This window comes from Myotis daubentonii, chromosome 16 (assembly GCF_963259705.1).
Source record: "Myotis daubentonii chromosome 16, mMyoDau2.1, whole genome shotgun sequence".
Taxonomy (NCBI): domain Eukaryota; kingdom Metazoa; phylum Chordata; class Mammalia; order Chiroptera; family Vespertilionidae; genus Myotis; species Myotis daubentonii.
In genome coordinates this window covers 48,726,305-48,864,026 of record NC_081855.1, presented here as the reverse complement: position 1 = coordinate 48,864,026, position 137,722 = coordinate 48,726,305, and the positions used below count along the sequence as shown (strand labels likewise).

At 42.6% G+C, this 137,722-nt stretch overlaps 3 protein-coding genes and 1 pseudogene across 20 annotated transcripts in view; 2 read left to right on the top strand and 2 right to left on the bottom strand.

The window, feature by feature from the left end:
• Window positions 1–1,687: 1,687 nt before the first annotated feature.
• Window positions 1,688–7,449, bottom strand: LOC132218941 (large ribosomal subunit protein eL18-like; annotated as a pseudogene).
• A 10,497-nt stretch (window positions 7,450–17,946) lies between these two features.
• CDK12 (cyclin dependent kinase 12) lies at window positions 17,947–97,912 on the bottom strand. Of its 11 annotated transcripts, XM_059670870.1 has the most exons (20): window positions 96,268–97,912; window positions 90,235–91,119; window positions 81,504–81,680; window positions 80,558–80,697; window positions 79,847–80,017; window positions 75,082–75,271; window positions 69,863–69,919; window positions 69,443–69,544; window positions 63,009–63,086; window positions 61,643–61,759; window positions 60,565–60,696; window positions 58,642–58,853; window positions 56,691–57,143; window positions 52,087–52,534; window positions 39,466–39,574; window positions 38,852–38,991; window positions 32,554–32,713; window positions 32,009–32,081; window positions 22,105–22,199; window positions 17,947–20,368 (listed from the first exon to the last, which is right to left on the bottom strand). In XM_059670870.1, the coding sequence occupies exons 1-15, from the start codon at window positions 97,314–97,316 to the stop codon at window positions 39,565–39,567; spliced, it is 4,221 nt and encodes a 1,406-aa protein (XP_059526853.1). In that variant the 5' UTR covers window positions 97,317–97,912; the 3' UTR covers window positions 17,947–20,368; window positions 22,105–22,199; window positions 32,009–32,081; window positions 32,554–32,713; window positions 38,852–38,991; window positions 39,466–39,564. The 11 variants fall into 11 exon arrangements, with proteins under 11 accessions (XP_059526853.1, XP_059526851.1, XP_059526852.1 ...); XM_059670868.1 differs by lacking the exon at window positions 32,009–32,081; XM_059670869.1 differs by lacking the exons at window positions 32,009–32,081; window positions 38,852–38,991.
• A 5,327-nt stretch (window positions 97,913–103,239) lies between these two features.
• MED1 (mediator complex subunit 1) lies at window positions 103,240–130,997 on the top strand. Of its 7 annotated transcripts, none has more exons than XM_059670860.1 (17): window positions 103,240–103,482; window positions 111,364–111,442; window positions 112,139–112,169; window positions 113,277–113,331; window positions 113,440–113,572; window positions 114,273–114,301; window positions 116,307–116,378; window positions 117,724–117,798; window positions 118,424–118,497; window positions 119,055–119,144; window positions 119,848–119,959; window positions 120,461–120,585; window positions 120,841–120,959; window positions 122,023–122,224; window positions 124,061–124,156; window positions 124,275–124,380; window positions 125,775–130,997. In XM_059670860.1, the coding sequence occupies exons 4-17, from the start codon at window positions 113,294–113,296 to the stop codon at window positions 129,007–129,009; spliced, it is 4,506 nt and encodes a 1,501-aa protein (XP_059526843.1). In that variant the 5' UTR covers window positions 103,240–103,482; window positions 111,364–111,442; window positions 112,139–112,169; window positions 113,277–113,293; the 3' UTR covers window positions 129,010–130,997. The 7 variants fall into 7 exon arrangements, with proteins under 7 accessions (XP_059526843.1, XP_059526840.1, XP_059526839.1 ...); XM_059670857.1 differs by lacking the exon at window positions 112,139–112,169 and adding an exon at window positions 105,885–105,991; XM_059670856.1 differs by lacking the exon at window positions 112,139–112,169 and adding an exon at window positions 105,885–106,003.
• Window positions 130,998–133,071: 2,074 nt separating this feature from the next.
• Window positions 133,072–137,722, top strand: part of FBXL20 (F-box and leucine rich repeat protein 20) — a 63,371-nt gene continuing 58,720 nt past the window's right edge. The window contains exon 1 of one of the 2 annotated variants that reach the window (XM_059670854.1): window positions 133,072–133,454. In XM_059670854.1, coding sequence (XP_059526837.1) covers window positions 133,407–133,454 — 48 coding nt within the window. In that variant the 5' untranslated portion in view covers window positions 133,072–133,406. Of the gene's footprint in view, window positions 133,455–133,774; window positions 134,246–137,722 lie in introns of those variants that run through there. The other variant, XM_059670855.1, reaches the window with a different exon arrangement.

Genomic DNA, 137,722 nt, shown 5'->3' with positions numbered 1-137,722 from the left:
CAGCTTGTATCCTAGGCTTGGCTTCTTCCCTCTTGGTAGAAAAAAGAGCGAGAATAATTAGGAGGCCCCAGAATTTTTTTGAATTTTTATTTATTGATTGATTGAGAGAGAAACATTGATTTGTTGTTCCACTTGTTTATGCACTCATAGGTTGATTTTTTAAAAAAATATATTTTATTGATATTTTACAGAGAGGAAGGGAGAGAGAGAGTTAGAAACATCAATGAGAGAGAAACATCGATCAGCTGCCTCCTGCACATCTCCTACTGGGGATGTGCCCGCAATCCAGGTACATGCCCTTGACCAGAATCGAACCTGGGACCTTTCAGTCCGCAAGCCGACGCTCTATCCACTGAGCCAAACCGGTTTTGGCCATAGGTTGATTTTTGTTTGTGCCCTGACTGGGGAAACTTGCAACCTTGGCATATCGGGATGATGCTCTAACAACTGGGCTACCCAGCCAGGACAGGAGAGCCAGTATTCTCTCTTTTTTACTTACTCCACTCCTTCTGCTTTTCTTCTTCCTATGCCTGCTCCTCACTCTCAGTCAACCCAATATCTACTCTCCATTGAACACCCACACACGTGCCTTTCTCTTCCTGCCACTGCCCACATACAAACAGGTGGAAACATCCCCAAAGGCACCCACTCTTCCCATCCCACCCATGAGGAAAGTGCATACACAGATTTGACTACATCTGACCACCCCCTTCTTTGCTAGGGCAGCTGCCGGCCCATAGGGTCTTTCTGCCCGAAGCTCTGGGTGGAGGGGGTGATTTTGAGCAGCTGCAGGACCAGGGTGGTCTGCCAGTCTCATCTGGGCCCCTAAAAATCAAGGGAAGCAATTTGCTCCACCTGGCTTATTTCCCGACCTTTCCCTGGACACTGGAGTCTGTCTGGATCACTCATACCCTCTCTTGCTCCTGCCATCTGCATCTCCACTCTCCTCCTTCCTCTTTCTCCAAATTTCCTCTTCCCTTCCTTCTTTCATCCATCTTCACAATTCTTTCTCCTCCCCTTTTGTCTTTTTGTTCCCCCTCATCTTCCTCTGTATCCCCTCTTGCCTAGTTAGATGATAAACCCTTTGGTCCTTGTTACCCACCCTTCCCCAAGTCAGGAATGTAGGCATTACTCATGTTCCATAAATATCACAACTAAGGGGCTGATGGTGGGAGAGCCATTCCTACTAGGCAACCCCACCTGAGGGAAGTTTAATCTCAAGAGAGGGAGATAGGAACCCATAATCCAATCTTGTGGATAAGCGTTAAGCAGTCACTAAATCCTTGCAATCCCCAGAACAAATCCAGATCAACATTGATGAACACTTGTCCAACACAAATTGGGATAAGAAATCAGATGGGGAGTGATTTGCAGGGTCATGACAGGGTTTTCTTGGTGTCTGTCTCCTTCCCCTACTATTGTAAGGCCCTCTAGGACAAGGAGGTACCTGAAAGGGATGACTGGAAGCCAACGGGAACCACACATCCAGGGTCCCTCACTTGCCATGGCACGCTTGCCAAACTCTTCCAATTTTTGGCCTTGAAGCGCAAAGATGGATAAATCCTTGAGCCTGTTCTTTGTTCAGGCATTCCTTAGTTCCCCTTGGTATCTTGGTATCCTTTCTCTCTCTCTCTCTCTCTCTCTCTCTCTCTCTCTCTCTCTCTCTCTCTCTCTCTCTCTCTGCCTATAAATTTCTCCCTCCCTTCTATTCTCTCTCCTCCATTCCTTCTTTCTTATCCACCACCTGTCCCAGGTCTCAATCTTCTATAAGGAGTACAGTCTGGTTTCAGCACCACAAACAGGTACACCTGGTGGGTTTGCCTAACCGACTGGGTGGGAGCCTAACATCTCTACTTCTGCTGGGTTCTGTGCAAGTGGTGGCTGCCCCTGGCTTCCTTTGGGTGTGTAATATTTGGGTGAGTGTATGTGAGTGTACCAGAGCCTGCGTGAACGCCTATGTCTGTGTCTCTCTGGGGCACAGCCTGTGGGCGTCTCTGCTTGCATCTGTGTGTTTGTATCTGTCTGTGCCGTGTCCCTGCCTGCTCCCTGTGTCCCTGGCTGAGAAAGGGGACAGGATGGGGACGCTCCGTTCTGGAGGTGGGGGAGGCAGCGGGTGGCTTAGTGTCCCAGCCGGGCCTGGGGGCGTCATCCTTGCCCAGACGCACCAGGCACCATGTGGCATGTGTGCCAGCCGGCACAGGCTGAGGGCATTCTGCCCGGCATGGGAGGAGGTGGGGGGATGCAGGGAGCTGGAGACAGGCAAGGAGAGGTGGGGAGCTGAGCTCAGAATTCAACTCTGGGGCCAGGCCCTTTCCATCCCGCGAGAGCTCCTCTTACAGGCACATGCGTGAAGAAATGTACAAGTCACTTGCCTTTGTGAGGCCCAGACAACCAAATAACCATCACCTCCTGAGGGAAACGCACGGAGGCAGGCCTGTTCTGGCTTGCACACGGGTACAAATCACCCTTTGCACACCAGTCCCTGCACAAATGCACACACATACACGCAAACACCTAAGGCATTCTTAGAGGATGGGGGAGGCAAGAATCACCCCATTGTCACAGAACAGGACCCTCACTCATTCCGTGGGTGGGCACTTCCCTCCTGTGATACCAGGCAACCAGTCTGCGGGACTGGGAGCTTCTATGACAACTGTTCCCTCCCCAGCAGTGGGCAGGCTGCCCCAGCACATGCAGCCCTGCGGCTGCCATCAGGAGTCTGCCCTCCACACCCAGGGAAGTCTGGGAAGAGGACGCAGCCTCCGTGCTTCATCTGGGAAGGACCCGGTGAGGGGGAGGGGAAAGGCATCCGCATGGCTCCTCCCTCCAACACCCAGGCAGTCCTCCTCCCCCAGAGAGGCTCCTACTGGAGAAATCCTAGATTTCTTATCCCCCTCTCAATACCAACTGGCTCTGTGACCGTGGGCAGGTTATTTCTCAGTGAGGCTTAAACGTGACAATTTATGTAAAGGGCCTGGCTGAAGAGAGTGGTCACTATTAGTATTACTATTTTACTAACATGGAAAGAGCGATGGTCAGGATCTGATGAAATAACATCGCCAAAGTGTCTAGCACAGGGTCAGACCCAAAGTGGGTGCTCAGTGAATGTGAGCACAGTCTGAATGCCGTGGTAGAATTTCAGGATTTAGACAGAATTCTCTCTCCAAATTCAAGAGGCACACACTCCTAAGTGCAGCAGGAGGAATGGAATCAGACATGTTAAAAAGCTCAAGGACAAACTGGGAAGCAAGAGTGGGGTGGTGAGAGGGCACCCTCTTGTGGCGGGACATCCAGATGGCCATCCTTCAGGGCCAGGGAAGCCCCTGGAGCAGTGGTTCTCAACCTTCCTAATGCCGCGGCCCTTTAATACAGTTCCTCATGTTGTGGTGACCCCCAACCATAAAGTTATTTTCATTGCTACTTCATAACTGTAATTTTGCTACTGTTATGAATCGTAACGTGAATATCTGATATGCAGGATGTATTTTCATTGTTACAAATTGAACATAATTAAAGCATAGTGATTCATCACAACAACAATATGTAATTACATATGTGTTTCCCGATGGTCTTAGGCAACCCCTGTGAAAGGGTTGTTTGATCCCCGAAGGGGTCGCGACCCACAGGTTGAGAACCACTGCCCTAGAGGGTCTCCATTCCAAGTCTGACCTCCTTTTATTTCAGCATCCAAACAAGGATTTTAATAACAAGGTAGGATCTGGGATTGGTTTTTGTAGGCTTGGTTCACCCCTTGGCCTCTCACATGCTCGAAGTTCTGGCCCTTGGAGCTTCCATAGGGTTTGGTGCGGCTGTGAGGGGTTCCGGGGACCTTGCCAAAATGCGTATACCCCTCTCAGCCCTTTTGAGGACCAGCAAGCAGGACAGTGCCACAGCCCTTAGGGGAGTCCAGGGCCAGCTGGTCGAAGGTGAGGACCCTGGCCTTGAGGATGCGGCTGGGGGTGGCTCCGGGACCGCACATCATCTGTCACAGTCCCTACAATCACAGCAGTTTGCCTTCCCGGCCACGAAGCTTGTTTTCTAGGAAAGGGACAGAGGCAGCCAGTTGGTGCCACTCATGAGCAACCTCTCCAGCACCACTTGGTTGAAGGTGGGGTTGGGTCCTTTGGCCAGAAACCTGTACAGCTTGGCCAACAGCCTCAGGTAGTCATCTGGCTCTTGGGCTCCTTGTGCTGAACCTTTTGGTCTTTCTTGTGTAGGATGTGGACTCCCATGATGGTGCCTCCTGGTCCAAGAGTCCAGAAAGGGCCCAAGTCTGAACACCTCCACATGTCTTCCCACCTATTTCTTCCCTTGGTTCCCCCCTTTCAATAGATAGCAGCACCAGGTTAGCTTCTCAAGCCCAAAACCTGGGCATCGGCCTTCAGTTCTCCCTCTCTCTCCATAACGACTTGACTCTCTCACCAAGAACCACTGGTTCTCTCTCCAGTATGTACCCCAAGTCCAGGCCCTTCTCTCCTTTCTCAGTGCTTCCCCCCCAAGCCAGGTCACATCACCTCTCATCCGAGTCTCTGCTCTAACCTCCTCTGATTCATTCTCCCATAGCATCTAGGTAAGCTTTTACACGTATAAGCCAAACAAAACAAAACAAAACAAAACAAAACAAAAAAACCAAAAACGTATAAGCCAGGCCTTTCACTACCTGGTTTAAACTCTGTACTGGCTTCCTTAGCACATAGAATAAAACCCAAACTCCTGACCAGCTGGATCTGGTCCCTGACTCCCTCCTGCTGGTCTGTAAGCTCTCTGAGGGTGGGGAACGCAGCATTTGTTCGGTTCCCATAGAAAAGCCTGGGCCCAGGATGGAGCAGCTACTTCCTCCATGTGTTTGAATGGCTAATTGATGAGTGCTTTGACATCCTCCAAGGGGGGTGGGGTAAGCTGGTCCCGTAGCCTGGGCTCCAACCTGCCCCATTAGGGGTCTGTCTCATCTCTCTTTCTTCCTCTCAGGAGGCCTGTCTGCTGGCAGCCTCCTAATTATATTTTACTTGACTATAAATCTTTCCGTTAAATGTAATTGAAAAACATACCTTTCGAATCATCGCATTAACCTAGCATCCACTCTGAGGCAGTAATTAAAGACTTCCTAGAATCTCCCACTGGTTTGGGGAGGACTGGCTCAGAGACCATCCTCTGCCAACCCCAAATGTGGAGGCATCAGTCCTCCTGCCCCCAGAGAAGTAGAGGCACAAACCCAGGCTGCCCGCAGGTCAGGCTCGGGAGCTTAGCATGTCTCCGTCTTCTCTCCCCACTGCAGGACGAAGACGCTGGGAGCAATGCCCAGCCCCAGCCCAGCACTCCTTCCGCAACAGTCCCCTCTCCTGGGCTCCTGGCTCAGAGCCGCCTCAGGTGGAAGGTCGGGAAGGAAGAGAAAAGAGAAGGATCAAATGCTTTCCCAGCACCTTAAGTGAGTCAGGTCTGTTCCAATCAGTCTTCGCTCGCAGCTCCCCAGAGACAGGCTGAGGAGACCTACGCTGTGAGAAGTCTGCAACACGGGAGGGTTAGAATTGAAATCAAAAGGCCAATGTGTTAGAACCTGCGGAATAACAGCGCCTCCTTTCGGAGTCCCAGTGCTGCCTGTGGTGACAGGCGCCCTCAGGCCCGTGCCTCTCCCGCTCCAGGACTCCAGCCCCTCAACTCTACTGGTTTCCTAAGCCCAAAACTTGGGGTCGTCCTTGGCAATGCTCTTGTACACCCCGCACCGGATTCAAAAGCAAAGCTACCTGCTCTGCCTTCAAAATGAATCCATCCTCATGGGCGCCTGGATTTCTCTCTCTCTTTTCCCTCTTGGTCTTCTGTTCTTTCCTGCCCTAGACACATGGTTCACTCGCCTCTACCTCTTGGGCACCCTCATCACCACCTCCCTAACCTGTACACTTATCCCTGCTCCTTCTCTCCTGCTTTGCCCTGACCAGCCCCTGACTCTTCCCCACTCTTAGTTTTCACACTCAACCCTGGAGAATATCAAATGGATGGTCTTTGCAGGCTACTGGAAGAATAATCAGTCTCACCACCTGTCTTCCAAGAACGATGGTGTTCACTTACTGTACGACTTGGGCCAGGCTCTGAGTTGAGTGCTTTAGACCAGCAGTCACCAACTGGTGGTCCGTGAGGTCCAAAGGGTTGGCGACCGCTGCTTTAGACCAGCACCGTCAGAACTTTCTACAGTGACAGAAATGTTCTAGTTCTGTCCTCATCAATATGGAGTCACTAGCCAATGTGAGGTTATTTTTTTTAATTTCTTTATTGTTTAAAGTATTACATATGTCTTCTTTTTCCCCCATTGACATCTCCCCTGCCGTTTCTACCCCCCAGCACATGCCCTCACTCTCCCCCCACACACAGTTGGCGTCCATGGGTTATACTTACATGCATGCATACAAGTCCTTTGGTTGCTCTCTTACCCCCACTCTCACCCCTGCCTTCCCTCAGAGGTTGGACTGTCTGTTTGATGCTTCTATGTCTCTGGATCTATTTTTGTTCATCTGTTTATGTTGTTCATTATATTCCACAAATGAGTGAGATCATGTGATATTTATCTTTCTCTGACTGGCTTATTTCACTTAGCATAATGCTCTCCAGGTCCATCTATGCTGTTGCAAATGGTAAGAGTTCCTTCTTTTTTACAGCAGTTTAGTATTCCATTGTGTAGATGTACCCAATGTGAGGTTATTAAGCATTTAAAAGGTGGCAAAAAGTGACTGAGGAAATGGATTTTAAATTTAAATTAATTTAAATGTGGCTAGTAGCTTCCACTTTGTTGGGGGGAGTGCAGGTTTAGACACATTATTTAATCTTTATAATTCTCTTGGGAGTAGGTATGACTATCCCCATTTTACAGGTGAAGAAGAGTAGCTAACCAGAATGACCCTTGAAGGCAAGGATCTTTGAATATCCCAGTGCCTGGCACATAGTAGGATATCAATGAAAATACGTGGAATAAAGGAACAAACCTGCCCCAGGTACTTCTGCCTTTGCTACGGAGGGCTCAGATTCTAATTTGAGTGTTTGCTTCCAGAGCCCAACTTCATTCCCTCCAAGGTATTTTCTCTTAAATATTCTCTCCAGTCCTTTCCCCAAGTTCTCTCCCTTAGGGTGACCCTGGGCTGACCCAGGAGTTCCCTATCCCTGAAATGTTTAGCTCAGGCAGGGATATGGGTTCCTTTATATACCCTCAGCGCTGATGCCAAAGACTTGGACTAAAACTCAGATCCTCCTCCCTTCAAGGCAGGAGCCCTGTGGCCCAGTTAGGTCTCCTCCCTCCCCCTCCCTGCTCAGGGCTATTCCTCTTCCTCTCTGCTGGGGAGGGGCTGGGCTGAGGAGCCTGGTTATTTCCTCCTTTCAGTGGAATAGTCTGGAAACCGCCCCCCTTTCCCCGCACTTCTGGGTGTGCAGTGTCTTAAAGGCAAGTAGGTGGGATACTACCACCACCCCCCCACCCCCACCCCACCACCCCCCGCCACACACACACACACACACCTCACCACCTGAGGAAGGAGATATATCCTGTTGGTGGGATGCAAGGGCAGGGGCTCTTCCTTGAAACTGGCAACTGGGTTGTTCATGACTCCACTAGGAGGGATGGGAGTTAGCTAGCAGGAAGGACTTCCCAAAAGTCAGGAAATAAAGTAAAGGTATGAGGCCCCTTCCCCACTTAAGGGCTAAGAGTTAAATTCACTCACCTTCCTGAATGCCTTGTCCTGGACACCTTCTTGAAATGGTCTAAGTAACATGTAAAAGTGACTGCTGGCTCAGAGCTCATCCCTCTCCAACTTCTCCTCTCTTCCTCCTCACCCCCTTTTCCACCTCCTTCAGTTCAAGGCCCTGTGCTAGGGTCCAAACAGGGACCAGCTCCATAATACATAGGCCAGGCAATATTAAGCCATGTCAAGAGGGAAGAGCTGACCTCTGATGTGTGGTCCAACCGCCTTCTGGCTATGAGGTGAGAGAAAAGGCTAGGGCGTCAGGCCAGTCCCAGCTCTGCTGGATCACAGCTGTGTAGTCCAGAGAAGTTGATCAACCTTTCTGAACCTCAGCTTTCTCATCTGTAAAATGGGGCTAACAACATCTGCCCTACAGCATTGTATAATTTGGAGATGGCTCAGGGGAAGTTCCTGACACAGGGTAGGCACTAAATAGTTTGTACTATTGCCCTAGCCAGTTTGGCTCAGTGGATAGAGCATTGGCCTGTGGCTGAAGGGTCCTGGGTTCAATTCCAGTCAAGGGCACGTGCCTGGGTTGCAGGCTCGGTTCCCAGAATGGGGCGTGTGGGAGGCAGCTGATCAATGAGTCTCTCTCATCATTGATGTTTCTCTCTCTCTCTCTCTCTCTCTCTTACTACCTCTCTGAAATCAATATATATAAAAATATATATAAGTAGTTTGTATTATTCTGACGATTATTTATTATTATTATTTTGCTAATCCTCACCAGAGAATATTTTTTCCATTGAATTATTTTTTCTTTTAGAGAGAGAGTGGGAGAGTGGGAAAGAGAGAGAAACACTGATGTGAGAGAGACACATTGGTTGGTTGCCTTCCACACACACCTGCAACCCAGGTGCAGGTCCTAGACCAGGAATCGAACCCATGACCCCTCGGTGTGCCAGCAAATGATTTAACCACTGAGCACACTGGCCAGGAGTTATTATGACTATTATTGCTTAGGCTCCTGGAGGCCCTTTCTTTCATCCCCATGGATAAGAGGGGGCCTTCCCCTATTATTCTCCAGTTGGAACTTTCATCTGGACCAGAGCAATGGTTTCCTTACTGGTTTCCCTGCCTCCAGCCTCGCTCAGCTCTGACCTCTACACCCTGTCAAAATTATTTTCCTAAAACTCAATCCAAACCCACCACCCCCTGCTGAAAATTCCTCCAAAATTCCTCCACTTCGTACCAGGACATAGCAAGCATAGTGATTAAGAGTTTGGGCACTGCCCAGCCAGAGTGGCTCGGTGGTAGACCTATGAATGGTTTGATTCCCTGTCAGGGCACATGCCCAGGTTTCGGGCTCCATCTCCAGTATGGGGCATGCAGGAGGCAGCCAATCAGATTCTCACTCATCACTGATGTTTCTCTCTCTCTCTCCCCCTCTCCCTTCTTCTCTGAAATCAATAAAAATATATTTTTAAAAAAGAGTTTGGGCTCTGGGGTCAGACATGGGTTTGATGCTCAACTCTGTCACTTTCTAGCTGAGTCTTTCCGGCAAGTTCCTTAATATTCCTGAGCCTCCGTTTACTCATCTGAAAAATAGGATAATAGTACCTTCTTTGTGTGGTTATTATAATGAAGAAAGAAGGCAATAGCCCTACCTATTAATATGAGCATGGCAAGCAAGGCTGTCTGTAGGAGTTAGACTTTACAATTTTTAGAGCAGGATTGTCCGAATGAAGCACCTGGCCTGCCCATCCAACCTTGTTTTCTGTCATCCTCCACATGAACCCCATGTTTTGGTTGTAGCAGTGTATCACTCACTATCCCCTATGCTAAGACATTTTTTAAAAATATGTTTTTATTGAATTTTAGAGAGAGAGGAAGGGAGAGGGAGAGAGAGGAACACTGATGATGGATCAGCTACTTCCTGCACGCCCCCTACTGGGGCTGGAGCCCACAACCTGGGTATGTGCCCTGACAGGGAATCAAACCCATAACCTTTTTGGTGCATGGGATGACACCCAATCAATTGAGTCAAACAGGCCAGGGCCTGAGATTTCTTTTGATGCCTTTGCACATGCTGTCCTCATGGCCTAGAACAGTGATGGCGAACCTTTTGAGCTCGGCGTGTCAGCATTTTGAAAAACCCTAACTTAACTCTGGTGCTGTGTCACATATAGAAATTTTTTGATATTTGCAACCATAGTAAAACAAAGACTTATATTTTTGATATTTATTTTATATATTTAAATGCCATTTAACAAAGAAAAATCAACCAAAAAAATGAGTTCGCGTGTCACCTCTGACACATGTCATAGGCTCGCCATCACTGGCCTAGAACAGCGGCTGCCAACCTTTCGGACCTCACGGAGCACCAGGGGTCCGCGGACCACCGGTTGGCGACCGCTGCTCTAAAGGTTCCTAGAATGCTCTTTCTCTCCTTGCCCAGTGAAATGGTAAACTCCTCATTCAAGCCTGGCCGTGGCGAAGCCTTCCCAGACCCCAGAGCGGGGTCGATCACCTCCTGGTGTTCCACCATCCCAGCCTTTACCTCTGCTCAGCCCCGGGTTAAAAGCCACAGGCCCAGGCTGCCTGGGCTGGAATTTAAACTCTGCCACTCCCTACTCAGCTGGGTGACCTCAGGCAAGGTACTTCATCTGTTTGTGCCTCCGTTTCCTGATGTGGAAAGTGGGGGTGAAAATAATAGTATCTGTCTGAAAAAGGTGTGAGGAGTAATGAGTTACTATATGTAAGGAATCTGTTTCCATACTTGGTGCAGGGTAGATGCCCAGGAAGGGGAAGCTGCCATGACTATTGTTCCAGCTTCTCTTCCTTCCAGGGCAGGGCTCAGTTTACCTTTGTCTCTCCAACAGGCTGTGAGCTTGGAGGGTAGAGGCTGGTGCAGCGTGGACATTTGGCACCTCTGCCCAGACGAACAGTCATGGAGATTCTCCTTTCTCAAGAGCTTTCTCATTTGTACCTTGTATTAATGTTCTTCCCATTTTATAGATGAAAACACTGAGACCTGTAGGTAAATTCCCGTGGTCAGCAAACTGCGGCTCGCAAGCCACATGTGGCTCTTTGGCCCCTTGAGTGTGGGTCTTCCACAAAATACCACGTGTGGGCGCGCACATACAGTGCGATTGAAACTTCGTGGCCCATGTGCAGAAGTCAGTTATTTTGTGGAAGAGCCACACTCAAGGGGCCAAAGAGCCGCAGTTTGCTGACCACTGCTTAGGGCCCTGGTAAGCAAGAAAGTAGCAGAGCCAAGCACCCAGCTGACTCCAATCAACCTCCCTGAGCCTCAATTTCCTCATCTATAAAATGGACTGGTAGCTGTTCTTCCTCTCAGGTTTGCTGTGTGAATATATGTAAATGTAAAAGGAGGGGTGTAGTCCCCCTTATGAATTAGGGAATGCTTTGTCTAAGAACAAGAACTACTCTGGGGGTGATACTGATGAGTAGCTGAGATTCAAACAGCCCCAAAGCCCCAATCAATTCACCCCTCTCCCTAGGGTTTGTCTGCAGCCTGGGGCCAATTCGGCAACCTCCCCCATTCCCTGGGCCCACTGCCAGCCCCTCCGCCCCTTCCCCCACCCATTGCCACTGGAAGACAATGGTGGGCAGGCCCAGCCTTTGTGACGGGGGTCAGGCCAGTTAATCTTGGGCTGAGTTGAGGAGGAGCATGTAGGGGGACCAGGGAAGGGAGAGGGGGCTGCATGTAGGGGACAGAGAACAGAGGGCTTGTGAGGGTCAGGAGGACGTTGGAGGCCAGGGGCCTGAGGAGTAAAAGCTTGAAACATGCTTTGGGGAGCGTTTCCTCTGAATGTAGATTTGAGCTCCTATTAAACTTGCCAAAAATTTGTGTTAGCTAATGGATTCTTAATTCTGTCTAAAATGAGAGAGGGAAAATTATGCCATTCATCTTGTATTGGTTTGAAATTACATCTGACACCTAATCGATCATACTGTGGAACATTAACTCTTTGGAAGAGACCCAACTTTTCCTCTCTCCCTCGCTTTCCAGAGCTCTGGAGCCACCCCCACCCCCTGATTCCTTCTTTTGTATTTCATTAACTAAGCAAAGCTCTGGCTGTCTCTGGGGATGAGGGGTGGGAGTTAGGAAAGGGTTCATTTGAACTGAAGGAGATAACCAGGACCCCCAATCTTTTGTGGAAGACCAGAGCCCCTGCTTCCAACCTTCAAGTGACCTCCTCTCTCTTCCTGCTTTTTCCTATGCTTTCCGTGACCTGGAAATGCAGAATTAAAGGCATTGGGGTGTGGGGTGACCTCAGAGCCACCTTGGGGGCACCAGGGAGGGGCGGGGAGCCAGGCAAGCCGAGCTAGCACCTGGGGCTGGGGCAGGGGCCTTGGCAGGGGGCTCACCTGCGACTTGCCTGGCAGATGGGTGAGGAGGAGGAGGGCAGATGACAATAGATTTGCCTCTGGGGAGCCTGATGAGTTCTGACTGAAAACCCCAACTCCAGACCTGCTTTTTCAGGAGGACGACTTTCTGGCAGCAGAGAGAACCCACTGGAGGCAGACAGACCTGGGCCAGGATCCTGGCTTCACTCCTGATGAGCTGTGTGACCTTGGGCAGTTACATAACGCCTGAGTCTCAGTTTCCTTCTCTGTCAGAACAGAAGAGATAACAACACTGGCACAGGCTGGGGGGAGAACTGGATGAGACAATCCAGGTAAAGCTGGGACAGAGCCTCTAGTGTCCGCCTGCCACACAGTAGGTGCCCAATAAGGTGACAGTCACGCCCCTCCCCACTTCTGCAGCTTCACCCTCCCTTCCTCCCCCTTCTCTCCCCCTCCCCTCCCACCTCCAACTCACTGGCCTGTCTCCCAGGAACAGACCTAGGGCTGAGAAGCCACAAGGTCAAATCAGGCCATGAGGGCTAGTCCACGTCTCCTCCTAAAGGACACCTGAAGGGTTGGACCTCCAGGGTTTCTGCAGCGCGACCCTCCCTCTCCCCCGCTTCCTTCCTGGAGCTCCTATATCTCCTCCAAAAATTGTGGGGTTGTTTCCTACATGGAAAGCTCTCTCAGCAAACTTCACTCTGCCTGGAAGGTGGGGTCTCTTGAGAAAGGGGGGGATCTAGGAAGTGAGGTCAGGATGTGCACTGCAGCTGGGAGGGAGCCACTTGCTTTCACTCATGTGGCCAGTATTTTACAGGGGAAAGGTGGGTTAAACGGCTGGCAGTGGGGACTTGGTCCCTCATCAGCAAGGGAGAGCAAAGGGAACCAGGTGGATGTGTGAGGGAAGGAGACAGGGACCCCACTTCTATTCCCCAGGAGGCACAATGGCTTCTCTCATAGGTTGGCTTTGGATACTATGGGAAGAGAAGGTTCCAGGGCCCTCCAGTTTCATGTGAAAGGGGTCATCATGGAAGGAAGGTGGATGCAGCTGGCCTCTGGCACAGGACAGCATGGGGAGGACTTTCATGGAAAGCTGGGCAGTCTCTGGGCCCTCCAAGTGTAGATTTCACTCTCCATAAGCACCTGCGAATACCTGAGTGGATGTGCAGGTGAGGGCTGAGGCTGTTTTAGTGACCAGTCAAGGTCACACAAGGAATCATTAGCTCCTACCAGGGATCTGCTCCAAGTGCCAAAATAACCTAAAGCGGCCCCACTGTATTCTTGGACCTGTGGGAAACCCCTCTGTGCTAAGAGCAACGGGGAAATCTCAGCCAGTATCCTCATTGTACAGAGTAGGAACCCAGGACTCAGAGAGGGCGAGGCAGGGCAGCCAGGGACATTGGCCTCTGGCTCTCAGTCCAGTGCTCTCCTCCACCTGCATAAATCTGAAGGGATATTACCCAGTCCCAGCAGAGCCTATGCTGTTTCTGGGGAGGAGGCTGGAGTTTTGGGAGGGAGAAGAGCTGCTGAGAGGTTTTCCCTGAAGAGAGAAGAGCAGAGGGGGCTGGGGAGGTTTCTTAACTCCCTCTCCCGCCCCAACACACATACAAACACACAGTGGCAGGAATTTTATTTCCAAATGTCCCTTCTCTGGGGAGCTCACTGTTTCCCAGGAGACGTCTGGTGGAGATGCCCCTTCCTGCCAGCTTCCCTGGCAGCCACTAGGCGGCTGTGGCTCCCTCTTCTGCCTAAAGCAGCCACAGCGAGGGTCCCATGTGATCTGTATAAATAGGAAGTGGAGCCCAGGCCTACAGGTGCTGATGATGGAGCAGGTCAACCAGGGGTGGGTGGGCAGCCAGTCCAGTAGGTAGGCTGAGAAAGCCACTCACAGGGCCACATTAATCAAGGGCATGACGTGCCTCGATACATGTGCTGACCTCCCTTTGGCCACCAGAGAAAAAAATTCCTCCCTGACATTCCCTCCCCGTCCCCCCAACCACCCCCCTCCCCCCGCCTCAACTGGCAACTTTTTTTTTACTGTGTTTTTACGTTGAATATAAAAATAATGCATAATTGTATTAAAAATAAATAATTCTATCAAAATGAAATGAACAAATGCTCCAGACTAAAATTTATAATCTGTCTTTCCCCCCAGGAATGCAATCAGCCTCAGGCTGGAGTCCAGGGCAAGAGTCTGCTATGTTCAAGAAAAAGGGGGAAAGCAGCATAACACTGTGGAATGTTCTAGAATCTGGAAGGTCCTCCAGCAACAAATATCCTTGTATTGATGAGGCTGACATGTGTGTCTATTCCTCACCCCCACCCCCCCCGCCCCCAGGATCTGCGGTTTCAGAGTGCAGTTCTTCCCACCCACTCTGGCTCCTGCACTCCCACCTGCTGGGTGCACTGTGCTGGCCCAGTGCGGTCACCCAGGAATACGAACTGGAAAAATAAATTAATTAACTCATAGATGAGGAAAAAGACCTAGAAATAGACACTTAGTTGCCTGAGTGGCCCAGATCATGTTCACAGACAAGATTGCCACAGGTCTGGAAAAACTGGCCTCAAATTCTCCACCAGCTCCCTTTCCCAGAACTGACAGGACCTAAAGGTTGGAGTTAGCCAAAAGGGCCAAGTTTGTGTATCTGACCTTTGAACAGGACAGGACAGAGGTACTAGAGGGAGACTGTCAGGACTTACAGAAAAGAAGGCCTCACAGAGACCCTGATGTGAACTGAGAAATTAAATCCATGCCATGCCAATGAGGTGGGCAGCAGGTTTGCCCCTCTACCCTGACAAGGAAGCAGCTGTGGCTGGAAGGTTCTATGTCATCTTCTACTCAAAGGGATTTAGGCATATGGAGGAAAGTTACCTCCTTCAAGGAGAGAGGAGGGTACCCAACACAGCAGCAGAGATAGAAGCCTGCTTCTCACCCCCCTTTCTCCTTATTGCCAGATAACTTAGGTAGGGCCCTGCCATCATTATCCCATTTAGCCATTGACAACTGTCAGAGAGGTCTTAACCCCATTTTACAAATGAGTAAACCAAGGCTAAGAATAGTAAAGTGACTTGCCCAGGTCAGAAATCAAGTGGCAGAAGTAGGAAGATGATCCCAGGTTCCCAAATGCTCTTTCCACTGAGGCCTCACCTCAGTATTAGGTTTGCTGGGGGACCACGATTTTGTGGCCAGACCACCCCCTGCTAGATCTGGGGCCAGGTTCTTAAACTGGCCTTCCTTTAAGCTCAGCTCCTTGCTGTGTCCTGTTGTTTTGGCAGACCCTGTCCCTGCTTCCCTTGAGAACTGTACTTAAGGCAACCTGGGAGGCATGTGATAAGACATGTGCCATAGGGCCTTGGCCCACGTGATCAATGTTCCTCAAAGATGTCACCTTTCCCGTTTGGCAAAGGCTTATTCTCCCGAAGTTCGAAGTTCACAAGCCTCCCATATCCTCCTGGGAAAGGCCCAGAGCATTTGCAGAGCGCAGGCCCGGAGACAGAAGCCCACGCTGCGTTTGTGGCCCAGGGCTGGCACCTTGGTCCCCAACACCAAGCCCCAGACAGTTCCGCTCCTTCTTGGCGCTCTCCCTGCCCATCGGGTTTGTGGGGTGGGATGGTGGGAGCAAAGATCGGCCTGGCCCTCCCTCCTTGCCCGGCCCGGACACCAGCAGAACACCGAGGGCCGGCAGCCCGAAGAACAAGAGCGGCTGGGAGCGAGGGCCCAGAAAGGGGCCCGCAGATGCCGCCTCTTCCCCCCTTCCTTGGCCGGGGCCCCCACGGTGTCCGGGAGCAGGAGGAATCAATCAGGATAATGAAGCCGCAGCCTGCCACGCACTGCGGGGGCACTGAGGAGTCGGGGCCGGTGCCAAGTCCGCCAGACGGTTCGGAAGAGCAGAGCCGGCGCGGCCCGGCGGCGGCGGGCTGCAGTGGCGGAAGCGAGGAGCTGGTGCGCCGCCGAAGCCGAAGCCCGACGCAGCTCGGCGCAGGCCCCTGACAACCGCGCCTTGGCAACCGGGACGCCCAAGAGAAATCTTAAAGCTGCAGAACATCCTTTCCTCGCGCTAACTCCTGGAGCCCAGGGGAAAGGGGTCGTGCCCAAAAGGGGGTGGGTGGGTGGGAGGGAGTCAGGCTCTGTGCCTCCTGGGACTTGCGGGTCCGACTGATGCCCTCACTTGTTTATTTGTCAAGTGTAGATCGAGCCTACAATCCTACGCGCCCAAGTGCGGGTTAGACAATGGGGAGAAGGAGCGGTGATTAAAAAATGAACAAGGTCCTGCCAAGAGGAGTTCACAGTCTAGCGCGCAAGGCAGACCAGACGGCTGAGGTGAGCAAAGCCCTGTGTTACCCAGGATAAAGGGGCTTGGGCTGGAGGGCTGAGGGGCTGTTACAAAATATCCCCGCAGCACCTCCCTTGCTCCAGGTGAGTCAGACGCTTCTTTCCTGGACTGTGTTATTATCCCAACAGCCCTGTGAGATGGATATTATAATTATCATCGTCATCGATCCCATTTTAAAGATGAAGAATTAGAAGCCCAGAGAGGTGAAGGTACTTAGCCAAAATCTCGTTTTATGATTTGGACAGTCTTGGACAATCTGATTCTGGCCAGCTTCCATTACAACATGATGTCTGGAAGGTCAGCCCTCAGTGAGGACTTCCCAACACAAACAGTGTCAGAAGCGAGGAGAAAGTGTAGCTAAAGGAAGAGATGGCTAATTTTCCCTTCTGCTGCCACTACCCTGACCCTGTCTGCCCTGTCCTGTGGGCCTCTATATGGACAGAGGGGTAAAAGAGGTGACCCCAGAGATCCCTCTGGTTCTGTGATATATCTTTTGCCTGAAGTCCAGGCACTGTGCCACCCTCCGGGCAGCAGTAGTTGGCATGGAGCTGCAAACTGGGGGAGATTCCAGGCTCCTTAAACAAGGGGTCAGTCAGAGGTGGTGGGGGAGGTTTAGGGGTGGTGGAAAGAGGGCTTTGGCAAAAGAAAGTGAGTCAATACCAGTAGGAAGGCTGGGCCTCATCTTTCCTTCCCTTGTCCACTTCTCTTTCTGTTTCTGCACATTCACTCAGGTCAGAAATTTGAGCCAGAGCCTGGGGTAGGCTTGAAGGTTTTTGGTGAGGCAAAAATCATGCTGGCTTTGGAGTCAAGCCCATCTGGTTTCAAATCCTAGCTCTGTCACTTACCGGCTATGTGAGCTTGAACAGGTGACTCAGTCTCTCAGCCTCATTCAGTTTCCTCATCTGTAAAGTGGAGGCATTATTATCTACCTTTCAGGGTTATTGGGAGACTTAAATGCAGTGAGAAAAATATAAAATATATGTATGGTGTCTGGCACATGGTAGATGCTTATCAAGTGGTAGATGCTTAACAAATTTAAAAGTGCCTTTGCTTATTTTGGTAGTCTAATAATGGCTCCCAAAGGTGTGTCTACATCCTAATCCCCAGAACCTGTGAATGTTCCCTTATCTTGGAAAAGGGTTTTTGCAGATGAGATTAAGCTAAGAATCTTGGGATGAGAGATTACTTTGCCTGGATCATCTGGCTGGGCTCTAAATGCCACCAGAAGTGTCCTCGTAAGAGAGATGCAGAGGAACATTATACACACACAGAAGAGTGGCAGGAGGAGTGAAGACAGAGGCAGAAATTCGGGTGATGCAACTGCAAGCAAAGGAATGCCAGCAGCCCCTAGAAGCTGAAAGAACAGATTCTCCCTTACAGCCTCCAGAGAGAGCACACAGAGTCCTGACAACCTCTTGATTTTGATGAAGTGAAATTAATGTTGAACTACCTTCCTCCAGAAATGTGAGAAGAGATTTGTTGTTTTAAGACGCCAAGGTTGTGGTAATTTATTATAGCAGCCTTGGGAAATTGGAGATTTTGTCTCTTTATTATTATTATTATTATTATTATTATTATTACTATTATTGATTTGAGAGAGAGGGAAGAAGCAAGGAAAGGAGAAGGGAGAGAGAGAAAGAGGGAAAGGGAGGGAGATTTGTTGTTCCACTTATTTATGCATTCATTGGTTGACTCTTGTATGTGCCCTAACTGGGGATCAAACTCGCAACCTTGGTGTATCAGGATGATGTTCTAACCAACGGAACTACCAGGCCAGGGTGGAGAGTCCATCTTGAACAAAACCTAGTACCTGCTCTTTAGGAATTCACAGTCTAGTGGGAAATAATACAAGGAAATAATACATAGGGATGTCCAAAAGGTGGAAGGATAAGGTAGGTAAGGCTCTTGGAGTTAGAGAAGGAGTTAGCCAGGTAAGGGACTAAAGTGGGAAGGATATTCCTAGCAGAGGAAACAGTGGGGTAAAGGCATTGAGTAGGGGAGCACATTGCCTTCAGGAAAATGTTCACATGTTCGGAAGGCAGGTGCATGGGGATGTGGGGGGTACCATGACTGAACTGCCAAGATGGACAGCAGGGGCAAGAGAGTTAAGTAGTTTCCACCCCAGAATGGCATTAATTCCCCTGGCTGGGCCTCTGATCAGAGAACCCCAGACTGTCAGTACTAGATAGAAGCCTTGGAGTCCATCCAGTCCATCTCACACATAGGGAAACTGAGGCCTACAGAAACTGAGTCCATCCAGGGAATAAGCTACAACCCGATGGTTGCACCATGGCGTCTATGTTGAGCCTGAATACCCCATGTCTGAGGATCTCAGAGATACTGCTTGGTGGACCCTCTGTAGCCACTTCCAAAAAGCACAGACCCTGTGGTCTCTAAACAAAGAGGGGGTTATTTGCATATTATTTACATGTTGCTAATTAGATGAGAGGCAGATTCACTCAGCCCCTTTACTTCATGTCTCCACCCCCACCTGCCATCTTATCTCACAGCCATTGAGTTCTTCCTCATCCATCTCTTGACCTCAGGAACTTCTCCCATAATTCTAGCCCCTGTCTCACTCCTCAAGGCCCCTTACCTAGTCCCAGCCCAACCCTACTGTATTAACTTTTTGGTCCTGCCTGGGAGAAGTATCTGTGTGGAGGATCTTGAAATAGGTTACAGTGGAAAGGAAGATGATGGGCTTTCTAGCTTGAGGTTTACTCTGGAAATGGGGAGCAGGGAGCTCTAACTCCCTGCAGCCCAGGGGCCATCTGAATGGGGCGATGGAGTGGGGGAGGAAGGTGTTCCTTGGGGATCTGGTGGGCAGCTGCCAGCTGCATGCCCCAGGCCTGCCCCAAGCCTCTTGGCTGGCAGCCATACCAACCCATAAAGGAGCTGGCTCCTTCTTTGAGGGAGGAGGAATCCTGGGGAAGGTCAAGGAGCATTCTTTGGCAGCTTACATAGGTGAGGTTGAGGTTGCCATGCAAGTTATTGTGGATTGTCCGATGGAGATAGCACATCCAGATTCTTAGGGCTGTCACCGACCCAGCCCAGAAAATTGTGAGGCACTGTGCTAAACTAAGCACATTGTCTCCTTGAGGGTAGGCACTCAATATATGTTTTCTTCTTCTTTTTTTAATCCTTACCAGAGGATATTTTCTTCCATTGATTTTTAGAGAGAGAGGAAGGGAAGAAGGAGGGGAGGAGAGGGAAGAAGGGAGGCAGAGAGAGAGAGAGACATCGATTGCTTGCCTCCTGCATGTGCCCTGACAGGGCCAGGAATCAAAACTGCAGCCAAGGTACGTGCCCTTGACAAGGAATCAAACCCTCGACCCCTAGGTCCACATGATGACGCTCTAACCACTGAGCAAGCGGCTAGGGCACAATATATGTTTTTTTATAATGAGGGGCCATCTGTTTCCTGGAGACAGATAAAGAGCAAAGGGGGTAACAGCCAGGTACAGCTTCTGCCTCTCTCACCTCCCATTAGCCCATTCTTCCCTCTGAAAGCAAGGCTACCTCTCCCAGATGAGAGGTCGGAGCCTGTCATCTGATGGCCATCTGAGAAGGCACCATACTGTAGCCACAACAATGCACAAAATGAGTTTAAGTGCCCCAGAGTTGCTGTGGGGCTCTGTCACCACCATGGCTGACTCAAGGTAGATGCCAGGAGCTGGGAATGTTAGTGCATTAGGATTTATGGGAAAACCTGGAGCACAGCTCAAGCTAGCAACTTACAGAAACCAGCTTGCTGTGGTTGGGACAGGGGCCTGGATATGGGAAGAAAGACTGCCCTGCATATATGAATAATTTCTCTCCATACATAGGTGATGTGTGGGCTGTGTACACATGTGCTACAGCGTGCCTCAGCAAACATCCTGACCTGCATGCACAGCTGTGTGCACATATCCCAGTCCACACAACTGCATGTTGCACATGAGCGTCTTCTTGGAATTCCACCTTCCCTCTTCTCTGCTCTGGGCCTTCTCTTCTTGTTTCCTGGTAAAATGGGAAGTGGGGTAGGCACATCAGTTTTACCATCCCCAGCTCTACTCCCTTGTGTAGAGAGTCCCTGCCTCCATTTTCACATGATAGCAGGCAGTGGATCCCTCCTTGGTCCTGAGTCGGGGAATCTCAGCCCATTACTGGCCTAGATGACTCCATCTTGTACCAATTCCTTCTTTCCCTAGTGTGTCCCATGCCACTCCCTCATCTAATGTTCAAGTCAAGGGGAACAGAGGGGAGAAAGTAGGGTGATTCTATGGGAGTGGGAATAGGAAGGGTGGATCAGATACTGTTCAATTTTGCCTGGGTCCCTCAGGAGCACTGCTGCTCATTTAAAATTCCGATTTAAAACTGAGCGGCTCTTTAAATTTCCACATTAGCATGCCGCCCTGATGCCAGGCCAAGATGTTGGGATGGATTTGGCAGGAACGCCTCTAACAGCAGCAAGCAGCAGCATTTGCCAGCAATAAAACAACGCATGAATAAAAGAAGGCTGGCTTGGCGGCAGCAGCAGCAGCAGCACAGGTAGCTGGGTGAGCCCAGGAGGGGCCCACATATTTGGGGGCTCAGAGGCATGAAGGCCTGTGTAGGGGCATGTATGAGTGTAGGCCTCTGTGGCTGTCTTGGCCCTCACCCTCAATCTGTGCCTGCAGTGGAATCTGGGGTGAGGGCCCGGGCAGGATGGAGGTTTCTCTCCTGTGCCTGTCTCATCTCCTTCCGCAGAATTATCATCTTTGAGGAGACAGATGTTGTCTTTGATGAGGACACAAGGACTTGGCCCACAGCCTGAGTTGACCTACTTCATTAGGGGCCCAGAGAACAGGTAGGGTCAGAGAGAGCAACACTGTCTGGAGTGGATTCCAGATCTATGACCCCAATACCTGAGTGCTGAGAGGCACTGTCAGGATAAGGGGACTGTATGAGAGGCAGCTGTGAGAACTAGATATTGGTGCTTAGCTGGGTGGAAGAGATGCTCTGGGCTGGGAATTGGCTAAAATAGGGAGTGGCCAGGGAGAGCAAGGAGCTGGCCTCACTTTAATTTTGAGGTCAGATGGCAAGGGCAGCAGAAAGGTGCAGATGAAGGTCTGGGCTGAAGGCTGGCCACTTCCCAGACAAATCCACTTCCTGCTTCCGAGGGTCTAGAGAGTGTAGTCCCAAAGGACTTGAGGCTGCTGGGTCCTGTGTTCCTCTGCTCCAATCACCTGGCGGAGGCTTGTCACCAGCGCTGTCAACGAACAAGCAGCTTGTCCGGCTTTACCTTTTATCTATCCCTCCCACTTCTTCAAACCAACCCCTTGCCCGAAGTCCAGGGAAAGAGGACAGAAACAGAGGGGTGGCAGAGGGGGTCTCTGCAATCTCAGCTAAGATAGAAAAGAAGGACACCCTTCTCCATAGAACTCCTCCTTTCCAGCTCACGAGGGATTTCAGGCCCCAATATGGGGAGAAGTTGTTGGGATTTTGAATTCTCTCAATCCCTGGAGAAGCTGGAGAACAAGCGGGCAGAGCCAGATATTAGGAGGGCAGAGGCCCCATACCATACCCTGGAACTGGGACTAGTCCTGTTCTGATGGCTTTTTACCAGGAGAATGAGATGACCTTCCAGGCACCCTGTTCTCTGGTGCACACATTGGGGGTGAGTTAGTTCTGGAGTGAGGGAGTGGCTAAGAAGTTGAGTTTAGGACAGAGAGATAGCATTTTGTCATTTATTCATTCATTCAACAAATATTTACCAAACAGCTGCTTTATGCCAGGCACTGTGCTGGGCAATGGGAGCACACCGGTGAACACAGACAGACGTGGTCTTTGTCCTCGTGGAACTTTCCATCTGGTGGGGGAAATAGGATCATTATTCAAATGGCTACACAAATAAGTGTGAAATAACTGTGCTAAGTGCTCTGAAAGGGTATGTAGTACCATCAAAGTATATAGTTGGGGGACTTGGCTGAGTCTAAGGAGTTAAGGATGAGTTTGCAAAGGAGACAGAGAAAGAGCAGCCAGAGTGGCAGGAGAATTGGCAGTGACATCACAGAATCAGCGGAGGAGGTGGTCAACTCTGCCGAGAGATGCTGAGAGCTCATGAGACACCTATTCACCCTGACTCCTCACCTGCTCGTTGTGACTACAGGTACGGAAAGGCTCTGGCATCATGCCTGGCTCACAGTTGGTGCTCTGTAATGTTAGTTCTCTTTCTCCCCCTCCCCAAGCTAAGCCTCCTTTCAGGGACCCCAGATTTCTGGAACAAAGGAGCTGCTGAGGTTCAGCCTTCTCTGTCAACTCAGGCCCCAAACCACAGCCATCAGTCCTCAGTGAGGGACCCTGGGCCTTTCCCTCCTCTCCACATTAGTCCCTTCACATGGAGCCCTACCATTCCCAAACCTAATTCCTCCTTTGCATTGGTTTTCCACAAAGAGGGGCTGGAGTCTAGGATTGGAAAGATTTCATTCTGGTTTGCTTCTGGGGCTGAGTCTGAGAGGTAAGAGAGTTGGAATCCTCAGCAGCTCCCAAAGTTGCCCGGGGTGAATCTGAGTGTCTTAGGTAGGGAGAGGGGGAGTAGTGGGGAGATGGGGAGGCAGGCTGCCCACCCAAGGCGGCATAGAGCCCAGAGCCTTTTCCATCCCAGACACCCCATCTGTCTCCCACAGAAGGCCGGGTTGGAGGAAGTGCTGCGAAGGGGGGAATGAAGGGTGAAGCTGTACAGTCTGTGAGCTAGCATGAATGCAGTGAAGGTGCCGACCCAGAAGGATGGAAGGTTCAGGGTGGGGATCGGCAGGGCTACTGAAGACCAGTCGTCAGAGTTTGGGACTGGAGGGGGGGAAGATGACGGTGACGCTGTGTGCTACTCTCCCTAGACAGCTTTGTGTTTGATTTTGATATATAGCTCCCCATCCTACCAACCAGAGGGCAAAGAATCATAGCCCTCTGGCCAAAAAACTAATGGCAATCCTAAGCCTAGGGCTAGGCTGGATTCATGATGCCTTCCTCTTCCCAGCAGTCAAACCTTTTTCAGACCTTAAAATAATATTTTAGTTAAATTTGACAGTTTTCAGAGTGTTTCCTTTTACATATTACTTTAAACTTATCCCACTAAAGTCCACTATTATAATTTATTATTATTTTTGTTGTTGTTAATCCTCACCTGAGGATTTTTTTTCCATTGATTTTTTAAAAAATATATATTTTTATTGATCTCAGAGAGAGGAAGGGAAAAGGAGAGAGATAAAAACATCGATGAGAAACATCACATCAATCAGCTGCACGCCCCCTACTGGGGATCTAGCTGGCAACCCAGGCATCTGCCCTGACTGGGAATCAAACCAGCAACCTCCGGGTGCCTGGGACAATGCTCAACCAAATGAGCCACACCAGCTGGGCTCCACTGATTTTTAGAGAGAGTGAAAGGGAGGGAGGGAGGGGGGAGGGAGAGAGAGAGAAACATCAATGTGAGAGAGTCATGTCGACTGGGGATCAAACCTGCAACTGAGGTGCATGCCCTTGACCAGGAATCGCACCCAAGGCCCTCTGTCCACCGGCCAATATTCTAATGACTGAGCATACTGGCCAGGGCTATTATTATTATTGCTCTGCCGATGAATCAACAAAGGATAGAGTAAGTGAATAACCAGGATCACAGGAGAATAAGAAGAGGGGGCTCAGACCCAGGTTTCCTGACTGACTGGAAAACTTTGAGAGATACCCAGGCCTTGTTGGACATACACTGACACAGCCCCCTTCCTGGATACCAACATACAAACATTAGGAAACTAGACATTCCCAGAGGGACAGGCCTCCCACATACAGAAATATGAGAGGGCTCTAGACTGGAAGTTTAGGAAGGAGGGGCCGGACAGGGTATGGGGAGTGGAAAATGCCAACTAGGAAGCAGCTGATAGGGTCCACTCCAGGTCCTGAACAGACCCTTGGGAATCCCGGTGGACATCCTCTCCCCACATCCCAAGTTCTAAATACCGCCCCCCCCCCCCAGAACCTACACTTAAAAAAAAAAAAAGATTCCACAGCTTCCCTATCTACTCCTGTCTTTTCTCCCACTCTTCCCTGTTTGGAAGTTCTTCCTCAGGTATAACTTCAGGATGCAGCTTACTCCCTCTAAAACAGGTGCCAAGGGAACCCAAGACAGGGCTTTGGTTATTAAATATAAATAGACAGGGAAGGGAAACTGAATATAGAGACATATTATATCTCTCAGTCCCTGCAAGTTATTAGGAAGAAGGCACTAGTGGTTGCTAAGCAACAGGTCTCCATAGAGGACAAGGCACTGAGGAAAAGCCTCCTTTGACTGAATTTTGGGGTGAGAGGGTAGGGAAGGTGGTAGTCAAAGGGCTGTGGTCTGGCAGGCAGGCTGCTGGGAACTGGTGGTCTGTCCTCCAAGATCCCCCAGGCCTTAGCAAACTCCGCTTTTACAGCCTTCAGGATGGGTGGAAGGAGGAGGGCCTCAGGCAGCCCTCCCTTCCTGTCAGGAGGAGGGAACCTGGTTTCCATAGCAACCCAGAAACAATCCTGGCCTTGTTTGCTTATGACTTCTCTGTAGCCCTCTCATGGAGCAATATCATGGACCCCTTTCACTGACCTTCAACTTCTGATTTGAGGTGGAGGGCAATAGAAAGGTTAGAGCAGGGGGTGCCATCAGGCTGGTCTTACTTTGCCCTAATGTTACCTATTAAGACTAAAGGGGCAGTGACTTTTCAGAGAAAGGGCTTCCAGGTGTCCTCTGACCTCTCAACTTCCCAGGGGCTGCAAAAAGCAGGGCCAAATGGTGGCATAGGATGAAAATTCTGGTCCTGGCTTGCTTTCTAAAGGGCTAGTACAGACTGGGGTTGGAGGTCAGGAGAGAATGAGGGGGTAGAATCCTTTGTGACCCTTGGCCAGCCAGACCCCCATTCTCCTTGACCTGAAGTCCATTGTTGTCAAGACCGGAGAATGGAGATATAGAACATTAACGTATGTCAAGTATAAGTGAGTGGCACCGAGGGGCATAATCTGTTTTTCTAATATGACCACAAGCAGAGTGTTAGAAGAATTAGGCCGACAGCTGCTGGTCTCCCCACCACCACCACCACCCCGCCCTTTCTACACCCCCCTCCCGCTCTCCCTCTCCCTTCCTCCTCGGCATTTGCACACACCAATGGCAGCGGAGCCCTGCTCGAGATTTCTCTTAATCTTCCTCCGCCATCCTGCGCTCTTTCCGCAGGCGGTGCTGCGAAGCCGGCAGAGCCCCGCGTCACACCTTACTGCTCTCTGAGATTGCTCCACAGAGAGCTCAAGGAGATGGCAATTCGGTGCTGATGCCGGCTGGCAGCAGTTGCAAGAAGGGAAGGAGGAGAGAGAGGGAGGAGGGGAGGGGAGAAAAAGTTGGCACAGATACCAAGTTTTTCCCTAGAGAGATTGGGGGGCGGGGGGCGCAAGAGAAGAAAATGACACAGGGGAAAGGAAACAAGGAAAAAGAGGCAGAGAGAGTGAGTGAGAGAGAGAGAGAATATGAATGAATTTGTTTTCTTAAATCCACATATGGACATCACTACCCCACCTCACTCATGACCCTCTAAAGATCATACCACCAAGCAGTCGGGGTTCCTACACACACACACACACACACACACACACACACACACACACACTCACTCACAGCCAACCTGGAAATCAAAGCGGCCCAAGCATGTTGTGTGTATTTGTGCAAGTGTGTGTGTGTATACGCCTGTATGTTGTCTCTGTTTTGGATCGCAGTAGAATGCAGTATGTAAATGAGATGGTTATTACCGCAATGTTCATCAAGCTGAGCCGAGAAGACATTAATAGCCTGATGAATATGCATGTGAATTTGTTAATTAAGTTAATTATTCTGCTGAAAATGCATTCGTCTTCCAAGGACATTTTCCCAATGATTTTTACATGCTCTAGCCATTAGTCATGCTATATTTTATCAGGGAAATGAGTTTGCTTAAGTTGTAAAGAGAGAGAGAGAAGAGAAGAGAAATAGAGGGGGAAAAAGGAAGAGAAAAAAATGAAAGAGGAAGAAGGAAAATGTGTTGAAGTTGGGAGTGGGAAGGCATCTGAGGCCAGCCTGAAGTTTGAGGCCCAGCTGGGCTTTTGAAGCCTGCCCTCAATTTTTATGGGTACCTTACTCTACAATTTTTTGCCCTTATTTTGATGACAAACTTTTTTTTTCCAGTGCCAAATTTCCAACACATTAATTAATTGTTGTAGCCAATTAACTGTAGTTGTGCAAATGAGTTTAGCACTAATTACCATGCAGTGCCTGTAATCACATAAAAAACTTGCTGAGAGAGAGAGGAGAAAGGAGGAATGGGAAGGGAGTGGTGACAGGAGAGAAGGGGACCTGGAGTAGAGAGGCAGCCAAAGAAGGAGAGTAAGCAGGGGTCCTGAGATTTCCTGGTTAGGAGCCATCTTGGCTGCAAGGGAAGAGAGCTGTCTCCCAGCCACATCAGGACCTCTGACAGTCAGGAAATCGCAGTGGGGATAAGAGCTGGTAAGAGTGGTCTCCCTTGTGTCTAAGAACTTCCAACCAACAGGCAGATGCAGAATGGATATCTCTGGTTGTTTCAATGCAGTATAGTCCCCATAAATCCTGAAGGCCTCCCATGGATGGAATTATTGGTAAGGATGGCCGGCGCCACTGTAAGAACATGTGCCATTTTTGATGGGCCAAGGGAGATGGAGAAGAGTACTATGTGCAGTCAGCCTGGTTCTGGAGCCAGAAGTAGATAGGGAAAATTATTATGAGTCCACAATCACTGGACTAGGCCAAGGGAGCAATAGTAACATCAACTACAAAAGAGCCAGTTCCAGCAAGAAGTGGGAGGAGGCAGCCTTTGGCCAGATACAGCTCCTAAGAGAGGAGCCAAACCTTCTCTCCTACAAGTTGGCATCTCTGCCATCCATCATGTCTGGGCCAACTCAGGTTTTTACCTGTCAGCTTCAACCAGTGACCAGAGGCTCAGGGACAGACTAAATGATTTCTACAACTCCTGACTTAGTTGGAGGAGAAGAGCAGTGGTGAAGTCAGGACTAAATACTGGACTGGCATTTTAGCTCCCACTCTGTTTGCCCCCTGTACCTTGTTCCAGACACTGAGACTGCCCAAGATGTAGTACATGTGGAAATGAACTGTAGTTCCCCGCACCACAACCAACCAAAAAGGTGCTACATCTCCCTTTCTCCTCCAGAATAGAGAGCTCACTTGTTGTCATGGGCCTCATTTTCCTTGGACCTGGCAAGAGACACATACCACTTCCTATTTCCAAGCAGTATCTTGCCTCCTCATTCTCTGATAGACAACGAAAGGGTGGATCCTCCCTTTCCCATTCCAGGTCTCGGGTCTGTGGGCAGATGGCCTGTGGGCTCCCTCCACTTCAGCCTTGTTCTTCCCTGGCAAAGGGAAAACAATTTCAAGGATACATGCCTCGCTGTCCCTGCTCAATGACACTACTGTTCTTCTAACCGATGAAACAAAGTTAGCTGTGATGACCTGATTTGGCCCAAGATGCTCCAGTGTTCTTCGTGCCTCCAACTTTTCTCTTCCAACACACCCTTTCCCCAGCAACCTTAGTCAAGGTCTGAGAAAGCCTGGTGTAATGAAAGAGCCCTATTATCTTGGGTTCCAAGATATCTTCCTTGCCATTTAATATAATGTGATAGTGGGAAAATCATTTACTATGAGCCTCATTTTTCCTAGTCTATGAAATGGAAATAATAGTGTCATGCCTGAAAGATTAAGAAGCTTAATAATTGTGAAGATAAAACACTCAGCGCACCAAGTAAAATGAGGTACTTCATTAATTCCTAATGAGTACAAAGCATTCTTTTTTTTTTTTTAATCCTCACCTTCGGATATGCTGAGAGAGAAGGAGAGGGAGAGGGAGAGGGAGAGAGAGAAAAAAAGAGGCATCGATGTGAGAGAGAAACAGTGATCAGTTGCCTTCCTTACATACCCCAACTGGAATTGAATCAGACACCCAGGTGTGTGTCCTGACCAAGAATTGAACTGGCAACCTTTTGGTGCACAGGCTGATGCCCCAATTGAGCCACTCCTTCTGGGCTAAAGTATTCTTTAACAGGTGAATGGTTAAACTGTGGTACATCCACATCATGAAATAAAAAAGGGACCAAGCTATTGATACATACAAAAACATAAGTGGATTCATGCTGAGTGAAAAAAGTGAATCCTAAAAAGTTGCATAGTATATAACTCCATTTTTGAAGTGACAAAATTTTAGAAGTGGAGGATAAGATTAGTGTTTCCTAGGGATTGAGGAGGGGTAAGGAGGGCATGATTATAAAAGGGCAACATGAGAAATATTTGTGGTATTGAAACTGTTCAGTATTGTGATGTAGTGATAGATATTCAAATTTATACAGGTAATAAAACTGCATAGCAAACACACACAAACATAAGTAGAACTGGGAAAACCTAAATAAGATTGGTGGATTGTATCAATGTCAATATTTTGGTTGTGATATACTGTAGTCCTGCAAAGTGTTACTATTGGGTGAAAGTAGGAAAAATGTATAAGGGATCTCTTAAAAATGTATTGTTTCTTACAACTGCATGTGAATCTACAATTACCTCAATTAAAAAAAAAGCCGAACCAGTTTGGCTCAGTGGATAGAGCGTCGGCCTGCGGACTGAAGGGTCCCAGGTTTGATTCCGGTCAAGGGCATGTATCTTGGTTGCGGGCACATTCCTACTGGGGGGCGTGCAGGAGGCAGCTGATCGATCTCTCTCATCGATGTTTCTAACTCTCTATCCCTCTCCCTTCTTCTCTGTAAAAAACCAATAAAATATATATATATATATATTTTTAAAAAAGCTACGATAGATTATATTAATGTCTCTGCTGGGTATAGAAGGAAGAGGAGGCTGCCTTTGTGTTTCCATTGCAGGATTCCAAAGAGAAAGATTAAAAAATATTATTCTCATTAGAGTACATCAATAAAATGATCATAACCACGGGGGGATATTTATATCTGTTGACCCAATAATTCCATTACTTGGAATTTACTATAAAAAAATGCATGAAGTTTTATGTGTTAGAATGTTTGTTGTGGTATTATTTAAAACAGTAAAAATATCTAAAGGATTAAAAATAGGAGATGAGCCTTATAAATTATGGCATATCAAGGTAATGAACTATTCTATAGACTTGAAACATCATTTAAAAATATACACCCAGCACAATGTAGGCACTCAATAAATGGTAGTTCACTTTACTGCAATGTTCTGGGTATCAAAAGAGCTCATGTGGGTAAATGTACTCACACTATAAGGTGCCTGGCAAACACTAGGTGTTGCCAGCTACCCTGATGGCTGTCTCTCCCAGTCTACCCGAGTCAAAGATGTGCTTCCAGGCAGAACACTGTCTAAGGTGCCCCTGGCTTGAGAGGAATGGGAATGGGGGAACTCACTTATTGGGGAATCTGAATCAAGGGATTGGGACTTTCCTTTCCAGAAGACTGCCAACCCTGGTTCCACACCATGAAGAAAACTATGGACATTCTCCCCAGAATATGCATATACACATATTGGACTATAATCATGGAGTCTTTGAAGCAATGTTAGTCCTGCTAACTTGATAAAAGTAATAGACACTATTGCATCAACCCTTGTTGAATGAGCAGCTACTGAGTATCAGGCACTGTCCTAGGTGCTTTACACACATTATTTCACTATATTCTCTCCACAACCTTAAGAGGTTGTTCATCTGCATTTCAGACAAGGAAAGTAGGGCTCAAAGAGGTTAAGTGACTCACCAAGGTGGCACACCTGATAAATGGCAGCACTAGCACTAAAACCCAACGCTGTCTGCTTAACGCATACTACATTTATTTTATTTTTTGAAATATATTTTAATTGATTTCAGAGAGGAAGGGAGAGGGAGAGAGAGATAGAAACATCAATGATGAGAGAGAACCACCAATCAGCTGCTTCCTGCATGCCCCCAACTGGGGATCGAGCCTACAACCCAGGCATGTGACCCTGACTGGAATAGAACCCGGGACCCCTCAGTCCACAGGCCAACGCTCTATCCATTGAGCCAAACCAGCCAGGGCAATACATACTACATTTAGAAGGACTGAAAAGGGGTATATTGTGTGAAGATTGCACTGAGACTCACATCTGGAGGAGCCCCAGAAAAGTAACCCTGTTCTTCCAATGCCCGTTGGATTGTAGACAAAGACTTAAATCCATCCAGGCAGAAGCAAAATCTCTGAAGAGAAGTAGGCCCATTCTGAAGTCTTACACCCCTAAGTTTTTCCAGGTATCTAACCTCAAACCTTTCTGCTAACATCTGATCCTTTTCCCTCTCGTTTGCAGTGGAGATGGTGAATACCTGACATGGTGCCCCTCCATGAAAGGTCCTAGGTCAGGAGGGGATAGAGGAGCTTCTCCTTCCCCAGTTCTGTTGAGGCCATGACTAACACACTTCAGTCTCTTTGGTCTCTTGGGTCTGCCCCAAAGTACCAAACCAAAGATATGCAAGAGAAAATGGGCCAGGAAGAAAAGCAGAAAGAAATAGCCTAACCAGACCAAGGAGACCAGCGTGGAGGATGACCTGGGAGTCCCTCAGGATCTTAGTGCCAGGAACAGGTGAAGTTAAGGTGGGCAGTTTTACCCACCAGGCTCAGCAGCCAGCTTTGTGTTTGACATCTACCTAGCTGTGGAGGTCTGGCCAGCATTCCTCATGCCAGAGCCTCTTGTCTATCTTGACATGACATCTCTATAGAAAGGAGGGGGCTGGGTTCTGCCACTCAGTATTTATTCCTTCCATTTCAGTACTACCTCGATGAACTTGCTCAGAGCTAGGCAGTCCAACTGGGGACCTTAGAGATGCCCAGAGAAGAGAATAATCATGTGAGAAGGATGTTGGGATCCCAAGGCTAGGTCTAAAGCTCTTTCTCTCAACATGAGAGCCAGGAGGGCAACTGAAGCCTGAATTTGGATGCAGACTGGGGAAGGGAAGTCTTACCCTCCCTCTCTCCATCCTTCCCTCCTCCATACACTATTCTATCCTTCTGGGGCCAAGCATACCCACTGTTCACTTTGGTTTCCCTCACCACTTATCCTATGGATAGGAGAGGGTTAAAGGCATGGTATGGGCAAGCTATAAATTTCCCATCGGTGTGGGGAGAATAGGACGGTTGGCAGGGAGGGGGCTGGGCTTGGGGGGAGGGGAAGCTGGGAAAAAGCCAGGAGGTTGTCTCTAGGTAACAATAAACACTGCAAGCAAGGAGCAGCTGTTACACTTACTCTCTCTGCATCACAATGCTGAAATAACACTAATAAACCAGTGTGCCCAATGCACAGGCATACACGCATTTAGGCCGGGCTCCACAGTTCCCCTAGGGCTGCCCTCTGCTTTGGGTCAGGGCCCTTGGTATCAGTGGACATACCAGTCTTGGCCTGGCTATCCTTGTGGGGAGGATGAGTGTTTATGGGTCAGTTTCAGAGTGGCAGCCTGAGTCAGGGGAGTAGCAGAGACTGGGGACTCTGGGTTCAGATCCTGGTGGAAAGAGTTCAAATAGGATAACTCTTGAGTGGGTGTTGGGAGGAGAGAAGGAGAGCAAGAGGGAGAAAAGCATAGGGAACAGGCAACTACTTACCACGTCCTTAGATTGGAGGGGATGCAATGGCCAGGAGTGGAGTTGAATGAAGGGAGGTGGATGATAAGGAGGGCTAAGGAGAGGTTTGAGAAAGAGGAGAAGCATATGGTATTGAGGAGTGATTCTTATATTTCTCTCACTCACTCTCTCACTCCTTCCTACTAGTACACCTCACCGCACCTGGTGCAGCCCCTCACAGCACCACTATTATACCAGAGCCAGGTGAGCTTTATTTTGGGTGTCCCAGTAGGGACCTGAGCTCCTGATGCTGTCAGGGAGAGCTGGGGAGTGGACCTAGTCCCATGTTCCTACATAAAGGGCAGTTGGTCTCTTCCTTTCTCCAATCAAATCCATCTCTGGAGCTTCAGGAGCATCCCAGCAGAGAGCCCCTCTCCCATTAGCGAGCAGGGTCACCAGCAAAGAAAGCAATAGAAATAGGCAGATGAGTACTTGGACTCTATCAGAGAAGTCCCCTCCTCTTAGCCCATCCTTCTCTGAGTTTAGAGGGAGGATAATAATTATTATGCATTTGGATCCTTGCTTACCTTTGCTGAAACAAGGAGGCCTCTGGCGCTGTGCTCAAAGGCATGGCTGGTTCTCTTGGTCCATCTTCTGGCCCCTTCCTGCTGTTGTGATCTCAAATACAGCACCCTATCATTCCCCTGATTCAGAAAGGATGGCGAAGATGCACACTGCCAAGCTGGCCTGTAAGAGAGAGAGAATCAGCACCTTTGAGGATCATGGTGCCTATTTCCAGGGAAGAGAGTACAGAGACAAGTGGTCTTACAGTAATGATTTAAAAAAACATAAATTCTTAAGTCATGCGGTGTCAGCTGGGTACCAAGAGCTCTGAGCAGGCAAGTGAGGGCTGGAAGAAGGAGCTTGGTCTGCCTGGGAAGCCCCTTTTCTGGATGATGCCCAGGAGCCCTGAGCTGTCCAGCACATGCGGATGCCCAGTACCTTCTGTGCAGCCAATGGTTACAAAAGAGCAAGAATAATTGGCCCCTCCTATCCTTGCCTCACTGAAGCCTCTCACTGGGATGCTCAGCTTCTCCTGTTCTCTTTCCTATTTCCCTCTCCTCCTTCAGAGCTAGGGCCTCTCCGAGCCCCCACAATCCAGATAAGAGACCTTTATTTATCCACAGAGCTCACCCTAGGGAAGAAACTGGCAAAAGAGAGCTCTAACAGGCCTGGGTCCTCCTCCTTCCCCTGTTGTTTTCATGAGCCTCCCCGCCCTCCCATGAGTCACCAAAACCTTGAGCTCAGCTGAGCTGCCAGCAGCCTTCTCCCTCCCCCTACTCCAGCCAAGCAGATATGCCCCCAAAGGGTCCCAGAGTCCATCATCTTCCTGCTTGCAGGGCCCGAGCCTCCTCCTTTATCACTAGGAACCTGCAACACACGTACATTGAGGTGAGTGAGCAAAGGAGTGCAAGAGACCTCAGCATGTGCTCTGTGCTGAAGCAGAGAGCCTGCTGCCTGGACGGAGAGCAGAACTGCCAGCCAGGAGGTCTGGCCCACTTGGCCATACAGTCTTAAGGGCATGTGAGAGGGGGCGCAGGAAAGAATGGGGTAAGGAGGTTGTTTCAGAAGCAGGAAGCTCCTCTTGGATCCCTCTCTAGTCAGTCTCTTCTGGTGCTGATGGACACCATAGCACTGTCACCTGTGAGATGCCTTCCTTCCCCTCCTCCATGGCTTTGGGAGCTAAAGAGGGGAATCTGGTGATGGACACCATGGGACTGTCACCTCTGAGAAGCCATGCTCTCCCTCCTTCACTGCATGCTCTTCCCCACTGCTCTGTGTTTCAGGGGAGAAACAGAGGCTCTGTAAACAGGAGCCACCCTAATAAATCCCCTGAAAAATATTCAATATGAACAGCCTGCCATACGTTAGGCAGTCAGCTTCACAGGATGGACTAGAGGCCTCTTAGTTCCCAAATTTTCCCTATCTTCTCCCCATTTTCAGGCTTCTTCCTGATCTCCCCAAGAAAATCTTCCTTTTCAACTCCCTGGCACAGTTCTCCTACTCTACCCCTACCCCGTGCAGGCCCTCAGAAGCAGTGGAGGAGCTGTAAGGATTCTTTCCAGACTGTTTAGGGGGATTTGAGGGGGCCCTTCTTAACTTGTTGGCAGGAGAGAAGGCAGAGAATCAAACAGCCAAGAAGGTGATCCTGAGGGTCTAAGGACAGGGCAGGGTGAGGCTGGGGACACTTAGAAAGGAATATCTTGCTCTTGCCCAGGGCCTTTGAGGATATAAAATGGGGACTAAGATAGAGGAAAAGATAATTCTGGGAGTGGGGAAGGTGTTGGGGGTTGTGACCAAGTTTCTACCCACACTGCTTTCCAAGCTCTCTGCCCATTCTTGCCCTAATCCCAACTTAGTCTCATGAAGCACAGAACAAAGAATGTTAAATGTTTTGAGGAAGGAAGAAGACACCGAGAAAAGCCACCTTTGGTAACCTGCAGGAAGTCCTTTTTCACCTTCCTGCTCTCGCTTCCTAACCCCAGTGTCTGGATAGTGAAGGAAGCAGGAGGTGGGGATGGGACACTAGGAAAGGTGCCCTTTTCTTCAGTGTGGGCCAACACCACACAGAGCCAGACGGGCCTGGCTGAGAGCTCTGGGGCCATGGCACCACATGAATACAGGGCAGGGGCATTTCTGACTCAGCCTTCAGAGCCGGTAGTTTCATTTCCATCTCTGTTCTCAGCTTAGACATGGACAACAGGTATAAGACCACTCCTCAGTACTTTTTTTTGGGTGGCAGGGAGGGGCTTAATTCTCTCTAGCAGCTTATATTGAAGCAGGGAAACTTGTGATAAAAATCTCAAAAAAAGCTCATCATTGAGGGATTTATTTCTAGGTCAAGAAACTGAGGTAGTTGGTGCATTTCCTTCTCTGTGGACCTTATAAAATATGGTAAAATCTCATGGAAGTGGGGGTGGAGTGGGATCTGTCTGCCTGGAAGCAAGGGGATACATAAAATAATCTTTGGAATAGGCTGTTTAAGGGAAATGTCCCCGAGTAGTGCACCTGTCTTACTCCCCTGAGTTGCTTCCAAGACTCAGGGGCCAGAGACAAGAGACTCCAAGCAGTAGAGAGTAATATCCTGCCGACACTCTTCCCTTGACTTTCCACCCCACACCCTATGTACCTTTCCCTGTGCTCCCAGGAACTCTCCAAATCCAGGAACACAAAACAACACCAGGACAGGATTCAACTATTTCCCATCTCTGGCCCTCTGTTTCCACAACTATAAAATGAAGAGTTCAGCAAGATGAGCTCCAAGTTCTCTTCCTTGCAACAGTAAGGTTCTATGATTCATACCCCAAAGGCACAGTCCTCATTTGCATGCTGTTTTGCATGTAATTTCCATGGCACTTATTTCATGTCTAAACGTACAGAAATATCTCTGAACCCTGCCCTTATCCTTTCTCTCACCACAGTCTCTGGTTCTATGGTCCCTAGCTCTTGTCCTCTCTCTTCAAAGCTCTGTCCCCACCTTCCTTTCACTTCACGTTATAGCACTCACTGGGACAAGCCCAACTGGACAAAATCCTGGGAGCAAGAAAACAGCCTTACCTAATATTCTGGCTGCAATTTTGGGCCCCAGGCCTGAGTCAACCGGTACAGTTCCATCCTTTTTGAAGCTCCTGGCAGTTGGGGGTAAATCCTGGCACCTCTCCTCAGTGCCTCCCCTCTTCCTCCACCTCACTATTCTCCATGCCAGAACGCAAAGTGGCCAGTGATTGATGGGCCTGGGTACCCGGTAACCGCACCCAGTGGCCCAATCCTCCTCCCTTACCCGATCCCTCCCCTGTCCCTATTCAGAGATCAGATTGTCTCATGTTGGTCCCTGAGGTCCCATTAATTAAAAATACATCCAATTAAATGGCAGGTGAAAACGTGCTATTGGAGCTCTCCACCCCCCTTGCCCCAGCTTGGTCCCCCCGCCCCCCTTAAGGCTCAGCTGTGCTTTGAGCTGAGAAAAAAAAAGGGAAAGAGAGAGAGGAAGAACGAGGGAGAGAGAAGAGGAAGACATAGGGGTGGGGGTATGGCAGTGGGGGGGGGGGTTACTATTTGAACCTCTGCCAGGGTAGCATGTGCCAGCCTGGGAGGGTGGCACTGTGCCCTGGTGTCTAATTTCTGGAGGTGTGAGTAGGTTCAGTCAGCTGGGTACCCACTTCCATTTCCCTTAAAGGGGCAGAGGAAGTCAAAGGGCATGGCTAGCTGTGCTACCCTCCTTCTGGGCTTCATGGGTGAAGGGCAGAAGTGTAAATGGTAGAGGGCCCTTAGGTAGTGGTGGTGGTGGGGTGATGTTCAGGGGTTGGGAGAGTCTGAGGCCTCCATTCTTGGCATATCACTGCTCTTCCCGACATTGCAAAGAAAATAAAGAAGAGGCGGCTGGGACCCAGGTGGCAGGGCATGGCAATGTTCCCAAGCCAGGCTGTGCCTACCCCTGCCCACAGGAAAACTGAGAAAAGAATGGAGGGAGGGAGGGAGGGAGGAGCCATAATTTGGGTGGGAGCAAATGGGTCAGATAGGATAAAATATACAAGGATGAACAACTGTGTTGGCACTACATCCCCCAGCACCTTATAGGTAAGAGGGTCTGAAAAGGCTTGTTCTGTTTGCCCTTTCTCTAGGCAAAAAGAAAGAGCAGTATTGTGAAGGCACCTTGACCTGGCTACCTTGCAGGCTGTGATTAGGGTATCTCCCTTGACGAGCACTGATAACTCTCATTCTCTTCCACACTTACTATGTCCCCAGCATTTTGTCAGCATGTACCCCTTCCCCACTCCTAGTAAAGTCCTCTGGCCCCAGGCAATGCCAAGCTACCGGGCACCAAGAGCTGTTGGGAGAGGAGCTAGGAAAAAAGGGATGACTAAGGGTGGCACTCAGAACCCAGGCAGGAATGGGGGTGGTTTGCCGACTCAGGGCCCCCGCCTGGCCTCCTTGGCAGCCTCAGTACCTCCTCACTTCACTTTAACGCTAATTGGAGATTTTAATCTGCGCTGCTGCTCTGCTCGGGGTGCTGGGGGGAGCGCCAGCTGTGCAGTAATTCCAGCAGCACCGACTGTTTAATCAAGCTGTCCTCCTGGGGAGGGGCCCTCGGGCAGGGGGTAGGAGGGAGGAGCAGAACCTCTGTCATCTCCCTTAGCCTGTTCAGCCTGGAAGGGCTCATGGAGACTGAGGAGCAATTGTGTAGTGTCTCATCCCCATAAGGGCTCCATGGCCACTTGAATTCCCTAGCAGAGCCATTACATGGTGTGAGGTCAGTATGAGGCTCATGGGCCAAAGCAGCCTCCCTTCCCCCTCCTGCTTTTTGATACCTTTTTTGGCCCAGAGTCCTGGGGTGTCCTGGGGTATCCTCCACCCACTCAGGCTGCAAATAACTATCAGACCATCTTGAGCTCTGCAGGTTTGTGCTGGGGGCACAGAAGGCTGAACTTTCCCACTCTCTGTCTTCTAGGTCCTCTCTCCAACACTCTCTCACTAACAAAGCTACTTCTCTTAAAACCACTGTAAGATTTTTTTTCTCTGAAAAGCACAGGTAGCCCCATGCTCTGAGCTAAAAAGTGACTATCTTAGAAGCAGGGAGACAGTGGAGTGGACAGCTGGAGGATGCTACACCCTGAGGGAGAGAAGCACCTATGCAAGTTGTTCAGTGCCTATAGCTAGGGGAGGCTTCCCAAGTTCAGCTGGGAACATAGTGAGAATCAGGTCACTAGGGCAAAGTGTTCAAGGTCTCAGGCCATTTTTAAGGAAGAACAAGTGGTACTTAGAATTTTTTTGGCTTCTTAGGTTCTATTCTCAGGCCCTCTTGGGGTCTTTCTGACCTCTATCTTGGGGAAAGGGTACCCCAGTTGCCCAAATCCTATCTGTTAAAGGGCAGGAGATTTAATTGGTCAGCAGCACCCTCGTGTGGCAGAAACCAAGACTGCAGCTGCCCAAGTGGCTCAAACAGCTTTGGGGCATCAGCTAGGAAGACAGGTGGACAGTGTTATGTTAGTGCTCTCTGTGCCATCAAGGTATCCCACGCATATTTACTGCTTGACCACTTCCGGGAGCATTTCCTGCTTTCTAACACCTGCCCTATTCCTCCATCCACCCATCCTAATTCCAACTCAAGGGGAGGGAGCACCTTACCCAGAGCTGGCACTTGTTTAAGCCTGCTGCCTGTGTTGTCTGGATTGCAAGTGTGAAAGGGCACTGCTGAGAGAGGAGGCCTAAGGTCAAAAGGGTAAGCTGATGTTACCTCCAATGGCAGGAGAGGCTCTGGCACCTGTCAACTCTCTACAGGCGCCAGATAAGAGCTGCCACCTGAGCTCAAGACAGAGTATCACCTGGTGGTGGGTTCTGCCCTACAGCAATCCATTCTCCACTCCCTGGGGAGGCGTGGGGATGAATAGGGACAGACTCTTCAGAGTCTGAGATCCTTGGCCTCTGGAATGGACACCAGATAAAACACCTTTCCTCAAAAAGACCCAGATACTCTCTAAGAATGCCAGGCCACTGGGCAGAATACACATCTGGGGCTTCAGACTTCTAACCCCAAGAGAAAAGCTGCCTGTCAGTAGACCTTTCCCTTCCAGTGTCAAATACTATGTTTACTGGTCACTTCTTCCCATACCCACTAAATGGGAAAAATGGTTCTGAACTACAGAAAGGGGATGGAGACTTAACAGGAAGTTCTCACTAAAGATTAGGGCAAGAAGTCACCAAGGCAGAGAACTGAGTCACTAAGGGCTTCCTCTCGCTGAAGATATTTAACAATAGAGAGAAATACTCCCACAGAGAAACATGATCCTGTTTGGGGTTGGTGGGCAGGGAGAGGAGCACACCTACCTGGCAGCAGGAAGGTGGAGGTGAGTACTGGAAGCTGGTGACCTGCCCAGTTCTGGGCCTTGAGGATGGAGAGAAGCAGCCTGTAGGCCTCTCCTTCCAGTGTCTAGCACAGTGTTTGGATGGGTGATCTCCCATCTAACCTGGAAGGAGGTAGAGAAGCTGATAGGATGCAGTAAGAGTGGACAGCACTGCCCTATCCTGACTTAGAATAAAGGGAGAGAAAATAGCTTATCGGGAAAGAGAAGGCAGGGCTATGTGTGTGCATGAGGTGGTGGGTGAGAGGAGCAGGTGTTACAGAGAGGCTGAGAGTAACCGACATCAGCATCCCACCATAGAGGAATATCCATTAGCACAGCTGGCCAAGAGGAAAGAATGGGAATGAAATAACTGCTGATGCTAATAAAGGGGGTTACCTACTCTAGCCAGGAGGGAGAAATTGTTAATCAGAAGGTAGGATACCATAATAGGGTCAAACAAAAAGCTAAGGAAAGACCTCTGGAGATTTTTGGGAATAAGAAAGTGTGTGTGTGTGTGTGTGTGTGTGTGTGTGTGTGTGTGTCCCTTACAAAAGCAGGCCTGTGGCCTCTGATTGACCTTAGATCCCAGATCCCTACCTGGCTTGAGTCTGTGAAAGACACTGAATTTGCCAGGGCTCCGGTTATCAGGTGACTGATGGACTTCGCCAAATTCCTCAGGGGCCATCCCTCCTGCTGCTACAGCCACCTGTAAAAGAAAATGACAGGTTATATTAGACATGAGACAAGGGACTAGATACTAAACAGGGTCTCTGGTCTTTTACCCAGGAGCATGGCCTTAGTAGGTAACAATGATGGTGACAGTCACCATTATCCTAATTCCCTCCAACCTAAACATGAAGCCCAGAAGGATTCATGAACCGTAAGTATGCTCCCAGAGTTTTAACGGTTCTAAGAGTCCTACCTCCAGGGAACTAATGCCCAGTCTGATAAAATAAATACTATGGTTCCTATATTTAAGAGGTAAGTTAAGAATTCAGTAGAAATAGAAGCCTTGAAACTCAGAATTATAAAAGACAATGAAGGTTCAAGGTGAAAGCAAAGCTAATGCAAGGTGACGGGAGGAGGCCATTTAGTTTTAGATCAGATCATCAGCTTGAACTCAAGGATCTTTTTGTCCAAAACAGCTTCTTCAAGAAGGGCCCAGAGGCAAAAAAAGAAAAAGTCCTGTGAGACATAAAAGATGTTTGCAGGACAGCAGACATGATGGAATTTGAGCACGTAGGTCCATCATACATTCCCTAGGTCAGCGATTTTTATGTCTTTTCATCTCCTGGCACATATAAACTAATTACTAAAATTCTGCGCATACCAAAAAATATATATTTTGCCAATCTGACCCCCCACCCCCCAAAAAAGATATAATTTTGATTCATTCACACCAAATGGCTATTGTTGTCATTTTTTTTTTTAATTTTATAATCTAAGAGCAAAGAGGTCAGTGTCCCTGATTAAACAGTAAGGCATTGCATGTTTGAAACATTCTTGCAGCACACCAGTTGAAAATCACTGCCCTAGGTAAAGGTCAATTTGCATGGGGACCAACTCCATATTCCTCCTATGCTGTCAGTTAGGGTGAGATAGAGAAAACATAAAGGCTTTGTACTAGGATCTATTTCTTCAGCAGACAATGTTCATCTTGCAGACCCACTGCCCCTCTGACCTGAACCTGTAACTCTATCTCTAAGCAGCTGAGTGGTGCCTTTCTCCCTCCAGGATTCTGCTTCCAGCTTAGGGACTCTTCAGCATTCCCCTCTCTGATCATCAGTGGCTCCCAGGCTCCTATGCATAAGCATCAGAAGCTACTTGTAGCTACATCACGGGGAGGTCCAAAAAGGGGAAGGGAGTCTCAGCACCAGAGTAAGATGACTTCAGAACCTGCTGTGTCTACCTAACCGGCTTGGCTCAGTGGATAGAGCGTCAGCCTATGGACTGAAAGGTCCCAGGTTCGATTCCGGCCAAGGGCATGTACCTTGGTTGCGGGCACATCCCCAGTAGGAGGTTGCAAGAGGCAACTGATCTATGTTTCTAACTCTCTATCCCTCTCCCTTCCTCTCTAAAAAAATCAGTAAAATATATTAAAAAAAAAAAAAAAAAAAAAAAAGAACCTGCTGTGCTGGTCAGTCCACTGGGTACACTGTTAAGGGCTTAGGTCACTGTGGAGCACCACTTCACCTTCCTTCTGCCCCATCAAAGGAGAAAACCAACAACTCAAAACTACCCAAAAAGTAGGGGGGTTGGGGGAAGTAGAGTTCCCCACCCCCAATTTCCCATTACTCTCAGAGAATATCCCATTTTACTTGCAGTTCTATAATCCCTCCTTCTCATTCAGTGACTCCCCTTAGTTTTCCAGCAGGTGAGATGTGTTTTGCTCCTTCCTTCCTTCTGAGCTCACTTTTTAATACAGCTGCATTGTATAATACAAAGAAGCCTGAACTGAGATGTAGGGTGAATTCCTCACATTGCCTCTGAGGGTCTTCTGACTATCCCACCCCCAGAGATGGTGGCAAAGTGCTCCTTGAACTTTGGAGTAACTCTGACAGCATTAGATCGTCAGCCACGACTGTCACATGCTTTCCAATGAATCAGAACCCTTGACTCTAAATAAAAATTACACTTGTATAATATGGAGGTCATTGAAACGTTAGTCTTTGAGGTGAACATATATAAAGCCTTTTCTCAGTTTTTCTACCGATTTTTTTCCTATTTACCTTTTCCCCTCAATCTGTCCCTCCCCTCTCAAAATCTCACAGCCCTACCTTCCTTTCCTAAGGAAGCTCATGGCTCTCAGGAATTGGTGATCTTAAAGTTGGGGGCTCTATACTCAGACTAAAATTCTGGTTAACATTCTGGCCTCTCGGATTCCAGTCTTGGCTGGATGCCACTACCTCCCTCACTATGAAAGTGTGGGCAAGGTGCTTCCCTCTCTAGGAACTGTTTCCTGCTCTGTAAACTGAGAGGTGATCTCTAGAGGTCCCTTTCTAGCTCTGGCCATTTATAATTCTATAAGGGAGAAGACACTAGTGTCTTTCCATCAGGAAGTGAGACATTCCTGCCCTTAGCACCTTCTCTCTCCAGTGGTCGGCAAACGGCGGCTCGCGAGCCACATGAGGCTCTCTGGCCCCTTGACTGTGACTCTTCCACAAAATACCGACTCCTGCGCATGGGCCACGAAGTTTCAATCGCACTGTACGTGCGTGCCCGCACGTGGTATTTGGTGGAAGAGCCACAGTCAAGGGGCCAAAGAGCCGTGTGTGGCTCGCGAGCCGCGGTTTGCCGACCACGGCTCTGGGCCAATGCAGTAAGAAGCTCTCCTGCAGATTCCTGTCTTTCTCATGCTGGCTTAACTAAGGGACAAACAAGTGAGTTGGGAGGCCTTCCTTTAAGCCAAACTCCTTCTATTACGAAGAAAATATATTAAGATGGTGATCTAACTCTAACCACGAATCTTGATAAAGCAGATAGGAGGCAAGGCAGGTAATGGGCAGGAAAGAGTATAATAAGCATGCCCTCTCACAACACACACCCTGAACTATTTAAGAGTCTGAGCACACATTTGGCTTTGCCCTAGAGAGCCCCTATAAGTAGTGGCTGCTTATCCAATACAACCGCGTGTGGACACGTGTAAACACATTCAGAGCATCGACATAAATGTCCAATCAACGCACACACACTCCTGTCTTCTCCTACTCTAGGCCACATATGCCTTGTAAGAAGCTATGGTGGGAGGAAACACAACCCACTCTTCCCCCTCCCCAAAGTCAGAAAGGAAGAGAGTGAGACAGGAGCTACTTGGCTTCCTATAAATTGTTTTGTCCTTCCTCACAGCTGCAATCAGAAGCTAAGGGCTCCCGCAGGCCTTGTTCTGATCTGCTGCAGGCGATGGAGGGTTTTTGAAACGAAGAGGACTTGGCTGCAGCCCCATTTCAGCTGCCATTGGGGCTGGCTAATGGGCTCATTCGGGAAGACCCCCGCCTGCCGCACTAAAGAGTCCCCCGCCGCCCCCCTCCCCAGTCCCAACCCAATTAATAAATGGGGGCTCCCACTTTATGGCTCTGGGAGCAGGAACCAGAGATACAAATGACCCCCAGGGAGGGACAGAAAAAGGCCTTCCAAGAATCAAGCCAGAGAACTGTGCATCCACAGGCATATGCTGCCATAGGCTATCATATCCCATTTCCAAAGCATGAAAGGGAAAGAAACTGGAAAAAACTGTTATTTTCTTTCCCAGATGCGAGTGGGATAGCACTCTTCAAGTCTAGGACACATCCCAGCAACTCTCTTCTACCTGATTTCCAATCTGAAAAGGGCAGAGTGAGGGTGAACCTCTGGGCTCACATCACATGCACACCTATTTTCCAGGGGTGGGGGTGCCTCTCCCAGACTCTGCAATACTGAACATAGACACATCCCATCAAGAGGTTAGTAAACACGTCCTGCTTCTTAATAATAAAGCAGCTACCACTTTCCAAGCTCTCATCAAGCTCTCATCACCATCAAGAGCATAAATATGTCCTGGGGTCACCTTCAGGCTTTTATCCCCACCCTCACATCCAAATTATCAAGCCTTGCTCATTGCTATGGACTCTCTTCCTTTTTTCTCATTCCAGTCTTACTCTAGTGCAGGCCCTCAGGGCCTCACATCTGAACCAGAAAAATGATATCCTAGGCAAGCTTTCCTGCTTCCTTCACCCAGTGCAGCTGCAAAAGTCTTCAACATCATATTCATCTTACCATGCTCTGCTGTTACTGCTTACCACATCAAATTTAAATTCTTCATTCGGCCAACAAGATTGTTCCTCTGACTTCATTCCCTAATATTCCTTCCTGTGCCACTCTGACTAGTCCATTCACAGCCCTCTGCACAAAACACACACCTTCTTCCACAAATTTCCCCTCTCTAATCACCTTCTTCTCTTCTGTTCCATGTTCCCTATCTTCATTACCTTCAAAGAATCTTCTCTGGTTAACTCAAAAATTTTCTGGTTATTCCTTTACTTTGGCTCCCCTGTTACTAACTTATTTTATAACCTGACTTAATAAATACCAATTCCCTACTTCCCAGGTATGAGACTTATTCTAGACCCGAAAGTTCCTAAAGATGGGGCCCTCCCCTAATTTCCCCCCAGAAGTTGCACTGTACTCCAGACATGACTCAGCTAATGAATTATTGCTCCCCACTGAAACAGCCCCCCTGGTATAACTCTTGGGGTATGTATCAAACAACTACAAGGAATACAATCTTATTCTCAACGTCAATTTTCAGGCTGTCATCTTCCCCTACCAATACTGAACTTGGCACTGAGTCTTTCCAGAATTACAAATTGTTTCATGACTTCAAAGTGTATTGCAAAACAAAAAAGCATAGCCACCAGAAGAATTTGGTTATCTCCTTGATTCACAGTACATAAACACTACTTTCTTTGAAGTCCCCTTACTTAGGATGAGAAGCACCATTTTGTTTCCTATTCCTAAGATTAATCCTATATTCTCAGGTCATGACCTAATTTTTTAGAATGCAAATCCATCCAAGAGCCAATAGTAATCTTCTAGCCCTGCCTCTAGTCTACTTCTGACCATTACATTTTTTGGATGGCCTCTAGGAATAGAGAAGTTATTCAAGAGTCTCTTTCAACTATTCAGTGAATAATTCCTTAAATTAACCTCACTCTCAAACCTGATTCTTCACTTCCTCTAGTTTAGCCTTGTGGGAAGAAGTGATCTGCCATTCCTGTGTATCTCCTACCTATGTTCGGGTTAATAAGGTTAATTTGCCATTTAATCTTTCCATTCCTTAGCTTCAGCTGCTTAAGAATCAAGGTAATAAAAGCAAAGCTCTTAGCACAGTACCTGACACATAGTAGTTTCCTGACAATGTTAGTTCCTGTTGGCCTTCCAACACCTTAGGGTTCTTCTTTCTGGGCCTGTTTTTCCCCCCTCTGGCTAAAGATGGCAGTGAACTAAACAAACTAATGTCCTTTAGCTCTAACATTCTGGTTAGTTTGCTGAACTATGTACTGCCTTCACTTGGATCTAAAATGAAGGGGAGAGGAATAATACTAGTGTCCAGGTTGACCTAAAAATACAAACAAACAAAAAACACTTGCAGTTTTAAAACTCCAAAAATACAAACAACTTTTTAATGTGATGCATCCATATCATTCCTTCCTTATTCCTGAATTTCTCTCTTGAACTATGTAGATAGCAGTGCTAAGCAAAATGCCCCTATATAAGTTATTTGCTTAATATAATCTAGCTTCCCTAGTGAAAATGTCTTCATAACATCTCCCAGACCAAGAGTTCTAGGCCCAACCTCCACCCATAAAGGTAAAACTACTGTTGCTCACAGTGATGCTTTAATGAGGCCTCCCTGAAACTGTGCACCTTTAAGGCATTATCCCCAAACTTTCACTAGCCCAACCATAATTTTTCCTCCCACCTATAGCCCTATTTTTCTTTTTTTCCTATTTTTCTTTATAAGCAATTATACCCTAAGTCTCTTTCTACAGCTCAGCCAGGAGATTGGTCTAGTTCTCTCCTTCTCTCCATCTCCTCATACTGTTTCTCCTTATATGAAACCTTTGGTCCCTAAACAGAAATTGCAAACACTGGTACAAGGCCAAACTCAGAAGTTTCTGAATTTATAAAAGGGATCAGATTCCTAAGCTCTCTTTGAATTCAGGCTCTTTTCCCCAGGGCCAAAAGCATTCAAAATTGCATTAAACTTGGGGTGGTTGTCTGCCTACAAGCTGATCCTCACCAAGGGTACCCTCATTAGGCAGTGTTGTAGTTCTGAGACACAGGAGGGAGAAGGATCCTCTTGAGACAGCCCATCTGATAGGCTCCTTAAAGCAGAGGTCGCCAATCAGTGGTCTGTGGACCACTGGTGGTCTATGAGGTCCAAAAGGTTGGGGACCGCTGCCTTAAAGGAGAAAGGCACCCTCCTCCAAGACCCAGGCTTCCTTCTTCACTTAGCTATGACTGTTAAGTGGTAGCCTTTTTAAGGTCTCTCTATGCTTCCTTCTCAGGGATGGTTTGGTTTGGATAAAAGGGCCTTTATTCCTTTAGGACTATCAACATTATCTCCAGTTTACAGCCATGACAGAACAAAACATCCAAAAATCCATCTATTCTAGGTCCTAGGGAACCTATGTCTAAGTTAATGTACTTCATGGCTATACCCGCTTATTCCAGAGAAGTATGCTATAGCTGAAGACTGTATCTTCGGAAAACTTCGCTAACTAATCATCTCTAGAGTATTCAAGACTAACTTTTCATCAGCCTCTCTTAACCTTGTACTACTAATTTTTTAAATAGAGATATGAGACAATCCAGTGGCCAAAGCGTTTTGCCACCATAATGATTATCATCAGGGCATCCAGGCAGCCCTCATCTGCTTTCTCATGGATAGCAGGGCCCTCTTCTCACCAAGCCTTAATTCCCAGACACCATCTGCAACTTGAGCGTAGAAATGTCATCAGTAAAAGCAAGTCTCCGGCTATGAGGGGAGAGGATAAGTCAAGGTTGAGATTCCTTCTTTCCTAGTAAAAAATGAAAAACCTCTTGTACCCCACACAACATAAGTTAAAAGCTCCTTTCACAGCTAACAATAAAAAAGCATGGTTATTTTGCGTTCTCCCTCATTTTTCACCCCAAAAGTTGAGGATCTGGAAGAGACATCTGTCTTCTGAATTGCCTCGCCTTATCCTTCAAAACTGTGAAGTGGCCATCACTCTAAATACTCTGACAAGTTAAGCAATCAATACCTCTGGTAAGGCCTGACACATGTGAGTTGGGTAGTGAGTAGGGAAAAGAGAGAAAAATAGTACATCAGAAGAAGTAGGTGGACTGGAGATGGAGAGACAGCTGCAGATGGTGAGTAGTAGTAGAGTATCACTAGTAATTCCTTCAGGTGTCATACTTCCCCCAATGTCTCAACCCTGGCTTGGAGTAAACTAACGTGAAAGTATTCCTAAGGCTGTGAGAAATGCAACACCTGGACAGTAAAATTAATCCAAATGTTCCAGGAATGTTCACCTTGCCCCTCAGGACAACCAGAGACGTAGCAGTTCCATCTCTGTCTTGGAATGGTTAAGTATTTTCTTGAGGAACTCTCTACTTCCACTCCACACCCTTCAGGTGACTAAGTTGTGAATAGAGAAGTAACTCAATATCCCCAAACAGTCAACCTATGGGGCAATCTTAAATAACAATGGAAATCCCAGTTCAGTACCAAAAATATTAACTTCCTTAAGGCATTAACCTTACCATACAATTAAGGATGCCTGTCTGGGAAAAAATAGTGCCGAACAAATTTAGGTACTGAACTGTATGGTTTCTAGTTAGAAACAGCCTTGGATGTGATAGGAATTAACAAAGTCCAGTTACTAGTAGGTCCTCAGCCTTTAGGCCCAAAATTGAAAAAGTAGCCATTGCTATGAGTGGAAACAATATACTCTACTAGAGTATATTCTAAGTTGAAGTTCACACTCCTAGTCATGAATTTGAAACATATAAAGACTGAAAAAAGAGTTCTTTTTCTTTGGAGCATAACCAGGAACACAGGATTCCAGGAATTGGAACCACCTCGAGCTCTCCATTCTCCTTCTGGATAAACATGGGACAACCCACAGGTAAGGGAACAATCTTAGACTTTGGGGATTCAAAAGCAAGCTAACAACCCTCATTACCACCAGCTTTTGAAAATTCAATTTCTTCCTAATTTCTGGTGTACCCTGTAATTTTGTATAATTGCTAACCCCATTCATAATTTCCTGATACCGGTATCTCCCCTCTTCCTGTCTCTTGATGGGTTTTATCTGCTCTCTGCCTACTTGTACACAACTAGCAGGAATGCAACACATACTACAAGAAAAAAATTAGTTCTGTGTCCTAAACCATGAAAGAGAAGGGAGAGCAATTATCTCCTCAGTTGGAGATAGTAAAGATTTTGGAGACGACAGGAATTTTAGCCTTACAAATAACTTTCTGAATTGGCAATGTATCCAGAAATCTCAACAGTGCTAGAAGACTAATTCCCATGCTGACCTTACTCATGGTAACACAGGACTGGTCAGGGGTGGTGGTGGTGGTGATCCTGGTTTAAGAGACTATTCTTCAATCGAAACACCCTCTTACCAACTTCCCTGGATGACAGTTGAGCTCAAACCCACTTACCTCTCCCTTCAGGAGGAGTCAGGGTACATGAAGCTCAACTTTTTTGATGGCCTAGTACTACCATTATTTGTGTAACTGTTTTCTACTTTTTAAAAAATGACATCTTACAGTTTTCCCCAACTTTTAAAATTTTCTTGTTCCTAGTCTTGTGTTTTGAAACACCTCTTTAAACCGTGAGGACTTTTATTTTGGTAGTTTATGAATCTGCAGTGATTCTGCGACAAAGAACCCCTAAGATAAAGTGGAGGGGGAAAAATGCCTTTCATACCTAATTGGGTTTGCTCAGAGGTAACAGATTAAGAAGTAAATGCAATGGAGCAAGTGATATAGTAACAGGAAATATTTAATTTTCCAATCTCCACTTTCCATTTTTATAAACTCAAAGAAAAAAATTAATATATTACAAAATATCTGTACACAGACAAGGTACACCCGATGGGGGGCAAAATCAAGAGAGAAAGGAATACAGTGTCAGGAACCTAAATCAGGGAGAATGAGGTGGCAACTGACACTTTTCTGATATAGCACTCTCTCTCAAAACCTGCTAGTAACCATTTTAGTACTGTAACTATATATGCATATTATATATATGTATATATATATGTATATATATATACATACACACACACACGTATATACATACACACACACACACACACACACACACTCAAGTGGTTGGATGATGTCTATGGCATAAGCTAACAGAAGTCCTACTTACAAATTTGTGCTAACTGCCCTGCTTTTAAACATAGATCTGATGTCATTTTCAAATCCTTATCATTCCTACAGAAAGTTGAAAAAACTAAGGAAACTGGATCAAGCAAATTTGTTTTCAAAACCAAAAAAATAACTATGGTCAAACCAGTTTTGCCTCATTCATGAACAGAATCAGATTTCTCATCTGTTCAAAATAATGTATTTAATGGACTTAATACCTCCCATGGTACAATACTTAAACCGCTTTTGAATGTAATTTAAATTTATAGTTTTCTAATAGTCAAGTTGAAATTCTGCCAAACCTTTACTTCCATTATGTTTATAGATAACACAGCTGAAAAATTAACAAATACCTTTTATTCCTCCACAGATTCCAGGATATTTAAGTGAGTTCCTTTTTTCCTCTGCTTTTAGAAATAGTCAAAATTACCAAACTCCCCCCCCCCCGCCCCATTTTAAAGGTTAGACTCCCAAAATGGGGGTCTGGGGTTGAGATGGGATCATACATACACATACACACACATACACTCACCCCCTTCCCTAGTAGCAGGGAATGATGGAGACATAAGCATATCATTTAGAATATTTGGCATAATTAAAAATGTGTGATAAGGGGAAGAAGTATTATTGATGACTGCTGATAATCAAAATATAATTAAAATGTATAGAAAATTTTATTCATATTTGATGGGAAACCAATTTTTTCCCCCATTGAATATGTACTTCTGAGTTCTTTAATCAAAACTGGGAAAGTGGGGCTCAATGCCTCAAATTCAAATATTCTAAAATACAAAGGTCCATGTCTGAGGACTAAGAAGTCAACAGACAAAAGGTTCAGATTCCATGGCCGGTGTGGCTCAGTTGGTTGGGCATTGTCCTGTGCACTAAAAGGTTGCCCGTTCGATTCCCAGTCAGGGCACATGCCCAGGTTGTGGACTCGATCCCCAGTTGGGGGTTGTGAAAGAGGCAGCCAATTGATGTTTCTCTTTCTCCCTCTCCCTTCCTCTCTAAACATCAATACAAAATATTGAAGAAAAAAAAAGTTTAGATGAACTTTAATACAACATACCAATACCATGTCAGTGAACCTAGCAAATCTAATTGGACATATTGGTATAAGAAGCCATCAAAGCCAAAATGGCTAGTAGGTTCTTTCTCATCAATGTTTGGCCCTGAGGGCAAGGCCAGACCAAAACCCAAAGAATAAAGAAATACACACACCAGGAATCTACCTATTTCGGTGACAGGGAAAAATAATCTTCATGTAAGTATCTGAAGAGGGTTCTTCTTTCATTTCTCTAAAGTTTTTTATTAGTGCATCTTTCTCTTACAAGTAGTCTTTAATTTTTTAATGTAAGAACTTGGCATTGGAACATGAAACTTCACTTGAGTTCTGAAAACTATTCTTCAAGATGCTGAAGCACATTTTGCCTTTTCTTTGTAAAAAAAGGAGCTAACCTACTTTTCACAAATGTCTAAGTCTGTGCAGATAATTTATATAAATGTGTATGTTCCTAAAACACATTATATGCTGGTACTCACATAGAAACAAAAGCCAGAATGAGAAGCCTCCCGTTATCCCACCCTGAAAGCCTTTCCCTTTTCCATTTCCTCTTTATAATAAGGAAAAATACTTGCCATGAGATCATAATTTAACCCCTTTTACCAAAACCCAATCTCTCCAGAGGAAAATCCCTAAAAGAATTGGCAGGATATACATGCAGAGATGTGTATATGTCAATACTGTTCGTTCTTATGTTCTGCTCTTTCAAAAGTATTTTTTTAAAAGGTCTCAAGTATTGAAATATCTTCAGAAAAATATCTACCCTAAACTAATTACATTTCCATGTATTTTCAGGATGTTTATGTTCTCTTTGACAATATTAAAATGCTCTGTTTCAAAGGTTTGGGTTTATTTTTTTACATAAAAATATATGTGTAAACAGTAATGCTAACTGCTCTTTCTAGTCCTCTAGGTCTGAAGGCATTATCTCTAGTCCCAACTCAGCAGCAATGGCCTAGGCTGTCTGCATTTATAAATCAACTTCACCATCAGAACATGGTTTTTAAAAAAACGAAAAACATTTTAGAATTGAAGAGTTACAGAGAACAAAAAAGGAGTTTGAATTTCCTTTCCTTTATTTCAAAAAAGGTAAAGAATTATCCCAGGTTCTTGGGCATCTCAACGATTAATTTTTTCCCAAACAAATGCCTCAAAAAGAGACAAAGAAAACCTCTATGAAGATGGGGTAAAAAAGGAAAAAGATGGGATAAAGTCTACCTACTTGCCCAAGAATGCCACTTTCTACAACCTGCTTCATATACAGGAAAAGGGGTCATGTCTTTTGCCAAAACAGAGCAAACTTTAAGGATGAGTAATTTATTTGGAAAAAAGGAATGTTAAAGATGCTCAATGGGGGAAAAAGAAGAGTTTACTTGAAAGCAAAATGTGAGGTGGTGGAGAGGAAGGAAACATTTATTTAAATCAGTCAGTCACTCTTTGCCCCTTACAGCAAAAGCCTAAGAGCAGCTCAAATTTTGTGAACACTATTCTTTCTTTAAAAAACAAAACAAAAAATCCAAAAAACTAAATTCAAAAGAACAAAACATAAAAAAATAATCCTCAAACTTTAAAAACCTAGAGCCTCTTCCTGGGCCATTTCAAAAACTGAAACTGGTCTCTTTTTCTTCTGCTCAAGATGTGCGGGCAATGAACTAATAAAGCGTTTACTTTTCCATTTAATGACCCTCTCCAAATTCTCTACTTATATTTACTAGGTAGAGCTGAACTAAATGTTCTGACTATAACCAACCCATCCAGGGGGAAATGCTGCCAACATTATTTTATGTCTCGTGCTTAGTAGCAAGTGAGCAAGGAATACAACGAATAGCTTTGAAATAGCCAAATGCAGAAGATTACCTCGCTCTGGTAAATGATTTCATTAAAGGTTCAGAGGACTGGATGGAGGATGGACAGGGAAGGACTCTTTCAGGACACTGAAGTCTCTGGGTTAGTAAGGAACTCCTCTCCCTCTTCCCCCTCTTGGCGGGACTCTTGTAGGCCCCCGATAGAGTTTTCCATAAGCAGAAGACTGAGCTGGGCCCCCCCAGTTAAGGCCTGCTCCTGAGCTGCTGGCTCCACTGGTTCCTGGCCCCAGCTCCCCAAAGTTTTGCAATTTGGTCTCTGCATGTGCCACAGAGTTGCTGCTTCCCTCGGCCTTCAGGAATGGTTGCCCGACCACTGAGTGTAATGCTAAGGGGACCCTGGCAAAACGGAGGTCCTGGTCCCCTGGAAACTGCACTGACCCTGTACCCTGGTAACTGCTGGACTCCCCAAGGTGGCTCACAGAGCCTGAGAAGGTCCTGTTCTTCACCAGGGTCTGGGCCAAGGATTCTGTCAAGGCTGGACCAGAGTTGCGTTCATCAGTGTCAGTGGCACTGAACCCTGTTTCAGGCCCATCAGTGTTTCCATAAGTCCTGTTGGGATGGGGTCGGGTAGAGTATTCCATTGGTCTCAAGGCCTGGTGCTCATGTGGCAGGTGGCCAGGAGGCTCTGCTTCAGGCTGGGATAAAAGTTGCAGCAAGGCGGCTGTCACGGCTGGGTTCAACTCCTGGGGGACGCTGGAAAGATCGCCTTCAACCAGAGGGGGTGGAGGTGGCGGCGGTGGAGGTCCGGGGGGCTCAGGGGGCCTCTTCTCTGGTGGAAGAATGTGAGGAGGACATGCTGTGGAAGGGTTACTTCTTTTAACACCATCTTAAAAATCACATGTGATTATAAACACATACATACATACATACACACACACACACACACACACACAAATACTACCCAACATAAACATATATCAATACAAGTAACCAAATATATATAAAAGAATAAAATCTCGGGATCAGGAAATTTCAATTTATAAATAAAATCAAGTGATTAAAAGCAAAACAGTTGCATTCTGGATCTAACAGCTGTTGTAAAAAGATCATATGTTTCAAATATTTTTCTGATTTTTGTCTGAGATTTCCTCCATTTCCTTCTTTAAGGAACTGTTCTAATAATGTAGGCTGTTGGCAGCCTTCCTGCCCCTTTTTGCTGTTGAATCAAAACATTAATGAAAATAAAGTAGAAAGAAGGAAGATGAGAGGGAACAATATACATGCTGTGGTCACATTTCTAAGACATAATATTTGCTGTACAATGGAGACCTTGCATGGACTTAGCTAACACATTTTACAGAATGCTTAATAATAATGTTAACACCTGAAATAGAACTTAAGGAACATACAAGAGAGATGAAATAAAGTAAAAAACCTTTCATTATCAACATGTATAAATATACACTTGATTCTCCAAACTTCAGTCCCTCTCCCCATAACCACATTTTGAAGAATGGAATATTAACCACCATACTGTCATTCAGCTTCCTATATTATAGTAATTATATAGACCAAAGTAATCTATAATAACTTTTTTTGTTTCCCAACCTCCTGCATTTTTTCCATGCTATAAGAAAAATTACTATAGCAATGTCATGCAGAATGGGCTGTTGAGAAACATCTGTTTATCTTGGAGACAGTGACAAGAACTGAGTATTTAGAAATGTATTAAACTAATATTATACTCTGTCTTTCCAAAGATCTTTGTCTTTCTAAACTCCCCAGACTTTTTCCCCCACTGCTGGCTAAATTTGCCCAAGCATGACAATCACTGTCTGAAAATGAACTCCTGCCAAGACAGCAGGGTAGAGATATAAAATGGCATGAGTTTGAGAACATAAAAAAACCAAGTACAGTTAAAACAGTACATTTAGAGAGTTGGAAGTTACCCTGCTGAAAAAAAGGCGTAATGTTTTGGGATATCTTCCAAATGATTGATTTTCCGTTCCCTAGATTTTGAAATATACATATAGTCAATTCTTATTATCTGAGCTAGTAATATAAAGTCATTCATCAGACAAGGAAAAAGTAGTTTTTAGTTATAATTAGATATTTTGGTAGCATATTTACTACAATTATATTTTGCAAAGATAAAAAAGTAAGTGTGAGCATGCAGATGAAAACACTACAAAATTGTGAAGTTATGCAGTGGAAGGATGAGGTCAGATGCTCTATGTAACATACAAATAAGGGCGACCAACAATCCCAGAGAACTGAGAGGGTTCCCAAATTGCCAACTTTCACTTTTAAAATCAGGATTGCACAGAGACAAGCTGGTCACCCTATATACAGTACCTGCTCAAGTAACTTGTTGATACACTGGCTGGTTGACTAGGTGGTAGGAAAAATGAATTTAAGGACAAAAAAATTAGCTATGGAAAGTTAGACATCCTAAAAAAGTAGACGTCCTAAAAAAGGAGAGCTAACTGAACATACAAACACCTATAGACTTCAGAGATTTTTGCTGCCAATGCTACATATCTCACTACATAAAAACATCACAGTACTGATTAGTTTTTAAAGTATTTTTTGGACAATACATGAAATAGACACCAGGTTGTTGGTGGTGGGTTTTTGTGTGTGTGTGTGTGTGTATGTGTTTATTTTTAATGCTGAGAAAAAATGACTTTAAAAATACCCAACTGCAAAAGTGAGCAAAACTAAACTTAAACTTTTCCAGATATACTACTATTCACATTTAAAGTTTGTCTTTTATGTAATTAGCCTAGTTGTTTCAGTAATATAAAGTCATATTTTGAGCTCAAATTTTTTACATGTATGAGGATGAAAACTATTTCAAAGTAGCAAAAGCAGATGGATTGTAAAAAACTATTAAAGTAAGGTTAATAAAACTTTTGTTTTTAAACCTCACCTGAGGACACACTTTCATTGACTTGAGAGAGAGAGAGAGAGAGAGAGAGAGAGAGAGAGAGAGAGAAGGGAAGAGAAGAGAAATATCGATTGGTTGCCTCCCATATGAACCTGTAACCTAGGCGCGTGCCCTGACCAGGAATCGAACCCACGACTTTTTGGTGTACAGGACGACACTCCAACCAACTGAGCCACCCAGCCAGGACTAATAAAACTTCTTAAAGGAATTAAAAATAAAGATCACATTTAAAATATCATACTGTTGTAAAATTTAGTATTAACAATATTGCCAATCTTTAACAGTCTGTACTAATGGAAGGAGGTGTTAATGAAAGGTACAAATAACTTTAAAACTTTATTTGACTCATCAGTTTTCAACCATAACCCTTTCCCAACAAGTATAGAGACGCTAAACAGTAGCCAAAGTGATAGATTTTCACCTTCTGCAGCTTATTTAGTCTGCCCTCTGGTGGAAGTACTAATGAACAGTAAAATGGCCGAAAGAGGCAGCAGGGGAGAAACAACAGGAGACACAGGAGACACCAGCTGGTTAATCCAGGGGTGACTAATAATTAGGAGTGGCATTTTTATTCTCCTCTGAAAAGTCAAACCAACAATTGTTTTTACCATAGGCTAGGCCTTAATTTTGGTTCAATTTCATCATTTAGCTGATAGCTTGTTGGCTCAATTATTGAGTGAATTTCTCTCAATCATTATGCTATTTAATTTGAACCATGTCTTTCAGGTATTTTGATTATAGCTAATTTTTTTTTTTTTTTTTTTTTTTTTTTTTTTGCGGGGGTATGAGAGATGATACAAAGAGGCCTCCTTTAATTCTAGATTAGCTTTCTCTGTTATTCCATGTCCTGGAGTCAACTGAAATCAGATGACAGAATAGCAAAGTGAATTAAGAAACACATTAAAAGGGTACACAAGTTCTAAATTCTGGCTCCGCCAATAATATGGTTCCAGCAGTGGGACCATCGACAGGCTTTTTTTTTTCTTTTTTTTTAAATAAGCAGGCTAATTTAAATTTGCTGGATTGCAGTTTCCCTATCTGTAAAATATAAGGGCTAATTTTATTTATGTTATCTTCCAGTTTTAAAAAGCTTTACATATGAAAAGTAGCTTCTATATTTGACTCTATACCAGTGGAAATAAGGCATATACTTTCTGCACCATCCCATATGAAATGTGAATGCAGGACCCTGAAGTTGAAGGTTAGTGAATCTCTTCAACCCTTGTACCTCTTCTCATTCCCCAATTCATGGGCTCTTCATGGACAGCAAAAATTTCCAAGGAGTTGAAAACACTTTTAGATAAATAAAGATTTTGTAAACCGACTGAATCAGAATTGATCAGAACTTCTTTTCCTTCTAATAAAGTGCATGCTGTGGTCATGTGAGATCAAGGTATAACAAACGTATTTCCTTTTGTAAGTTTTTTTTTTTCCTTTATATAATGCTCATTTCCTAAGCTAAAATCCATTCAATTGTCTCTTTCAGAAACACATATTTTGAAGGAATCACTTTTATATGCTATTAATTTTTGAAAAATAAATGTATGGTGTTATCTATTTAGAAATATCCCAAAAAATAAATGTATGGTGTTAGCTATTTAGAAATATTCCCAAATTATTCTTCATGAGATAACAATGAGGTTTTATTAGGGTTTTCTTGAATAAATCTTCCAAGCAAGACTCTGGTATCCAACATCCACTACACTAGAGTATCACTGCCTATTTGCACAATCTGATGGTTTGTTTGGAAGGCAGATTTTCAAGAGTTAGTTGGCCACCATATACACAGTAGTTCAAATACATCACTAGCTATGGTTGTGGTTTCTGTGGGTTAGAACACAGGGGCTTTACTTACCTACCTCCTAAGAAATGGAAAAACAATCAGTATATGAAAAGGTGCTTTGAAAAGCTTTGAGACTTAAATAAAAGAAGCCAGACAAGAAATACATCACTTGTTGGTATGTTCTCCTGTAGACTAGGTTACAGAAAAACTGAAACCGATGCCATTGATGTGAAAAAGAAAATGTTAAAGAGATTTTTAAGAGGATCAACAGCACCTGAGCTCAATGAGATTCATGACCGGTCTGTTTACCTGCTGCCTCCTCCTGTGGCATTGTGGGAGTTCTTCGGGGCCCCTGTAGCCCACTGTTCTTGTCACTGTTGTTTTCCTCCAGGTTGCCTGCTGGCTCCTGGGTTTTCATCAGCTGACTCAAGATAACTGCCAACATATTCTGCATGTCAGCTGGTGTGCTCGAAGCTTCAGGGGTCTTCTGTTCTGCTGAAGGCTGGACCACTGAAGCTGGGGGTGCCTCCTTCACAGATTCCTCTGGGGCCATGGGTTCTGAGTCCTGCTGCTGGGAAGTGGCTTCTGTTAGGGCACTGATAGATTGGTTCAGGGCCTCCAGCTGCTGCTGTATCTCAGGGTTGGAGTGGATGTTAAGCAGCTGTACCATTTGAGGGATGCTCAGGTCAGTTTGGCTCTGCAGCAGATTTAATAATACTGCCAATTCACTTTGATTCAATTGTTGTGTGATGTCACCGAGGCCTGTGGAGAGAGTGAAGCCAATATAAGAGGATGAGGCAGGGCAAAGACCTCTGCATTTTTCAATTGGTAATAGCAACTTATAATATCCAGTGAATGAAATTTCATTAAAAATGTCTCATTTTTCATGCCTCAAATCGTCATGACACAATTTGCTATTCTTTTATTTTAATTTACTGACTTTAGAGAGAGGGAATAGGAGGAAGAGGAAGAGGGGAGACAGGGAGAGAGAAACATGGATCTGCTACTCTACCCATCTATGCACTCATTGGTTGCATGTGCCCCATCTAGGAATGGAACCCACAACCTTGGGATGATACTCCAACTGAGCTACCCAGCCAGGGCCACATTTTGTTATTCTTTATATTATTGCTTAAAAATGCATGGACTCGCCCGGCTGGTGTGGCTCAGTTGGTTGAGCGTTCCATGCACCAAGAGGTCACTAGTTCGATTCCCAGTCAGGGGACATGCCCGGGTTGCAGACTCAATCCCCAGTAGAAGGCGTGCAGGAGGCAGCTAATCAATGTTTCTATCTCTCCCTTCCTCTCTCTCTAAAAATCAATAAAAGCATTTTTTTTAAAGTTCTAAAAATAAATAAAAATTCATGGACTAACTCAAATATCTCTGTATTGTAAGTAAAAGTTATTTCATTTAGCCCTAACCGGTTTGGCTCAGTGGATAGAGCGTCGGCCTGCGGACTGAAGGGTCCCAGGTTCGATTCCGGTCAAGGGCATGTACCTTGGTTGCGGGCACATCCCCAGTGGGGGGTGTGCAGGAGGCAGCTGATCGATGTTTCAAACTCTCTATCCCTCTCCCTACCTCTCTGTAAAAAAATCAATAAAATATATGTATTTTAAAAAGTTATTTCATTTAACCTTTATTTATCCCTAGAAATCTGGCAATTATTCAGAGGTGTTTATTTTTAAAGCTTCCTGGATGATTTTAATGTGTAGCCAGCATTGAAAATTACTGTTGTAGGTGGACAGGGAAGGGAAAGTGAGCCAAGGAAAAAATATCTATAGTTCAGAAAAACTATTGTTCACGCAGAACTACTTTGTTATAATAGTTCATTATTATACAATTTTATATATATTTAAATCAGATAACAGTCTACAGAACTAACTACATTTAGCAATTGTGATTTAACATCATTGGTTTCTAAGGTATTATCAAACCAAAATATACAGGGCTTCAAATTATGTTTTAGAGATCCATGGTGAACTAACCTTAAATTAAATTTGGCTCCCCTAATTCACTGATTTATACCATACATCTGAGATATAGTATTCCTTACTTCAGGAATAGAAAATACATCTATTATAGTTCTAGACCACAGGTACAAAACTTGGTTTATCTCCTTTTCCCTATAATCAGACCACCAACCTCTTTATTAATGCTTCACTGACTAAAAAGTAAAACACACACACATCCTTGCATTTAACCTTTAAAACCTGCCAAAATGTGCTTAAAAGAAGCACAAAGCCTCTATCCCAACACTGACCTATTGTATCCCCAGCCACAGGCTCCACCTTGACAGGAGCAGGCTGTGGTGGTGCTGGGCTATTGTTCTTCACAGGCTCAGCACCTGTCCCTGAGGTAGTTTCTTTTCGAGAGGCTTTGGATGGAGGTGGCTCTTCTACCACAACACCACTTTGTCGCTGCCGTCGCCGTTTCTTACTCCATAATTCATGACAATCCTGCCAGTGGGGGAGGCTGAAAAAAGACAAAGCAAAGGGGAAATGTGTGTGGGAATGTGGCAGTGAGTAAACAGAAGAAAGAGGGATTAAAATGGGAAGGCAAAGAGCAGTGGGAAATGTAAAGAATAAGGAAACCATAAAAATAACCAGAGAAGTTAGTAAATAAATAGTAATAGTGTAAAACGAATCATGGCATATAATAGTCTGAGGAAGTAGAAGTCCAAAAGCCTAAAAGACTTCTACAGTGAGAAATGAGGATTTTGCTAATATCAGAGACACACCTGCTATAAAAATGCTCATACTCCTGCCAAGTAGTTAAGTCTTATAGTTCTTGCTTGATATAACAAGAATAAAAGAGAACTTTATTGGTCAAGTTTCAGTTGGGAATAAATAGCACGGAGATGACTGGCTTGTTAATAGCTACAAAGAGTCCAGGCAAAGTGGTCATTTAAATTTTGGAATAACATAAGCATATCATGATGAAATCCCCTCTGTGTAAAATCAATTTATGTATTACTTGGTCTGTGAAGATAAAAACAAAACAAAACTGGTTCATTCTTCTTTCTGCCCACTGAATTTCCATTACTGGATATTTTAATTTATAGGGTTTATTAACATATTTTAATATATTTTCAGACTTTCCCATGATAATGCAAACAGTCCTAGTAGATCAAATCTTACTATAATAAGGATTACCATAACCAAAAATCTCTCTATTGCAAGAGTCCCCAAATTTCAGTAAAATGCTTTATGTATTTCAATCAATATTTATGTATCAAAATTTTAGTGCAGTAAATTTCTTTGGAACAATCATATTTGTAGTTAGTACCTACTCATGTACTAACATCCCATTCATTTCTTTAAGGTAGTCTTTCTGTAAAGAAGAAATGTCCAAAAATGCTGTCAGTGATAAATGTGAAGAGACTTATTTGCCAGAATGTGAGATGTGACTGTATAACTCTGAGGATCTTGGAGAATAAGTAAATTCATAAAAGTCTAATGAAAGAGAGACACCTTCAAAGACCGCATTTTCTAAACTCAGGACATCTGACCTGACAGTGATGCAAACTTAAAATTAGCACTGTCGCCGAACCGGTTTGGCTCAGTGGATAGAGCGTCGGCCTGCGGACTGAAAGGTCGCAGGTTCGATTCCGGTCAAGGGCATGTACCTGGGTTGTGGGCACTTCCCCGGTGGGGGATGTGCAGGAGGCGGCTGGTTGATGTTTCTCTCTCATCGATGTTTCTGACTCTCTATCTCTCTCCCTTCCTCTCTGTAAAAAATCAATAAAATACATTTTTAAATAAATAAATAAATTAAATAAAAAATAAAATAAAATAAATAAAATTAGCACTGTCCTTGTAAGTGTGGAATATACATGGTCACCATAGACATAGGGGATTCAAGCAGATGGAATAGTTAATAGCAAAAACTAGGAAGAAATATGTTCAAAGAGGCTCTATATGAAAATATGCTGGGATCCAGGAACACAAGATAGCTTGAGACAAATTAGAACAAATATATCTAAATCTATGCCTTGTTTTTTAAAAAACACACAACATAGAGCAATAAAAGCTCTTATCAGTCATAACCCTATTTGAGGATACTGCTCCATTTGGCATAGGACCATTTGCAGTTCCTCTTAAATGTCTATTACTTTGAGTTTCTCATCTTCTAGGCTTGGGAAGGAGGTTTAAGGTCACTACATGGAGGATCCATCAGCACTTACTCTGGAGGATCCATTTTGCTGGGGTCGACATCTTTAAGGAAGTCACTCTGTAGGGTCTGCTCAGCTGTGCAACGTTTGCTAGGATCTAGTGTCAGCATGTGGTCCAGTAAATCAAGTGCTGCTGAAGGAATGCTGTGGGAAGGAAGAGAGAAAGGACAAGTTCACAACAACCACATAATTCTTGAACTTATAACCTTGTGTCAAAGGCTCTGAATTTCCAGTTTCACATAAAACTGTGGAAAGGGAGTTGGAAGGAGGCTAGACAAGCAAGCAGGTTTTCTTCCACACAGGATTTTTTTTTTAACATATTTTTATTGATTTCAGAGAGAAAGGGAAGAGAGAGAGGAAGGGAGAGGGAGAGAGAGATAGAAACATCAATGAAACATCAATGATGAGAGAGAATCATTGATTAGCTGCCTTCTACAGGCCCTACAATGGGGATCAAGCATGTGCCCTTGACTGGAATCGAACCTGGGACCCTTCAGTCCACAGGTAGACGCTTTATCCACTGAGCCAAACCGGCTAGGGCTCCACACGGGATTTAAGTGCTATAACAGGTTAGAAAACATGAAACCAGAAATTTCATTCTCTTTTTGTCTTGGTAAGATAAAAAAGACTGAATATATATATATAATGTTCAAAATAAAATGGTTTTCTATCATCTAAAGCAGTGGTTATCAACCTTCCTAATGCTGCGACCCTTTAATACAGCTCCTCATGTTGTGGTGCTCTCCAATTTCATTGTTACAAATTGAACCTAAGTAAAGCATCGTGATTAATCACAAAAACAGTATGTAATTATATATGTGCTTTCTGATGGTCTTAGGCGACCCCTGTGAAAGGGTCGTTCGACACCCAAAGGCGTCACAACCCACAGGCTGAGAACCGCTGAAAAGCCTTCAAAAGAGAAAATTACCAAAAGGCAGTGACAGAACTTCGTTAAAAATAAAATGCTTTCCTATGATGTGTTGCCATAATAAATTGGGACAACACTAACTTCCTAGGCCAGGAAAAAGCCAAGTCCAAACCAAACATCAATCAAACATAGAAAACAGATGCACATTTTTGCCAAACTCACAAAGAGAATTCTTCTCGTAGACGCCTTCTATATTGCTTCTTCGGTTTCATGGTATTGAAGTAAGGCAGCTTGATAACATCAGGCCACACAGCTGGACAAGGGCTACCACAGAGTCGACTGAAAACAAAGCAGAAAGCAAGAACAAGGAAGTAAGTGCGTCAGCATCATGAATTCTGGAGATTCTAGAAGCAGAAACGATTACCTCCCAAGAACTTATTACATTAGAGGGCATGCAGAAAGAAAAACCTGGCCTCACTGCTTTAAGGACAAAAGGAGTAGGACCGAAAGAATTGGTTACAAGATAATGAAGAGAAAATACTGGCACAACTATCTAAAGCAGGGGTGGGCAAACTTTTTGACTCGAGGGCCACGATGGGTTCTTAAACTGGACCGGAGGGCCGGAACAAAAGCATGGATGGAGTGTTTGTGTGAACTAATATAAATTCAAAGTAAACATCTTTACATAAAAGGGTACGGTCTTTTTTTTTTTTTTTTTTAGTTTTATTCATTTCAAACGGGCCGGATCCGGCCCGTGGGCCGTAGTTTGCCCACGGCTGATCTAAAATAATCCACAACATATTTGGTTTCATAAATATGTTTTTAATCCTCCACAGAGGTTTTCAGTATCAATTTTGTTCAGTTCAGTTAGTGTTAATTACAAAGGGTTGAGCTGGTCGTAAAATGTCCATATAAGAAAAACTGGCAGAAGAGAGCCCAAGACTGAAAATTTTAATGGAAAATTGAGTTTACTTCATAACAAATAATAAGTTATATGCCACCTTTTAAAAAGTTTACATTAGCCTGCTATATTCTTTCCTTTAATTTTATTGAATAAAACAATCCAAATTCTATCCCAATCCCAGGTCTTCCTGAAACCCTCTATTACAGGTTCTATTTCATAATTAGCTGTTTACATGTTTTATCATTTATTAAACTCTGAGCTTTTTGAAGGCAGGGACCTATCTTATTTATCTCTGAATCCTAAAGTTTAACAGAGAAAGGAAATTATTACAAAACAGATTCAATAAAATGTGTGCTAAATAAATTTGATCTTAATTAACCTAAAAATGAAATAACTACCCTGAAAATGGCATGCGTTTACATGAAGAATAAAAAACATGCAAAGTAAGACCTAAAGAGTAGGTGGCAAAAAATCAATAAAATATTAAAAAAAAAAAAAAAAGAGTTTCTTTACATATAGAGCACATGACAAAATATATGGTAAACCTGATTGAGTGAAGAGAAACGTACTTGGACACAAGGAGCATAAAATCATTTAGTAAAATAACTGAAAAGTGTTAGGAATTAGAGGATGTGATCACCTATCACACCTGGACACTCAGAGCACATGCACAGCTAGCTGTACCTGATCAGTTCTAGTTGCGCCAGCTCCAGATTAGCTTGAAAAATAGGCTTCTTTGTGAACAGTTCCCCAAGGATGCATCTAGAAAGAGTAAAACTGAGAGGTCAGAAGAGAAATCCCTAGAAGCTATTTATAGTGTGTCTCAATAAACTTTTATGGTATATATACCAGGTTGTAAATTAGCCCTACACTGCAGTGTCTGAGTTGCATAAGAGAAAATATTTCTTGCACTAAAACTAGACAGTATAAAGGATTTAAATTTACCAGCAAGTAAAAAATCCCTTGCCACCTATAAAGGACAGCCTATATATTAGCAGAAAAAGGGAGTCAAGAGTCCTTTCCTTAAAAAAAAAAGAGTCCCTTTATAACACTTCCATTGTAAATTAAGAAAAATAAGGCTAAAAACCCCACACTTCAATTTTACAAGGATGCCCCGCAGTTCCTATAAAGAGAATATGTATTAGCGTTGTTCATTTATCTGTTCTAAGAATGTGCCCTATACCAGCGGTTGCCAACCGGTGGTCCATGGACCGCTGGTGGTCTGTGAGGTCCGAAAGGTTGGTGACCAGAGTCCTATACTATAATCCTCTTAACACTATTTGTTTTTGTTTTTTTAAAAAAGGTTATTGTCATAAGCCAAGATCAGTTTCAATAAGACTCTTAGATACAATATGCTTAAATACCTTTATCATTTTGAAAAAGCCTTTCAAAACTAGATTGACATATTTACAATCTCCAGATATCTCTCCACAAATTACTTATTTATTATTTATATAATATATATTATATATAAATATGTTATATATAATATATAATAAATATTATTTATTACTAATAACTAGAAAAATTAAACATAATAAAAATTATTATTTGTTACAATATGAAAACTAGTAACTATTTTGTGGTGGGAGGCAGAGAACACCTTAACCAAATGACCAAAATTAACATCACTAATAAGAAGCAAACAAATGTGATACTTGAAAAGAACACGTATGGAGTATTCCAGCCAAAAATTCATAACCTGAACCTATTGAGTAACTAGTCTTGTATTCTTTTTTTTTAAAAAATATATATTTTATTGATTTTTTACAGGGAGGAAGAGAGAGGGATAGAGAGTTAGAAACATCGATGAGAGAGAAGCATCGACAAGCTGCCTCCTGCACATTCCCTACTAGGGATGTGCTCGCAACCAAGGTACATGCCCTTGACCAGAATCGAACCTGGGACCCCTCAGTCCCCAGGCCGACGCTCTATCCAGTGAGCCAAACCGGCCAGGGCTTAGTCTTGTATTCTTAAAAAATGTAAATGTCATGAAGGACAAAGAAATATTAAAGAATTGTTCCAGATTAAATAATGGCAACTAAATGTAATATATGATGCTGGATTGGATCCTCTTATCAGGTAAGGTATTGTTTCCAGAACATTGTTGACAAAATGAGGATATGAAATGTAAGCTAAAGCACTCTATTAAATATAGTGTATCTAACAATGTTAAATTCTCTGAATTTGATAATTGTACTGTGATTATCCTATATAACAGTGGTTCTCAACCTGTGGGTCATGACCCCTTTGGGGGGGTCGAATGACCCTTTCACAGGGGTCACTAAGACCATCGGAAAACACATATATAATTACATATTGTTTTTGTGATTAATCACTATGCTTTAATTATGTTCAATTTGTAACAATGAAAATGCATCCTACATATCAGATATTTACATTACAATTCATAACACTAGCAAAATTACAGTTATGAAGTAGCAACGAAAATAATTTTATGGTTGGGGGTCACCACAACATGAGGAACTGTATTAGAGTCGTGGCATTAGGAAGGTTGAGAACCACTGCTATATAATAAAAGGGTTAGATGCAAATTGACCCCAATGGCAGAATGACCAGGAACGACCAGTCGCTATGATGCGCACTGACCACCAGGGGGCAGATGCTCAATGCAGGAGCTGCCCCCTGGTGGTCAGTGCACTTCCACAAGGGGAGTGCCTCTCAGCCAGCAGCTGGCTCATGGCTGGCAAGCGCAGTGGTGGCGGCGGGAGCCTCTCCTGCCTCCGCGGCTGCGCTAAGGAAGTCCAACTAATGGTGGGGAGTGGGCCTAAGCTGTTAGTCAGACATCCCCCGAGGGCTCCTGGGCTGCCAGTGGGATGTCTGACTGCCAAATAGACCCTGATCCCCCGGGGAGCAGGCCTAAGCGGGCAGGTGGACATCCCCCAAGGGGTCCCGGAGTGCGAGAGGGAGCAGGCCAGGATGAGAGACCACCCCCTTCCCGAGTGCACGAATTTTTGTGTACTGGGCCTCTAGTTTAAGAGAATATCTTTGTTCTTAGGAAATGTACATTAAATATTAAGAGGGAGCCCTAGCTGGTTTGGCTCAGTAGATAGAGCATCAGCCTGCGGACTGAAGGGTCCCAGGTTCGAGTCCAGCCAAGGGCACATGCCTGGGTTGTGGGCTCGATCCCCAGTGGGGGGTATGCAGGAGGCAGCCAATCAATGATTCTCTCTCATCATTGATGTTTCTACTTCTCTCTCCTTCTCCCTTCCTCTCTGAAATCAATAAAGAAATATATTTTTTTAAAAAAATAAATAAATATTAAGAGGGAAAGGAGCATGATATATACAACTATTTTCAAATAGTTCTGGGAAAAATGCAGTATATTTATAAACACATTTTATTCTATGTATATATTATATATATGTATATATATCATACATGCAAATGTGGCAAGATGTTAAAAATTAGTGACTCTAATATGAATGAATCTCAATATAATTATGCTGAGTAAAAGATGCAAGAGGAAAAAAGAGCATACATTGTATGATTCCATTTGTATAAAATTCTAGAAATGGAAATCAATCAATAGTGATAGAAAGCAGAACAGTGATTGCCTAGGAATGGGATGGTGGGGACAGGAGAGAGATTACATGGAAACTTTTGGAGGTGATATAAACTTTTGATGGTTTCACTGGTATACAATATGTCTAAGTTAAATATATACATTTTATTATACACTTCAATTAAAAGGTGAAAAAATTTTAACAAATCTAAATAAAGGCTATAGTAAAGTTCTTTGTACTGTTCTAGTAACTTTTCTGTACATTTGAAATTATTTCAAAATAAACTTAAAAACAAATGGAAAAATTTATATAAATACTTTATATTTTTTTGTATGTGTGAAATACTTCATTTTTTAAAAAGTGGGAGCCCTGGCCAGGTGGGTCAGTTGGTTGAGCAACGTCCCATGCATCAAAAGGTCGCAGTTTCAATTCCCGGTCAGGGCACATGCCCAGGGCTCAATTCCCAGTAGGGTGCATGCAGGAGGCAGCTGATCAATGTTTCCCTCTCCCTTCCTCTCTGAATCAATAAAAACATATTTTAAAAAAGAATCTTTTCTCTAGTATGTGCGTTGAAATGAGATTTATTCAAAAATATTCACAAAACCAATGTTTACATAGTTTCACTTTAAAATTATCTGGCTTGATTAAATTTGAGAAGGCAAAACAAACCTAGCTCTTAAAGTTATTAGTACCTTTCTATTTGTATTTGTTAACCTCAAATGACAAATTCTTACCAACCTTATCAAGAGATAAAAAAGTAAAATAAAATTTAATTCTGTTTCTAACATTAATTGCCAAATCAAATTCCAAATACAGTGCTGTCACAACTGATAAAATAAAAGGCTGAAGGAAAAAACAAACAAACCCAACTGTGTTTTCAGACTCTAGGTATAATTTGTTGTACTAGTCTTTCTAGTTTCTCCCCAGAATTTCAAATTGAACTGCTCTAGCGAGTCTCTGAAAAGAGCATTCTACAAAAGTATCTTCAGAGAAGACTACCATGGATCACCAAAGTAGTAAGCTCACATCAAAAGTCAAATAAAATCTCAGTTCAATGAGTCACTGGGCTTTAAAGAAAGTCTAATTTTCTATAATTTTAATTTCAAATTTTGTTTTTGTGGCTTTATAAATTTCAGTTTCCAGTTCTTTGGTGGGGAAAACATCACTATGTATCCAACACTTTGCTACTACACTAACATGGCAGGTTGCAGAGACTAAAATAATAGTACCAAAAGAGCTATGAACTGTCCCCCCTCCCCGCAACCTGCATCTTAATGGAATGGGACGTTACCTTTAGAGTCTAGTTGTGACAATTTAAATGCTAATACTGTTAAAGCAAATAGTCCAGAACACAGACACATCCAGCTTGAATCAGTATTTTTAACTAAAGCTTCATTTGATCTGAGTAAGCTACCACAGAAATTATATTCTCTTTCTCCCTTACCCTTTTGAATTTTGAAATAAAACCCATGCAATGCTCCTTTTAAAGAATGAAATAAAGCCCTGACCTGTTTGGCTCAGCGGATAGAGCGTTGGCCTGCGGACTGAGAGGTCCCAGGTTCGATTCCGGTCAAGGGCATGTACTCGGGTTGCGGGCACACCCCCAGTGGGGGGTGTGCAGGAGGCAGCTGATCGATGTTTCTCTCTCATCTATGTTTCTAACTCTCTGTCCCTCTCCCTTCTTCTCTGTAAAAAATCAATAAAATATTTTTTTAAAAAAAATAAAGAATGAAATAAAAAGGAAAAAATGGGGAAAAGTGTTATGGTCAAGGACAGTGGTATGGATGCATAAGTCATACAGCATAAGAAACAATTAATGAACATGGGCCATGTAAACTGTCTATTCCTCTCAGAAACAAACTGTAAATATTATTTTCAATGAAAAGGAACTAAGACTATTTAGAGAAATGGCTGATATGAGGTCTGGGGAAGGAATAAATAGGATGAGCCTGGGACCAGAAAACAAGAAAGGCTAGACTACTATGAATGTATCAAAAAGACTCAAGAATTAACCTGAATAAACTCCCTAAAGACTGGACAGTTTGAACAGGAATAAGGATGCTAACTATAATGGATTAACACATATCAAATATGTTTAATCCCATGAGTTCGTAATGAAACTAAAAAACAAGCCCTCAAGCCTTCTCTTTGGTTATCTTTAGAGAATACTAGAAAACCACCTCTTTATCTTGAAAAATGGTAAATAAAAGAATTAAACCTTTATCCCTACCTTTTCCATATCATTTGTACCTAAGGTTAGCCAAATAGATATGTTATCTTTATTCCAGAAAGGAATGATATAATTAGAATATCACCATCACAAAACAACCACAAATGAATTAATGGATGTGAATCATTAACAGCTGATAACATTTCAAAAAGAGAAAATTATATGTTATGTAAAGTGGTGTATATATGTGTGTAAATCTACCCTAGTAGGAATAAATATTTTACCAGAATTGCCTATATAAGGTGATAATAAAAAGCAGACTAGCCCTAGCTGGTTTGGCTAAGTGGATAGAGCAGAGGCCTGCAGGCTGAAGGGTCCCAGGTTCAATTCCAGTCAAGGGCACATGCCCAGGTTGCAGGCTCAATCCACCGTAGGGGGCGTGCAGGAGAAAGCCAATCAATAATCCTCTCTCACCACTGACATTTCTATCTCTCTCTTTCTCCCTCTCCCTTCCTCTCTGAAATCAATAAAAAAAAAAGTGTTTTTTTTTTTAAAAAAGGGCAGACTAATCTGTAGTGGATTATTTTGCTGTTTTCAAATTTTTACAGATAACGTACAAAGTTATTGCCTGTCCTCTGGGCAGAGGCTCTCACTGCCCCCTCTCCCCCCACCGCAACTCTCATGTACCATTTTGATAATCTGTCAGAAGTACTCAAAACCACCTGTAAAGTAGTTTCAAGGTCAATGGGTGATTGGGAATCAAACCTAAATTCACTACAATATACAGAAAATGAAAGGAATAGAGAACCATGTCAAAAACAAACAACAACATAAGAATGCAATCAGTAAAATCCAGACTGTGGGAAACTGTACAGAATAAGTGACCCAGTTTCTTCTAAGGAAATTGTCAAGGAGATAAGGGGACTCAAGATAGATAGAGGGAGAATCTATAATTAAAAGACTTGAGATAAGCAATTGCAATCTATGAATCTGATTTGACTGTATATGGATCCCAATTCAAACTAAGTTAAAAGAAATAAAAAGACAATTGAAATGTTTAAAAAGTTATCTCTGAGCCAACCATCTTTTTCTTGGGGTTGCGCTACTGTCCAATGAACGACTAGTGAGGGCAGTACAAAAAAATAAAATAAAATAAAATAAAATAAAATAAAATAAAATAAAATAAAATAAAATAAAATAAAATAAAATAAAATAAATATATAAATCAAAAGTAGCTCTGATATTAAGAAATATTCAACAACAGATTTCTCTGAAATTTGGCTAAAAGTTTATCCCCATCCTTTTAAACTAAAAAAAAAGAAAAAGAAAGAAAGCTACAAAAATCAATGTAGAGAGAGAACAAGATACAAGTTCAACAATACGTGAGTTACAAAGAAAAGAAAAAGTAAAGGGATCCTTACCCACAGCTCCAAACATCTATGGCTGGTGTGTAACGCTCCTCTCCCAGCAGAAGTTCTGGAGGTCGGTACCACAGAGTAATGACTTTGTTTGTATAAGGGCGACTGAAATGTAAAAAACAATCATGACATAAATTTACAATAGCTTCTGATATAAAATACTTGTACAATTAAATGCAAATAGAAATAGCTGCCTATTGAAGCTGGGACTATCAAAACAACTCCACAGCAACCTAATAGTTCCAAAGTAGAAGTTGGGTTGATTTATTTTAGTTTAAGGCTGATCCAAGAACTTAAGATAGAATTTACTTTCTATAACCTAGGTAGTAATACATTTAGAAAATTATTGCAACTTGCAGGATACTAGAATATCCAAGAATAAAAAGCATTATTTCCCACATGTAATTTTGTTAAATGTCTCACCTCTCTTCAGAGTTATAGAGCCGAGCAAGTCCAAAATCTGCTAGCTTGATTTGCCCACTGTAAAACAAAATCAATTATTTTCATAACTAACAGCAATAATCTCCAAATTATACCTAAAAAGTTAACTGTTAATTTAGGAGTTAGAGGATTTACAAAAATTGATTTTAATCTCTGCTTTTAACCTTCTTTCCCAGGTTAAGTCTCTTTTGATTACTCCAGTAACCTTAGGGTTACTAAGCCTTAGGGCTTTTTTTGGGGGAAAACTACTAATTTTTGGATTTGACTCAACTAAAAATTTCCTTTATGTCTTGGCAAACAGTGGCTAGACCCTCATGATTAAATACTTATTACAGGGGGGAGAAATGGCTGTTCTAGATTAAGAGAGAATTCAGAGGCCTAACAATTAAATCCAACTCAAAATCCAAACTAAGTATACAAAAGATATTTTTTAAAAAATATATTTTATTGATTTTTTACAGAGAGGAAGGGAGAGAGATAGAGAGCTAGAAACATCGATGAGAGAGAAACATAGAAACATCAATCAGCTGCCTCCTGCACATCTCCCACTGGGGATGTGCCCGCAACCCAGGTACATGCCCTTGACCGGAATCGAACCCGGGACCTTTCAGTCCGCAGGCCGATGCTCTATCCACTGAGCCAAACCGGTCTCGGCCAAAAGATATTTTTGACATAACTGAAAAAATATATGGATTGAGTGTTAGAAAATAATCTGTATATATAAAAAAGCCTAAGTGACCGTTATGACCGTTATGATGACACAACTGAATGAACGGCTGGTAGCTATGATGTGCACTGAACATCAGGGGGCAGAGGCTCAACACAGAAGCTGCCCCCTCGTGGTCAGTGCACTCCCACCCCCAACCTCCCATGGTTCCCCCCACCCCGCCCGCTGGTCGGCCCTGATTGGCCCCGATAGCCAGCCAGGTCAAGGGACGCCACCCGTGCACAAATTCGTGCAACGGGCCTCTAGTAGGTAATAATTTTGTATTTAGGGTCAAATGTAATGATGTCTGTAATTAAAATAACTCAAACAGAGCCCAGCCTGCATGGCTCAGTGGTTGAGCATCGACCTATGAACCAGGAGGTCAGGGTTCAATTCCCAGTCAGGATGCATGCCTGGGTTTTGGGGCTCGACCCCCAGTGTGGGGCATGTGCAGGAGGCAGCCGACCAATGATTCTCTCTCATCATTGATGTTTCTCTCTCTCTCTCCCTCTCCCTTCGTCTCTAAAATCAATAAAAATGTATTTTAAAACAAAATAAATAACTCAAGCAGAAAAATAAAAGCAACTATAATAAAATGTTAATTGTATATGTAATTAATTATATTAGTCTCAACTTTTTCTTGTAATTTGACTTTTTCATAATAAAAAGTAAACACTGTGGCTATCAAGATTTTTTTCAAACAGGGACAATAGCTTTGATCTGAGCTAACAATTTTTATGATGAATGAGGCCTTCTACCAACATATTACCATCACTTCCTACAACAGGGGTCCTCAAACTACGGCCCGTGGGCCACATGCGGCCCACTGAAAACATTTATCCGGCCCACCGGGTGTTTTTGCTGCCACTGTGTGCATAGTCTCTCGGTCGAACTCCTGAGGGGACACTTTGCATATTAGCCTTTTATATATATAGATGTTCTAGGACAGGGGTCCTCAAGGCCCCAGTCAGCAGCCAGAAGGCCCCAATCAGTCCTGATCGCCAGCCAGGCCTAGGGACCCTACCTGTGCATGAATTTCGTGCACCGGCCTCTAGTAATGATATACAACTATGACCTTAGAGGGTTTTTCAAACTGTAATATGAAATAAAAATCACTTGGAAAGCTTATTAAAAGTATCCTGAGCCCTACTGCCAGAGAAGCTGATTCAGTAGGTCATAGCCCCAAAATTAGGATTTCTAGCAAGCCCACAGTTATATGTAAGTACTGTGGGCTTAGACTTTCCATCAGCAAAAAAATTAGGACTCACTAAAGGCTCAATTGATGGTTAGCATTTTTTAGCAACAAAGTATTTTTAAAATTCAGTTATGTACATTTTTTTTGACATAATGCTGTTGTATTCTCAACAGACTATAGTGTAAACATAACTTTTATATGCACTGGGAAACTAAAAAATTTGTATGATTCACTTTACTGTGATATTTGCTTTATTGTGGTGATCTGGTACCAAACTAGCAAAATCTCCAAAGTATGCCTGTAACAACAAAATTTTACATTAAATCAACTCTAATCATTTCTAGTAAAGATTATGGGCATCTTACATACTTGCTCCAAACATCATTACATTTTAAAGGTCAATTTATAACCAAATTCTGAGAAAAGCAAAATGGAAAGGAATAGCTGACATGAATTTTATAATGGGACAAAAAGGGTTCCTCAAATTTCTTGGCATCTTACTCTGAGAGCCTGAGATGGTCCACGACTCAAGGAACATAGTAGACTAAAAGTTAAAATGGCAATAGACATAGTTATGGAAAAATAGGCCAGACCTAAATATTACTAGCACCTAATCCACCCCTTCCCACTACTCTCAGTAAATGACCTGCATTGAAAACAGAAGCCATCATGTTACCTATAAACTTTTTGCACCTATAACCTTCTTCCCCTTCCTTTAACTACAGAACAAGTTTGGCGATCTCTTCTCCTTTTCAAGGCTAATCAACACCTACATTTGTGGCTACTATCACCTGTGGCTTTGATCCCAACTCCTCTAGACCCTCCCTCCTTTAAATTGTTCTGAATCTTTCCTGAATCTTCAACTTTTATTGATTTTCTATTCCATTAGCATTTAAATATATTCAAACCTCTGTATCCTTAAATATAAAATTAAAGACACATCTACCATCACCTTCCTATTAATTGTCTTACCCATCCACTTACCCCACAGTCACCACTGACCTTTTAATTTTCACATTCTTATAAGTCTTATAATCTGTCTACATCATTGGACATCTATGGCCACTCACTTCTTAAACTTGGCTATTTTGCATTCGTGATATACTTTATTTTCTTCCTCTTTCTCTACCCATTCCCTTGGGTTCTATCTTCTGACATTTTTTCTATGCTTGATAACTCCTGAATCCATGTATACTGCTAGCTTGGAACTCCCACATGACTTACTACCCCTGCTCTCCTCCCTCTCTTATCAACTGCTTTCTCTTTCTTCTCCAGCTGAGGTCTCCTTACCATTCTCTCCAGGTAATATCACCCAGAAGTCTCTGTGTAGAGAGAATTAAATGGGAAGAGCAAAAGCTACATATAATAGCTAGACTATGTGACTCCTACATCCCACCTAGCTTCTTGAATTTCCTGATTGTGGGAAATCAGGAACAGGGAGGGGCCTGACGCACCAACCAGAAAAGACACCGAGCAGGATTGTAGTTATTCCCTTGCCTGAAACATCCCCCATGGAAGCGCAAAAGGAACAGAAGAAAGTATGATAATACTATAGTACAGAAAGCTGCAAGCCGATAACCATCAAGTTCTTGAAACATTACGACTATAGATATAAATTAACTACGCCCAGCTTTACTGAGAATTCTGGGTCATAGAGATAGCAACAGAAAGAAAGAAATCTCAACACCATGTTTTGTCTCAAAAAGATATTTAAGTACAAATATATGCAGTTTATATATTTTTTAACTTAAAATAATGCATTAGTTTTATAATTTAAAAACAAAGAATTAACTGAACCAACATCCTTCAGTGGCTGTCACTTATGAAGTTTAACCTCCTTAGTGACTTATACTAGATCCTTAAATTGGTTCTTGCAACTGTCCAGCTTTACCCTAGCAATACTGATTTTTTCATTTTCCAGACATGCTGTTATTTTCACATTTATGTGCTTTTGTCAATGCAATTTATTTTGCCTAGAAACTCGGCCCTCTGTTGTCAGTCTTCCCGATAAATTCCTATTCATTCCTCTACACTGCATCTCCCCAGGCGCTCCCAAATTCAAGGAATAAAATGGCTTAATAAAAAGTTTATTGAATTGAGCAATTTATTTGTTTAGCTCCCCTACTAAACGTGGAGCTCTCCAGTGACCAACCAACCACCCGATGTAGGACTTTCAGCACTGAAACCAGAACAGTCCTGGGTAACCCTGCATGGTTGGTCACCCCACTCCACAAAGACCAAAAAATATGTCAGAATCATTTCATATTGCTATTTATGTTTGTCCAATTTTTAAACAGAAATGTTGAAAACAATGAGTGAATCTGCCCGACCGGTGTGGCTCAGTGGTTGAGCATAGACCTATGAACCTGAAGGCCACGGGTCCAATTCCCAGTCAGGGCACATGTCAGGCTGTGGGCTTGAACCCCAGTATGGCGTGTGCAGGAGACAGCAGATCAATGATTCTCTCTCATCATTGATGTTCCCATCTTTCTCTCCCTCTCCATTCCTCTCTGAAATTAATAAAAATATTTTTAAAAAACAAACAAAAAAACAATGAGTGAATCAGACAAAGGTGGCTGTAAACAGCCCAATTTCCTAAAGAAACAAATACTGGCCTGATTTTAATAGTGTCAAACTTCCTTTTTATTCCTCAATAGATAGGACTATCACCAATGACAACTGTGCATAATACATCTGATATTACCAATGGAATTTAGGCAAACAGTCAGAGAGGAAGAAAGTAGATGATAAAAACTTCTGAAGAGACCAGCCAGAGTGGCTCAGTTCATCAACCTATGAACCAGGAAGTAATGGTTAGATTCCCAGTCAGGGCACATGCCCGGATTGCTGGCTCGATCTCCAAGAGGCAGCATGCAGGAGGCAGCCAATCAATGATTCTCTCTCTTAATTGATTTCTATCTCCTCCTCCCTTCCCTTCCTCTCTAAAAGCAATTAAAAAAAATTTTTTTTTAAATTAAAAAAAGAAAGAACTCAATGTATGTTTGAATATTATTTACTAACTATGGCAAAAACTCTCTGAATAGTCCTGTAGGATATGATTTGATTCCCTTAAATGTTTGCAAGTTACAATCCTACCTCTGTTAATTCCTTATCAACACTGAGTCTGGAGACTGCAGATCAGGATACCCCTATTATAAGTTGTTCCTAAGGTACAAACACCAGATGTGTATGTAAACGCAAAAAACTGTATGACTGGCTCTACCTATAACCCCAACTAATTGAAACTAAGGGGCTCAGAAAGGAAAAAATGCTTAACCTCATTTAGTTTTACTATATTACCTGTTGTTCAGCAAAATGTTAGAACATTTAATATCCCGATGCAGGAAATTCTTTTTGTGACAGTAATCCAATCCTTCCATTAGTTGTTTCATGAATGACTTGATATGATCCTCAGAAAAGTGCACCAAACCAGATTCTAGCAGTCCCATTAAGTCATGGTCCATATACTCAAATACAAGATAAAAGGCACCTACATAGGATAAAAGAAAAATTAAAAACAATAGAAAAAGGATTATTAAATTACAATGCTTCAAATTTTAACATAATTTTGGAGTTGACCATAAAGCCCTCTGAAACAATTGCTTAATTTTATAGATGAAGAAACTGAAATTCAGAGTAGTTGCATAACTTGCCCTTTCTAATAACAAGTAACAAAACTATTTGAATTAATCTTTTGACTCCTAGTCCAGAACTCTTTAGACTACTATATGCCTTGAGGAGGACAACTGCCCCAATCATGTTGCATTATTACTAGTCTTTTATGATCTAAGTCAATTGGCTAATGATAGACCTTGGGCAAATCCAGTCTGCTTGTCTGTTGTAAATACAGTTTTATTTGTAACACACAACCATGCCCATTTTGTTACATACTGCCTATGACTACTTTTGTAGAAATCTTTATATTCATTAATAGGACTCACATAATATGCTGGAGGGGAGAAGGGGGAAGCACAGTCTATTTAGTATAAATTGTTAGTAAATTTCATAGTATTTAGTAATGAAAGAAAGATGAATCATCTATTTAAACTCCCTAAATTTAGAAGCAGATAAAAAAAGTACTTTTAGAGAACTGTAAAAGATTTGAAATCCATACCATAATGCCACTTTCAACAGGGTTCATAATAGAGACAAATACCAAACATTAAGAAATACTAGACCTAGTTAGACAATGATTTATCCGGTCTAAACATCTGTCTCCTGGTAACATAAAGGCAAGGATTCAGAATCTAGGGGTAGGCTTGAAGGACTCTTCGAACTCTCTGAAACAGTATGCAACATTTTAAAGATATATGTATGCAACATATTAAACATATTTTTTTGAAAAATGGATCCATGTTTAAAGAGTTCATGACCCCAAAAAGTTAAGGAATATCTTAGAGAGATTTAGCTACCACCTCATACAAATTAATAAGAAAAGCACAAAACTGTAAAAGATAAGGAGACAAAGGATAACTCAAAAAAGAGAAAATATGTAAAACTAATAAACATGGAAAAAAACTCAGATGAAATATAAGAAATGCAATTCAAAACAATATACTTCACCTATCAAGATGACCATTTTTTAAAAATATGTACTCAATGTTAGGGAAGATAAAATGGAATGGACACTCACTGGTGGGACATAAATTATTACTCTCTTTCTTAAAAGCAATCTAACAATAAATATGAAAATGAATATGAAATAAATATGAAAATCCCTTTGACCAAATAATTCTATGTCTCAGAAACTATATTAAGAAATAAATCTAAATGTAAAGATTTATGTACAAAGATGTTCAATGCACTGTTAATATATTTTTAAACTGGCAATTAATTGCTCAACACTGACTGATGAAGTAAATTTGGATTCATCTACCTTTATGCACAGTCATTAAAACATGTTAATGATATGAGAAATTGCTTATGACAAGCTATAAAACACTAACTATATTTGATCCCAGTAATGTTAAGATAAATATATATATATATAATATAAAGTACTAGAAAGAAATATGCCAAAATGCTAATACTATAGTGAGTGGTTCTATGGTATACTGGATTGGAGTGAGAGAAAACTGATTGCTATTTTCTTTTTCTTATTCTTCTACTAGTGTCCTGGTGCACGAATTGTGCACGTTGAAAGGAAATTAATTAGAAAATGGCCAGTGGGGCGGGACTGTGCGAGACGGGCCGGACATGCCCTGGAGCCAACCTCCCACAGTCCCTTCCCAGCCGGCCACATCTGGGGTGGCACCGTGGCTTGAAAGGCATCTGCAGAGTGAGCGGGGTCCCTCTGCCTGGCCTGCAGGGATTGGGTCAAAACCGGCTCTCAGACATCCCTTAAGGGGTCCCAGAGTGCAAGAGGGCATTCTGCAAAGTTGCTGTCATACAGGGTGTGGAACACAAATGCAAGCGTGTAGTAAACCAGATTCAGGGCCAATAGTGCCCCAGCAATAACATAACCCACGGCCAAAGGTGGAATCACACAGCCCCACAAGGAATCGGGTTCCCTCCTCTCTGGTTTCGGGTGTGTCACCTGAGAACCGCTGCTGCCAAGTCAGTGCAGCTCGGCAGCTCCTGCATTGAGCGTCTGCCCCGATGGTCAGTGTGTGTCATAGTGACCCATCAGACGAGCAGAGGAACACTTTGCATATTAGCCTTTTATAGATATTTTCAATTTTTCCACAATGGGCATACATCACATCCATCATTTTATTATTTAAAAAATAATTAATTTTGCCCGGCCTGTGTGGTTTGGTGGTTGAGTGTCTATCCATACCAGTTCAATTCCTGGTCAAGGCACATGCCCGAGTTTCAGGCTCAATCCCCAGTGGGGGGCATGCAGGGGACAGCCAATCAATGATGTTTCTCTCTCATCGATGTTTCTATCTCTCTATACCTCTCCCTTCCTCTCTCTCTAACATGGAATATTCAGAGTATTATTCCCCAAAATAAACCCAGTATCAGATCTAACTTTCATAAATTTATCTAAATACTATTACATAAGCAGAATTCCCTTTTAATTGCTTTAAAAGTAGTTCTACCCAACTACAGAGGTGCTACTTCCCTATTGCTAATATCTTTAAGACTATGTAAATAAGTCCAGATTAATCCATTACATTCTAAATTTATATACTTCAATTCTGTTTTTGTAAAATTTATTTTTAATTATAGTTGACATACAATATTATATTAGCTTTAGGTACACAACATAGTGAGATTCAACTGTTATATACTTTATGAAGGGATCACCATAGTATGTCTAGTAATCACTGGTCAGTACACTAGTTAATACAGTATCATTAACTATAGTCCCTATATTGTACATTACATCCCACTGACTTATTTTTTTAAAATATATTTTTATTGATTTCAGAGAGGAAGGGTGAGGGAGAGAAAGAAACATCAACGGTGAGAGAGAATAACCAATCGGCTGCTTCCTGCACACCCCCCTACTGGGGATCGAGCTCACAAACCTGGCATGTGCCCTGACCCAGAATTGAACCATGACCTGTTTCATAGGTCATTGCTCAACCACTGAGCAATACTGGTCGGGCCAGGCCCCTGACTTATTTTACAACTATAAGTTTGTATATTATTTTTGGTTAATCTTCAACCAGGAATATTTTTCGGAGATATTTTTCCACTGATTTTTAGGGAGAGTAGATGAGAGAGGGAAAGACAGAGAGAAACATCAATGTGAGAGAAACACATCGATTGGTGGCCTTCTGCACAAGCCCTGATCAGTGCCCGGTTCAGGGAGGAGCCTGCAACCAAGGTATGTGCCCTTGACGGGAATCGAACCTGGCACCCTTTGGTCCACAGGCCAACGCTCTATCCACTGAGCCAAACCAGCTAGGGCAAAGTTTATACATTCTTTTCTTCCCAATCATATTCTCTTGTAACATTCTAGATTATATTCACACATGCCATGTCTTCACAGCTGCCCATCTCTAAACCTTCAGACTTATTTCAATAAAAGTATATTAGATGTCATATATAGACTACTTCAAACATAAGTACGGGAACAAAAAAAACCAATTTTATCGCCCAAATAGACAAAAATTAAAAATCCAGGAAAACAAACATGAAGATTTAGAAACACCTGCACTGAATTCTAAACTGTATCAGTGAAAAGCTATGTAAAAATATGGATGCACATAAACAATAACCAGAAGGGATGATGTAAAAATGAGAGTAAGAAACAAACTCATAGATACAGAGGACAAACTGATGGCTACCAGATAGGTGAGGCATTAGGATATAAGCAAAAAAGGTGAAAGGAATTAAGTATAAGTTGCTAATTATAAAATTAGTCACCAGGATATAATGTACAGCATAGGGGATATAGCCAGTAATCCTATCCTATATAATAAAGATGTAATATGCAAATGGTCGTTACATAACAACGGACCACATAACGACTGGATCACGGATCAGCAGGAGGGTGGGGCAGTGAGCTACAAGCGGGCGGCAGAGAGCTACAAGAGGGGGCAGGGCAGCAAGCTATGGGGGGGCAGTGGGCAGAGAGCTATAGGAGGGCGGCAGCAAGCTACTGGCGCATTGTTTGGTGCTTGGGGTTACTAGTAATGTAATAACAGCATGGTGACAGACAGTTACTAAACTTGTGGTGATCACTTCATAAGGGATATGAATGTCTAATCACTATGTTGTACATCTGAAAGCAATATAATATTGCTTGTAAACTATAATTAAAATAATTAAAAATTTTAAGAAATGAAAGTAACTGATAAATCTGGGTTTTAATTTCCATAATTGTTATTATAATTTGTAAAAAAAAAGACTTTAAGTGGTACAGCAAACACTAATTTTAATAATTAACAATAATTTCTAAAAGTATATGAGTACACTGAAAAATGGACATTTTATAAAATAAACATTATTCAACACAAAAGCAATATGCTAACTGACATCTTAATTCTGGTATAGGTTCAAGTAAAAAGTTGGAGTTTAGTAAAAACTATAAACAATGCAAACAGGCAATATGCTAAGAAAGAAAAATAAGATGTACTAATCTACCCTGTACATAGTTCTTTGCTTGTACCTTTGTCCTTCTTGAAATCCAGTGCATCTTGTTTATCTGTGACAATTTCCTTCATGTTAACAACACTTCGGTGGATTAGCTGCCGAAGGATTTTGATCTCACGAATGGCTGTGATTGGGAAGCCTTCTTTCTCATTGTCTAGTCTCACCTTCTTCAGGGCCACTAGCTCTCCTGTCACAATAAATTCAAATTATTATAGTATCAACTAGCATTTTTTTGGCTACCATCTAGTCAATATATGCCCTTGCTCTGAAAGACTGACTTAATGCCTATTTTAATGCTTTTATATCTTAAAAAAAAAGTCCCTAAGTTCCCTTTCTTATCTTTGATTTCTTTAAGACTTGAATTTTTATAAATCCCATAATCAGTTAGGCTTAAACATTTTGGTTATTAAAATACACCAATAATTCAACTACATTATTTTATCTTCAAGGACTAAGCCCCTTATCAAACAAAGAGCAATGTACACATTTTATTTTTACCCTCTCTTAAATTCCAAGCAAGCTTATTATAAAACATTTACAAAAGACAACGAAAAAGAGGAGGGTTTTTAAACTGTAATAATTATACTATTCTTTTGGAAAATTTTAGTCTATTTACTAACTTTTAGAGACCAAATTAAAACCCAAAACTTACTTTTGATAAGTCCACTTAAGACATCAGTATTGCTAACTTTTTAACCTGACATCTAACTTTCGTGGCAATATTTACCTGTGTCTTTGTCCTTGGCTTTATATACTTGGCCATAGGTTCCCTCTCCAATAATCCCAATAATGTCAAACTTGTCCACACAGCGTTTCCCCCAATCACTTTCTGTCTGTCTTCTTTCTCCATAACGAGGACAACAAATTCTAAAAATGGCAAAACAAAAAGTTGCTTTTTAAAATTAAGTCTACTAAAAAAAAAAAAAAAAATTCTTTTATGATTTCTCTAACTCCCGAGTCTTCTATGAATTTCTTTATTAAAAAGGCAGGAATTAAATAATATGAAATAAATAGTTTAAGCCGTCTCTCACGATGGCTAAAACACAGATTTTTTTTTACTTCAGGAAGACACAAGATAAAGTAGATTTGCTGCTTAGTTTCTGACCTCTATTAAGTATTTGCTTACTCACCTATAGAATGGGAAAAGAATCCCTACAATAAAAATAGAAAACTTTGGCAATAATAAGTACTCAAGAAAAGTAACTTTTCTTTAAGAGAGGAATGCTAACAATCAGAAGATCAAACCCAGATTCTACTACATTTATGGTGTGGCAATTCATGTGATTAAAGAAAAAAAATCCCACATCTATTAATTTCATTAATATGTACATGGCTTACACACCCTGAGTATAAGGGCTTTTTTTTTTCCTTCAATACTCTAAATATTATGAACTCAAAAGATACAATGGGATCAATGTTCGTGATATATTTGGATTGGGGAAATTATTGCTTTTCTAAAAAAAATAACAACAGCTACGTATCTGTGAATGTAGATGAATGGGTCTCCTAAGTAGTAGGTTTTTATCCATTAAAATAAAATAATAGATATACATTAGGCTCAATCTTTTATGATCCTACTAGTGTGGGTTGTAGAAGAAAGTGTGAGATTTAAGCTCCAAAGTTCTTCACTGTAATAAAAGCTGTACTTAAGGTAGGTCCCTACAAAAACTCACTTTGGTCTCTTTTTATATGGTTGCTGAGGTGGTGTGATTGCCTTTGGTTCTGGAGAGTCAGGTGGAGATGGATCCCCACCAGGGAGTTCTGGAGGGAGAGGGAGGTCCGTGAGTAAGTGACGTGGCCTTTGTTCCTTCTCTTTCTTTACGGGTTTTGAAGGCAGAGTTTCTTTTGGACTAAACAATAAAGAAGAGAAGAAAAGATCACAATTACTTAAAAGATATGCAAATAAAACTATCAAGATTATAATGTCTGGCTATTAAAAGATTACAAAGATTTTACTTTTAAAGGAAAAAATCCATAATACAAAGTCAGAAAAAGGAGTTTATCAAAGTTAAAAAGACTTGGATTTTGCAAAAAGAAATCTATAATATATTAAAGAAATAATAGCCCTGGCCGGTGTGGCTCAGTTGGTTGAGTATCTTCCTGTGCAACAAAAAGGTCCCTGGGCCCTTAGCTGGTTTGGCTTAGTGGATAGAGAGTGGGCTTGTGGACTGAAGAGTCCCAGATTTGATTCCGGTCAAGGGCACATGCCAGGGTTTCGGGGTCAATCCCCAGTAGGGGACATGTAGGAGGCAATGATTCTCTCTCTCCCTCCCCCTTCCTCTCTGAAATAAAAAAATATATGTATTTAAAAAAATAAAAGTATATTTTAAAATAAATTTTAAAAAAAGGTCACTGGTCCAATTCCTGGTCAGGACACATGCCCAGGTTGTGGTGAGTATGGGAGGCAACCAACCAATGTTTCGATCTAAAAATCAATAAAAATATATTTTAAAAAATGAAGAAATAATAAAAAATTTTGAATATTATTTGTAGGTCCTTTAACAAACTCTTCCTTTAATATCCTTCCCAAGATTCTATTTAGGTGGGGTTTTTTTTTAAGATTTTTAAATTGATTTTTATAGAAAGTAGAAGGGAGAAGGAGAGTGGAATAGAAACATTGATGAGAGGGAAACATCAATCAGCTGCTTCCTGCATGCCCCCACTGGAATCAAGCCTGTAACCCAGGCATATGCCCTGACTGGGAACCAAACCAGCAATCTCTTGGTACATGGGGCAACACTCAAACACTGAGCCACATGGGCCAGATTCTATTTGGACTTTTACTGAGATGAAATAAAATGCAGAAAGTAATCATCTTAAATTTGCAAAATTCACTACAACTCATGGCATCATCAAACCTACTCTATATTTTAACCAGCAAAGATTTAAACAACAAATGAAAGCTCAACAATGTAACATTACCGTATCGTTAAAGATGTGGCGAGAACTTGGACAAAGGGAATAGTATTTTAGAACTCGGAAAAAGAAATAAAGCTAAGCTGGAAATCAAAACTAGTGAAAAGTATACTGACTTATTCTATTGGTTTGGAAGCAAAAGGCAACCATATCTGACCTGCCAAGATGGATAAATAAACCTCAAACTAAAAAATCTAAGGAGAAGTCCAAGCAACTACTACAGAATCATTAAAAGCAGGTGAAGCAGATCTCCCATGATAATCAACAAGTTATAGTCAGTGGGGGGAAAAGGATGGCTTTTCTGGAATAGATTGGAAATCTCAGTTTTGAGATCCAAATTTTAACTATATCAATTTAATTTAATTTAAGTAGGTGAGGGATTTTGTGCCATGCATGTCCTCAGAAAAGACAGTGCAGTACATTAATTCATTCCTACAAATAAAACCATGTTAGATAGTAAGCCTTTTCTATTCCATCACAGTATTAGAAGGTTGAAAATGATCTGAGAATAATAACCACAGTAGGAGCCTCCTCCACTTTTTTTGAAAAGTGGTTATAAAAAACCATATTCTCCTTTTTCTTTTTAAAGCAGATTGTAACTTGAGCATTACATTTCCATTCAAAACTTGATCTGAATTACTTTTGAACAGCTTTACAACATGCTTAGACAGGCTTATAATTTTGCTATTCTAAGCAATACTTTTCTTTGGTAAACAAGCCCTATAGATAGTTACTCCTATAAGCTGGTTCAGTTTAACATACTAATTTCTAAAGGCCAGGTACAAGCAGTTGATAACTACAGGGAACGGAAGTCTTAAAAGCAGATCTTAGAAGCTGAAACATATTCTTTCATGAATATGTTTCATAAAGACTAACTCTACCCTTGCAATGTACCTTTTTGAAGCATACTGCTGCCCTTTGTGTATGAAACAATCTCAAAAGCTACTTCCTCGTACCAATTTTCATCATTTTAAGCTCTTGTCAATCAGACAGAATAGAATCTAGATTAGTTTGCAAAATGATCATCTGAGCTTTCTGTTAAATTACTGATAGAGATAACTTATGACATTACAATTTGCACGATTTTTCTACCCTGGGAACAAAGCATATTACCAGAAAACTCTCAAGTCAGGATACAATATACATTCTTAAAATTTCCCCAATTTTCAAGATATTCAGGGAAAGAAAATTCCTCACTTCTCAACTAATGTCAGATATTGTTTTGTATTCCTGAGAAACTATTTTTAAATTTTTATTTTTCAATTACAGTTTACATTCAATATTATTTTGTATTAATTTCAGGTGTACAGCATAGTGGTTAGCAAAATGTTCTTTGTAAATTTCAACTACTCATGATTCAGAAATACATTAGTTCTTGGTTCTGCTTCACCAGAATCAAAGTATCTGAATTCTATCATCATTATTTCATGCAAGTTCAGTCTATGTTTTATAGTTAGGTTTTGTTTTCATCCAAGGTTTACTTTATGGATTCAAATATAATTTGCTACTGTGAAAATGTACATTGCTTCTGGAAAAAAAATCACATTAGTAGCATGTTTTTTTCAAGAAAGAATGAGTGTTTGACAGGATGTGTACATCCTACTAATTCAGGACATACATGTTGAATATGGATCAAATGCTACTTCAACAAATTCCAACCCCCCCCCCCCCAAAAACCCCCACAAATTCCAATGTTCCAAAAAACCTTGGAATGATGGCCCATAAAATTGCAATGCTTAACAACATTATGGTCTTTAGCCTTTAGTGCAGGGCACTCAGTAAAATATAGCTCTATGTAGTTCTGAGGACATACAGATGTCGAGATGTTCTAACATAGGGAAGCAGACATTGACTCTTAAGTCATTACTTAAAAATCCAGTACCAAGAAATACTGAACTACCTTAATATCAGTACTTCCTGGTTCCCCATTTATACCTATAGACAACTCACATATGGTGAGTAGATTGAATAATACTCATGTATAATAATTTTTTTTAAACCTCACCAGAGGATTATTTTTCCCATCACTTTTCTGTTTTTAGAGAGAGTGTGGAAGGAGAAAGAGAGAAAACATCAATGTGAAAGAGACATATCGATTGGTTGCGTCCTGCATGCACCCCAACCAGGGCTGGGGGATCAAACCTGCAACCGAGGTACGGGCCCTTGACCAGGAGTCAAACCCACAACCCCTCAATGCACAGGCCAATGCTTTAATCACTGAGAACACTGGCCAGAGCTCATGTATAAAAGTTATCAAGCCGCCGAAACCGGTTTGGCTCAGTGGATAGAGCGTCGGCCTGCGGACTGAAGGGTCCCAGGTTCGATTCCGGTCAAGGGCATGTACCTGGGTTGCGGGCACGTCCCCAGTAGGAGATGTGCAGGAGGCAGCTGATCTATGTTTCTCTCTCATCGATGTTTCTAACTCTCTATCTCTCTCCCTTCCTCTCTGTAAAAAATCAATAAAATATATTTAAAAAATAAATAAATAAAAATAAAATAAAAGTTGTCAAGATCCAGGAATGCCTGAAGTTTAAGAGTCTCTCTTTATTGTTTAAAGTATTAAATAAGTCTCCTTTTCCCCCCCACTGGCCTCTCCCCAGCCGCCCCCACTCCCCAAGAGTCTCTTGAAATTTATAATGAGATTTAATCTGTATAATGTAAACACCTCTAATAAGAAGTCTTTATTGTTAAAAAAGAAAGTATAATTCCTTTTGAACTATTTAAAAAGAAAATTTCTTCATAATGTTAAAAATTCAATAGCATAAACTTTAAATATGATAATTTATCCTCTTCCATTTAAAGCAGATTATTTAAAAAGCGATTTACTCTTACAAACTTCAATTAAAAATTCGAGTTGAACTCTGGTTGGGTAGCTCAGCTGATTAGAGCATTGTCCTGAAACGCCAAGGTTGCAGGTTCGAACCCTGGTCAGGAATCAACCACTGAATGAATCAATAGGTGGAACAAATCAGTCTCTCTCTCTCTCTCTCTCTCTCTCTCTCTCTCTCTCTCTCTCTCACACTCACACACACACACACACACACACACACACACTCAAACAATTCTTGTGTGATACATTAAAAATTGGAAAGAGCACAGCCAGTGTCGCTCAGTGGTTGAGCGTTGACCTAGTCATGGTTCAATTTCCAGTCAGGGCACATGCCTAGATTATGAGCTTGATCCCCAGTGTGAAGCATGCAGGAAGCAGTCAATCAATGATTCTATTATCACTGATGTTTCTATCTCTCTCTCCCTCTCCCTTCCTCTTTGAAATAATAAAAAAAAATATTTTTAAAAAATTAAAACTAAGCATTCTATTAGCAAAATCCTAAATCAAATGTGAATGCTCATACAGATCCCTTCTTTTTCTCTAAGAGCTCAATACTTTAAATAAACAGCCATTAAGAATAGTGTAGGCCAGCCAGTGTAGCTCAATGGTTGAGCGTTGACCCATGAACCAGGAGATCATGGTTCGTTTCCCAGTCTGGGCATATGCCCAGATTCTGGGCCCAATCCCCAGTGTGGGGCATGCTAGAGGCAGCCAATCAATGATTCTCTCTCATCGTTGATGTTTCTCTCTCTCTCCCTCTGCCTTCCTCTCTGTAATCAGTAAAAATATGCTTTTAAAAAACAATAGTATAGACTCTACAGAAGTCTAATAAACTCCAAATAAACCAGGCTACCAAAAAAAAAGAAAAGAAAAAGATTTATAAACCCTATATGGTTAACTGAAAGTTTCATACAGATGATCTCTTTCAAAGCAAGAGATCCTTATGAACTATGTTCATGAAGAAAATACTATATTGAAGTGGGTGTTTGGCAGTCTTTGTTTTGTTTTTGTTTTTTTTATATCTTCACCTGAGTACATTCTTAAGAGAGAGGAAGGGGAGAAGAGAGGAAGAGAGAGAAATCAATGTGAGAGAGAAACATCAATTGGTTGCCTTCCCTATGTGTCCTGACCCAACCTCCAACCAGACGGGGGATCAAACCCGCAACCCAGGCACGTGCCCTGATAGGATATCAAACTGGCAACCTTTCGGTGCACAGGACAACACTCAACCACCTGAGCCACTCCGGCCAGGCAGCCTTTGTTTATTGGAACCAAGAAATATAAACCATGAATCAGAAAGGCTTTTGCAATACCATTAATTAAATTCCTGCATTTGATACCTGGGTTAATATACTCCTGCGCAATCTATATGCTTGAAAGAAAGTTTCATTCTTTTCCAAAGGATTTTAACTAAAAGAAGTCAGATCCTCTAATACAAGCTTTATGTCATCCATGTGCCAAATGATTTAGCTACATGCCCAGCGTCATTTCACACAGACTCTGACTCCTTCAGCAGTTTTACCTATTCATTCACATAACCAATATTTACTGATTGCATTCTGTGTTCCTTGTTTAAAGCACTGCAGGCAATAAAAAGCTGTATATTATATTCTTAACATTTAAGCTACTGCAATTTCACATAAGATAAGAATGTAAGTGAGGTCCATATGCAACTTTTAGATTTCTTCCTGAAAAGTTTTCTTAAATAAAAATTATTTTTCATGTGAAAAATAGATATAAATGGCACATGGATAGAGAGTATATATACATATGAACAAATTGATATTGAAAAAAATCTTCATTTCCATTTTTATCCCTTTAATAATTTGCTTAAAAGTGAAAAACAACTGGTAATAACCAAACATTTTAAAATAATTACATTGAACTATGAAATAAAGTATCGTTACACTTTCAGAATCAGAATTGATCTATAACGAAAATAGTTTGCTCACTTCATCCTCTCTCATGCACATTATTAAAGATAGCCACACATACTTACATAAGCACTGTATGGTCTTACTTTACCCGTCATCTCTAATCTGAAATATAGAAACCCCTATGTGCCATCTATCAACATTATTCCACCTGAAAACGTGCACTCCACATGACCCATGGTAGGTTGATTCAATAATTATTTGGCTAGCTAAATAAAATTTTAAAATAAAGATTCTTAGCCACACTGATATTGCTCTAACCACTACATAAAACTATATTTAAATGTGGTTCTAGCCATAACTGGTTTGGCTCAGCGGATAGAGCGTCGGCCTGCAGACTGAAGGGTCCCAGGTTCGATTCTGGTCAGAGGCATATATATACCTTGGTTGCGGGCACATCCCCAGTACGGAGTGTGCAGGAGGCAGCTGAATTGATGTTTCTCTCTCATCAATGTTTCTAACTCTCTATCCTTCTCCCTTCCTCTCTGTAAAAAATCAATAAAATATATTTTTTTAAAAAATGTGGTTCTTGTGGGTAAGATAATGGCCTACGGTCCCTTTGGATGACGTTAAACTGACTATGTTCCTTTTCCAACAAAAACTGTAAAAACATATAGCTTTTGTATCTGTAAGTACTTCTACATAAATTTCAGGCTCTGTTACTCGTCTTTGTAGTTCTCAGTATGTGGCAGAATTCATAAATACCTATTAATATTAGAAAAGAATGTGGAATTTTTCTTTAAAATCAGATTTACTACCATTCCTTTAAAAAGTTTTAGAGGGAGGGTTTTTTCCCCATTTATTGCACTTGCACCTTCCTAAAAGGTACAGAGGGTAGTCTGGAAAAATATAGATCTAAATGGCTGAAATGTATCACTGTTCAAATGACCTATGTCACCTGGAAAGTAATAAAGGGTTGAGAATTGGTATAGGATGCAAGATCAGTGGTACTTATTTTTGTGCTTACAACGAAAAATTGGTGCAGTAAACTAAACTTATATCCGAGACAACAAAAGGGAATCTCAGTAAAAAAGAGTAAGATAGCCCCAACTGGTTTGGCTCAGTGGATAGAGTGTCGGCTTGAGGACTGAAAGGTCCCAGGTTCGATTCTGGTCAAGGGCATGAACCTTGGTTGCAGGCACATCCCCAGTAGGAGGTGTGCAGGAGGCAGCTGGTCTATGTTTCTCTCTCATCGATGTTTCTAACTCTATCCCCCTCCCTTCCTCTCTGTAAAAGAAATCAATAATATATATATATTTTTAAAAACAAAACAGTAACATAAATACTGTCATGGTATATGTCACTGCTAAATTGTGTTTGGTGGCAATTGCCTAGCTAGTTCTGTCAAGAAATTAAAAATATTTCCTAATGTCTTCTATAAAATTAGACTCATGCTTCATAATCATTTAATCAATTCTCAATACTCAGAGAGCTTATTAAAATTAGTTTTTCTCATTATCCCATTGTGAATTGTATTCTAAATAATAAAGATTCTACATACTGTTTTTCTGCTTCTTATAGAATAACTGTTTTTTGTGTGTTTTTTAAAGCAGAACCTTTTGAAATAAATAAAGCTGGCTTATTTTTCTCCTGGACCAGGAAGAAAAAACAAAACAAAACAAAACAAAACAAAATAAAAGCCATAAGACATTTTAGGGACCACTGAGGATATTCACTATTATTACTACTACTACTACTACTACTACTACTACTACTACTACAAGAGGCTCGGTGCACAAATTCGTGCACGGGTGGGGTCCCTAGGCCTGGCTGGCGATCGAGGCCTATGGGGGGTCAGCCAGCTGGGGGGAGGGACCATGAGAGGTTGGCGCCACCCCCAATTGGGCTATTGTGGGGGGTGCCGGCCTGCGGGGGGGCGGGGGGTTGATTGTGGGAGTGCCCTGACCTCCACGGGGCAGTTCCTGCATTGAGCGTCTGCCCCCTGGTGGTCAGTGCACATCATAGCGACTGGCCGACCGGTTGTTCCAGTCATTCAGTCGTAATGGTCGCTTAGGCTTTTACATATATAGGTTATTATTTATACTATGTTGTTGTTGTTATTAGAGACATATTAAAGTACTCAGAAGTATCAAGTATCTGCAGTTAAAGCAAATGTGACCAAAAGTTAACCACTGGTGGATCTAGGTCAGTGGTTCTCAACCTGTGGGTCGCGACCCCTTTGGCGGTCGAACAACCCTTTCACAGGGGTCGCCTAAGACCATCCTGCATATCAGATATTTACATTACGATTCATAACAGTAGCAACATTACAGTTATGAAGTAGCAACGAAAATAATTTTATGGTTGGGGGTCACAACATGAGGAACTATATTTAAAGGGCCAGAAGATTGAGAACCACTAATCTAGGTGAAGAGTATAAGGGTGTTAATTGTATCATTTAAAAAAATTTTCTATAGCTACTAAAATTTTCAACACAAAGATTTGAAAAGAAAATGCTATTGATTTTTTAAAATTTGAATCCAAAGTAGCCTTATCAATAAATAGACTTATGAGAAAAAGGGTTACTGGGCCTCAAATTGTAATTCTTCCCAAGTATCATCATAAATAAGGACTTTTCCACTGAAAACTGAACATCAAAGGCATTTCCTATTCATAAAAACATTCTAAATAGCCATGCATTAGAGCAGTTTTAACAAAGTTTGAGAAAAATGTATTACACTTAGATCAAGAGGTTAAATTTTCTCAGTTAACTATGGGACTTACCTATCCATGTCATCTTCTCCAAGTAATAAGGGTGGAAGGGGCAGAGGAGGCAACGTTGACGTTTTTAGGTGTGGAATAGCAGCTGTTACAGACACTTGAGTCTTCATAGAAACCTGTACAGAGGGCTGAGAATTTGCCTGAGAGGACAGAGTAGACGTCCTTGAGTGGGCAGAAGGGGGCAAAGTTGAAGGACTAGAAGCAGGAACCTGACTAAACGCTGGCTGGGGAGGAGGCAGAGGTGGTTGCTGTGGAATAGCTGGTAGTGGAGGCAAAGGTGGCAAAGGGGGGGTTTGAGGTGGAGGGGTAGTAGTTGGTAAAGGAGGTGGAGGAGAAGTAACTGTGGGGAGAGGTGGAAGGGTCTCCTTTTCTGTTGTCTCTGTCTCTTTTGGAGTAACAATCTCCTCCTTCAATGCCATGGGTTTAGTGTCTCTTGATCCCTGTACTTTCAAATCTTTAAGAACAGGATGCTTTTCAGAGTTCTCATCCACCTTTACTTTCCCTGTATCTAAAGAATTTTTGGCTTCTATGTTTAGATGTGTTACATTCACTAGTTCAGTATCTGGGGCAGATTTTTCCAATTTTAAAACTCTGGGTAACTTTTTAGACTCCAAACCTGAATCCTTAGCTTCTACTGAACTGTTCTCTTTTCTAGTCAAAATAATAGGTGAACCCTTGGATTCCTTTCCATCCATTTTTGCTGCTGCTGCAGCAGCTGCTCTTTCCTTCTTTTTCCTACTGAGTTCAGCTCCCAAGCTGGAGTTCAATGGAAGTCGGACAGGTGAGATACTGGAATGTCGACTACGTGACCCGGATCTCTTCTTTTTACTATGAGAAGATGAATGTCTTGAATATGCAGGACTTCTACTTCTAGACTTCATGGACTTCCTAATGGAAAAAGAAAAAGACAGTTCAATGGATAGGCTATAACAAAATAAAGGAAAATAGATCAGTTAAACTATGGAGAACTATAACTTAAAAAAAAAACACTTTAAGTTAGCAATCTTAAAATAGTTGTCAAACAATAATAAATCAACATTGGTTCATTAATTGGTTTAATTGTAACAAATGTATCATACTAATATAAGATGTTAATGGGGAAACTGGGTTTCAGGACATATAAGAACTCTGCACGATCTTCACAATTTTTCTGTAAATCTAAAACTATTCTAAAAAAAGTTTAATAGGAACTAAATCCTGTATGACAATACATTTCTATCATATAACACTAAAAATTATTTAACCAAAGGAAGATCGATATTTTTTTCCCCATGTTAGGAAATACCAATATTCACAATGTTTACTTTTAGAATTTTGGTTTAAATTTCTGATAAAGTGAAAACATGATTTAAAAAGTCATACTTTATACCAAAGGGGGGTATATCAATCAAGAAATTAAAAGTAACAAGCATGCTTCACCAAAATATAAAATTTTTTAAATGTTTTTATTTATTTTAGAGAGGAAGAGAGAGGGGGAGAGAGATAAAAACATAGATGAGAGAGAATCATCAACACTGATTGGCTGCCTCCTGCATGCCCCATGCTCGGGATCGAGCCTGCATCCCAGGTATGTGCCCTGACCAGGAACAGAACTGGTGGCCTATTGGTGCATGGGTCAATGACACTCAATAATTGAGCCACATCAGCCAGGCCCAAAATCTAAGTTTTTAACTAGAGAACTACTTAATTGACAGATCCCAGGAAAAAATTTTTGTTCCTTGTATCCTCAATTTATAATTACGTTGTGCCTAAACAAACCCCCAAGATGCAAGAACTGTCTTACCAAAATAATTTATTAAAAGTTCTCAAAACCATAATGGCTTCTGGTACTTTCAAATATAAAATAATTTCTAATCAACTTTTTAGGAACTCGTAAAGCGAGGTATTATTGCACTTTCATTTTATTTTTATTATTAAGAAAAGGGTCGGGAAGTAAAACTTTAGAATCTATGAGGCAGATCATTCTAAATTGAAACCCAACCCTCATTCTTTCCTCTTTTAAAAAAATATTTTTATTGATTTCAGAGAGGAAGAGAGAGGGAGAGAGAGATAGAACACCAAGGATGAGCCCTAACCGGTTTGGCTCAGTGGGTAGAGCGTCGGCCAGCGGATTGAAAGGTCCCAGGTTTGATTCGGGTCAAGGACATGTACCTTGGTTGTGGGCACATCCCCAGTAGGAGGTGTGCAGGAGGCAGCTGATCGATGTTTCTCTCTCATCGATGTTTCTAACTCTCTATTCCTCTCCCTTCCTCTCTGTAAAAAATCAATAAAATATATTTAAAAAAAAGAAAAAAGAACATCAAGGATGAGAGAGAATCATTGATCGGCTGCCTCCTGATCCAGCCCACAACCCAGGCATGTGACCTGACGGGGAATCCAACTGTGACCTCCTGGTTCATAGGTTGAATGCTTAACCACTGAGCCATGCCGGCTGCACTCTTTTTGCTTTATTTATACTTCAGAGAGGATGGCAGAGGGAGAGAGAGATAGAAACATCAATGATGAGAATCACCAATCGGCCGCCTCCTACATGCACCCCACTGGGGATCCAGCCGGCAACCCAGGCACATGCCCCTGACCGGAATCAAACCCAGGGTCCACAGGCCAATGCTCTATCCACTGAGCCAAACCAGTGAGGGCCCTTTTACTTTTTGAAAAACCCTAATGTGCTTAGGCTTCAAGGTGTGTGAGTGTGTATGGGGGAAATCAGCACTAAAATGTAATTAGACAAAACATAATTTGCTCAGCAGTGTAAAACAAATTGTTCCCATTCCAGATCTTCAGTACCTCCCTTTATCTTTGATCACTGGTAAGACTGACATGAAGCAAAACATTCCAAAACAAATAGCATATATGTGTAGTGAAAACAACTCACATGGTGTTAGCCATGATTTTCTTATACCTATACTGCTCTTTGGAAATTTGCCCCCAAAACTTAGTTAAAATATAAAGTCATTATTAGAATCAAAGTACCCAAAACAACAGCATATATATGTATGTATGTATGTATGTAAACTACCGAGAGTAGTTAAGTGGATTTATCAAATACCCACTTATCCTTAAATTAATACTTCACTTGTAAAAAACTGGCTGAAACAAGGTTTTCTCAGTTCGAATTATAGCTGGTATAAAATTAACACCTCTATCCCAGGAAAAACTTCTAAAATCCCAAACACTAAGTAATGTCAGAGACCACGCTATACAAAGCATTGTTTCTATAATCTTTCAGCATGACTAAATCTTTCTAAGGAACTTTGCTTTAAAAGCCCTCGAATTTCTGAATAGAAGCCTATTGTTAATGGGACATTTGGATGGCCATATACTTAAGGTATTTTTTCTGATATACATGTTGTATTTGAGATCCAGACCCAGTCTTCAAGGAAAAAAAAGGGGGGAGAGACAGGCCCTGCCAGCATGGTTCAGTGGTGGAGCTTCAACATGTGAACCAGGAGGTCACGGACGGATTTCCAGTCAGGTCACATGCCCAGGTTGTGGGCTGAATCCCCAGTGGGAGGCAGCCAATCAATGATTCTCTCTCATCATTGATGTTTCTGTCTCTCCCTCTCCCTTCCTCTCAGAAATCAATAAAAATATTTTTAAAGGGGGGAGACAGCAAATAGGTAAAGTCAGATAATAAAAAAAAAATTGTCTTCAAAACTAAATATGCTTTTCCCCTGAATTAAGTTAGGTTCCACCCATCTGAAATGAAATTGCTACTATTCATCACTACTAATTTGGTAAATACAAAGACCTTGCATTTCTGCCAATGCATTTTGTCTTTTAAAACAACGCTGCTTGCTTAATTTTGACTCTCTCCCAAGGAAAAAACACAGAGAATACCATAGAAGGATCTGTATGTTCCTTTACTCTAAGAAAGTTTTATACTTACTGTTTGGAATTCCAACAAATGAGGAAAAATATATAATGCACAATTCAAACATATGATGCTCTCTACAAACCAACTAAAAATGTGCATTTGACTCTAAGGTTATAATGAGGTACTTATATTTATTTCCTATACTATCATAATGTGTCTCCAATTCTTTCTTGATTTATTTTAACCATTTCTGCAATAGTTCCAATTAACTGAGAAGAAAACTTAAGATATGAATCCAAAAGGAATCACTGCAAAGCCACAGTTCTTACTGAAACTCATTTTACTGTTTTAGCCCTAATGCACTTCTGTATTCCCAAACCCCACAATAAAAATTCTCAGAACAGCTTTATTAAACTACTCCCTCAAGAAAACAAGTATTTGGTTACTGTCTGTGGAATAGCCACTTTCTGTGTACTGCTTCACTAATAAACTCTTTCACTTAAACAAAAGAAAAACTTTGAAAATATTTCATTTCTTAGTGTTCCTTAAAAAACTAAACTTTCAAATGGTACACTTAAGATATCCACTTCCCTGTATATAAATTTTACTCCTCATTAGCTTATGACCTCTAGCTAATGATACACAGGCTAAATAAAGAGTTTATAGTGAAGTATACTGATGTCAGCAATTTACTTTAAATCAAAACAAAAGGTGAATCGATGGACAGATATAAAATATATAGCAAATATTAATTGTAGAATGTAGGTGGTATATATATGGGTCCTTACTACAATTCTTTAGGAACTCGGCAGGCTTGATCAATTCAAACTAGTTTATGAATAATTGTAAATGTAAGTTGACAAAAATTACTCACATTGACATATAAAAGATATGCATGGGTTTTTTCAAGTTAGAGTCATTTCTCTATAAGTATTCAACAACATTTTCCTTACTCATATAATTTACTGACTGGCTTCAGGTTCCAGCCACTGTACTATGTATGCACTTCATATTTACTAATTTAATCCTCACAACAGCTCTAGAAGTTGGTCGTTATTATTGCCATTTTACACATGAAAAAACTTGGGCATGGAGAAATTATTTGCCAAAGGACACACAGCAAGATTAGGACCCCACTCAGGTATAACTCCAAAGCCCATGTTCTGCTTTTGTGGACAAAGGTGAGTCCACAAAGAGAGAGGTACAATTTCATCATCTACGAACAAGAACACTCTAACAATTAAATTTCAAACTAACGTCTTTCTTGCAAAAATAACAGTAAAGCACTATTACCATTTTTTCAGAAACATTTTTAAAATTGCCAGTGGTCACAGAATACAGCAAATCTTAATAGGTCAATGGTGGTGCTATAAAGAAAATCAAATTATCATTGGAACCAATTTCTGGAAAATAGGCTCTACCATCAAAAGGAAAAAGCACGAATCAGCTGAATTTCCACTAGAAATATCTGTGAAAAGACAGGAACCTTTTGTAAGTTACCAAAACATTGTCTACTAGGAAATAAGTAAATTTAACAAGTTTGAAGACAGTGGGCAGAACAAATGGTAGATGACCTAGGCCCTAGGGCGGGTATGGGCTTTCTCCAGAGGGCAGTGGCAGCTCTGCAGGGTTGCAGTTGAAAAGCAACTTGCTCTAATTTGTTGTCTTACATCACCATGGGAACAGGAGGGGCTGGACTGGAAGTGGGGGAGGCCGGAGGCTGGAGGCAGGAGTCTCCCACTGAGGCCAAATTCTAAAGCCCAAAGCCTAGTACACAAATGGGTAATTCACCAGGGCTAGACAAACAGCTTCAAGATAATTCAAATGAAAATCTGTAATTTTTTACATCTCTAATCAGGTTCAATGAGGTCTCAGGCACTAATACCAATGTGATTTTTAAAAAATTTAAAACAAAGGAAGAGAAAAAACCAGATAAGCTTTGGAAAGCAGTATCAACTCCATGCATAATTTTTCTTACACAGGAGCTTATAGCTGAAGACCCTGTCACTGGAAGTACCCACCTTTAGCAGTTTTAGGCATGTAACTCTCCACTTTTCAAATTCTGGGTTAAGAGGAGACCAGATTCACTCACTTGAGTGACTAGCCAATAGTAAAGTATTCTAGTCAGTGAATAATGGGAACATCAACCTAGCATTACTAATTGCCAGTTTCTCATAACCCACCGTAAGAAAGAAAGGACTGTTAGACAAACAGCTCACCTGGGGAGCGGACTCCGACTCAGAGACCGTTTGCTGGTGAAAGGGCTGCTGGATCGCCGTCGACCATAGGGACTGGGTGATCTCCCACTGTAAGAGCCACTCCTTTCATAGCTTGAGGAACGTCTCCGGCTATAGGGACTCACAGATCTCTGTCGTCTACTGTAGGGACTGGGTGACCGGGTGCTGGACTGGTAGGCCGAAGGCTCCTTGTAAGGTGGACTAATAGACTGCCTTCTTGAGGTGCTTCCAGGACTCTTCTTGTAGGAGTCATAATTGCTGGAGGTGTGAGATCTTGGAGGACTAAGGTCATAATCTTGGCCATAAGAAGCTCCTGAGGGGCTATCATCTTGCTTGGGGCTGTCAGACCATTTCCTGTGGGGACTCCTGGATCTCCGTTTGGGGCTGTCCACTGTCTTGTAACTTTTGGGTGTTTCCCTTTTCCGATGACTTTTACTCCGGTCTTTGTGCCCAGACTTCAATTCACGTTCTTTCCGAGTCTTCTCCTTGTGGAGTTTGGATGACCTGGATTCCTTGTTGCTGCTGCTTTTTGAGATCTGTGCCTTCCCATAGTCATCATTCTCCTCATTTGAACGCTTTGAACTTCCTGATATCCGGTCCTTCATTGATCCCGACTTACTGGAAACTTCCTGTTTCTTTTCTTTTTCTGTCTGTTTACTTTTTAGTAAGTCCCGGGAACGTCTGTGCTGGTGGTGACGATGTCTGTGCAAGCGGTCACTCCGATCAGTTCCACGACGTTCATCATTCTCCCTCCTATCTAATTTGAAGGCCATGTCGTCAGAGAAGGTATCTGAATCAGAGCTGATGTCATCATACTCCACCAAAGGTTTGATAACTGTCCCCAAAGGTGCTGCTTCGGGGGTCACCAAACCCATGTCTTTGGAGTGCTTGGACTTGTGCCGCTTGTGCTTCGCCGCCAAGCGGTGACGCTCTCTGCTGTTGGAGCTGCCACCTCCCGATGACGGCTGCAAAGTTCCAGAAGCTCCTCCGCTCCCGTCCTTCTTGCCCCCATGTCTCTCTGGATTGGGCATCCCCTTTCCCCTGGTTTCAACAGGGGGAAAAGTTCCCCAGCACTCCAAAAAGTAACCCCCACCCTCCCCCCAATCCCAACCCCACGCCTACCACAGCACCCCTAGTAGGGGGTGGGGAGGGAAGGGACCGCGGCGCAGGCCCCTCCTCCCTCCCGACTCCTCGGCACCCTCCTACATGAGGTAGGGGTGAAGGAGCCAGGGAAGAAACGAGAGTTCCTCAGCAGTGGCGTTGCGAGACAACGAGCAGCCGCTCAAGTCCGTTTGCCCTCCTCCCCACGGGGCGCCAATCCTCAGGCACAGGGGCCGGCGAGGTCGAGGAAGTAGGAAGCCGACGGCCCAGGGCTGCGGGGCCGACTCCGGCTCGGGAGCCCAATGAGGACCGCACGGGCCTTTCTCCTACCCGGTAGCCCGACTCGGAGTGGCTTCCTGTCGCTCAGGTCCCGCGGCCTAGGTGCCTCACACACCCTTTGTCCCTCACTCCTGAGGGAGTTCCTTTTCTTGCCTCCGCCTCACCTCAGTACCTCACACACTCAATCGCTCCCTCACAAGACTCAATCCCACACTAGGTTAAACCGAAACGGCACTCGGAGGAGGGGGAGGGGGCAAGGCCAGGAAATATCGCGAGAATACTAAGCTCGCGGTATTTCGTGCTTTCCCTTCTTTCTACTGCTTGATCAAACACCGCGAGAACAGGCCCCAAGCACAAACGCGATCTTCCATATTCTCGCGATAAACTCTTCGTTTCCCCATTTGATCTAAGCTTTATGCAAACGGAGGTAGGAGAATTTTTTTATTCAAAACTTTATTGATAATTCTTTGAACAAACACTCTCAGGTACCTCAGGCACCCGAGCACCTAATATTTTCAACTACAGCTTATTAGATAGGACACGGGCCTCGAGGTCTGGGTGGTTTGTACTAAATGCTATTCTTTCTTGTTATTTTGTTTTTATTTCAGAGAGGAAGGGAGAGAGAAAGAAACATCAATGATGAGAGAGGCTCAGTGACCCGCTGCCTCCGGCACACCCCCCCCCCCCCCCCCCACTGGCGATGGAGCCCACAATCCTGGCTTGTGCCCTTGACCGGAATCAAACGGAGGACCCATAGCTAGGGCAATGCTATTCTTGCTGTTAAAACGTAGCCCAGAGCCCTAGCCAGTTTGCCTCAGTGGATAGAGCCTCAGTCTGAGGACCAAAGGGTCCTGGGTTCGATTGTGGTCAAGGGCATGTACCTTGGTTCCAGGCTCCTTCCTGGCCAGGGCCCTAGTCGCGGCTCATGCAGGAGGCAACCAATCCAGGTGTCTCTCTCACATGGATGTTTCTCTGTCTCTCCTTCTCTCTTTCACCCTCTCTAAAAATCAATGGATAAAATATCCTCTCGCAAAGATTAACAAAAAAAAAGAGACTGAGTTAGTTATGTTAAAATAAAAACATTTTTTAAAAATGTAGCCCAGAAAATAAAATTAAAGAAAATATAGCACAGTATTTTGCAAACCAGCTACAAACAGGGTGAGCTTGATAGGAACTCAATCAGCCAACGGCAAAGAAGAAATCAACAGTGTAATTGACAAAATAGTGAATACATGCAATGGTTAAGCCTCCTTTCGCGGAGGCAAAAGCTTGGGATATGAATCCCCTATCTCCTTTATTTGCTACAAGTAAATCAAACTACCTTGGGACAGCCATCTCTCGTTCTTGAATAGAGCACTTCAAGTAGCAATCTCCTTGAGTTTGATGAGGATAAAAATATTAGGAACAGTGCCCTGGCCAGTTAGGCCCAGTGAATAGAGCATCAGCCTGTGGAGTGAAGGGTCCGGGGTTCGATTTTGGTCAAGGGCACATACCCGGGTTGCAGGCTTGATCCCCAGCAGGGAGTGTGCAGAAGGCAGCCAAAAAATGGTTCTCTCTCATCATTGGTGTTTCCTTCCCTCCTCTTTCTCTCTGAAATCAATAAAAATATATTTTTTAAAAAAGAAAATACTGGCAACAGGGCAAAGGTGGGGACATTTCAACCCAAGTTCCTAAGCATATAACTTATACAGCGTATAATACATACGTTATCTCTAATTCTCATACTACCCTGCAAAACACGATATCCTTATCCCTATTTTACAGATAAGGAAACTCAGACTCAGAAAAGTTTAAATAACTTACTCAGGGTAACAAAACTAGTCTAGAAAGTGCTAAGGATGAGATTCACATTCATGTCTGACACTAAAGCATAAACTCTTTCATTGTATGGCCTTCTTTCCAGTCTACTGAAAACCTAAGAACCTGAAAGCTCATCACCTCTTGGGATCATCTATGGCTCTCCGGGAGTTATTTAGCCTTTTATCTTCACACAGATTATAATTATAAATGAGAAAAGCATAATATTTATGCACAAGAAAAAATAGTATATTACACTGCCTCTCATTATTTACTTTTTGAAACTCCTTTGCACACATTAACTCATTCATTCCATCTTCACAACAAACCTCTGAAATAGGGTTGTGTACGATAGGAAACTAAGACACAGGAAAGTTATGACTTTTCCAAGCTTATTCATTCTCCCCCCCCCCCAGCAAATTTATCTGAGATTTTAAAAAATATATTTTTATTGATTTTAGAGAGGAAGGGCGATGAAGAGAGAGATAGAAACATCAATGATGAGAGGGAATCATTAATTGGCTGCCTCTGGCACCCGCCCGCACCGCCCCCCCCCATCATGCCTGCATCCCTGGACATGCCCCTACAGGATTGAACCCTGACCTTCTTTAATCCTAAGCCAGCACTCTTTCTATTGCACTACACTTTTGGGGTTTGGTAGATAAAGTTCAACTCTAATATAAATTATATCTCAATAAAGCTGGAAAAAATCTATTCTAGAAAATATCAAATTATATTCAAATGTTAAAATACAAAATCTAGTCCTAGATGGTTTAGCTCAGTGGATAGAGCATCAGCCTGCAGACTGAAGGGTCCCGGGTTCGATTCTGGTCAAAGTCGCATGCCCGGGTTGTGGACTCTATCCCCAGCAGGGGGCATGCAGGAGACAGCCAATCAATGATTCTCTCTCATCATTGATGTTTCTATCTCTCTCTCTCTCCCTCTCACCTTCCTCTCTGGAATCAATAAAAATATATTTAAAAAAATAAAATGCAAAATCTTCTGTAAACTGCATGGTTTGGCCTAACAACTGGTATGAATAGTGATTTTGTAAAATAAGGGTTGCTTCACTGTACAGAAAAACTTAAACTCACTGGAGCCAGTATAGCTCAGTTGGTTTAGCATTGTCCTATGCAGCAAAAAGTTGTGGGTTCGATTTCTGGTCAGGGCACAAACGTACTTGTGGCTTGATCCCCAGTAGGGGCGGGCAGGAGGCAGCTGATGGACATTCAGCTCTTACATCAATGTTTCTCTTTCTCCCTCTCCCATCCTCTCTCTCTCTCTCTCTCTCTCTCTCTCTCTCTCTCTCTCAAAAAAAAAAAAAAAAACAAAAAACAATAAAAATATTTAAAAACACAACTTTAAACTCAGAAATTCTAAGACTGCATGATTTAGTTTATTTGCATCTCTTCCCAGGGCAGGGAGCCAGGGCAATTCTATGAACCTCAAGATGCAGTCAGGTGATTACTATATTTTCCCTGTAAATCCCCAAAGCAACTGAGAAAGCTGCTCTTTATCAATTATATCTCAATAAATCTGTACACAAAAGAAATATTTGCCCTAGCCGGTTTGGCTCAGTAGATAGAGCATTGACCTGCAGACTGAAAGGTCCTGGTTCAATTCTGTTCGATGGCACGCACCTCAGTTGCAGGCACAATCCCTGGCCCTGGTTGGGGTACGTGCAGGAGGCAACCAATGGATGTGTCTTTCTCACATCGATGTTTCTGTCCTCTCCCTTCCACTCTCTTTAAAAATCAATGGAAAGATATATTCTGGTGAGGATTAAAGAAAAAAAAAGAAAGATTTAACTAAATTTTTAATAATTTCCTATCCACCACAAACCAATTTGTTAGTTTAGATTTTAGGCTTAAAGAGTCCTCTGAAGTCACCCTCAAAGCTTAGTCATTTAAAATTTGCCCATTGTCCCCTTCTTGCCATATAGGATGATTCTTCCTATGTTTTTCTTGTTTAATGACATGTCTCTCCTATCTTTTTGAGTACAAATTTCTAACAATGTCATTTCATTTTTATTTTTAGATGAGAAATTGTAACATTCTATTCTGTGACCAAAATTTGCTAAAGTTTACTCTATTTTCAAGCTTTGTACGGTTTAACATTTTCTACCTATATTTAGTATAGACATTATTGTTTATATGTACAGAGAGGTTCCATGAAGAAGCTGTGTATCTAACATTAATACTTTTGGCATAATAAATTAACAAAAAATTTTGAGTACCTATGATTATTGTGACCAATTATATTTTCAGAACTCTAAATCCGATAAGCCCATCAAAGGCTGAGGCTGTGTTTTCATGTTTATATTATATTAATATACACAAGTACTAGGACTCCATAGATGCTTGTTGAATGAAGAACACTGACAACAGAAAAGGAATTAGCATTTAAAATATGAACTCTCAGCACTCTCCCTCCCAGAAGCACACCCATCCCTTTTCTCCCCATCTCAGGGTCCCAGGAGACTTGCAGCCAAAGGAGCAATGGGCAGTGGCAGCTCTTTCTGGGCTAACCCCCCTGACCTGTCTCCAAGGCCTGCTTTTCTTTGACTTCCCAGTGAGCCAAAGCAGCCCCACCTAGGCTCTCTCCAGTTGCTTCTTCTATCCTAAACCCTTCCTTGATTCACTGTCCCCAACTTTAATAAAGGCACTCTCAAAACAACAACAACAAAAAACCAACAAAACAAGAATTCTCACTTGGGCCCTAGCTAGTGTGGCTCAGTGGGTAGAGCGTCAGACTGTGGACTGAAGGGGTCCCGTGTTTGATTCTGGTAAAGGGCACATGTCCAGGTTGGGGGCTCTATCCCCAGTGGGGGTTGCGCAGGAGGCAGCTAATCGATGATTCTTTTTTTTTTTTAATATATTTTATTGATTTCTTACAGAGAGGAAGGGAGAGAGATAGAGAGTCAGAAACATCGATGAGAGAGAAACATCGACCAGCCGCCTCCTGCACACTCCCCACTGGGGATGTGCCCGCAACCCAGGTACATGCCCCTGACCGGAATCGAACCTGGGACCTCTCAGTCCGCAGGCCGACGCTCTATCTACTGAGCCAAACCGGTTTCGGCAATTCTTTGTCATCATTGATGTTTCTATCTTTCTCTCTCTCCCTTCCTCTCTGAAATCAATATATATATATATATATATATATATATATAAAGAATTCTCACTTGGATAAATGATCTCCGTACTCCATCAACTTTAAGGTTGCTAGGCTTATACTATTTGGAACATACTTTTATACAAAAAAAAAATTTACTTCTTGAAGTTCAAATTTTTTTAAAAAATATATTTTATTGAAATTTTACAGAGAGGAAGGGAGAGGGATAGAGAGCTAGAAACATCGATGAGAGAGAAACATTGATCAGCTGCCTCCTGCACACCCCCCCACTGGGGATGTGCCCGCAACCAAGGCACATCCCCTGACCGGAATCGAACCTGGGACCCTTCAGTCCGCAGGCCGACTCTCTATCCACTGAGCCAAACCGGTTAGGCTTGAAGTTCAAATTTAACTGTGTTCCGTATTTTATCTGGCAACCCTATCAATTTATCCCAACAACATGCATGGTATCTATGACATGTGTCAGGAGCTGGGTGGGCTACCTCCCACCTGCCAAGCACCGTACCTAGCTGCAGAAAGTCTAAACAACCGACAGCTAAGGGAAGGCTCAGTTGGAGAAATCTCGCGAGAAGCACACCATTAATCCTTTTTCGGGATCGTTCGGCGTCCCTCCCTCTTCCGCTCTCTCGCAGGATCACGGTTAATCTCGCGATCTTTGGGAAGTTCCGTTGGGGAAGATGGCGGCGGCCGGGAGCACCCTTCTCTTCCTGCCGCCAGGGACTTCAGACTGAGCCTTCTCGGGAAGAGTGGGGACTGCAGGTGCCCCGCGTCCTGGGAGCCCCAGCCCACTTGATCCCCCCGATAGTCGTGGGGAAGAGCTGGTCCAGTTGTGTAGGACTCAGGCCTTCCCCACTGTCAGGATGAAGGCTCAGGGGGAAACCGAGGGTGAGTGATGGAAGGGGAAGCAGGGGGGCGCGACACATCTGAGGGGGAGGGGGGCAATCTGTGAAAGGAGCTGGGGGTCCGATGCCTTCGCGGAGGCCACTCTCTCGTGGGCGCAGAGTCCGTGAGGCGGGATGTGTGTGAGTCTCGGGTTCTGACCGTGCCTTCCTTGATGGTGGAGAGCTCCGACTTTGTGGTGATGGGGACTCGCAACTTCTGTGAAGGTGCCCTGCTTAGCTCGGGGCAATCAGTTGGGCCTCAGGGCACTGTAATCCTCGGGTTGTGGAAGCCCAGGCGAGTGACTCTCAAACGTGTGAATAATGGCCTGAGAATGGCAAGAGAGCTGTGTGCCAGAGGACCAGGGGGTGTTGGGGCGCGAGTGAAGCCAGGAGGTCCTTCTGAGATGAAAGGCCTGCAGTTCCCTAGAACGGCACCGTGTTCAGAACTTGTCCTCTGGCATATGCGTTGATTTGCATCCTTTCCATGACTGGACTGGTTGAGAACTGAAAAACAGCTTTTCTGGGGAACCTTACTTTGATTCCCGCAAGTTCCTCCAGTTTTAAGTGCTTCCTTCGTATTTTGGACATAGTTTTCTATTACTAATACAGCTCACTGTATTATTTTGTACTTGTCTTCTCCACTTTATATTGAGCTTTGTAGATCAGGGAGCTTGGCTTTCTCATTGTAGAGTTCCTGGAACATAAATAGTTGCTCAAAAAAAAATGTTTGATTTGAGCTTTCGTATAATGATATTTTATCAGGCTTCTCAAGGGAAAGAAAGGGGGGGGGTGTTTTTTGAAGAAGAGGACAAAGAAAGGTTTACTCCTTGGGTGCAGGGGCATGACAAGTGTAAAATGAAGCAGGAATTTTGTCTAGTTTGCTCACTGCCATATCCCCCAGCACATGAAATAGTGCTTGCACGAATGAGTCTTGAAAGTGGGAATTCCTAGAAATGTCTCCAGAACCGTAAACTGGATGAAATAGCCCCCAAACCAGTTTTCCAGAAGAAGAGGGCATTAGAGGGAGGAGTTTGAATTTTGATTTAGGAGATGTCACTGCCTCAACTCTGATTGCTAACATTCTACTCATTTAAAAAAATATATATTTTTATTGATTTCAGAGAGGAAAGGAGAGGGAGAGATAGAAACATCAATGATGAGAGAGAATCATTGATCAGCTGCCTCCTGCACACCCCTTACTGGGAATCGAGCCTGCAACCCGGGTATGTGCCCTTGACCGGAATCGAACCCAGGACCCTTTAGTCCGCAGGCTGACGCTCTATCCACTGAGCAAAACCAGCTAGGGCTTATTCATTTTTCAATGACATCTTTTCTGTAACATTCCACAACTAATAAACTTTTTCTCCTTTGAATTTCAACTAGTAATGCATCTTTGTGTGAGTTTTTTTCTTTTAATAAGAGAAATTTTATTTAGAAAGTTACAGAAGTAGTAGTAGAAGTGAGCCAGCTGGGCTGCTAGGCTCAGGAAACAAGTTACAGAAGCAAAAGAAGGGCCCTTGGCGCTTAGGAAAGGGAAAGGCAAAAGTAACGGGCCTGGGGGGTGGGGGGGGATAAGAAAGGGAGGGAAAGGCTTGGGCCTGCTCCCCACAAGAGATCAGCTGTGTATCTGTTTTTAAGAGCGTATCTCATTTTGCTTTTGTGTGATGGTTAGTTCCACATTTACTTATCCACACCCTTTCACAGATGTTATCTCAGGCATATTGTTTTTGCATTGCCAGTCGTCTCTAGCATAGACCCTTGCTCATACTAAGCAGTACAAGAATTCTCGAAAGGCGAGTTTAAGGGCAAGGAGATTTGCTCACCCACTGATTTCAGGAGCCAGTCTTTTCTACCTTTCTTTTACAACTTCTGCTAGAAACGAATTCTTTAGCTATTGACATCTTCCCTTTCTCTATAGTTTTAGTTTGAATTCAAATAGGAGAAATCTGAATGACAAATAAAGCCTGTTTTCTTGATAATACTTATAAATTGATCTCTTAAAATTCTGTAAAAAGATGAACAAAGTTTATATTTTTCACATTGAAAATCAACTAACCATAGTAAGGCCATATTCAAATGTGTGCTCTACATATCTCATCAAGGGATATTATACATATCATGAAATAATTTTGTCACTAAATTGTAGTCCTGATCTTGAAACATGGTTCTCATTAAAAGTTTGACTAGAAAGCAGTCCTGTTCTGTGGTGTTCATTAGGTTAGGCCCATAATTTATGTGTCTTCTGGTCACTAAAAAGAAATTCTTTGTAAGTTTTGAAGTAAATGATATTGAAAAATGTTTTAACTGAGTTCTTACCAGGATGTCATATGGGAGGGTTGTTTGTAAGAAAAACTATAAGGTCTTGAAAGAAGAGTTTCTAACAATGTCTCCTGATTTATATTGTAGAGTCGGAAAAGCTGAGTAAGATGAGTTCTCTCTTGGAACGGCTCCATGCAAAATTTAACCAAAATAGGCCTTGGAGTGAAACCATTAAGCTTGTGCGTCAAGTCATGGTGAGGATTGTGGTGTGTGCTTTGATAATTATTTAATAAGCTATGTTCCCTGTGTCAAATTTTTCAAACTAGCTAATATAGTGTGTCTTTTGTTTTATTTATCATAAAGTTGATAGCCACCATGTACTCAGGTGTTTTAAGAATCTACCTAAGCCTGGCCTTTGTGGGTCTGGTTAAGCGCTGACTTATGAACCAGGAAATCACAGTACGATTCCCAGTCAGGGTACATGCCTGGATTGTGGGCCCGATACTCAGTGTGGGGTGTTCAGGAGGCAGCCAATCTATGATTCTCTCTTATCATTGATGTTTCTATATCTCTTTCTCTCCCTTCCTTCCTCTCTGAAATCAATAAGAAAATATGTTTGTGTTTTTTTTTTTAAAAGAGTCTACCTAAGAAGGAGACGTATTTATAAAATGGTATTAATCATGAGTTATGGTACACTGAGGTACTTTAGGCAAAGGTGCTAAGAAACACACCAATAAGAGACACACATGATAGACTGGGATAGAGACATTTATTCTTCACTTCCTGTTAAACTCCTTGATACTAATGTGATAGTACTTTCATTGTTTCTATGCTAGGAATTGAGTTTGCAATTCATTCTTTTTTTTTTTTTTTTTTTAATTTGTTCTTAATTAGTTTCACTTCGTCAACCTCTTTTTCTGCAGTAGTACTCCTCCTTCCTGAGTCATTCACCATTCAGTAGTATGTTGAGCTCTTAGTTAAATGGAAGGCAGGGAGTTGGGGAGGATGGGGGCTGGGTGTTAAAAGTTCATCCTTATGATTCTGTGGTAATCAAGTGATGTAGGAAAACTTTACTTTTATGCGTTTACCTGGGCAATAGTTATATGGATGTATTTACTTTGTGATAATTCATAGATCTCTTCAGATTCTTTTTTTTTTTTTTTAATATATTTTATTGATTGTTTACAGAGAGGAAGGGAGAGGGATAGAGAGTCAGAAACATCGATGAGAGAGAAACATCGATCAGCTGCCTCCTGCACACCTCCTACTGGGGATGTGCCCGCAACCAAGGTACATGCCCTTGACCGGAATCGAACCCGGGACCCTTCAGTCCGCAGGCTGACGCTCTATCCTCTGAGCCAAACCGATCAGGGCATAGATCTCTTCAGATTCTTATACTCTTCTGTATACTTCAATGAAAGTACCCTCTCCTCCCCTCCAAATCATATTCTGTGTCCAGAATAAGTTCAGTTTAGTAGTGTTTAAAATGATTAGTGTAGCACTAGCAAAATTACTGAATTTGTTATCAAAGACCTGTGTTTTAGGCTTGACACAAGTGATTATTACTAATATGACCTTGGACAAATTATTTAACACTAGAGGCCCCGTGCACGGATTCGTGCACTGGTGGGGTCCCTTGGCTTGGCCTGTGGGGATTGGGCCAAAACCGGCTCTCCAACACCCCCAAGGGGTCCTGGATTGCGAGAGGGTGGTTCTTGGGTGACGCACCCTGGAATCGGGCTCACCCCTCTCTGGTTCGGGTGTGTTACCTGAGAACCGCGGCTGTCAAGTCACTGCAGCTCGGCAGCTCCCACATTGAGCATCTGCCCCCTGGTGATCAGTGCATGTCATAGCTACCGGTCAGAGTGTCTGCCCCCTGGTGGTCATTGCGTGTCATAGCTACCGATAGGACGGTCGCTTAGGCTTTTATATATATAGATATCTGAGTTTGTTTTCTCATTTGGAAAATAGAGGCACACAAACCAGTTTGCTTTTCCACATATATTAAGTCCTTAGTTAACATTTATTGGTTCTTGGAAACTGCAACTTCGAGCAAAATGATGTATAGTGAAACCAATATTATCATATGTTAGTTGACATACATAAGAGTTAAGTTCCTATGGCATAGTTCTGGACACAAAATATCACTGAACTTCTGAATAAAGACCCAGAACACTTTTAATATTAACCCCTAGAGTGCCAGGGAGCGCGATTGCGCTCCTCCTGTCCTTCGCCAAAAGTGTCTTTCGCTATCGCACTCCTCCTGCAATGTCACTATTAGATGCTAGTAGTTCACTCTTTATTGACAGATGGCACCTAAGGAAAATCAGCAAAAATGCCTTGGCAATTTTAGCATAGTTCCTAGGATATTGGTTGGCACTCAAAGGGTTAAACGTCGAGCCCTAGCTAGTTTTGCTCAGTGGATAAAGCCTGCGGACTGAAGGGCCCCAGGTTCAATTCTGGTCAAGGGCACATGCCTGGGTTGTGGGGTCGATCCACTGTAGGCGGCGTGCAGGAGGCATCCAATCGATGATTCTCTCTCATCATTGATGTTTCTATCTCTCCCTCTCCCTTCCTCTTTAAAATTAATAAAAATACATTTAAAAAATATTAAACATCGAAATATATGTGAGCTATACATCCATGTAAGAAATAGTAATGAAAATAAGTGAGATAATATTTCTAATTTGCTGGAATAATTCACAGTCTTGGGTAGCCAGAGCCTATCCTGGCAGCTCAGGGCTCAAAGTGGGAACCCCCTGGACAGCATGGCCTTCCATTGCAGAGTGCACACACATACACACACACACACACACTCACCCTCACATTCTCAGTCAGATGGGGAACAATTTAGACATGGCAGTTAATCTAATGTGCCTTTGGGACATGGGTGGAAACCCAGAGAAAACTCACACAGACATGGGTAGAATGTGCAAATTTCACACAGTGGCCTCAGCCAGGAATCGATTTCTGTTTTCTCAATGTTATAATGAGATGAAGTTACTTGAGGACCTGCTATAATTCTGTTGTAAGGATCAGATCAGAGATAATGGATATTAAAGTGTCGGGTTGCTAAATTACTTTTTAACTAAATTCTACAAATTTATGTGCATCTTCTGGCTCAGGTTTGTGTACATAAAAGGTATTTAAATTGCCCTGGCCAGTGTGACTTAGTGGGTTGGGCCTCATCTCGTGCACCAAAAGATTGCCTGTTCAATTTCCTGGTCAGGGCACATGCCCGGGTTGTGGACTGATACCTGGTATAGGGTGTGCAGGAGACAGCCAATTGATGTTACTCTCCCACATTGTTGTTTCTCTTTCCTTCCCTTCCTCTTGCTTTAAAAATCAATAAAAATATTTTTTAAAATGTTTTAAATAAAAGAATGGAAATTTTTACAGTCTTAGGACTTAGAGATTATCCTTTTTTATTTTTACTGGGAGTACAAGGTAGCCATATTCTAGTTTGGAATGTGTGCTATGTAAATGATATTGTCATTAGAGCAGTGGTTCTCAACCTTCCTAATGCTGCGACCCTTTAATACAGTTCCTCATGTTGTGGTGACCCCCAACCATAAAATTATTTTTGTTGCTACTTCATAACTGTAATTTTGCTATTGTTATGAATCGTAATGTAAATATCTGATATGCAGGATGTATTTTCATTGTTACAAATTGAACATAATTAAAGCATAGTGATTAATCACAAAAACAATATGTAATTATATATGTGTTTTCCGATGGTCTTAGGCGACCTCTGTGAAAGGGTCGTTCGACCCCCAAAGGGGTCGCGACCCACAGGTTGAGAACCGCTGCTTTAGAGAGACATTATGAGATAGAGGAATTTCAGGTGGCCACTAAGGAACCCCTTTTATAGGGGTACCAGTGCCTTGGTTTGGCTACCATAACTTCTGTTGTCTATTTTTCACTTTTGCAGATTCAGAAACATAATTTTACTGGTATATCAAGATTTTGAATTGTTTACAACTGACATACTAACAAAATCTCAGTAGATTAACATGTAAATAAGAATGTCGCCGAGACCGGTTTGGCTCAGTGGATAGAGCGTCGGCCTGCGGACTGAAGGGGCCCAGGTTCGATTCTGGTCAAGGGCATGTACCTGGGTTGCGGGCACATCCCCAGTGGGGAGTGTGCAGGAGGCAGCTGATCGATGTTTCTCTCTCATCGATGTTTCTAGCTCTCTATCTCTCTCCCTTCCTCTCTGTAAAAAATCAATAAAATATATTTAAAAAAAATGTCAATTTATTTATTTACAACAGAGGGTCTATCTTTCCAGTTACCAAAAACACTATATTCATTGTCCAGAGCGTCTCCTTGCATATTAAAGGTGCAAGGGAAGACAGATTATTAATTAATCAGATGCTTGTTTTGTGAGATTGGAATTAGATTAAAGAGAAGAATTAGGGCATGGAAAAGCCTGAAAAACTATCCTTATATCATAAAACTGTTCACATTTCTGGGGATTCTAATTTGCAGAGAAAAGCTTCTTCCCTGGATGGGGTTAGAAAATCTGTGCCAGTTTGTTTGTTTGTTTGTTTTGTTTTGCTCTTTGGGAATCCCTTTTCTGGACTACGCAATCTGGTACTTTGACTACTGTGTGGTTGTATTTCTTAGAATAATTTGGGAATTGCCAAATCTTATGAGCCACCCCATTAAACTGAGTAAATTTTTTTAAAAATATATTTTATTGATTTTTTACAGAGAGGAAGGGAGAGGGATAGAGAGTTAGAAACATCAATGAGAGAGAAGCATCGATCAGCTGCCTCCTGCACACCCCCTACTGGGGATGTGCCCGCAACCAAGGTACATGCCCTTGACCGGAATCGAACCTGGGACCCTTCAGTTCCCAGGCCGACGCTCTATCCAGTGAGCCAAACCAGTTAGGGCTAACTGAGTAAATTTTAGGATGTTGTTACTTGTACAGGAGGCTGATCTCATTTATTACATTTTGATTCTTCCTAATTTCCCCCTTGAAGGTTATCTTACTTTATTTTTTTTTTTTTATCCTCACTTGAGGATATGCTTTCTATTGATTTTTCAGAGAGAAAGAGAAACATTGATCAGTTGCCTCCCATATGTGCCCCAACCAAGGACTGAACCCGCAACCTAGATATGTGCCCTGACCAGGAATTGAATCTGCAATCTTTTGGTGTATGAGACAACACTCCAACCAACTGAGCCACCCAGCCAGGGCATGGTTATCTTATTTTAGATCTGGGAATACCTTTTCCTTTCTTCTGTATATGGATATGGGTGTATCCATGTACTATATGAACTTTCTTCCTTTGGCTGGATGGACAGAGCAACGGTTAAAAATATGTTTTTAAAAAGTCTATAGACTATCTAGAGCAGTAGTCACCAACCGGTGGTCTGCAGACCACTGGTGGTCCGTGAGGTCCGAAAGGTTGGCGACCACTGATCTAGAGTATAGAGAGAATATAGAATATATTCTACATATTCAATATATAGGGTATATTTGAGCCAGGGCTCAAGTAGATACAGTCTCTAGAGTATCCTGAAGTATTACTACTTGGATAATATATATGCTTATCTAAAACACTGTTAGCTCGGTTAATTTTTACCTCAAATGTTTTCCCACTTAATACAGGAGAAGAGGGTTGTGATGAGTTCTGGAGGGCACCAACATTTGGTCAGCTGTTTGGAGACACTGCAAAAAGCTCTCAAAGGTTTGTAATCATCTTTGAAATATGCTGATTTCTTAAAACTACCTGTTTAATAAAGACTATTTTACACTTACACTAGAAATATAAATTGAAATAGGTCAACTTTCTATGCTAGGTTTTGTTTTTGTTTTTATTATGGAATTGAGATGTGCTCTTACCTGATGTTTTGAAACATTTATTTTGATCCTATTTTAGAGGCTGGTAGAGACTCAAAAGATAATTGATGAAGCATAACTATAGATAGCAGGGGAAAGTTGTTTTTTTTCACCTTTACATGTTTTCTTCTAATTAATTTTCAATAAGAAAATGGACATTTTGATGCTAAAAGATTTTTACTGTGTTTATAGACAATGTTTTCAGGAAAGCAAATATAAAATTTAAATTTTGAGCTTGATTATTCATGCTTATAATTACCTCATGTTTTTTTGGGAGAAATGAAAGTAAAAAAAGATTTTCCTCTGATGCACCACAAATGAAACTTACTCAGCTGAATATTGGTTTATTTTTTCCTTGTGGTAAAATGTTCATAACATAAAACTTATCATTTTAACCATTTTTAAACGTACAGTTTATTGGCATTAGGTACATTCATATTCTTGTGTATCCATCGTCACCATCCATCTCCAGAACTTTATCATCTTCCCAATTTGAAACTGTGTACCCATTAAACAATAACTTCTCATTTCCTCCTCTCCCCAGCTCCTGGCAACTACCATTCTAATTTCTGTCTGTAAGAATTTGACTTCTCATAATAGTAGAATCATAAAGTATTTATCTTTTTGTGACTGGTTTATTTCACTTAACATAATGTCTTCAAGGTTCATCCATTTTGTAGCATTTATCAGAATTCCCTTTTTATGAAAGCTGAATAATATTTTAATGTATGTGTATACCACATTTTGTTTATCTATTCAGCCATCAATGAACACATGGGTTATTTCCACCTTTTGGCTATTGTGAATAATGCCGCTATAAACACTTGAGTATTTTTATGTTGTTTTATTTTATTATTATTTATTTTATTATTTTATATTTTATTTCAAAGAGTGGGTTTATTAAAGCTGGGGACAGTGAAACAAGGAAGGGCTTAGGATAGAAGAAGCAATAGGAGAGCGTCTAGGTGGGGCTGCTTTTGTTCTCTAGAAATGTCACAGCAAGGAAATGAGCCTCGGCGGGGCTACTTTGGCTACTGGAAAGTCAGAGAAAAGGGGCCTTGGAGACAGGTTCAAGGGGTTAACTGTCCATTGCTCCCCTGATTGCAAGTATTGTGGGGACCCTAAGAGTTTAGGAAATGCACACCTGAGAGGGAGAATGCCTATTTTTATGTTGGTTTTGATGTTAATCTTCCTTATTCAAACATTAGCAGATAACTGTATCTTCTTTAAATTAAAGGTAACTGTCCCAAATGAGTAATGAAGAAGGGAGAAGAGAAAGATCCATTAGTTTTTTCAAATATATTTTTAAAAATTGACTTTAAAGAGAAGAAGGGAGAGAGAGAAACATTGATAAACATTCATAGGTTGTCTCCCGTATGCACCTGACCGGGGATCTAACCCTCAATCTGGGTATGTGTCCTGACCTGGAATTGAACCTGCCACCTTTTGGTGTACTGGACGATGCTCCAACCAACTGGGCTATACCGGCCAGGGCTCAAATAGATTTTTTTTACCTTTATTACTGCATAGGCCACAGCTAACCCTTACCAATGACCTTTGTGCAAATTGTAAGCATTCGAACTATTGAATGTGTTTATCACTTTGAAAGGATGGTCTTTGGAGAAAACAATTTAAATTATTTGGAGCATCCTTTGTGATTTCCTTTTTTCACCCTTTCATAGTAACATCTTTACCCGCAATGACTGATCGTTTGGAGTCTATAGCAAGACAAAATGGGTAAGTAGACAGACTATCTGTAGGCAGAAATGTTTAACTTAGTGTTGACTTTGGGTGGCTTTATTTATGTGTCTTCTATTAATTTTTGTTTTGATTTGTTCCTGCTAGACTGGGCTCTCATCTCAGTGCCAGTGGCACTGAATGTTACATCACGTCAGATATGTTCTATGTGGAAGTGCAGTTAGATCCTGCAGGACAGCTTTGTGATGTAAAAGTGGCTCACCATGGGGAGAATCCTATGGTATGTGTTGTCGATATTTCACTGGAATCTGTGGGGTTTACTTAGGGACATTAATTTTAAAATGAATTGTTGGGGTTTGAAATAGCTTGGGTTTAGTGTTTTCATGAGCCACTATAGAGGTGATGTGATAGGCTACAACATCAGTAACTTTAGAATGGGATTTAGAGTCACATGGGTCCATCTCTAACATCATCGAAAAGCTTTAACAAGTGGAAACACCAGAGGAACCCTTTCCATTTCATATACACAAACATGAGCCGCAATTGAACAATAGGTGCTGGGGTTTCAGAGATAATTAATAAAGTTTCTATCCTCAAAGAACTTAACATAATCAAGATGGACAGATAATCTTGTATATAGCTGATGTCTCTGAAAAATCCTATAAAAGGGATGAGTCTAAAATGTGTGTAACCAGACAATTGGATATGGATTCCAAGGATGGCATTAAAGAGAGGTCCTGATGTTTTAAACAAGCTACTGAAAGTTTATTCTTTTATAAACTATTTCTTATATTTTGATCTTTAATTTCCCTTCCCAATCCCATGGTTTACCAAGTAGGAAGAAGATGTTTTTGATATCTTAATAATAAGGAACTTGTATAGAAGTTTGAATGGCATGTGTGCTAATAAGAGAAAAATTCTTGGTGTCTTCAGAGATCTTAAAGTAGTTTAATATTTTAACATAATTTCTTTAATTTCAGAGCTGTCCAGAGCTTGTACAGCAGCTAAGGTAAGCAAATGACATAGTCCCTGATATTGGCAGACAATGCTGTTCTTTATAGCTAGTTTTTGAGGCCAGTCAAAAGTTACTTTCCTGAGGAACAAATTTATTTTCTTGGGTCAAGATTTTTCAGAGCCTATAATTGTTCACTTTCAGGACTGACTTAACTTGATTTCTTATCCTACTCAATCTAGTCCAGGGTTTTTCAGCTTTGGCAGTGTTAATAATTTCGATTGGAAAATTCTTTGCTGTAGGGGGCTGCCCTGTGCATTGTAGGATGTTTAACAGCATCCGTGGTGTCTCTCCACTAGTTGCCAGTAGTAGCTCTTGAGTTGCAACAATCAAAAATATCTCCAGGTATGCCCTAGCCAGTTTGGCTCAGTGGATAGAGTGTTGGTCTGCTGACTGAAAGGTCCTGGGTTCGATTCCGGTCAAGGGCACATGCCCGGATTGCAGGCTTGATCCCTAGTAGATGGCATGCAGGAGGTAGCCAATCAATGATTCTCTCTCATAATTGATGTTTCTATCTCTCTCTCCCTCTCCCTTCCTCTCTGAAATCAATAAAACATATTTTTTTAAAAAAAGGAAAAGGAAGTGATTTAAAATATCTCATTTGCTCTGGCTTGTATGGGTCAGTGGTTAGAGCGTCAGCCTGTGCACTGAAGGATCACTGGTTCAATTCCCCATCAAGGACACGTACATGGGTTGGAGGTTTGATCCCAGGCCCCGGTCTGCATGCATGAGGGTGGCAACCAATTGATGTGTCTCACATGATGTTTCTCTTTCTGTCTCCCTCCCTCCCTTCTTTCCTCCCTCCTTTCCACTTTAAAATCAATGGGGAAAATGTCCTTAGGTGAGGAAATAAATAAATAAATGGCTTATTACTTAAGAGCAAATTAGTATATAAATTATCAGTCCTTTTTTACTATCTTTTAAAAAAAATGTTTTTATTGATTTTTAGAGAGAGAAGAATGGAGAGGGATAGGGAGATAGAAACACCAATGAATTGGCTGCCTCTGCATGCCCCTCACCAGAGATTGAGCCTGCAACCCAGGCATATGCCTTGACTGGGAATCAAACTGGTGACTTCTTGGTTCCTGGGTCAATGCTCAACCACTGAACCACACCGGGTGGGCTTAGCTATCTTATTTATTGATTTATTTTTTACAGAGAGGAAGGGAGAGGGATAGAGAGTTAGAAACATCAATAAGAGAGAAACATTGATCAGCTGCCTCCTGCACACCTCCTACTGGGGATGTGCCTGCAACATCCCCTGCAACCAAGGTACATGCACTAGACTGGAATCGAACCTGGGACCCTTCAGTCCGCAGGCTGACACTCTATCCACTGAGCCAAATCGGTTAGGGCTGGGCTTAACTATCTTTTATACTGCTTATTAACACATCCAGAAAAATGGGCAGAAAAAGAAAAACCTTTCATTTTCTTTTGCTATTGTTTTTAAAAATATATTTTTATTCATTTCAGAGAGGAAGGGAGAGGGAGAGAGAGATAGAAACATCAATGATGAGAGAGAATCATTGATCGGCTGCCTCCTGCCCGCCCCCTACTGATGACTGAGTCCACAACCTGGACACATGCACTTGACCAGAATTGAACCCAGGACCCCTCAGTCCACAGGCCTACACTCTATCCACTGAACCAAACCAGCTAGGGCTCTTTTGCTATTTTTTTTTTAATATATTTTATTGATTTTTTACAGAGAGGAAGGGAGAGAGATAGTTAGAAACATCGATGAGAGAGAAACATCGATCAGCTGCCTCCTGCACATCTCCTACTGGGGATATGCGACGCTCTATCCACTGAGCCAAACCGGTTTCGGCTCTTTTGCTATTTTTGATTAATTCTAGAAACCTGGCTGGGGGGAAAGAGAATAGAGCAAATTATGAAAATTAGTTTTATATAGCCATGATATTTGGCACTTTGCTGTTAAGATTGAGTAGTAAATATATCTTTTATTCTCCTCCCTCTCCCCTCTTCCCTTAACTCCTTATAGGGAAAAAAATTTTGATGAATTTTCTAAGCACCTTAAGGGTCTTGTTAATCTTTATAACCTTCCAGGAGACAAGTGAGTATTTTTATTTTTTGCTATTGTTGTAAAAAAACAATATAAATCTATAAACTATTTTGTGCTTAGAAGTTTGCCAAGCCTTTTGCCCTATCTCATTTGTGATTTCTAATAGTACTGACAATCTAGAGCTCACCTTCCAACTCTGTTTTTTTTTTTTATTGCTTAAAGTATTATAAAGAGTATTACATATGTCTCCTTTTTTTTTTTCTCCCCTTGACCTTCCCCTGGCCTCCCCTACCCCCAGTGTCTTGTGTCCATTGGTTATGCTTATCTGCATGCATGCAAGTTCTTTGGTTGATCTCTTACCGCCCCCCCCCCAATTCTATGTTTTTAAGTTATTTTAAATTAACAATATCTGCATAAATGCATTATGCTAAAAGAGACTATAATCCTTGAGGTGTCTTCAACATATTGATTTCTGGGCTAAAAGAAATTAGTTGTTGTAGAACTGGCTTGTCATTTTTACTTTTATCCTATTTGGGATTCTGTTAACCTGCTTGGCTCTTTTAAATAGAGATAAAAATTAGCTTTGATAGATCACTGGATTATATTTTTTTTGCTTTTAAGTTTAGAAACACATTTTAATCAAAATCTAAATACAGTTACTAAAATACTGACTTCTCTGGAAAACCGTGGCTATACACTAATACATTGCATCTATCATGTTAGAAGGTGCATTAGACTCAAATACAAAAACTATAAGATAAACCACCGTCCTTCAACAATTGAGCAAAGATAGAATGCCTAAGGAACAACATGGATGGACTTGCAGAGGCTGGGCTGTTTTACTTCAAGCACCATTAAAAAAAGAACACAAATGCATGGATTTTTGGGTGTATACATTGAGTTGAACTTTTGGCACTAGGAATATCACTATAGATTTTTATTTTTTTATTATTTTTTAAAATATATTTTACTGATTCCAGAGATGAAGGGAGAGAGAGAGATAGAAACACCAATGATGAGAGGAAATCATTGATCGGCTGCCTCCTGCACACCCTATGTTGGGGACTAAGCCCATAACCTGGGCATGTGCCCTGACTGGGAATTGAACCGTGACCTGCTGGTTCATGGATCGATGCTCAACCTCTGAGCCATGCTGGCTGGGCCTCACTATGGATTTAAAAAAAGAAAAACATTTTAAAGGTTTTTTGGTGTGTGTGTGTGTGTGTGTGTGTGTGTGTGTGTGTGTGTGTGTGTTTTAATGGATATTTTAGTTGCCTTCAGTATAGACTTGCCCTTTAGGCTTTCTGTATTAGTGTGTGTGTGTGTGTGTGTGTGTGTGTGTGTGTGTGTGTGTGTTTTAATGATTTATCTCTTGTTCTCTTCATCTACTTTCTAGCAAACTGAAGACTAAAATGTACTTGGCTCTCCAATCCTTAGAACAGGATCTATCTAAAATGGCAGTCATGTATTGGTAAGACTGACTAAGGTGTCAATTCTATATGACCCTTCTGAGTACCCCATTCTTAAAGTTTTTTTATATTGGGCATTGCCAGGGTTCTATTATATGGAGTTGGGCAAAAGAAGGTTTACAGTTGTTCATATGGAAAATAATACAAGTATTAATAAATAATACAAGAATAAACTCTGTTTTTGTACTCAAAACTGTAAACCTACTCTTGCCCCACCTGTATATATTTATATAACACATGTATATTACTATATATCTGTATTTTACCTATATTATACATCTTGTCCATTTCTTTTCACTTCCCAAATGTTGACTGCATTCCATTTTCTGACTGTCAGTATCCCTAAGTTGATGGTTGGTATTCCCTGGGTTTATCTGAAGTCTTGTCAAACCTGGCCTCCCATCTAATAAATAATAGTCTAGTTGTAATTTTTCTTTGCCACATTATATATTGCTGTATACTTGGAAATAATCCTTTCCCTTTGAAGGTGAAATACAATTGTTATATGCCCAAGTACAGGACAGAGCCATTAATTACATGTCTTTTAAGAGCTGAACTCATTTTCACAATGTGTACTGATACCTTCAGGCTTTAAATACAAGCAAACATAGATAATTTGTCTTGCAGGAAAGCAACCAACGCTGGTCCCTTAGATAAGATTCTTCATGGAAGTGTTGGCTATCTCACTCCAAGAAGTGGGGGTACGTGATCCTATTTTGCTTATTTAGAAAAATGTCTAATTTTCGTTGAGGGGTCATTACTTAAAATTTCACCTTAGACCAGGCCAGTATGGCTCAGTGGTATGAACTGGGAGGTCATGATTCTATTCCCGGTCAGGGCACATGCCCAGGTTGTCGGCTCGATCCCCCAGGGGGGGGCATGCAGGAGGCAGCTGATTGATGATTCTCTTTTGTCATTAATGTTTCTCTCTCTCTCCTCTCCCTTCCTCGCTGAAATCAATAAAAATATATATATTTTTAAATGTCACCTTGGGTTTATAAGCAGAGGGAGAAAATTATTAGTCATTTCTAAGGTATTAACACCTGTCTTCCCTACATTTTATATTTTTAATTGTGAAGTAAAATGTTGCCACTAGAATCAATACTTACGCTTCTGTCATATTTCATAAGCTGCTTTGGAGCATGAGTCTTCATGTCTGTGAAATTATTTCCTGTATATAGGTTTATAGAAATGGGATGTTTTTCTTTATTTGTAATTTACCTGGTAAAGATGTAGTGATAAGTTTTCTTTTTCATAGGTCATTTAATGAATTTGAAGTACTATGCCTCTCCTTCTGACCTGCTGGATGATAAGACTACATCTCCCATCATTTTGCATGAGAATAATGGTAAGACTTTAAAGCAACTGAAGGTTTTTATCAGTGTTTAAAAAAAATTTTTTTAAGTTTGAATGCCTAGGTTTGCTTGTATTTCCTGGTTTGCTACTTGTAATAAGTTTGTCATCCCTGTTAAAGTTTGGTACTGATACAGTCACACACACACACACATGCATACATATCTCCATATATAAATATGTACACATATATATGTGAATAAGTAAATGAATGAATTAAAAGATATAAACTACCCTGACTTGAAATAATCCCCGTTATTCATTACTTTAATGGTGAAGAAATTGGCCAACTTACTTAGGAATTATAATAATGGATTTGCACTTAATACACTAAAACAAAATGAGAAATGGCCTAATACCGTATTTGGTCCCCTTATAACCTCAATCATTGATTACCCTATAATCATAATTCTATTTAAATACATTCTGAAGTTGGAGAAAATAAGTAATGAGCCTTAAAAATTTTTTCCTTGGACTGCATTATTTCCTGTATTTTGTTTTATTTACTGACAGAAACTCTGGTTGGTTAGAAAGGTAACTTCTAGCATTTCTAAGTTATATAGGTATTACAGTATCTGTAAAACAAAATAGGTCTGACAAATCATGCAGAAGTTAGCCTGTTTTTTTGTTTTCTTAATGTTAGGGTCCTTATAATTGGTGTTACTTTGGAAAATATCCTTTTTCTTTTCTCTTCCCAGTTCCTCGATCTTTGGGCATGAATGCATCAGTGACAATTGAAGGAACATCTGCTATGTATAAACTCCCAATTGCACCATTAATTATGGGGTCACATCCAGTTGATAACAAATGGTAAGTTAACTATAATTAATCCTCGGGTAGCAAAGTCCATTTTTTACCATCAAGCCCAGTTTTAAGCCAGTTTCACTTGGCTCTTCCCTCACTTGACTTTCCAGAGATTGGCTTTTTGTTTTATCCATTTAATTTCTTTTTTTAATGTTTATTTTAATGTTCCTCTGAAGTTTGCTCATGGAACACATTCTCTGTCCTGAGAGAGAAAGAAGAGAACTGTGCTAATTCCTCTTTTTAAATAATTGCTCCTTTTTCTCGCATGGGTCTTACGTTGGTTTGGAGTTACGTTGGAGCGATAACTAGAGAACATGCCTCAGTATACATGTTTGATTAAATACTTTAGGGTTAATAAATAGGATGTTTCGGAATTGGGGGAAGAAAGTTTTGATAGGCTTTGTGAGTATGTGTTTATATGAAGCAGACATGTCTAAGAATGGGTGTTTAGATTTTTCATTTTCATATCAAATCAAAACCCAACCCGACCTCTTCTTTTATTTGAAGGACCCCATCTTTTTCCTCAATCACGAGTGCCAATAGTGTTGATCTTCCTGCGTGTTTCTTCTTGAAATTTCCCCAGCCAATCCCAGTATCTAGAGCATTTGTTCAGAAACTTCAGAATTGCACAGGTGAGTTCTAAGTATCAGTAGCTAAACTTGTTATAAGTATGTAAAAGCAAGCTTCAAATTCAGATTATCTTAGACCTCTTTTGGTCTTGTAGGCCTCAAAAAAGTATTGATGGGTATAGATATTATGGTACTTGGTACTGAAGTACTTTTTGAATAAATGGACAAATGAAGTAGAAGTCATGAAAGGAAAACTGAGCTGTCAACGTTTTGATCTTATTGTGATCATTATATTGGTCCTTTCCCCCCTCCCCCCAGGAATTCCATTGTTTGAAACTCCACCAACTTATATACCCCTCTATGAACTGATCACTCAGTTTGAGCTGTCAAAGGACCCTGACCCCATACCTTTGAAACACAACATGCGATTTTATGCTGTAAGTAAGACTCTGTGGGCTGTTGTAGGTTATGTTTGGACCCAAAATGAGAATCTTCCTTTATAGGATTACTGAGGTTAAGTAACATCTATTGGACTGCTGGATCATATCCTATTTCCTCAGTCAGGCAGGAAATTACAGAAATCTCTGGAACATACTGAAGAAAGAGCATAAGCTTCTAAGTCAGGAAACAACATACATTTCATTGTTGAAATTTCAGATGAAAGTTCCTTAATGGTATTTGAACTTTTACAAGCATATGAGTAGGTGTTAAATATTCTTGTTTAATTTTTCAAGTGCCATAAGCTTATAATCTGGAAAGGTCCTTTATTCAGATACATCCAGAGAAGAAAGTGCTTGAATGCCCTGGCTGGTGTGGCTCAGTTGGTTGGGCATTGTCCCATGCTCTGAAAGGTTGCCGGTTCTATTCCCGGTCAAGGCACATGCCGGGGTTGCAAGCTTGAGCCCTGGTAGGAGGCAGCCAGTTGATGTCTGTCTGTGTCTCTCTCTCTCTCTCTCTCTCTCTCTCTCTCTCTCTCTCTCTCTCTCTCTTTCCCTCTCCCTCTCTCCCCCCTCTTCCCTCCCTCTCTCCCTCTCTCTCCCTTGCTCCATCTCTTTCCTCCCTCTCTAAAAATCAATGAAAATATTTTTTTTTTAAAAAAGGAAAATGCTGGAGTGAATAAATTAAGGGAAGTTTCAAAACCTCATTTCACTTGAATTTGTTGGAATGTTTGATGATAGTCTAGACTAAAGTAGTAGTTCCCAAATTCTGGCTGCATTATAATTATATATAGAATATTTTATTAAAAATACAGATTTTATACAGATTTCTGAGGTAATTTTCATGTTAGCTAGGCTAGGAAACCACTAGCAGAACATTTACCAAAAAAGGGTCTGTTCAGCCACATGGGTAATTAGCATTTATAACATCAGCTGACCAAAGAATTCAATGGAGTTCTATTACTCACTGAGTTTTGAGGTGTAGGTTGTTTTTTAGGATAGTTGTGGTTGGAGAATAATGTGTGAGTAAATAGCATTCATTTCCTTTGTTCTTTTTGCCTAGGCTCTTCCAGGTCAGCAGCACTGCTATTTCCTTAACAAGGATGCTCCTCTTCCAGATGGCAGAAGTCTACAGGGAACGCTTGTTAGCAAAATCACCTTTCAGCACCCTGGCCGGGTTCCTCTTATCCTAAATCTAATCAGACACCAAGTGGCCTATAATACCCTAATTGGAAGCTGTGTCAAAAGAACTATTCTGAAAGAAGGTACTGTCTTTCCTTTTGATTTCCTTACTAATAAATGGAAACTGATAACTTCAGTGGTTTTCAATTTGGTAGCCCATCATATTATCTATGGAACTTTAAAAAAGACAGATATTTGGTTTCTATATCCACATGAACTGAAGAACTGAATTAGAACCTCAGTGGGAGGTGTTGAGAATCTAGTTGAAGCTCCGCAAATAATCTGATGGAACCAATCTATAAATTAGCATATGGAAACCACTGTGGGTTTACAATGGACTTAGTCTTTCTCTACATACAGTGATATAATTGGTTAACTAAGGGCCTGAACCCTGCAGTTGAATATAAAGTAGAACTTGAGATGCTGTAGGTGAAAGGACTTCTTGATATCTAAATTTTAGGTTGTTAAGAGAGTTCTTTTAGTCCCAAGTATATTTCCTCCCTCCATTCTTTGGAGAACTTAATCATATAGTTTACAAAAGGATGAAACCTGTGCCTTTTTCTCCCAGGATTCTGGAATGCTGGTGTTTTTCAAACAGCGTTTAGAACAGGGGTGGGCAAACTTTTTGACTCGAGGGCCACAGTGGGTTCTTAAACTGGACCGGAGGGCCGGAACAAAAGCATGGATGGAGTGTTTGTGTGAACTAATATAAATTCAAAGTAAACATCATTACATAAAAGGGTACGGTCTTTTTTTTTTTTTTTTTTTTTTTTTTTTTAGTTTTATTCATTTCAAACGGGCCGGATCCAGCCCGTGGGCCGTAGTTTGCCCACGGCTGGTTTAGAAGCTTTGATATGAATTTTGGCTGCTCTAGTTAACCACAGTTACTTTTTACCTTAGTTGTAAAACACTGTAGTGAAAGAGATGTATCAGTGCAAATGCTAGGCAAGAAGAAACGGAAGGTAAATCAGGAGATACTTTTTAGGGGAATAAGAATTGCTTTAGAAATGAGAAATTTTAGAGAGCATATGCAAGTATGCCTATGGACCTTCTATTTCATGTATTTGAATCCTAGGAGAATTCTTCTAAGAGCTTCAGGGCACCTAAAAATGAGTTTTTTATGGTAGTTATGAAGTTAGTCCTACAGAGATGCTTTCTGCCAAGCAAGTGTGTGATCCTTGATTCTGGGCTGCCAGCATGTTTAGCTTAAGAACATATGATGACAGATATGTGTGTATTTGGTATAACTATACATTTTAGATTGTAACCCTATGTCCTTGCTCACCAGATTATGGGTGGCACAGCTAACAGCTGCAAACACTGATAGAAAGCAGGGTTTATGGCAGTGTTTCTCGATGTCTGCTTATCAAACAGAATGAGAAACTCCCCTTGGCCACATTTATACTCAGAATTCACTTTTAAGGCAGGGTGTTTATATCTTTCAAGGTCTTTAACAATTTAGGGATTAAATGCCTTTATTTTATTTTAATTTATTTTTAATGTATTTTTATTGATTTCAGAGAGGGAGAGGGGGAGAGAGATAGAAACATCAGTGATGAGAGAGAATCATTGATTGGCTGCCTCCTGCAAGCCCCCTACTGGGGATCGAGCCCGCAACCCAGGCATGTGCCCTTGACTGGAATCGAACCTGGGACCCTTCAGTCCACAGGCTGACACTCTACCCACTGAGCCAAACCAGCTAGAGCAAATGCCTTCATTTTAGAAAATTGAAATTTAGTTCTTTGTTTCAGAGTATTTATAACATAAACTGGCAGATTCCTTTTATTACCTGTGAATGGTATAGTAGGTGTGGGATTTAGTTTCCAAGGAAAGAAAAAATTTCATTCTTTACACTAGGGATTATTTACTTGTCTCAAGTCTTATACTTACTATTTTATGATGTTTTCTTTCCCTTTTAGATTCTCCTGGGCTCCTTCAATTTGAAGTGTGTCCCCTCTCAGAGTCCCGCTTCAGTGTATCTTTTCAACACCCTGTGAATGACTCCCTGGTGTGTGGTGAGTTGTATGGGTGGCTACCATCTCTCTCAGAGCAGCAGTTTGGTTCCTTCATCTCTTTTTGAAAACTCAGAAGCTGAATCTAACTCAAATACTTCTTATATATTTTGTCTTTCAGTGGTAATGGATGTGCAGGACTCAACACATGTGAGCTGTAAACTCTACAAGGGGCTGTCAGATGCACTCATCTGCACAGATGACTTCATTGCCAAAGTTGTTCAAAGGTAGCACTGGCCCTTTTCCATCAGAGTCCCAGTAAGAGGTGTATAGTGATGTGTGTGTTTTTTTCAGTATTAGAGTGAATTGGAAGTTTAGAAGGAAAACATTTAGTCACTGCTTTGAATTCACTCTTCTCTGCTTTCAATTCTAAAGCAATATGAGCTTTGGTTTTTAAAATATCATTTAAAATATCATGAGAGTAAAAGGGTGTAAGGTAGGTAACTTCAACCTGGCATTAGGGTTCTTGTAGGAGGAAGAGAGCTGAAATAAGATGCAGGTCTTTTTTTACTTATCCTCTTTGTAACATGTCAGTGACAGTGAGTGGGAAGATACTTAAGCCAGTTAGCTTTCCAGAAACATTGTGTAATTACCATTTTGTAAATAAATTTTATTGGAACAGAGCCATGTCTGTTTATTTACATATTGTCTATGGTGGTTTTGCAGCTAAGATGGCAGGGTAGTTAGAAACCATATGATCTTCAAAAGCCTAAATTGTTATTAGTTGGACCTTTAAGAATGGTTGCTACATGTTCTAGAGCAAATGTTTTCAAACATAGGTTTATAAATATAAGTTTAAAAGATAGAAAGTGCTTTGCTTTAAAATAAACAAGATATACCAGTAGTAGCACTTCTTACAGTATTGTTTTGGGGTGGTCTAAGCCATTAAGGTTTAGAACAGTGATGGCGAACTTTTTGAGCTCGGCGTGTCAGCATTTTTGAAAAACCCTAACTTAACTCTGGTGCCGTGCCACATATAGAAATTTTTTGATATTTGCAACCATAGTAAAACAAAGACTTATATTTTTGAGATTTATTTTATATATTTAAATGCCATTTAACAAAGAAAAATCAACCAAAAAAAATGAGTTCGTGTGACACCTCTGACACGCGTGTCATAGGTTCGCCATCACTGGTTTAGAACTTAGATGGGGAGCTCCAGTGGCGCAATCGGTTAGCGCGCAGTACTTATAAGAACTTAGATGGGTCAAGAGATTTTTCTAGTGGTTGATTAAGATAAATCATGTATCCCATTAATCATATGTCAAGCTCTAGAAGGCATTTTGTTACTGAGTTAATTAGCAGTTTTATTTTAGTTCATTATAATATCTAATTCTTTGGATTCTTGTTTATGGTTAGTTTGTTTTTGGTGATGCTTCAAAAGAGATTGACGATTGCCTACTGGCCCAGATTCTCTTTAATTTACCCCAAGCTCTGGCATTTCACAGAACTGTTCCTGCCTTTGGGGTTATTTCCTTACCTGAAAATTGCATTACTGCAAACCTCTGAGGACATATCCAAGTTTCAGGAAAAATTAAAGCCCCTTTTCTCTAATGAAAACTTGGTTTCATTCAGCAGCTAGTGCAATGTTAATTTTGTCTTTTTCCGTCTTATCTTACAGATGTATGTCCATCCCTGTGACGATGAGGGCTATTCGGAGGAAGGCTGAAACCATTCAGGCCGACACCCCAGCACTGTCCCTCATTGCAGAGACAGTTGAAGACATGGTGAAAAAGAACCTGCCCCCGGCTAGCAGCCCAGGGTATGGCATGACCACAGGCAACAACCCAATGAGTGGTACCACTACACCAACCAACACCTTTCCGGGGGGTCCCATTACCACCTTGTTTAATATGAGCATGAGCATCAAAGATCGGCATGAGTCGGTGGGCCATGGGGAGGACTTCAGCAAGGTGTCTCAGAACCCAATTCTTACCAGTTTGTTGCAAATCACAGGGAACGGGGGGTCTACCATTGGCTCGAGTCCGACCCCTCCTCATCACACGCCGCCACCTGTCTCTTCGATGGCCGGCAACACCAAGAATCACCCGATGCTCATGAACCTTCTTAAAGATAATCCTGCCCAGGATTTTTCAACCCTTTATGGATGCAGCCCTTTAGAAAGGCAGAACTCCTCTTCCGGCTCACCCCGGATGGAAATGTGTTCGGGAAGCAACAAGACAAAGAAGAAGAAGTCATCAAGATTACTACCTGAAAAACCCAAGCACCAGACTGAAGATGACTTTCAGAGGGAGCTATTTTCAATGGATGTTGACTCTCAGAACCCTATCTTTGATGTCAATATGACAGCTGACACGCTGGATACACCACACATCACTCCAGCTCCAAGCCAGTGTAGTACTCCCCCAACAACTTACCCACAACCAGTACCTCACCCCCAACCCAGTATTCAAAGGATGGTCCGACTATCCAGTTCAGACAGCATTGGCCCCGATGTAACTGATATCCTTTCAGACATTGCAGAAGAAGCCTCTAAGCTTCCCAGCAGTAGTGACGATTGCCCGCCCATTGGCACCCCTGTTCGAGATTCTTCAAGCTCTGGGCATTCTCAGAGTGCCCTCTTTGACCCTGATGTCTTTCAAGCCAATAATAATGAAAATCCATACACTGATCCAGCTGACCTTATTGCAGATGCTGCTGGAAGCCCCAGTAGTGACTCTCCTACCAATCATTTTTTTCCTGACGGAGTAGATTTCAATCCTGATTTGTTGAATAGCCAGAGCCAAAGTGGTTTTGGAGAAGAATACTTTGATGAAAGCAGCCAAAGTGGAGATAATGATGATTTCAAAGGATTTACATCTCAGGCACTAAATACTTTGGGGGTACCAATGCTCGGAGGTGATAATGGGGAGACTAAGTTTAAAGGCAATAGCCAAGCTGACACAGTTGATTTCAGTATTATAGCAGTGGCTGGTAAGGCTTTGGGTTCTGCAGATCTTATGGAGCATCACAGTGGTAGCCAGAGTCCTTTATTGACCACTGGAGACTTAGGGAAAGACAAGACTCAAAAGAGAGTAAAGGAAGGCAATGGCGCCAGCAATAGTCTGACAGGGCCAGGATTAGATAGCAAACCAGGAAAGCGCAGTCGGACCCCTTCTAATGATGGCAAAAGCAAAGATAAGCCTCCAAAGCGGAAGAAGGCAGACACTGAGGGAAAGTCTCCGTCTCACAGTTCTAACCGACCTTTCACCCCACCTACCAGTACAGGTGGATCCAAATCTCCAGGCAGTTCAGGAAGATCTCAGACTCCCCCAGGTGTTGCCACACCACCCATTCCCAAAATCACTATTCAGATTCCTAAGGGAACCGTGATGGTGGGCAAGCCCTCTTCTCACAGTCAGTATACCAGCAGTGGTTCTGTGTCTTCCTCAGGCAGTAAAAGCCACCATAGCCATTCTTCCTCCTCTTCCTCATCTGCTTCCAACTCAGGCAAGATGAAAAGCAGTAAATCAGAAGGTTCAAGTTCCAAGTTAAGTAGCAGTATATATTCTAGTCAAGGGTCTTCTGGGTCTAGCCAGTCCAAAAATTCATCCCAGTCTGGTGGGAAGCCCGGCTCCTCTCCCATTACCAAGCATGGGCTGAGCAGTGGCTCTAGTGGCACCAAGATGAAACTTCAAGGAAAGCCATCATCACTTATGAATCCTTCTTTAAGTAAACCAAACATATCCCCTTCTCATTCAAGGCCACCGGGAGGCTCTGATAAGCTTGCCTCTCCAATGAAGTCTGTTCCTGGGACTCCCCCATCCTCTAAAGCCAAGTCCCCTATCAGTTCAGGTTCTAGTGGTTCTCATATGTCTGGAACTGGTTCAAGCACTGGCATGAAGTCTTCTTCAGGGTTAGGATCCTCAGGCTCTTTGAAAACTCCCCCATCATCTAATTCTTGTACAGCATCTTCTTCTTCCTTTTCCTCAAGTGGCTCTTCCATGTCATCCTCTCAGAACCAGCATGGGAGTTCCAAAGGGAAATCTCCCAGCAGAAATAAGAAGCCGTCCTTAACAGCTGTCATAGATAAACTGAAGCATGGGGTTGTCACCAGTGGCCCTGGAGGTGAAGACCCAATGGATGGCCAGGTGGGGGTGAGCACAAATTCTAGCCATCCTATGTCCTCCAAACATAACATGTCAGGAGGAGAGTTTCAGGGCAAGCGTGAGAAAAGTGATAAAGATAAATCAAAGATTTCCACTTCGGGGGGCTCAGTGGATTCATCTAAGAAGACTTCAGAGTCAAAAAATGTGGGGAGCACAGGTGTGGCAAAAATTATCATCAGCAAGCATGATGGGGGTTCCCCTAGCATTAAAGCCAAAGTGACTTTGCAGAAACCTGGGGAAAGTAGTGGAGAAGGGCTCAGGCCTCAGATGGCCTCTTCCAAAAATTATGGCTCTCCACTCATCAGTGGTTCCACTCCAAAGCATGAGCGTGGCTCTCCCAGCCATAGTAAATCACCAGCATATACCCCTCAGAATCTGGATAGTGAAAGTGAGTCAGGTTCCTCCATAGCGGAGAAATCTTATCAGAACAGTCCCTGCTCAGATGATGGTATCCGACCACTTCCAGAGTACAGCACAGAGAAGCATAAGAAGCACAAAAAAGAAAAGAAGAAAGTAAAAGACAAAGACCGGGACCGGGACCGGGATCGGGACAAAGAGCGAGACAAGAAAAAATCTCACAGCATCAAGCCAGAGAGTTGGTCTAAATCACCCATCTCTTCAGACCAGTCCTTGTCGATGACAAGCAACACAATCTTATCTACCGATAGGCCCTCAAGGCTCAGCCCTGACTTTATGATTGGGGAGGAAGATGATGACCTTATGGATGTGGCCCTGATTGGCAATTAGGAACCTTACTTTTTAAGACAAAAAATATGGCCAGAGCAAAACTAACAAAAGTTTATAGGCAAACCACCATCGGGGTGAGTCGGACAGGTGGTGTTTAAGAATGTTAAATGTCCTTGATACTGAGCTGGGTGAATTTAGAAAAGCATAGCCAGACCCTACTAAAAGAGACCATGGGTTTGATTATTAAAAATCACTGTTCCTTTGCCAGAAAAAAAAAGTTAAAATACTTGCTTATAAAAGGGAGTGGGTGGGTGGGGATTAGGAAAAGGGAAGGGCGGAAAACAGTTTTGTGGGAAATATTCATATATATTTTTTCTCCCTTTTTCCATTTTTAGGCCATGTTTTAAACCCAATTTTAGTGCATGTATGTGAAGGGCTGGGCAGAAAGTGAAAAAGCAATACATCCCTTGATGCATTTGCATGAAGGTGTTCACCTTTGGGTAGTTGTCCATTAGAGATATGGGCAAATGAAGGACTATGGTTACTTTGGACACTTAAGTAATGTTTTGTGTCTGTTTCTTAGGAGTATTTTGGGGGAGGGAAGGTAATTTTAGCTATTTATTTGTAATATTTTAACCCTTTATCTGTTTTTATACAGTATTCCTTTCTAATTCTATGAGGTTCAGGGTTCAAAATGATAGGAGGTAGAGAAGAGCAAGGCTTATTTGGTTGTAGGGAGCTTGTAGCTTTGCTGGTACTGTAGCATGAAGCCCAAGCAAATTAGAGCCCATCTTTGAAGTTGAGAAAAACCAAAATGGTATTTTTTGTTTTAGGAGGTTTTTCTTGGGATTCAGGCATCATAGGAATATTAGGAGTTACCTCCCTGTGGATGTATTGATTTATAGTCTCTCCTTTACAAAAAAAGCTGGGCTGGCTTTTTGGGTTGTAAACATGTTTTCAGATGCAGTAAGGTTTAATGTGGGACAGCTTCCCTGACCCAGTGGCATGAAAACCATTGCAGAATTAATAGTTCTCCTATTTCCACAATGTGCCAAAAGTCTACACCCCAGCATTTTGTTTGTAGGAGAACAGATGCCATTCCTGAGAGCTGGGCTCCTTTCTCACAAGGAGTCCAGACTTGAATCACTCATGCTCCCTTAGATAAAACAGTAAAAAAAATGTGCAGCCATAGTTCACTTAAAACAATTTCAAGCTCACTTGAAGTAAGGGAGCCTGGAATGCTAGGTGGGCATGAAGATAAACCCTTGCTACTGTGTAGCAACACAATTGGACCTTTTTGGAGGAATAGGTCTGAGTCTGGATTCTGGGGGACATCAATAAGAAGCCCTTCTCATAAATATAAAAATCCAGGAGACCATTTGAGTGCAACACAAGTTCTCAGTATTTGGAGGGTCCTCTCAAAATTCTGCGGCCTTACTTTGATTTTTGACACCTGCACTGTGCCATTCCTGATGATTCCATTCAGGACCTGTATCAGCAGGACGGGGCATGGTCCCCAGCACAACTCTTCTGGATTAAAAAAAGAAAAGCCAGGTGATTTATTTATGTATGTGTGTGATAAATGGAGTGACTTCATCAGATATTGAAGAAGATTTCTATATTCAGCTCTTTCTGCAGGTTGGAGTTAGCATAGAGTTGGAAAATCAGCTTTGGCTTCTTTCCTGACTGTCTCTGATTTCCTCTAGTGTTCTCCCTTTTCTGGTCATCAGCTCTCAACAACTCTGCCACTTTTGTGTCCCAAGGTAATAAGAAGTAGGAAACGAAACATTGCAAAGTGGAGCAAGAAAAGTTATCCGTTACCGTATCAGTCAAATGTCTTGGGTGACACTAAGGAGGACATGGGCAAGGTGATACCAGAGTGCTTTATCTTGTGATGCTGATACAGTAGCAGCCTCTCAGACATACAACCAGGTTGGATTTCTCACAAGTTTCTCACCTAGTTTTGAATCCTGTCCCATTGGTTTCTGCAGGAAAACAAAAAAGTTATATGGTATTTTTGTTCTGGGTGGGGAAGATCTTATGGGGAATGTACTGCATAGTATCAGGGGCTCAGCTCCCCCAAGCAGAGCCAACAAATACCAAAATGAGTAAACTGGGAAGCTTTTTCTCTCTTTCTGTCTTCATCCCAGATCAAAGGATCCCGAGTTAGGATCTGGATGAAGGATAAGCCCCTGAATTGTCGATGGGCACACCCCACACACTGACCCAGCATCTGAACTTGCTTAACAGGGAGCCGGGGCTAAACTGCTTCACCCTGCCTGAGAACCAGGGAGCACTGCATTTCTCCACAGGGTGGAGGAGAAGAGGCAGAATAATCCAAGCCTGGGACACCTCCCTCCTGTCTAGGTGTACTCATTCTCCTGTTTCAAAAGACGGCAAGGACATGAAGTCAACTTCTACCTGTTTTCTGCTGCTGGTGTCTTAATGTATTCTTTGACTTGATTTCTCTTCTGTCTTTAGCTTCATGTTAGGGGTTCTTGGTTAAAACCTGCTCTGATGTACATGAAGATTTCAGGTTCAAAATCAGTATGTTTTAAAATAAGTATCGGGGGTGGATGGATGAAGCAGGATGTAATTGCCAAAACCAGGCTTGAGGTTGGTAGCTCTTGGAAAGATTTTTCTTAAGGCCTACGTCTAAAAATTTAGTGCAGCAATATCATAAATTCTCAGAAAACAGAAACAAAATCTTTCAGGGAGCCTGTGAGTCATACAGTATTCAATCAAGTTACTTAAAGCAGATGCCAGTATAAGAAACTCATTATCCACAATCCCTGGGCAATCTCATTGTCTTACCCCCCCACCCCCCTTCTTTTCAACCCTCTTCCTCCTTTATTTCTACCCTTAAGTTAGTTTTTTGAGGGATAGGAAGTGCTTAACATCTCAGAAACTAGGTTGGGAAACAGGTTCAGCTGTAAAAGCTGGGCTTTAAATTTTGAGTTTTAAAAATGTACATCAGGAGCAGCTGGGGAGGGTCTTTTCTAAAATCTTTGATTTGATTTTCTGTGTATATGGCTGTTCTGTAAATACTTTGGGGTTTTTCATTTTTTTGAAAGATAAAAATCTGGGATTTTCCCCCCAAAACATTACAAAAGAACCTGATTATTTACATGCAAATAAATTTCTTTGATAAAAAGTAATATGCCTATGTGTAATAAGTTTTTAACCTTTGAATAATGTTCATGTATTCATCTTTTAAAAAGTTTGGTCAATTAAAATTTTATCAAAAAGTAAGTCTTCCTCCAGTAAGTGTAACTTGAAATAGGTTAATTGGAAAAGATAATTGAAACAGGGAAACAGACCTGTGAAAGTTTCTTTTGATATATCTGCTCGAGCCAGTTTTACTATTTTCTGCAGGCCTTAGTTACCAAATTAATCAGTTTTTGTTAGGAGAAAACTGTTCTTAGGTGAGCCATAACTAAAAGGCTGTATTTTTTGTTTTGTTTTTGGCTGAAGTGAAGCAATAACATTAAAAGTACCTGTGAGGGGAGAGAGCATAACAGATAGATCTGGGTTTGTGGGCCTAAGAATGAGTTTCTGAAGCCGAGTTTTCTTGCTTAGGAAACCCTTTCTAGGATAATGAAAATAAAAGTGCTTGAAGAGTTTGGTAATAAGCCTTACAGCTAAAACGTACCAATTTTTTTTACAACTCTTCAGCACTATTTGTTCGTCAGCTCGTAATGAGATTCATAACAAGTTGGTCACTAAAACTGCGAATTAAACGGGGTATGAAGACAAACTCATTCCTGCTGAAATTTGATAGTTTCTAATTTATCTTTGGGACATGATTCTGTGGTTTGTCGTTGTTTTAAGGGTAAACTCTTAATTCATGTAAATTCGATCATGAATTTCCAAACCTTGAGGACTGGAGTTGCTAAAGCATAATAACGCGATGACACAACCTAAGGAGTCAGATATATGTCAGTTTCCGTTCTGTAAGCGCCCCCGCCTACTCGGCCAGACACGCCAGACACGCTTGTTTCTCCCGCCAAAGTGGCGTCAGGATCAGGTTCTCACCAACCAGAGCCCTGATTGGAGGACGGGCAGGCAGTGCGCCCATTGGGCGCCAGCGGCGGTCGCGGCGGAGAGGAGGGGGAAGCCGAAGGCCCTTTCGCCTCGCCTGCCCCCACTTCCACCAAAGTGCACCCCTCCCCCAGCTAAAGGAATAGTCACCCCGCTCCAGCACGGAACCCCCCGACCCCAAGGTGCGAGGTGCGGCCTCGCTGCATATCCCCGGAGCAGTGGGCGGCATAATGATCCCCCTGCCCTTCTGATCCATGCACAGGGCGACCCACGCCCCGCAGCGGCCCTCCAGGCTTCCCTGCAACACCCGGTAATGCAACCCACGGGGGCGGGGGAGGCGGCGGCAGCGGTAGCTACGGCAGCGGCGACAGCAACAACAGCACTGTCCCAATCTAGCGACAACCAGAAAGAGGAAAATGGCTCCGAGCAGGGACCGCCTGCTGCACTTTGGGTTCAAGGCGACAGTGAGTGATAGGGGAAGGGAGCTGGGTGGCCGGGAAGGACGTGTGTGGCAACACAGGCTATTGGGGGAGAAGCGACCAGACGTAGGGGGCGGGGGAGGAACCAGACAGAAAGCTCAAGTGCTGGGTGGGTTAGGCGTGCCCCATGCCCGCGGAGGGGAGGGGGACGGGGGGCTCCGGTGCTGCAGGCAGTTGTCCTGCTTTCCTCGCTCTCCCGGATCCGCGAGCACGCGCGCACTCGCACCCCCTCCCAGACAGAACGACACACCGACACCCAGACACTTCCCTGCCCCTCCCGCTCGCGGGGGGCCGGCCGGCCTGGGAGGCGAGAGCGAGCGTGCGCCGCCCCGCGCCCCGGCGGCTCCCGGGCCGACCGCTGCGGGCTGCGCCGGGAGTGGGGGAGGGGTGGTCCCGCGCCGCCGAACGCTCCTCCTTCCCCCTCCCCACGCTGCTCCGGGGCCCGGGCGGCGCTGCCCAATGAGGAGCGGCGTTGCTGGCAGGTGGAGAGTGTTTTTGTTTTGGGTTGAAGTTGAGGCTGAGGAGAGCGAAGAGCTAAGCGACGAGAAGTCGCCGGCGCCGCGGGAGGTGGAGGAGGCCCAGCCGGAGTCGAGGGTCTTTTCTCCCCGCCGACGGCCCCCGCCCGCCGCTCCGCCGCCTCCTCCCAGCCCCGGACCTCCCGGGCCTGCCCGGGGCCCCTCGCCTTTGCACTCCGCTCGCCGCAGCGCCGGGCCCCGGCCGCACCCGCCGGCCTCATGAGGAGGGACGTGAACGGAGTGACCAAGAGCAGGTTTGAGGTGTGAACTCGGGGGGGCTAGGGCGGCGTGAGGAAGGCGATTCCTCCTCCCGGGCCCCCAGATTCGCTCCACACGGAGCCTCCTCCCTTTGCGCGGCGCCGTCACCCGCCGGCCGCTAGCGCTACCAGACTCTTCCCCATCCTCGCGGCCCGAACGCCTAGTGCAGCCCGGCCCCCCGAGTCCTCCGAGCTGGCCGCCTCCCGCCTCTTGCACTCGGGGGGCGGGGGATTAGCTCTGGCGCCCTAATTCCCCTCCCCCCCCGCACCCCTCGGCTTTCAGTTCTTTACACAACCCTTGGCTGGCCTCCCTCCGCCCGGGAGAAAAAGCATCCCAGCTCCGACCGACCGGAGCTCGCTTTTCTTTCTGCCGCCATGCTCGCGGGGCGAGGGGGGGTCCCCGATTGTGGGCCGGGGGGCCGTTCGTCGGAGCTGTGGAGGCCGTGGGGGCGGTCGGCGGGGGCGAGGGAGGCGACGCGGGCTCTGGTGCGGCGCGGGGCCGGGGCATTGTTCTGGAACTTCCTCTTGGGTCCCGGTCGGTCTGTGCTCCGGTCGCTCATTGTTTCTGGGAACTAACTCTTCGATGTGTGTGTGCACCGCACAGGCGTTGAGATGGGGGCGAAGGCCTGGGGGGTTTCAGACAGCCCCTCCCAGGCTGCCGTCTCCGAGAACGAATCCGACCAGAGAGGTGTGTACCCTGGAGATGGAGAAATGGGCGAGGAAATAAGGAAACGGCCGAAAGGCGTCTGGAGGGAGGAGGCCGTCGCCGCGCGGGGAAGGGATTCCTTTGGGAAGGGAGCCTTGGCACTTGTAACTTACAAGCCTCGAAGTCTCGTAAGTGAGTTGCGGTCGCATTGACCCGGAGGTCTGTCCAGGGGCTGAGAGAGAGAGACGGCTACACCCGGAGGAGAAGTGGTTACCTGGCCTTTTCTGGCAGAGCGTCAGGCTGACCTGGGATCACTCACGGCTCAGTGTACATCGCACGGGGTGTTTTTCTTCATTTCCATTTGAAGGATGAAATTGTAAGACGGTGAGACAAACGTTGCGGAAACCTTGCCAACTAGGTGCCGAGGGTGAAATTGCTACCCGAAGGTCTTAAGTTTAGTCTATTCCTTGATTTCTTTTTACGGTTATGGGGGAAATGGTTTTTTTTGTGTGTGTGTGTTTTTTTAATTTATCCACAAATGTCAAGGTAGGAAGTGTTTGGGGGAGGTATACATATACATTGAGGACTGCAATGTTGCAAGCGAGGAGTGGAGAAAATTTTAAGGAATTGGTCTCTTTAGTGCTTTAATGTTGAACTCCTCAACCACAGGAAGAAAGCACTATAGTGGCTATGATTTGGTTTTTACTTTATGTCGTCCTAATGTAGAGAGACCCAATAAACTTAATTTTTGGTGTTTTCATACTCAGTACTGCTGTAAAAGTTGGGACTGTCATTAAAATTACTGAACAGACATTTGGCACTTAACCAGGAATCTTGAAAGCCCTCAAGTACTGACGATTTGAGTAGGGAATAGCCTTTTGCCATTGCAACCAGCTCTGTATTATTTATTTTGCTGTTCACTTGTAGGTTGTGTGAGTAACTGTTGGAAAGAGTTCTTTTGTAGTATGTGCTTTAAAATTGCATTTTTTTATAATTTATATTTTAATTCGTAGTTTACCTGTAGTCATGGTACTAAAGTAATCAGAAAATTTACTGCTTTATTAAGCATGTCTATTTACCTTGATTGATATGTAACTGGCAGTTACAGCTTTCTAAACTTTTTTTTTTAAATATATTTTTATTGATTTCAGAGATGAAGAGAAAGGGAGAGAGAGAGAGAAACATCAATGATGAGAGAGAATCACTGATGGGCTGCCTCCCGCACCCCTGACCGAAATTGAACTTGGGACCCTTCAGTCCACAGGCTGATGCTCTATCCACTGAGCCAAACCGGCCAGGGCTCTAAACGTTTTTGAGAAGATAAAAAGAATAAGGGGGCGGGGGGGGGGGGAGCCCTCCTTGTACAGTGTTCATGATTAAAGTGTTTGTAAACCAAAAGCTACTCTTTTATTACGCCAAGTGTTCCATGCTAGAATACAAATGAAAAGGGCTGGAATTGGTGTGTGTTACTGGGTTTCATTCTTTCTTTTTTAATCTGGGTATTTCTTAAAATCATTTCTTTACTCTCCTAATTTATAAATAGTAAAACAAAATATTTGATCTTTTATGAAGTAATATACATTGCTAATTCATTGAAAACATTTTAAATATTCACTTTCAATGGATAGAAGATACAGATAAGATAAAGCAGGCTTTTCTTTTCTTTTTTTTTTTTTATTAAATCTTTATTGTTCAGATTATTACATTTGTTCCTCTTTTTTTTCCCCCCCATAACTCCCCTCCTCCCAGTTCCCACCCCACCCTCCGCCCTCACTCCCCACCCACTGTCCTCATCCATAGGTGCACGATTTTTGTCCAGTCTCTTCCCGCATCTCCCACACCCCTTTCCCCCCCAAGAATAGTCAGTCCATTCTCTTTCTATGTCCCTGATTCTATTATGATCACCAGATTATTTATTCACTTGATTCTTAGATTCACTTGTTGATAGATGCATATTTGTTGTTCATAATTTGTATCTTTACCTTTTTCTTCTTCTTCCTCTTCTTAAAGGATACCTTTCAGCATTTCATATAATCCTGGTTTGGTGGTGATGAACTCCTTTAGCTTTTCCTTATCTGTGAAGCTCTTTATCTGACCTTCAATTCTGAATGATAGCTTTGCTGGATAAAGTAATCTTGGTTGTAGGTTCTTGGTATTCATCACTTTGAATATTTCTTGCCATTCCCTTCTGGCCTGCAAAGTTTCTGTTGAGAAATCAGCTGACAGTCGTATGGGTATTCCCTTGTAGGTAACTGAGTTTCTTTCTCTTGCTGCTTTTAAGATTCTCTCTTTGTCTTTTGCTCTTGGCATTTTAATTATGATGTGTCTTGGTGTGGTCCTCTTTGGATTCCTTTTGTTTGGGGTTCTCTGCGCTTCCTGGACCTGTAAGTCTATTTCTTTCACCAGGTGGGGGAAGTTTTCTGTCATTATTTCTTTAAATAGGTTTTCAATATCTTGCTCTCTCTCTTCTTCTGGCACCCCTATAATTCTGATGTTGGTACGCTTGAAGCTGTCCCAGAGGCTCCTTACACTATCTTCGTATTTTCAGATTCTTTTTTCATTTTGCTTTTCCAGTTGGGTGTTTTTTGCTTCTTCGCATTTCGAATCTTTGACTTGATTCTTGCACTCCTCTGGTCTGCTGTCGGGAGTCTGTATAATATTCTTTATTTCAGTCAGTGTATGCTTAATTTCTAGTTGGTTCTTTATCACAACATCGAGGGTCTCATTAGATTTCTTGAGGATCGCACTACATTTATCGGCGGCTTCTAGACAGTTCTTGAGAGACCTTAAAAGTGTGGTTCTGAACTCTATATCCTCCATGGACAATTTTGTCCT

Excerpts from the sequence above, each read along its gene's own strand:
- CDK12 (XM_059670865.1), bottom strand. The coding sequence starts at position 97,316 with ATGCCCAATCCAGAGAGACATGGGGGCAAGAAGGACGGGAGCGGAGGA. Across the intron at positions 91,120-96,267 it reads AGTCGGAGTCCGCTCCCCAG|GAAGTCCATGAAGTCTAGAA; the intron begins GTGAGCTGTTTG and ends TTTTTCCATTAG. Across the intron at positions 58,854-60,564 it reads AGCAAAATGGATCCTCCAGA|CCTCCCCCACTGGCAGGATT; the intron begins GTAAGTGCTGAT and ends GTCTTTTTTCAG.
- MED1 (XM_059670856.1), top strand. The coding sequence starts at position 103,458 with ATGAAGGCTCAGGGGGAAACCGAGG. Across the intron at positions 124,157-124,274 it reads GAATGACTCCCTGGTGTGTG|TGGTAATGGATGTGCAGGAC; the intron begins GTGAGTTGTATG and ends TTTGTCTTTCAG. Across the intron at positions 124,381-125,774 it reads ATTGCCAAAGTTGTTCAAAG|ATGTATGTCCATCCCTGTGA; the intron begins GTAGCACTGGCC and ends CTTATCTTACAG.